At 39.3% G+C, this 121,896-nt stretch overlaps 2 protein-coding genes and 1 pseudogene across 2 annotated transcripts; all 3 read left to right on the top strand.

Annotated features, from left to right (window-relative positions):
• The first annotated feature begins 2,654 nt into the window (after positions 1 to 2,654).
• On the top strand, positions 2,655 to 27,258 carry LOC115420365 (mucin-2-like; annotated as a pseudogene).
• Positions 27,259 to 39,218: 11,960 nt separating this feature from the next.
• On the top strand, positions 39,219 to 71,103 carry LOC115420366 (mucin-2-like). Its single transcript, XM_030135603.1, has 46 exons — positions 39,219 to 39,297; positions 39,497 to 39,752; positions 39,827 to 39,941; positions 41,459 to 41,549; positions 41,695 to 41,780; positions 41,886 to 42,102; positions 42,971 to 43,096; positions 43,209 to 43,323; positions 43,412 to 43,562; positions 43,649 to 43,762; positions 45,481 to 45,550; positions 45,648 to 45,785; positions 45,943 to 46,107; positions 46,665 to 46,759; positions 46,849 to 46,975; positions 47,599 to 47,851; positions 47,941 to 47,993; positions 48,067 to 48,173; positions 49,357 to 49,508; positions 49,626 to 49,764; positions 50,074 to 50,184; positions 50,279 to 50,446; positions 50,907 to 51,146; positions 51,246 to 51,402; positions 52,452 to 52,580; positions 52,738 to 53,491; positions 59,173 to 59,239; positions 63,078 to 65,421; positions 65,669 to 65,778; positions 65,945 to 66,119; positions 66,223 to 66,470; positions 66,589 to 66,772; positions 66,858 to 67,068; positions 67,187 to 67,359; positions 68,405 to 68,474; positions 68,794 to 68,894; positions 68,998 to 69,029; positions 69,127 to 69,304; positions 69,411 to 69,515; positions 69,603 to 69,643; positions 69,760 to 69,882; positions 70,016 to 70,114; positions 70,228 to 70,356; positions 70,443 to 70,482; positions 70,560 to 70,683; positions 70,789 to 71,103. Exons 1-46 carry the CDS (start codon positions 39,234 to 39,236, stop codon positions 70,994 to 70,996), a joined length of 8,955 nt encoding a protein of 2,984 aa, XP_029991463.1. The 5' UTR covers positions 39,219 to 39,233; the 3' UTR covers positions 70,997 to 71,103.
• Positions 71,104 to 76,023: 4,920 nt separating this feature from the next.
• LOC115420367 (mucin-5AC-like) lies at positions 76,024 to 121,378 on the top strand. The gene is made up of 49 exons (XM_030135604.1): positions 76,024 to 76,044; positions 76,223 to 76,261; positions 76,347 to 76,605; positions 76,684 to 76,798; positions 77,270 to 77,360; positions 77,472 to 77,584; positions 77,678 to 77,897; positions 79,412 to 79,537; positions 81,114 to 81,231; positions 81,856 to 81,994; positions 82,089 to 82,193; positions 82,303 to 82,372; positions 82,489 to 82,626; positions 82,714 to 82,878; positions 84,021 to 84,115; positions 86,556 to 86,685; positions 86,769 to 87,024; positions 89,234 to 89,283; positions 89,417 to 89,517; positions 89,592 to 89,743; positions 90,802 to 90,940; positions 91,022 to 91,129; positions 91,221 to 91,400; positions 91,483 to 91,722; positions 94,656 to 94,812; positions 94,941 to 95,069; positions 95,549 to 95,696; positions 95,970 to 96,013; positions 99,264 to 100,558; positions 101,387 to 102,834; positions 103,468 to 109,685; positions 110,476 to 110,669; positions 111,869 to 112,040; positions 112,206 to 112,450; positions 112,569 to 112,752; positions 112,842 to 113,040; positions 113,136 to 113,311; positions 113,404 to 113,473; positions 113,648 to 113,784; positions 113,875 to 113,906; positions 113,995 to 114,154; positions 115,451 to 115,552; positions 115,667 to 115,707; positions 116,507 to 116,629; positions 117,055 to 117,156; positions 117,262 to 117,390; positions 119,362 to 119,401; positions 120,533 to 120,656; positions 120,767 to 121,378. The coding sequence occupies exons 2-49, from the start codon at positions 76,246 to 76,248 to the stop codon at positions 120,942 to 120,944; spliced, it is 14,973 nt and encodes a 4,990-aa protein (XP_029991464.1). The 5' UTR covers positions 76,024 to 76,044; positions 76,223 to 76,245; the 3' UTR covers positions 120,945 to 121,378.
• The last annotated feature ends 518 nt before the right edge of the window (positions 121,379 to 121,896 follow it).

The raw sequence follows: 121,896 nt of genomic DNA on the forward strand, positions 1-121,896 counted from the left end.
ATTTTTCACCTAAAAATTTTATCTCCCCAAATTTTGTTATACATAATGTTAAATTGCTTATAAATACCTACTCAAATATGTATAATTCATGCATATAAGTTACTCTGCTTACATGACAGAGACTTGAAGACAAAATGTGTCCACGTGTTACCGCTTGATCGGACCATATTATTATATTGTTGTCTTAAGGGTCAATATTAATTAAACATGCTTCAGACCCGATTGAATTGCACTAACTGGAGACTATTTTGATGGACATTTCAGCAGACTGTTATAGATGTGAAATATTATAGAAGCATGAGGGATGATTGGATTGTGGAGGCCTCTGTATGTGTGCATCTCTGCTCATTAACGACACAATCTGAGGGTTTTGCTGCCGTCATTAAGGATCCATCTGTGGCAGAAATACAGAGAAACACTACAAGCTACTTCAATGCAAAACAAAGACAAATTACAACCAGGTGCTAAACTTTATAGGTGTGTTTGTGCCAGCATATCTTTAGTGGGAAAAAAAAATTAGTGAAAAAAAAATGTGGGTGTAAACAGTGTGCAATTTTCTGCAAATAGTGGAAACACTCAATTCCTTATGGATGTGGCCTTAAGTGACTTTCTATGGGTTAAATGGGGCTAAACATGACAAGATAGATTTTGATGACCGCAGGGTGACAGTAATCAAAGATGTACACTATATTGCCCAAAGTATTGGCTCACCCATCCAAATAATCAGAATCAGGTGTTCCAATCCCTTCCATGGCTACAGGTGTATAAAATCAAGCACCTAGGCATGCAGACTGCTTTTACAAACATTTGTGAAAGAATGGGTCGCTCTCAGGAGCTCAGTGAATTCCAGCGTGGAACTGTGATAGGATGCCACCTGTGAAACAAATTCAGTTGTGAAATTTCCTCGCTCCTAAATATTCCACAGTCAACTGTCAGCTGTATTATAAGAAAGTGGAAGTGTTTGGGAGGTCACCAACTTTCTGCAGAGTCAATCGCTACAGACCTCCAAACTTCATGTGGCCTTCAGATTAGCTCCAGAACAGTGCGCAGAGAGCTTCATGGAATGGGTTTCCATGGCCGAGCAGCTGCATCCAAGCCATACATCACCAAGTGCAATGCAAAGCGCCGGATGCAGTGGTGTAAAGCACACCGCCACTGGACTCTAGAGCAGTGGAGGCGCCTTCTCTGGAGTGACCAATCATGCTTCTCCATCTGATAATCTGATGGACGGGTCTGGGTTTGGCGGTCGCCAGGAGAACGATACTTGTCGGACCGCATTGTGCCAAGTGTAAAGTTTGGTGGATGGGGGATTATGGTGTGGGGTTGTTTTTCAGGAGCTGGGCTTGGCCTCTTAGTTCCAGTGAAAGGAACTGTGAATGCTTCAGCATACCAAGACATTTTGGACAATTCCATGCTCCCAACTTTGTGGGAACAGTTTGGAGCTGGCCCCTTCCTCTTCCAACATGACTGTGCACCAGTGCACAGAGCAAGGTCCATAAAGACTTGGATGACAGAGTCTGGTGTGGATGAACTGGACTGGCCTGCACACAGTCCTGACCTCAACCCCATAGAACACCTTTGGGATGAATTAGAGCGGAGACTGAGAGCCAGGCCTTCTGTCCAGCATCAGTGTGTGACCTCACAAATGCGCTTCTGGAAGAATGGTCCAAAATTCCCATGAACACACTCCTAAACCTTGTGGACTGCCTTCCCAGAAGACTTGAAGCTGTTATAGCTGCAAAGGGTGGACCCACGTCATATTGAACCCCATAGACTAGGAATGGGATGGCACTGAAATTCATATGCGAGTCAAGGCAGGTGAGCAAATACTTTTGGCAATATAGTGTAGTTTTAGATGTGGTTTTCAGATTTTGAGTAACAGGGAACTATCTTCTGAAAACTGATTTCTGTTAAAAGAAAAGGACATATTTATTTCTTGTAATTTTCTGCATACAGTTTACATTTTAGCACGTTTTGGTTGATTATTGGTCTCTCAGATGTCAAACAAATGACAGACTGGGTGAAATAAAATGTGTGTTTGAATTTATTTATTTTTTATGCATATTTATTTATTTTTTGTTAAACAGAATACAATGGAAATATTTAAAAAAAAAAATACAATACAATATTAATATAACGACATGAACAGAACAGAACATAGCCAGGGGATAAAATATGCAGGTAGAAATAATACATCAGTTTACGCAAAGATCATCAGTGTTACTTAAAACAGTGGTTTTGATAGCTTTTTATTTTCTAAGATGTGTCTGTTTCCACTTTAGTATGAACATGTTTGAGGTCATTGTTGGTTACCGCCCACATCAATGATCATTTAGTGCAGTGTTTCTCAAGCTTTTTGAGCAAAGGCCCACTAATGGCATCATGAGCCTCCTGCCTGCCCTGTTACTACATAGCCCCCCACATGGGCCAAAGACAAACCCTCTAAGTATTGAAGCAGATTCATAAAAAGGGGAAAAGCCAGGAAATTTTCCCCTTTCTTTCCAATACTGTGAGATAATAGAACTAAATTTCAACATGTGCTTTCTGAGTGCTCTTCTGGTTCAGATTCTGTTATTACTTTGCATTATCGACTATAGTCATGTCCGTTTGTATCGCTAAATCCGGAGCTGGAGGTTTCTATCTGTTCATTCCCCATGGGTTTGCACCAGGTGAGATGGAGCTAGTCAAAACTTTAGTTATCTAAACAAAAGTCTCAGGTCGCTGAAATAAAGATAAAAGAAAGACTTCAGGTATTCCTCCTGTAAAGTATTCATGCAATATGAATTATATACTGTTTTTTTTTAATATGTTAAATATGTTTTTCTGTTTCTGCCCCAAAGCTGTGGAACCACTTGCCCTTAGATGTTAGACAGGCTCAGTCACTGCTTACCTTTAAATCACGTCTAAAAATGCACTTTTTCCTCATTGGCTTTTAATCAATGAGTGAGATGTTTCTTTTTTATATTTCTTATGCTGTTTTTATCAGATTTTAATTTGTCTTTGGTCATATTTTGTTGTTCTTAGCCCGCTTTGCACCCTGTGTTATCACTGTTTTACTCACTTATTTACTTATTTAATTCCTTGTTTTATGATGTGTGTACAGCACTTTGGCCAGCTGTAAAATTATTAAAGTGCTTTATAAATAAAGTTGGTATGCTATGTTATGTCCACGTCAAAGATGCTATAAAACGGGCATGTGTTTTTGTGGCCAAATGGGTGAATGCGACACATTATGAAGTTCTTTGTGTACCATTAAAGAGAAACGTATCATTCAAACACACAACCACTTCCTCATTTCATGTACAGTACGTGCTTCATCAGAAATCTCAATGTAATCACTATAAAAAGTACATTTAGGAGGGACCATAATGTCAACAAAGTCATTTAATGGCTGGTCATTTCACAAGACACAAAAAGTTCAAACACAATTGTTTAATCAGGAGATAAAGGGGACGTCCTTGGGGTAAAGTAGGATTTGTGAAAGGCGTCATGCATCATTCAGCAAATGTTTGTCCTGACAGTTTATCATCAGTTCAAGGATGTGAGCAAAATTTGTATGAAAAGGTATAAAAGGCAGTCAGTCCAACAGTCTGATTATAACCTGCTTCGGCGACAGTAGGCCCACAGTGGTAACAATGAGGTGGAGGTGTGTGTGGTTGTGTGTCCTGGCTTTACTGGTTAATGCCTATGCCAGACTAGGTAAGACCAAAGGTGTTTTGGTTTATTTAGATAGATTTATTGTTCATTTTGTTAATTTACTACACTTTTAAGTAATGCTAAAAGAATATACCGTATTTCATACTGCAGACTTACTGAGCATTCTACTGCTCAAATACTACTTTGCATTTAAAACGTGATATTTTTGGTGGTAACTTTGTATTTTGACTTCTCTTTTCAGCTCGTAACCATGTGAACAACATCTGTAGCACATGGGGCAGAGACCACTTCAAGACATTTGATGGTGACATGTACCAGTTCCCTGGACTGTGTGAATACAACCTTGTCTCCGATTGTCATGAGATGTACCAGGAGTTTTCAGTGCACATGAAGAGGACAGACGTGGATGGAAGCCCTACAGTCAGCTACGTGGTGGTCACCATCAATGACCTTTCATTCCACCTCACCAAGAGTCAGGTCACTGTGAATGATGTCCTGTAAGTTATACAGCCTGCAAAAGCACATGTTCTTACTGAGGTATTTAAGTAATTAAATCCACTTTCTCTTTCAGTGTCAATCTGCCGTACATCAAGGCAGGTGTACAAGTAGAAAAAAACGCTGTTTACATCAAGCTGCAGTCTAAAGTTGGCCTCATTGTTCTGTGGAATGGTGATGACGCAATCATGGTAAAAACTGGACTTTTTACAGCAAACACCACACTCCTTAAAGTTACTTTCAATATGTGTAAAGTATAAAGACAGACCATCCAGATACTACTGTACATGTGTGAATACATTTACATTTCTTTTACATTTATGTATTTGGCAGATGCTTTTTTCCAAAGTGACTTACAGGGGAAAAAACAAAATAAAAGAATAAGTGCAAGAATAGATTAAAGACATAAAGCAGCTGTACAATTACAAACAGTGTTATACAGAAGAATAAAAAACAAAATGATAGAATAAAATACAAGAAGAGATTAAAAAGACATAAAAACGGCTGTACAATTAAATACATACAGTAGTACAGCTTTAATGTATTCTAATCTATGCACCTATGTATGTATGTATGTATGTATCTCTCTATCTATCTATCTATCTATCTATTAGGGATGTAATGATATGAAAATTTCATATCACGGTTATTGTGACCAAAATTATCACGGTTATCATTATTATCACGGTATTGTTGAAATGTGCTCAAAATGTTCAAAAAGTACTGATACACACACTGAAATAATTTAACCAAGTTGTATTAAAAAAAAACCAAATAAAATAATTGGCACAATGCACTTTCTGTTAGCAGAAACATTCATATATTAACCCTTAGTGGTCTGAGCCTATTTTGTCCGTTTTTCCAGTCCTTTTGATTTTGCCTTTATATACTATATAAACAAATGTATACTATACCCATGTTTGGTATCTTTTTTTTTGGCACAACTTGATCTGTATCATCTGCCTATTATTCTTTCACTTTAACCTACTATATCAACACAAAAGGACAAAAAATACACACACACACACACAAAAAAAAAAATAAAATCAGATTTGAAAAATGTATATAATTTATTGCATAAATAACACAAAGATGCATAACAAACCTTTTCAAAGACTTTAAAAGTGAATATTGGTTCCAAATATTTGGTATATACAGTCAAAATTGTAATAAATTAAAACTGTACTCAAATATTTGACATAAAAGCAGAGCTTTACATAGGCGTTTTCTGCGGTAATCAAACACGGTTATCAAGATAATTAGAATTTAAACAGTAATACTAACCGTTGGCAATTTTACTGTGGTTTATCGTCATACTGGTAATTGTTACATCCCTACTATCTATCTATCTATCTATCTATCTATCTATCTATCTATCTATCTATCTATCTATCTGATGACTCAATACAAATATGCTCATTCATCTTCCTTTGACGAGAATGATCATTTCCACTTGTTCTGCAATTTAAAATTCATTAAGCTTTTGAAATGTTAAATATACAGTCAAAATGTTTAATCTGAACTCTTGTGAATGATCTAAATAAAGGGTTCAATTGTTAATGACTGTAACTAAAAGGCAGACAGATATCCAAATACTCTATCTAGGTATACACTGTTATTAGAATTGTTTAGTGAACTTGTTATAATTTTTAGATGTGTCTGTTTTAGGTGGAGCTGGAACATGAGTATAATAATCGTACCTGTGGACTTTGTGGAGACTTCAATGGTGTAGCCATCTACAATGAATTCATTCATAAGGGTTAGTTACTGACACTGTTATACATATACCTGATGCATAGAAGTCTACATTTGATTTTACTTTAGTTATCCACTGACATGTAACACTGACATTATTCTATTCAGGACGCAAAATTAGTCCCATTGAATTTGGCAACAAACACAAAGTGCATCGTCCAAATGATGACTGTGAAGATCCCTATGAAGAAGAAGATGAACCACTGGGGGCTGTGCAGGCCTCATGTGAAAAGTTTGTGAGTGTGATGTCTTATGTAGATTTATCCATACATATGAAGCAGTATTAATAAAAAGTGCAACAAAATAACTCCCATACTTATCTTTTCCTCTTTTCTTTTTAGCAAACCATCTGTAACCAGGCCCTGCACTCAGATTTGTGGAGCCCCTGCACAGAACTGTTGAACCCTGAACCCTACATCCAGGCCTGTGTGCAGGACATGTGTGGATGTTCCAACAACACCGATAATAACTGTCTCTGCAGCACTTTGTCTGAATTCTCTCGGCAATGTTCACATGCTGGAGGGCAGCCTCCCAAATGGAGGACATCTGATTTATGCGGTAATGTTCTGCTGTTTGTTTGTCTATCATTCTTTATCATAGAAAAGAGAAATACATAAAGCGCATCAAATGAGCTAAAATGTTCATGGAATAATATACTGTGTAGCCTATATGTTTTAATTAACCCATAAAGACCCAGTGCTATGATTTTGTCTTTACATTTAACCATTTTTAAGTGATTTATTGCTGCTTATGATAATATTATCTGTATTTTGCATTTTTCAATGTAAATCATGTATTTTCCTATATCTAATTTAAGATCATGCAAATGTTCATAAAAACTCAGAGTAAATTCAAAGGTTATTTTATCAGAAACAGAAAAAAATGGAATAAAAAGTGACTTTTCAGTAAATATATTGATAACTGAATGAAAAAACGCGTTTCTCCATCCACTGTCATTGATCAAACACTGGTGAATCAATATTGTAGAAGGTGACAATGTTTTTGCATCCACTACGGAGCCTCTGAACACCCAAATAGGTCATATCTGATTAAGTTTAAAGCTGAAAAACACTGCATTTTACAGCAATTATGTACATGTATTGATAGGATTAGTAGGTCAACAGGTATTAAACAGTTTCTATGCTTTTGGGTGTTGATGTCTTTATGGGTTAACCAGAGTGACCTGGCCATGAGAGGAATATAGACATAGTTGCAAGAAATAAAAGCTCAACAAACTAAAAACTTTCATATATAGATTAGAATATATATTATATTAGAATATATTCATATATTACAAATAAATTAAATACAATGTCTAGTTTCATACAATAAAAGAGGCTGACATAAATGAAGTGAGCATTTTGGTGGAACATTTATGAGCCATTACATTGCCTGGAATACTATTTTCCTGGTCCTTTGAGATAGATTTCCTTTTCTAATTTAATATGTATCACCTCTCTACAGCTAAAGAGTGCCCATTCAATATGGTTTATGAAGAAAGTAGTTCCCCTTGCATGGATACTTGCACTTACCAAGACACAACTTCCCTGTGTGAGGACCACAAAATGGACGGCTGTGTTTGTCCACCTGGTTAGTGCTCCTTTCACTTCAACACATTTTTTGTACCACTTTACACACTGTTTCACTTATAATTACCTCTATATACAATGTTACACCCTATTAATATTTATGTTCATTTTAGGAACTGTCTTTGATGATATTTCCATGAGAGGGTGCGTTGATCAATCTGAATGTCAATGTCAGCACGGCAAAGTCTATAACCCTGGGGAAGTTTACCGGCAGTATGCAGTGGAGTGGTGTGTAAAAGTTTAATAAGGTTTTTAAAAAATGATATGTTTGGCTTCTTCTTCATGAGATCTTCTGTGAACTGTTTGAATTTTTCAGTACATGTTTTGGTGGAAGATGGACGTGTAAGAGTCTTCAAGCACCAGCTACATGTGCAGTTGAAGAGGGCTCCCATATAACAACCTTTGATGGGAAAACATACACCTTCCACGGAGACTGTTTCTACACCTTAGTTCGAGTGGAGGCCAAGGTAGATTAATTATCCTTCTAGTTTTATGGTAAAATGCATAGTTAGCTTTCTTTAACACTTTAATTGTGCTTTCGTGTCAATTCAAGGATAACAACAATCCAGCATTTACAGTCCTGGCCCAGTTGGTGCCATGTGCAAACCAAGAGTTTGACACATGTCTGAAGACCCTCAAAATACTGGTGAACAACGACAGAAACAATGTAAGTATAGATTGTTACTATAACCCTCAATAATCTAAACAGCTGCCAATCATAGCATATATGGATCTAAAATGTTTAATAACTTTCGAAACACTAATCCTGTTAATGCATTCAGGTAGAATGCAGTTTCTCAGCTTTTCACTGGCATCACATATGACCCATTTGGATGTTCAGAGGCTCCATAGTGAACATGGAAACACTGTCATCTTCTGCAACAGTAGTCGCTTTTCTATTGACCCTCAAACTGCGCAAATATAACTTGTGCATAAAAATTTACCTAATGGAAAAACGACAATTTCACCAAAAGTCTCATTTTTCGATTAAAAGTTTTTGCGCTGGCAAGAGGTGGTTTTACGGGCGTAGTGCAAATGGTATATCACGCAATACTGCAATGGAAAAACCTTTTTTCGCAACTAGAGTCATGTGAATTAAAAAAATGAATGTTGACGTATGTTACAACAAGCGAAGAAGAAGAAGAAGCATGTCGCAGTATGTGTGGACACACTAGGAAACCCAATAATTTTTTAATTTAGTACGAGATAGAGGGGTAATTAATAATAATGAATATATCTGTAAATCAACACCATATTTACGTTTGTCACCATGTTTATGGAATGACTTCTCATGTCATTTCGCGATAATAAATAAACAAATCATTGCATTTGTAATTTAATGGAAAAACCGACATTACGCACTTCTGTTTTTTTGACATTTAGTAAATATCGGTAAAGTTTTGCGCAGATGTCCAATGGAAAAGTGACTACTGATTCACCAATGAAATCCATGTAGTTTAAGAAATAGTGGTTGTAGATGCTTGTTTTCACAGAAGAGGATGAGGGCCACTGGAAATAAAAATGTCCAATATATTTTTTTAAATTATTATTGTGAGAAAAAGTCAGAATTCTGAGATTAATGTCAGAATTCTGAGAAAAAAGTCAGAATTCTTACTTTTTTCTCAGAGTAATAATAATAAAAGAAAATATGTTGGACCTTTTTTTCCCCTCAGTGGCCCCACTCCTCTTCCATATCTTTTAATGTTCAGTTAATGATATATTTTTCTGAAAAAGTCGCTCTTTCTTCAGTTTTCTCTGTTTTCATGAAATAAACTTTGACTTTACTCTGACCTTTAATGAACATCCACATCAGCAAATGAAATATCGAAAAAATATGTGACTGTCACTGGAAAATGCAAAATTGTGGGGATAATATTAAAAAAAATGTTGATAAATCACTTTGGAAATTTATTTGGAAGTCACTACCATTAGGTCTTTAACCATTAGAAATACTGTAGCTATCATTGCCTCACCTCAATATACACCTTAAATCCATTCTACACAGTCTGGCATGTACCTGTCTTCTGCTGTTTTGTTTATTATTATTTATCATCCATTGCAACTCCTGTTTACATTTCACTGTATACACTAGATTTATTGTGTATATATTGTTTATTTTGCTACTTTTTTAATAAGAGCCCTGATTTTATGTTTACATTGCACTGTTCGCACTGGATATACTGTATTTGTTTATGTTTTCCATTTAGATCTTTTCTAATAAGTGCCCTGTCTTTTATACATACTGTCCTGTTTTCAAGTCATGCTGCTCATATGTGCCCTAAATTGCCCCCTGGGAATAAATAGTTTTCTGAATTTGAATCTGTGATACCAGCAATATTTCAGTTGATGATTTCTGCTATTATTCAGGTGTTGATGTTCACTTCTGATGGAACAGTAAAGCAGAATATGCAAGCCATCAGTTTGCCGTACAGCTCAGGTGAGTCGCTGACTTAAAATAACCTGAATTATATTTGAAACTTTCATATGTGTTGACATATCAGCAAACAATTTTAACCCTTTGTATTTATTCAAAGGTGACATCCACATATTCCATGCTTCGTCCTTCCACATTTTGCTCCAGACCAGATTTGGGTTGAAAATCCAAATCCAACATGTGCCTATCATGCAAGTCTACATCAGCCTTGAACAGGGCTACAAAACAAAGACACGTGGTAGGTGTTACATTGGGTTCAATACAGAAGATAATGTGTCAGCAATAAATACAATGATGACCACAGAAACAGCGGAGGATACAAATATGAAAAACTGCAATATCTACCAACATTATTTAAGTTTCATCTAACGTAAAATGTTTTCCAAAATTTTTAGGTTTATGTGGAAACTACAACATGATCCTTTCTGATGACATGATGACTCCTCAGAGAATCGTGGCAGGAACAGCAGCGACTTTTGCAAACTCATGGAAAGCTAGTCCCACGTGCAGAGACAGAGAGGAACGACTTGATGACCCCTGTTCCCTCAGTGTGGAAAATGGTAATCAGCCCTGACTGCTCATTCAGCAGGTTGTTGTTTTGTTACCCTGCCCCTGAAGGGGAGGCAAGGGGTATTGTTTTTGGTTCGGTTTGTTTGTTTGTTAACACTCTAGCCGCAAAACTATTGGTTGAACTCATATCAAATTGGGTTTACAGATTGCCAGTGACCCAGAATAGATGTGGTTACATTTTGGGAAAAGTAGGTCAAAGTTCAAATTTTTTATGAATTTTTTAAATCTTTTTTTCCCTCCCATTTACTTGTTAAGGGGCAAAATTTCAAATGTCTATAAAAACATTAATTCTATTTCAATTTATTTCAAACTTCGCACATATATAGAGGCAACTGATACACTGCCATCAGCACATGCATAGACATGATGACATCAGCTGGATCAATGCTAAAATAAGCTACAATACGTGTGAGGGGCCGGGTTTGCTGTACCTGGTACCACTTGTTGAGTTACTGTAGCACTATCAGTCTGCCTTCCAAAGTAGATGCTGAAAATATAACTAAAAGAGAGGTAATCTTCTGTCTGTTCTTAGAGAAGTATGCGAAACACTGGTGTGCCTTACTACAAAGTCCTGATCATCCATTTGCCCAGTGCCATGCAGAGGTGGATCCTGAGGTGTACTACAAGGTACAGCATTAGTTATCAGTTGTTTTATCACTGACTTCTATTGACTGGGCTGTTATTTATTTGCTAAGCATGTTTTCTGTTTTCTGCAGAGATGCGTTTATGCTAGCTGTAACTGTGAAAAGAGTGAGGCCTGCCTATGCGCCGTCCTCTCCTCCTATGCACGGGCCTGTGCAGCAAAGGGGGTGTTCATGACAGACTGGAGGGATGATGTGTGTGGTAAGGATACATGTCATGATGGTGTGGTGGAATAACACCAGGGGCCAGGTGTTCCAAAAGTTTAACCTGTTAAAACCTGGGTCATTTGTTCCCATGCGGAATAATTCAATGTAACACAAAACTATGGGTTAGCCGATAGCAGAAACTTCATTCATATAAAACCAGGTTATGGTTAGAAAACTGCAAAGGTAAGACAAAATGTACATATAATCACTGCTTCAAAATGCAACCATTTATTTTATTCTTCTTTGGCTCGTTTAATAACTTTTAGTGGTAGAGAAATAATACTGTTGGATCAGCTTAGTGTTAACTTAGCAGTGCAAAGTTTGTCTCATTAGTCTGTTGCTTTATAAATTTTAAGATAATCCTAATTTTCAGGATCAGAGCCACACAAATAATACGTTTTTTTGACCAACATATCCTGAAGGTCTGATCCAGAATAGAGCCAATTCAATATGCATTCAAAATCCGTTTTTTTTTTCTTTTAGACAGTTGTATTTAAGAACAACTAATTCCCTAAGTGTGAAGAGAATTAAAATGACTAAGGACACTTTCATAAGTCAGTCTTTGTTACCCCTCATCTGTTACATAACCATTTTTATTTACATTTTGCACAAAACAGATAAATACAGCAACAACTGCCCAAAATCTCAGACGTTCTCCTACAAACATCAGAGATGCCAGCTGACATGCAGCTCACTGGCATCAAAGCAGAGCTGCTCCAACGACTTCTTACCTGTGGATGGATGCTCCTGCTCTGACGGCTTTTACCTGGATAACGAAGGCATCTGTGTCCCCAAGGAAAAATGCCACTGCCACCACAATGGTGTTGACATTAAACCTGGGAAGTCCATCAGCATCAACGACGAGCACTGGTAAACAGTTATTTCCATTTGTGAAACATTCAAACACACAGTTGTTTAAGCCTGTCTGTGGTTCATCTGTCTTTGGTGTCTGTTCATAGCGTATGCACCAATGGAGTGCTTCACTGCCGCTCATGGAGGGCCCGCTCATTTTGTAAGTTACTTTAACAGATTTCATATGCTTTTGGTTGACACAGCTTGTATTAAATTATTATTTTTTTCTTTAGCTGCATGTCCACCTCACAAGGTGTACGTCAACTGCTCCACCGTGGCCTCAGGAGAGCTTGGAGTGCAGTGTGCTCCTACTTGTGCTACTCTGGACAGTGGGGAATGTGTAAGTTACTTTTGCCTTACATTTTTACAAAATATAATTATTTCCGACAGTCATGGATCCACATGGATGAGTTCTTTAATTTCAGGAGCCATATTGATGAGTTAACAAAAAAAAATATCAATATATGTTGGATTATTTTTTTAAATTGAGGCATTTCCTACCCAGTGAAGCACTCCTTACATTACACCAGTCTCTATTTGAGCCTCATCTGAATTATTATAATGTTATTTGGAGCAATACATTTCCCAGTCACCTGGGGAAATTGCTAAATTTGCAGAAGAAAATCATGCGTGCCATATCTTGGTCCGCATTTGATGCCCCCTCTGATCCACTCTTTCGTCGCTATGGCTTTCTGAAAATTACTGAAGTCAATATCTTTCATAATGCTTGCACAATGTATTCTGTTGTAAATATGCTCAGTGGCAGACTTTGTGATCTAATCGCAATTTCTCTTCCTTGACACACTTATCAGACTAGGAAAAAGCATCATATTAAGGAAATAAAATGGAAACTCAAATATACTAGTATCAGTATAGTTTGCAAAGGCCCACAGGTATGGAATAATATAGATAAAGATGTACAAATGTCTCCAACTATACATGTTTTTAAAAAGAGATTTAGGAGGCAACTGCTCCTGGAATATGCTCCAATATGAATTAATGCTGTAATCCGTTTTTTGCCTATATGTAATTTGTTTTAAGAATGTTGGTGACTAGACCACTTGGACCTTGTTAGGAGTAGGGCCTAGATTAGTTTTAAGTTAGGGGAATTAACATTATTTTTAATATTAACTTTATTTTATTTTGTGTATGTGAGTGAGACTGTGGATGCTTGAAAAAGGGGGGGATTTTTGGGTTTGTCTTACTGTAAAATGTGTTGCGTTATTGTTACATGTGTTATTTATTCTTTGTGTCTGGGCCCCTCTCAGAAGCTCATCAGCTTCGCAGGGTGTCCCTTTTCACATAATGTAAATGCAAAATGTAATGATCTTATACTTGGATCTTTTAACATATATGTGAATAAATGAATGAATGAATGAATGAATGAATATACTGCACTTAACTGATCCAACTCACAAGTTGGAACCATGAGTCATTTTTCTTTTTCCCCTCATTGGAATATGTCTGTCCTCCCAGAGCTCCACAGATTGTGAATCTGGCTGTAAGTGTCCAGACGGTCTTCTCGATGATGGAAAAGGTTTTTGTGTGAAACAACATGAATGTCCGTGTCAGCATGATGGTAATCTCTACGTGTCTGGAACAAAAATCCCTAACAAGTGCAACACCTGGTATGTCTTGATTTTAATCAGTTATATTGTATAATGGTGCACAGTGTACAATGTTGTGTGAAGGTTTTAATCGTAGTTTTTAATGCTGTGTATTATAAATGCATCTAATTCATGCAGTACATGCAAAAGTGGAAGATGGGAGTGCACAGAGAAAATATGCCCAGGAACCTGTGTTATTTATGGAAGTGGCCATTATTCTACATTTGATCAGAAAACATATGGGTTTCATGGAGATTGTGGCTATGTGGCTGTGAAGGTAAATTACATGTAAACATAAATCACAACAGCAACAAGAGTCTGATTTCGACCAGTTCTATATGTAAAGTATCATGAGATAACTTTTGTCATGATTTGGTGCTATATAAATAATATTTGATTGATTGATTGAGTGATTGATTGATTGAGTGATTGATTGGAGCACCAAAAAATTTGGTGATAGACAACAAAGAAACACTCATATTCAAGTTTAAGCTATAATTTTTAGGCATTTTATGTCATTTTACCATTTCAATAAAGACTGCAGGTAACTGTATGATCTGTGTCTAGCCCACAATTTCATGATATCATCTCTCTTTCAAGAACACCTGTGGCAATAAAACAGCACAAGAAAACTTTACAGTTATTACAGAAAATGTACATTGTGGATCTACAGGCACCACATGCTCCAAAAATGTCAGAATCCAGTTGGGGGTAAGAACAAATACACTAAGCAAAATACTAACATATATTTTCATCAATAATACTGCATAATGAACAAAGGTAACTAATATCAAACTACTTACAGGCGACAGAAATCTATTTAACAAAGGGTGAAGAGCCCGAGCCGGGCATTTATGTTGGCTATAGAGTACGAAAAGTTGGCCTGTATCTGATCATAGACTCAGACATTGGTCTGGCAGTGATGTGGGATCGCAAAACAACTGTTCGCATCCTCCTGGAACCAGAACACCATGTGAGTCACAGTTTACAGTCACAGTGCCAATGATTGAGGACTTGCTTTAGAAAGGATAGTGATAATCTGTGTTATTTGTATTGTTTTAGATGCATAGTCTAAGCCTTTGAAATATCTGAAATACGCACACATACACTGTTGCCCATAACGTTAGAATAATGTTGTTTTCAGACACCTTCCTCTTTTTATTCCTGTTTATACACATCAATAATCACCTTTGACCAAGTATAAGATTACATACAGAGTCCTAGTTACACTTTCTACCAAACATACATCACATTGTCGCAATCATTTTATGGAAGAGGTAAAAATATTTAATTCCAGTCGTATGGGCAACAGTGTATATAAAGTGTTTTGGTAGTAGAGGTGAAAAGTATGTAACACCTATCCTTAATCCTTGTACTAAAGAGAGTATTTATACAGAATATTGTCCCCCATTACTCTTTTCTTTTCCTGTGCAGGGAGAGGTTTGTGGCCTCTGTGGAAATTATGATGGTGATGGGAAGAATGACTTCACCACCCAGGGTCTGCTGGTGGTGAGTGTTGTGACAGAATTTGCAAACAGCTGGAAGGTGTCCAGCTCTTGTCCAAATGCAGAAGCCACTGCCAATCCCTGTGATGTAGCAACCCATCGACACCCCTGGGCAAAAATGATGTGCAGCATTATAAATAGTGACACTTTTAAAAAATGCCACCATAAGGTACTGGTATATTTGTGTCTTTTTTTGGAATTATTTAAAGTTGGATGATTGAAAATGTTGGAATAACTTAAAAGCAATCCTATTTTGCACACTGAACAGGTACCCCCTGGTGTGTATCATGAAAACTGTGTGAGAGACTCATGTGCCTGTGACTCTGGAGGAGACTGTGAGTGTTTCTGTTCAGCAGTCGCAGCATATGCTCAGGCTTGTAATGAAGCCGGTGTCTGTGTTGCATGGAGAAGTCCAGACATCTGTCGTAAGTAAACCACAGGTTACACTTAGATCAGTGGTTCCCAACCTTTTTTTGGCTCATGATCCCATTTTAACATCACAAATATCTGGTGAACCCAAACATTCAAAATGGAGACTTTCTATTTTTTTTTGTTTTTTTTTTTTGGTAAAATTAATTTGTTTTTGATCATGTAATAGTTTGCTATACTGTGTTGCAAATAAAAATTAATTTTAGACGACATTTAGTCTATATAATGTATATTATTATGGACGGAGGCAGAAAAGCCAGGTGTAGATTACTGCACAAAGTGAGAATTTTATTTTCCTTGGTCAGGATATGTACAGTCAGTCCAGCTTGGATTTACAAGGCTGAAAATTAATACTGAACAAACAAGAACTCAAACTATGAATTATGAAGAGCTGCAGCATCTGAAACTGACCACAATGAGCATTTGAAAGATAAACAGTACCACAGTGCTTCTGTTTATGTTTCACAGTTTGTCATGTCTTTTTATATTGGGATTGTCTCTCTCAACTCACCATATATTTTTTATTAGTAAGTTTTTATTTTTATCAATTACTAGAAATTTCAGGTGACCCCATTTGAATTCCAGGCGACCCCACGTGGGGTCCTGACCCCAAGATTGAAAAACACTGCCTTAAGATTGAGATTTTTCAGTAATTTCAAAGCCAAGTCCTAGTTTTAAGTCTATTTTTAAAGTCACTGTGGAACTGTCAAGATACAGATGAATTATGAATCAGAAAAATGTCCTCTATTTTTTTTTTTGTTTTTTTTTTTGCATGTATGCCTTTATTAGATAAGAGTAGAGGTGGAGGAGGGCAATGTAGAAACATTTACTGTAGTTAAAAATGTTATTCATATGTGAGTGATACTGAATGAAACTAACTGAAGCTGATGTACAGTATATTACAGAAAATGTATTACTGAAAATGCTTTCAGTGATTTATATGTCTTGTGTGATTATTGTGGGTTAGGGCAGACAAATTTCATCTTTTCAGCAAATGAATGATTTTTGTGTCACTCACTTTAAAGACAAACCTTGTATCTTTGCTCCACAGCTGTCTTTTGTGATTACTACAACAGCCCAGGAAACTGCACGTGGCACTACAGCCCTTGCCATACACCGTGCTACAAGACGTGCTTGAATCCGGAGGGAATTTGCAGCAACCCCATACCCAACCTGGAAGGTAAGAAACCATCATGTGTAATCTTGTCCCTAATAAGTGTGAGTTTTAAATGTGAAAATAAGCTCTTCCTTCCCATGGCTTTCTTTGCAAGGCAACAATGTAAATAACACAGCTCATGTTTGCAATGTATAATTTATTATGCTGTATGGACTTTTCAGGCTGTTACCCACAGTGTCCTGAAGATAAGCCCATATTTGATGAGGACAAACAGGAGTGTGTGGAGGAATGCCCCATCACTACTACACCTACTACACCTACCAGTACTACAGAGCCAACAACAACCACCCAGTCAACACCCACACCTACTCAACCCACTACCACAACTCCAGAGCCAACAACTCCAACTCCAGAGCCAACAACTCCAACTCCAGAGCCAACAACAACCACCCAGTCAACACCTACACCTACTGAGCCTACTACCACAACCCCAGAGGTAACTTCAACCACATCATTTACAACTCTTGCCAGTACAACCTGTGAACCAACTTGTGAATGGACTGGCTGGTATGATGTACATAACCCTTTAACTGATGGAAATGACTGGGAAACATATGAGAACATCACAAACAGTGGAGGACAAATATGTGAAGATCCCATGGACATTGATTGCAGAGGAACACGTTCACCTACTACTGATTTTGATCAGTATATCAATGAGATGAAACAAGTTGCTACCTGTAATGTGAGTTATGGATTAATTTGTAAAAAAAGTGATCAGCCTTATCAAAGGAAGTGTCACAACTACAAGATAAAAGTATGTTGTCCGGTGCCGTGCGGAACTACTGAAAGTCCAACCACAACCACACAATCAACAACCATACCTACTGAACCTACTACAATTCTAGAGCCAACAACAACCCCAACAACTGAACTTACTACCACAACTTCAGAGCCAACAACTACAACTCCAGAGCCAACAACTACAACTCCACAGCCAACAACTACAACTCCAGAGCCAACAACAACCCCAACAACTGAACTTACTACCACAACTCCAGAGCCAACAACTACAACTCCACAGCCAACAACTACAACTCCAGAGCCAACAACAACCCCAACAACTGAACTTACTACCACGACTCCAGAGCCAACAACTACAACTCCACAGCCAACAACAACCCCAACAACTGAACTTACTACCACAACTCCAGAGCCAACAACAACCCCAACAACTGAACGTACTACCACGACTCCAGAGCCAACAACTACAACTCCAGAGCCAACAACAACCCCAACAACTGAACGTACTACCACGACTCCAGAGCCAACAACTACAACTCCAGAGCCAACAACAACCCCAACAACTGAACTTACTACCACAACTCCAGAGCCAACAACAACCCCAACAACTGAACTTACTACCACAACTCCAGAGCCATCAACTACAACTCCAGAGCCAACAACTCCAACTCCAGAGCCAACAACAACCACCCAGTCAACACAGACACCTACTCAACCCACTACCACAACTCCAGAGCCAACAACAACAACCACACAATCAACACCTACACCTACTGAGCCTACTACCACAACCCCAGAGGCAACTTCAACCACACCATTTACAACTCTTGCCAGTACAACCTGTGAACCAACTTGTGAATGGACTGGCTGGTATGATGTACATGACCCTTTAACTGATGGAAATGACTGGGAAACATATGAGAACATCACAAACAGTGGAGGACAAATTTGTGAAGATCCCATGGACATTGATTGCAGAGGAACACGTTCACCTACTACTGATTTTGATCAGTATATCAATGAGATGAAACAAGTTGCTACCTGTAATGTGAGTTATGGTTTAATTTGTAAAAAAAGTGATCAGCCTTATCAAAGGAAGTGTCACAACTACAAGATAAAAGTGTGCTGTCCGGTGCCGTGCGGAACTACTGAAAGTCCAACCACAACCACACAATCAACAACCATACCTACTGAACCTACTACTACAACTCCAGAGCCAACAACAACCCCAACAACTGAACCTACTACTACAACTCCAGAGCCAACAACAACCCCAACAACTGAACTTACTACCACGACTCCAGAGCCAACAACCCCAACAACTGAACTTACTACCACAACTCCAGAACCAACAACTACAACTCCAGAGCCATCAACTACAACTCCAGAGCCAACCACAACCACTCAATCAACTCCCACACCAACTGCACCTACTACAACTCCAGAGCCAACAACTACAACTCCAGAGCCAACCACGACCACTCAATCAACTCCCACACCAACTGCACCTACTACAACTCCAGAGCCAACAACAACCCCAACAACTGAACGTACTTCCACGACTCCAGAGCCACCAACTACAACTCCAGAGCCATCAACTACAACTCCAGAGCCATCAACTACAACTCCAGAGCCAACCACAACCACTCAATCAACTCCCACACCAACTGCACCTACTACAACTCCAGAGCCAACAACTACAACTCCAGAGCCAACCACAACCACTCAATCAACTCCCACACCAACTGCACCTACTACAACTCCAGAGCCAACAACTACAACTCCAGAGCCAACAACAACCCCAACAACTGAACTTACTACTACGACTCCAGAGCCAACAACTACAACTCCAGAGCCAACAACAACCCCAACTACTGAACATACTACCACGACTCCAGAGCCAACAACTACAACTCCAGAGCCAACCACGACCACTCAATCAACTCCCACACCAACTGCACCTACTACAACTCCAGAGCCAACAACTACAACTCCAGAGCCAACAACAACCCCAACAACTGAACGTACTACCACGACTCCAGAGCCACCAACTACAACTCCAGAGCCATCAACTACAACTCCAGAGCCAACCACAACCACTCAATCAACTCCCACACCAACTGAACCTACTACAACTCCAGAGCCAACAACTACAAACTCCAGAGCCAACCACGACCACTCAATCAACTCCCACACCAACTGCACCTACTACAACTCCAGAGCCAACAACTACAACTCCAGAGCCAACAACAACCCCAACAACTGAACTTACTACTACGACTCCAGAGCCAACAACTACAACTCCAGAGCCAACAACAACCCCAACTACTGAACATACTACCACGACTCCAGAGCCAACAACTACAACTCCAGAGCCAACCACGACCACTCAATCAACTCCCACACCAACTGCACCTACTACAACTCCAGAGCCAACAACTACAACTCCAGAGCCAACAACAACCCCAACAACTGAACGTACTACCACGACTCCAGAGCCATCAACTACAACTCCAGAGCCAACCACGACCACTCAATCAACTCCCACACCAACTGCACCTACTACAACTCCAGAGCCACCAACTACAACTCCAGAGCCAACCACGACCACTCAATCAACTCCCACACCAACTGCACCTACTACAACTCCAGAGCCAACAACAACCCCAACAACTGAACGTACTTCCACGACTCCAGAGCCACCAACTACAACTCCAGAGCCATCAACTACAACTCCAGAGCCAACCACAACCACTCAATCAACTCCCACACCAACTGAACCTACTACAACTCCAGAGCCAACAACTACAACTCCAGAGCCAACCACGACCACTCAATCAACTCCCACACCAACTGCACCTACTACAACTCCAGAGCCAACATCTACAACTCCAGAGCCAACCACAACCACTCAATCAACTCCCACACCAACTGCACCAACTACAACTCCAGAGCCACCAACTACAACTCCAGAGCCAACAACAACTCCAACAACTGAGCGCACTACCACAACTCCAGAGCCACCAACTACAACTCCAGAGCCATCAACTACAACTCCAGAGCCAACCACGACCACTCAATCAACTCCCACACCAACTACACCTACTACAACTCCAGAGCCAACCACAACCACTCAATCAACTCCCACACCAACTGCACCTACAACAACTCCAGAGCCAACAACTACAACTCCAGAGCCAACAACAACCCCAACAACTGAACGTACTACCACGACTCCAGAGCCACCAACTACAACTCTAGAGCCATCAACTACAACTCCAGAGCCACCAACTACAACTCCAGAGACATCAACTACAACTCCAGAGCCAACCACGACCACTCAATCAACACCCACACCAACTGCACCCACTACTACAACAAGGCCAACTTCCACATTCTCCACAACACTTCAGACTCCTGAAACTGGGCCAACTCGGCCAACTCAGCCAATAACAACTCCATCAACTAGTCCTCAATGTGTCTGTAAAATTGATGGCAAAGAATATGAAGAAGGTAAGAAGAAATGAAGACTTTTTTTTTTCAGACAACAATATATAATTTGAATGCTTAATGCTGATCTATACTGTAAGTAAAGTAAATTGATCATTTGCAACAAGTACAAAAGCAATTTTGCTGTAATATGTGTATCTTTAATTCATTTTCATTGATAGCCCTTTTCTACTTGTTTGTAGTTGCATCCATTATGATGAAAAAGACTGCCACTGCCTAATCTGTTTCTCATTTTTTTTTTTTTACGTATAGGGGAAGTAATACATAAGGAGCATGTTGGATCAGCTTTATGCTTCATAATGAGATGTGAGGATAACTGTGTGATAAGCAACAAGACTGAATTATGCTGCCCTGTCGATGCAGTAAGATTTTTTTTTGCCTTTCCTATAACAAAACATGTACTGTTTTATGTCACTATTTATATTATATTATATTTTTTAACAGCACGTGTCACCACTGTTATCATGACGTTTAACTTGACATCAAAATACCACAGATTTTTAATGACTTTTTTCCTTTCACAATAGCAAAATGAGACTTTCTATTTGTGCAACTGCACCATGGCCAGATGCACCGATAACAACACAATTGAAATCTTTCCTTATGAATGTCCACCCATTGAGCCTATCACTTGTGCAAATGGAAGGCCATCAGTTCTTGCATATGATGAATATGGATGCTGCCAACATCATGTTTGTGACTGTGAGTTAATGTTTGATAAAAAGAACATATAACAAAAAGTATTTATTGACTTTAATTCTCAATTTTTTATTACATATTTGAAAGGTTCTTGCTTCCCTTTCAGGTGTATGTGAAGGCTGGGGAGATCCCCATTACGTTACATTTGATGGATTATATTACAGTTATCAAGGAAATTGCACTTATGTTTTGATGGAAGAGACTATTCGAAAACATGGCTTGAAGATTTATATTGACAATGTCTATTGTGACCCAACTGAAGATGTGTCCTGTCCACGATCTATCATTGTTTCATATCAGTCACAAGCTATAACACTCAAGAATCACAATCTTCTTGATGGAGCAGAGTTGGAGGTAAAACTTTCTCTTTGCTGTTATTGCAAAAGGAATATCAGTGTTGGTTCTTGAATATTTTTCATTGCATACTGTATTTTTCTTTTGTTATGTTGTCAAATTTATTTCTTCACTATAGGCTTTCATAGGTGAACAAAGTCTGGACCTTCCTTTTTGGAAACATGGTATGAAGGTTGCGACTACTGGGCTTACCTTAATTTTGGAGATTCCTCGCCTAGAGGTGGTCGTTAAATTTGGTATATCTGGCTTTATCGTAACCCTTCCATATAAAAACTTTGGCAGCAACACACAGGGTCATTGTGGTAAGGATAAATCTTTTTCCTCTTAGTAATATTTTAAATCATTAGGTTGAGGTCAAATTGAAATACTGTCACTTGGTTGTCAGGAACCTGCAATAACAATCAGGCTGATGACTGCAAGTTGCCTGGAGGCCAAGTGGTGGGAAGTTGTGCTGAGATGGCTGACTTTTGGCTGGCAGAAGACATTCATCAACCCATGTGCAAGATACCATCTGTGGTTCCCACCTCTAAACCTGAACCTCCACCAACTCAATCCCCATGCAGGAATGATTCCCTATGTGACATGCTTCACCACAGGTAAACAATACTGAAGAGCATTCTTCAGTATAACTTACATATGAACCAGTTACAGCACAGAAGCTGTGTATTTTGAGGGATTATGAACTTTGATTTGATTACTGTTGTGTCTCCTCAGCCCCTTTACAGCTTGCCATCCCTTTGTCTCGCCAAACAATTTCTACCAAGGCTGTGTGTTTGATAGCTGCCATGTTACTAATCAAGCTGTGGAGTGTACAAGTTTGCAAACTTACGCTGCTGCATGTGCTCAGGCAGGGATTTGTCTGCACTGGAGGAACTACACCAGTCTGTGTGGTAGGAGGCCCCTCGTTATTTTACTGTAAATGTTTGGGATTAGCAGAATAAGGATGGGTCACTCATTCTTTTTTATTGCTTTTATGCATTTAGTTTATGCATCCATTTCAGTTTGAAGCCATGGAAATAATGCACAATCAATACACAAAGAAGTACAATCAAATTCAAGTCCTCAAATTCCATTAACCCATAGAGACCCGGTGCTACTTTTGTGTCAGTTCCCAAATGACTTTTTCTTTATATTTAACCTTTCTTAAGTGATTTATGTTTATGTTTATGTTTATGTTTACGCATTTGGCAGACGCTTTTTTCCAAAGCGACTTACAGGGGAAAACCAATTAAATCACTCAATCAATCAAATTTTATTTATATAGCGCCAGATCACAAGAAAGTTATCTCTTGACATTTTATATATAGAGTTGGTCAAAACCAGACTCTAAGTCAATTCTACAGAAACCCAACAGAATCACAGATTTATCACCATTTATTGTAATATTATCATCAGTATTTTGCAGTTATTCAGTGTAAATCATGTATTTTCCTATATTTAATTCACTGATCATGTAGATGTTCTTTAAAGCTCAGAGTAAAATTCATAGGTAATTATGTCAGAAACAGAGAAAACTGAAGAAAAAGTGACTTTTTCAGCAAAGATTTCATTAACTGAACATAAAAACAAGTGTCTCTACCCACTGTCATTGAATAAACTCCATGTATTTTACTTGTGAATGTTGTAGAAGATGACGGTGTTTCCACGTTCACAGGGCCTCTGAATATCCAAATGGGTCATATCTGATGACCATGAAAAGATGACAAACTGCATTTTACACCTATTATTTACATGGCTAGGGTTAGTGGATCAACAGGTATTAAACAGTTTAGATCAGTAAATGCTTTGGTTGCCACTGGCTGTTTGGGTCTTTATGCGTTAAAATTATACATCAGTTTGATAATTTCTTAATTGTTCTAATATGAATGATCATCAACAACAGTGATGTAGAAGTTCCACCTTATTTAAAAAAAAAAGTCTACAAAAGTGTAGCAAATATGAAAAAATGAACAAGGAAGATTTTGCTGTTGTTGAGATTTCAACAATAGGGAGTGTATTCGATTTGTTCCATAGTGTTACTGGGTTAACTATTTTTACACTAAAAAATTAAGGTGTTCATTTTTGCACCATTATAAATTACATATTGAATTAGTATTTTTTTTTTTTTATTTTAAGTTGCTTACACTGTATTTTTTTCTTCAACAACAGCCAGCGGTTGTCCATCAGACAAAGTTTACAAGCCATGTGGTCCTGCAGAACAGCCAACGTGTGAAGACAAGTAAATATCAAGAATATATTTTCTCATTTATCTAGTGCTTTCATGTGCACTGGAGACTAGAATAACAATAGATAATGGTGACAATATTTAATTGTGAACAAGTGACTTGAATAGACTAATGGTAGATAAACTGCTTTAGATTTCTGAAAGAATTAGTTGTTGCTCCATTTAACTCAATTCAATTGTGAAATTGTAGTTTAAATCTGAAATTATTAATGAAACAATTTGAAGATTCTTGTGGAAAAACTTAAGAGTGTTTCTGAGTATCATCACACTGAACAGGGGTTTTAATGTTCATTTTTGATGATTAATATTTCAGTGCAAATGAACCAACAATGAACGTCACAACTGAGGGCTGCTTTTGTCCTGATGGCATGAAACTTTTCAACAAAGAGTCTGGTATTTGTGTTAGTAAATGTGGTAAGTATTGTCATTCCCATCCCACTTTATCATAGTGCTTCATATTTTAGCCATTACACCCCATAAAATTGCTCATTTTCTGCATTATTCTTTTTCCAACAGGATGTTTGGATCCTGAGGGCATTCCTCGTGAGGTGAGAGAAGTAATTTATCCACTAGTGAATTCGTATTCCATGTCATTTGTTACTGAAAACACGTTAAATAAGTTAAATGTGGGAATGATTCTTTCAGTTTAACGAAAGGTTTGAGTACAAATGCCAAGACTGCATCTGTGATGAGTCCACCAAGACAGTGATTTGCAAACCCAAGGCGTGTCCAGCACCACCTGTAGCAAACTGCACTGGTCCAGGGTTTGTCCTTGTCAACCAGACTAATCCTTTGGACCCCTGTTGTTCAGCCTTTGTTTGCCGTAAGACATCTGATACGAATTAGAATTTGTGTTTACATTTTTCATAATACTAATACAACTGATCAGCGATGAATCTTATTTTAACAGTTTTTAATTTTCTGTATAGATTGTTACAGCACTACCTGCCCACTTGTCGACATGAACTGTCCAATTGGATATAAACCAGTTGTCTACATTCCTGAGGGAGAATGTTGTCCACAACATATATGTGGTAAGCTTTGAATTTACTGTAAAGTTTTTTGACCGTAGTGAGTTTCAAATACATTCCTTTGATGTGTCTCTTGTCTGCTTGTTGTAGAGGCTAAAAGAGTCTGCCTCCACAAGAACATTGAATATGAGGTGAATAAGACATGGAAACATCAGGAACAATTATTGACGTTACTGATTACTTTTTGCCACACATTGAATTCTACAGTAAAATACTAATATGATCAAATTCCCTTTCTATTTACTAGCCTGGTTCCAAATTTCCATCTGGAGACTGCCATTATTGTACCTGTACCCATGAGCCTGACCCCCATTCTGATCATCTGAAAATACGGTGTGATCTTCTGCCATGTGAAGAGAACTGCGACACAGTGAGAAACTTACAGCCATTAAAACGAAATAAATAAATAAATGTAGCACATGCTTATGAATGCATCTTATCTTGAATGTGGAGTATTAAAGCAGTTCCTCTCTCTCTCTCCTCTCTCTCTCCTCTCTCTCTCTCTCTCTCTCCTCTCTCTCTCCTCTCTCTCTCTCTCTCTCTCTCTCTCCTCTCTCTCTCTCTCTCTCTCTCTCTCTCTCCTCTCTCTCCTCTCTCCTCTCTCTCTCTCTCCTCTCTCTTCTCTCTCTATCCTCTCTCTCTCTCTCTCTCCTCTCTCTCTATCTCTCTCTCTCTCTCTCTCTCTCTCTCCTCTCTCTCTCTCTCCCTCTCTCTCTCTCTCTCACGGGATATGAATATGTTACCCAAGTAACAGTGAATGCTGTGGAAAGTGTGAGCAGACACACTGTATCTTCAATCTGAATGGGACCAAGCATGTCATGAAGGTAGGGATGCTTTGTCTGTGTTTGTTGTCCTCCACTAACAGCCACAACCACTCTTCTGTTCTAATACTACATCTGTTCCCTCATATATCTGTGGCAATCTTCCTGAAATTAGGAAGGAGAAACCTGGTCACCTGCAGACAACAGGTGTGAACACTTCGTCTGTATCAAAACTGGAGGCATTTTCACTGCTGTCAATTCACACATTGTCTGCCCACCGTTCCACAGAGCAACTGTGCGCCTGTGAGTAACTTTTTAAAGAAATACATCGGATTAAAATACATTCAAAGAAACTGTAATTCAACATAATGTATATTTTCTTCTTAGGGGACAATTCAAACTACATCAAATGGCTGTTGTAAAACTTGTGAGTAAAATTTACTCTTCTTTTTCATATAATATACTTAAGCAGAAAGAAGCTAACTGTGTGTGTTTTCCAAAAAGGTGTGGAGAAGGACAAAGCCTGCAAGTTACTATCTGTGAGAACCCATATTTCACACAGAGGCTGTCTATCTGAGGAAGAGGTAGAAGTACCATATTGTGAGGGATCCTGCAACACTTTCACCAAGTACGGATCACACAAACCCTTTATATGTGAGATGTTTGAACATGCTAAGGAAGTGAATGTGTGGATTAGGATTTCAGGTATTAATCCCATATCTACTTTTTTCAGGTATTCTGCAGCAGCCGCTAATATAGAGCATTCTTGTTCCTGCTGTAAGGAGACAAGATTCAGCAGACGCACTGTGAACTTAAAATGCCTGAATGGAGATGTTGTTCCGCACACATATGTTCACGTGGAGGAGTGCGGCTGTGGCAACACAGAGTGCACCGCAGCTGGACAACCTGCTCGCAAGAAACGAAGCTTCAGACTAGTGTAACCGAAAATCTGTCACACATGTTAAGTACTTAATGTTTCCTCCTCATACTGTCCTGAGTTACCACATCTCCTTTAAATCATCCTTATACTAATAAAAACCTGCAGCTCATGGTGTTGAATCTGCCTCTTTTATTTTGTTTGTGTCAATCCTCTTTTTTCTAATCATGTTAATATACATGTAGTGAAAAAAACATTTTAATCATTTTAATAAGCATTTTACCTTCCTTCTTAGTGTGTATATTTAGGTAGTAGGATTAAATTTAAGGCGTTATACATAAGTAACCTCTAATCCACAGGTGTCAAACATGCAGCCCAGGGGCCAAATCCGGCCCGCCAAAGGATCCAATCCGGCCCGCAGGATGAATCTGCGAAAGGCAAATGGGTCAGACCAGTAAAATGTTATCATAATAACCTATAAATAATGACAACAACAAATTTTCTCTTTGTTTTTTTGGTGAAAAATAGGAAAATTACATGAAAATGTTCACATGACCAAACTATACTTTATAAAAATATGAATAACTTGAACAAATATGAACAAATGAAAATGTCTTAAGAAAAGTAAATGCAATTTTACCAATATTCTGCCTCTTACTAAATGTTTTGTGCGATTGTAATGCATGTGTAAATGAGAAACTGATCAACCGAGGCAAAATCTTGTTAAAATTGCACTTGTTTTTCTTAAGACAATTCAAGCTGTTCATGTTATTCAGATTTTTAAGGAAACTTTGTAGACGTAAACCTGATCATAATATAACTTTACTTTTTTCACTGTTATTATTTTACTGGTCCGGCCCACTGGAGATCATATTGGGCTGAATTTGGCCCCTGCACTAAAATGAGTTTGACACCCCTGCTCTAATCCATGCCTATCATCTTTAGAAAATGCTAATTGAACCAACAACTGTACACATTAACCACCATGAGTTTAATACTAGAATAATTGGACATGGTCTCAGGGTTCCCACGGGGTTTAAAAAGTCTTATAAGTCTTGAATTTACAAATCATTTAATCCCTTAAAAAAGTCTTTAAAAGGTATTAAATTTGATATGGCAGGTCTTAAGTTATGTTGCCATAAACTTCTTGTCTTAAATGTGTCTGTTAAATGTACAAGCAGCAAAGAAAGTAACATTAGTCTACTCAGCTCCACCCATTCCAATCTGGCAATTTCTATCAAAATTAAGAACCAATTATTACCTCTGCCAAGGAGGTTATGTTTTTGCCAGGGTTTGTTTGTCTGTCTATCTGTCTGTTTGTTTGTTTGTCTGTCCGTTAGTGTGCAACATAACTCAAAAAGTTATGGACAGATTTGGATGAAATTTTCAGGGTTTGTTGGAAATGGGATAAGGAAGAAATGATTAAATTTTGGTGGTGATCAGGGGTGGGGGGGCCCACGGGGGGGGGGGGGGGCCACTGATCAGCCTTGGTGTAGGTCTGCGCTCTCCGAGTGCTTCTAGTTGCTAACTTTTTAGCCCCTGCTGAGAAATGATCACAGAATATTCAGCCCAACACACATTCAGCCATTAGTCACGCACGTCGCTCAAGAAAGCTGACTTTGGGAACTTTAAGGGATGGCTCACAAGCAAAAAGTAAGCATTTGGAAGTACAAATTTAATAATGCTTGTTGAGAGAAAAGTTCATTCTCGACCTGGTTGATACAAGTTTTCCTAAATTCTAGGAGTCACAAATTTTTTCCAGTATGGCCGTGAAATAGGCTCTGAAATGGGCATTATATTCTGTTCTAAGTAGTCTTAAAAAGGTCTTAAAAAGACTTAAATTTAACTTGTCAAAACCTGTAACAACCCTGGATCTGCTACCTACCCTTCTGATCAGATTAGTGTACCATGTAGTATTAAACACTGCATCCTTATGAAGACTGTTATGAGCAGTGAAGTTACTGACACCAGAAGCATCATAAGAATCTGGAGACTGCGACAACAGAGGGAAAAAAGAGAAAACCTTCTATGAGGGGCATCTCAGCGACCTTCCACACTTTGCTCAGATACATCACTCAGCCTCTTAGCCAATTTTTAGTCAATTTTTATTCAGCTGTGACACAAATTACTTACAGTTAGTGTCATATTTTTTCCCCACTATGGCGCCTTGTAGATTTGTATGAGGACTGCACCCTAATCAGCATATTAAAAATACAGAATTGTCCCTGACTACATTTGATTGAACAGCCATTCACACCTAGGAGCAATCTAGAATTAACCAATTAACCTATTAGTCTGTATGTCTTTGGACTGCAGGAGCAAGTACCCAGAAACCCAGGGAGGACATGCAAACTGCAAACAAAATGACCCTGATCAGGGATGTTCTTGGTTTGAGTACTGCACCACCATACTGACTGGAAAAAATAGAATCAAACAAGCTCATAATGGTTATGTCAACTTTACAACTTCTGAGATTTCAAGTGTGTGATCTGATTTGCACATATTTGAGTCAGTGGTCAACTACAACAACCTGGCTCTAAATCAAAGCTATAAGATCAAGGGGAGACGTCTGCTTAATTCAATAATCATTTACTTTGTTTTAGGAACATTTATGCATCTCAATAAAGTCACCACCATGGGACCAAGAGGAGTTTGATCATTCTGTGATCTCGACATACAGCTGCCATTATAATGACACTGAGACAGAACAAATAATAGATGAGAGGACACACCTCTAGGGGAACATGTGATTGAAAAAAAGCATTAGATCAACCTTGACCTTTTAAAACATATTAGTTAACAGTCAGCCGACCCACATTTATTAATGATACATAAAATATTGCCACAAACACATGAAAATGATCTTGAAACATGCCATCAAATACAAACTTTTCCAAAATGAGGATTGATAACTCAGTTGTACTGTATCTTTCAGCATGACAATAAAAGAGCACACTGGAGGCTGCAAAATGTGCTTAATTATCATTTCATCAAGAATTTTTCAAAACAAACAAAAAAGAACATTCAGGTGTGAGTTTCTCTGTGCTTCACCTGACTCCAGCAGGTGTCTGTGAAGAAGTCTGTTCCAGTTCATGACTTTGCACACTGTGTTGATTCAGGAAGAACGTATATTTACTAAGTTATCCTGAGCATGTTTAATAGAAGGCACAACAGTGTCTTCACCTGCTCAGGAAGCTCAGATCCTTTAACATCAGCAAAGACATTTTAACCCTCGTGTACAAATCACTCATCGAATCCATCCTCACCTGTAACATCTCAACCTGGTTCAACTTTCTCACCATCAAACACAAGACTATCCCGAATAATAAATCAGGCCAGTAAAATCACTCAAACAGCCCAACTCCCTTTGTGTGAAATGTACTCAGTGACGAGGATATGTAAAATATACAGAAACAAAACACTGTACTCATGTCCTGATTGTCAGCGGCTTTTGGTAAATACTATAAAATACTGATAACAATACTAAAATACTGATAAAAAAAAAAAATACCCCCCCCTTTAAAAAGTTACCCATAAATAACTAAGGTTATGTTCAGACTGCAGCCAAATGTGGCCCAAATCAGCTTTTTTGCCACTATTTGATCTGTATCTGACCTGTTAAAGACAGTTTGAACGGCACAAATCCGATTTTTTCAAATCCGACCCAGGGCCGAAACTAATAAACGTTTGTGTGTATTAAAACGTGTGCAAACTCATTGCACATGCAAAAAATGTACAAACCAATTTACTAACAGTGCCCACTAAGGGTTGCGTCTTTCAAAGGTGCAAAATAGCGTGTCTGCATCCAGTTAGTACATTTGCCACAATGAATATGCAATATGGGGCGTTTACATGCAATTGTGCATGTGCTGGGAGGAGAAAATGTAAATATATTAATTTAGCACACGCAAAGTGATTTATCAAACCTGGAAGTAATTTTGCTGATAGAAATTGCGTCTATATTTCCCACATCTCAAAAGGAAGCAAAATCGGGTTGGATGTGTAATTGCGCACACATGGCTGCAGTTAGGAGACATCAAAATGAAGAAAGGAGATGTAGACAACGCATTTTTCACCCTTGTGTGAACATTTTTGGAAAGACGGAAGAAAAAATAACTGAGACGTATACGCCCCTTCCCCCGTAATTCATAATTCTGGACATCTAAGCTATGTGTAGCCACAAACTGTCTCCTTTACAACCTGGATGGAGCATGCAGCAGAGGCCAAGAGAAGCCTTAGAGGGAGGCAGAATAAGGTCCAACACTAACAGCGGGTGGGCTCGACTCCTTCAAAAACCCACACTGCTGTTTTCCTGACAGGTGAGGGGAGATCTGACCTCTTTAAATGGCATGTAGTGTATCTATGCAAACAGTGATGAGTGTGGGGGTTTGGGGGCTGTTGTTCTTATTAGAAAAGCAAATGTATGCCTTTAATGGAGAGTTTTCAAGAGCAAACTTTAAATCTCTGTAGTACTGACATTCCAAACTCTCAACAGTAGGTATAGTACCAGTACACAGTACTACCAAAACCATGGACGAGTAAACGCCATGCATCCACAGACTGTATCACGTATAAAGCTCATTATTTACACACATCTGTATTATGGTATCATTAAGTTTCCTCCTTCAATCCAAAGCAGTGAGAGTCAGTTAGAATAGCTATGTGTCTTATAATCTTCATGTGCTGCATCAGCTGATAGTTTACATTATAGCTCTGTTAGCCTAGCTCTATATTTAGAAGGAAAACAGCCACGGTAAAAACAGAAATCACCTCAGTGTTTGTACAGTTTGTGTTGTCAATAGCTGCACGAAAGATCTGTTTGAAATCAGAACAAGGTCAGAACTGTCACAGTTTAGTCTAACTGTGACCCATGCAGAAGAAACACTGGGATTTTAGCATCAAACTCCATTCTTTAAAGGAGTGATATTTTGCTTTTTTAAATGGAATTATGCATTTTAAAACATTTCCTTGTGGTCTACATAAACTGTAAATGCTATGCTCGGGTCTGAATTCTTTATTAATTCAACTCTACAGGTCTTCAACAATATTTCTGAGTAACGACACCAGAAAGTTGGTTTTGAGCGCTGGCCCTTTAAATGCAAATGAGCCACTTCACACTCCACCCCTTTCAGGTTGTTGACCGTGCTGCTCTGTCCAGTTCAGCCACTAGTGTTTGTTAATATAACCAACAACTGAACATTTTAGGTAATCGGCCTGAAGTTTGGACATATTTTCAGTATGGACAAGAACTGCTGCTGCTGATAAACAATTACGTCGTGCTCAGAGAAATGTTCATCGGAAGTCTTGACCGTATATGTGCAAATTTTGAGATGTAACCAGTTATAAAACGTAACAAATTAAGAAGGAATGGAAATGGGTTGTAGAAATCCAAATGAATGCCAAAATGAATATAAAGATAGCTTTGCAGCACCCGGAGAGTTCAAATTCAAACTTTTTGAACTATTAGGGACCAAATACACAAATAAATGAACCAAACACTAATAAAAGTGGGTTTAGCAAAATATGACCCATTAAAAGTAAGGGTTGTGTCCAGTGGTGAAAACAACAGTGCTTCTAACTATCATTACATAAGTCATTTTCTTTGACTCTTTAAGTTGTTTCCTAGTGGTTCTCATCCCATCTTGACACTTCATGACACTTTAATCAAAGTTAGTTTTCCCCACCATGATGGGAGACCAACAGAGGGAATCTATACTCCCTCTAGTGGTCACAGAAATCCCCCAGGCCATTGGAATATATCTCACTACATACCTCTATAATCAAATACATTGTTGTCTTTAGCATAACTTCAAAATTCTATATGTTTGAAGTGAAGTCATCTATATGCGTAATATGGGTTTATTTTTGATATGTATAATTTTTTTTGCGTTTTGTGCAGGATTGCTTAGAATTTATTTTGACATGTGTAAGACTTGTTAAGGTACTAGAGCAGCAGTTTATGTAAAATTTAAAACATGGAGTTGTTGGGCTGTTACATAAAATTTCAAGCTAATCCAGTTCTAGTCTTAAACATTTGCCATTTGTATGAAACCATCCCTGTTAAAACATGGATATATTAGAACATAAACTAGAAAAGCACTCTGAGAGCGCAGACCTCCGCCAAGGCAGATCAGTGCCCCGGATTTGGATGAAAATTTCAGGAAATGTTGATACTGGCGCAAGGAACAAATGATAAAATTTTGGTGGTGATCGGGGGTGGGGGGGGGGCACTGATCTGTCTTGGCAGAGATCTGTTTTTTCTAGAAAAGCACTCGTACACACATTAAAGTCAAACAGTGGCATAAAACGTTTCTCATTTAATCCAATGTTACACTCTGAACATTTTATTGCTGTTAGTTATGACCCAGTGTTAATAAAATGAGCAAATAGTACAAATTATTGCTTTCAATCCATTTACTTTAATATAAATAAATGAAAGGAGATTTTCAAAATATTCATGCTCATGTTTAGATATTTGTCAGTTTTCTTTTTGTCTGAATTTTGTCGTTTTTGGTGTGAACTTTGCAGGTATGTGCACAAACATGAAGTAAGAAGAGAGGGGCATGACATGGACTGAAGGTGACAGAAGACTGGACTGCACCTAGTGTCAAGTCCAAGTACGTATGTCATAAAACAGTGCCCTGATGAAAAGAAACATTTATTTCATGTCATGTTCTGCTTGTACTTAATATTGCAACATGGTCAGGTTTGTTGTCTGCAGCTCAAATGTGAAGCAGATGATAGACTGGGTAAAACAGGATCTGCTGAATATTTACACTGAAGAATAAACAGTCATGGTTTGCGGTCATAAGTTGGTGACGCCCATATTTGGGTCATATAATGAGATGTTAGGATGAGATTTGATTTTATCATTATTATTTACCTGTAGCTATTCTAGAGCATACCTGTAAAAAGGGTCAAGGGCTGGATTTTTTTTCTGTTTTTCTTTTTGATATCAAATATATGATATGTATGATATATAAATATATGATATTAAGTGGAGATGGTTGATGTGTTTTGTTTGTTATTGATTCTTTTGTTATAATGATGTACACATTTAAATGAATGTAAGTGGTGTCAGGTGAAAAGGATAGGCAAAAATTAAGTTTCTGCTTCTGGCCTATTCCTTTTTTACCTCTGCAAGGAGGTATTGTGATCGCTGTGCTTTGTGTGTGTGTGTGTGTGTGTGCATGTATGTTTGTTTGTCTGTTAGCAAGGTAACTCAAAAAGTTATGGACGGATTTTCAGGAAATTTTCAGGAAATGTTGATACTGGCACAAGGAAGAAATGTTTTTTTTTTTAAATTGGTGATTGGAGGTGTGTGTGGGGGGGGCAGATCTGTCTTGGCGGAGGTCTGCGCTCTCCCAGTGGTTTTCTTGTTTGGTTTTTGTGTTTGTTGTGGTTGTTGTACTGTGTGTGGTGATTACTGTGCAAACCAAAAATAAACCATTCATTCATACAACCATCAGGAGGGATAAATAATAACCTCCTACTTGCAACAGTTGAAGCTCTGATAATTACCTCCGCCAAGGAGGTTATGTTTTTGCCAGGGTTTGTTTGCATGTTTGTTTATTTGTTTGTTGGTTAGTTAGCAAGATAACTCAAAAAGTTACAGATGGATTTTCAGGAAATTTTCAGGAAATGTTGATACTGGCACAAGGAACAAATGATTAAATTTAAGTGGTGATGGGGGGAGGGGGGTAGATCTGCCTTGGCAGAGGTCTGCACTCTCCGAGTGCTTTTCTACTTAAACATGTTTTTTTTCTCTCAGTATATTGCCTTTTTTTTTAATCAGTATTTTATCGTTTTTATCAGTATTTTATACTATTTACTAAATGCTGCTGACAATCGGGGACCTGAGTACAATGTTTCGCTTCTATGTATTGTATATGCTGAAATGACAAATAAATTTGAAACTGAATCTGAATCTAATCTGCTTGTGTTGATTCTCTCTAGGTTCCACCACAGGATTCCACAGCTTTTTATTTTTATTTTACCTTTATTTAACCAGGAAGTCCCATTGAGATTAGAAATCTCTTTTGCAAGGAAGACCTGGCCAAGATAGCAGCCATACAAAGTCCAAACAACACAAAACACATACATGATAGACAACGAACAATAAAACACATTAACAACTATTCAACCATAATGGCATCATGAAAAAACAGTGACATTCCTCCTTCACTGCATTCCCCATGACACTTTTAAAATCATTAACAGAAATCAGTGTATGTAGTTTTACAGTCTTTTGCATGGTAGGAAAATCCTGTTTTTCCAAAGTCTGTCAGAACTCAGGGAACAGTCAAAAGCAACCACTTGGAGGAACACAGATGGAAACTACTAGAGCTAACAGAAAGAAGATTACTGAGGTATTTGGGGAGTTTACCCAGCAGAGCTTTATAGATGAACCTAAACCAGTGTTTTTGTCTACGCATGGTTTATGATGTCCAGCCCACTAAATCATAGAGAATGCAGTGGTTTTGGAGGTTGTAAAATGACTGCCAACAACCCAAGCATACTGTGCATATCACAAAGCATCCATAAAGGGTGGAATTCACAGCAAACTGTGATGCCAAGCAGATAAAGCTGGTGTTGCACCTGTTTCATTAGCATGGATGTAAATTTTGGAATATTCATACATTCAACACAAAATTGCCCCCCTTCTATGCATATAAGCCTTGTTACAAAAACTAATTCACCAAAAAACAATATTAATTATTATTATTAGTTATTATTGTTCAGTCTAGCTGGTGCAGTTACTGTTTGCTCAAGGGTGGTGTTAACTGTGCACACGCTCACCGCCTCAGTTTTGTCTCTTTTCATTTTTGTATCTTCAAATTTTCACATATTATGTAAAGCTTGAATCATATGTTTAATTATTAATCATATAAAGTGTGAAATTTTCAGTCAGATATCAAAGGGATGAAGTCTGTATGTGTCAGAGTTTCAGTATTTATATCTAAAAAGTGCAGATGACTTCTTTATTACATATCCATATATCATTATATTATTATTATCACATATTATTGGGTTCGATCAAGTGAAAGAGAACATCACCATGAAAAAGTGAATTTGCACATATTATTTAACAAGCGGGCTAATTTTTTAGCTAAAGATCTCTATTTTATGGAACTGTTACCCTTTTTAAAATATCACTTGTAGAAAAAAAGTCTCCTGAAGCTGATCACTGCAGACTTCAAAACAGTACAGGAGAAGTTCTGAACCTTCGACTAGGCTGCATCAAATTAACAAAAAGACAAAAGACTGTCTATTACTTTGAGAAATTAAAATTCTGAATGATGAAGTTTGTGAATTCATACCCTGGTCACATTCAAAAAGACCATCTGTGAACTGTTACTGAGAAATGGCTCTTTATTTGTAATTTACTTATATCAGCATGGACCACCATAAGTTGTAAATAACACTGTGTTAGTGTTAAGTACATTAAATAAAGCATTGTGATTATATCTGGCATGTTGTTTAATCGTTGTATGATGTTTAGGTCTGTGGGACCTGTTCTCATTTTTTATTAAAAGAAAAATGATGAGTGATTATTTTTTTTATGAATTTTTTCCTCTCATATATTGATTATATTACATTTTACTAAAAAAAAAACAAACTAAAACCATGTAGCACTTAAATTCATAAATGTGATCTAGCAAATATTAAACATTTATGCTTTTTATGTAGTAAACATCTGTTGAGTATTTTGTTATGCAGATGATTTGCAATTGTGCATGCCTATAACATGTGAAAAAAGGTTTAACCTGTCAAAAATCGAGGGTTGTCTTTCAGCTGTCAGGAATTGGCTTTCTGAAAATTTCCTTTTCCTTAACTCTGCAAAGACTGAAATGATGATCACTGGACCCCAGAAGTTGCAAAATTTATTCAATAATGTTTCTTTGTCTCTTGATGACTGTGTTGTTCTTGGCAGAGACAAGATGAAAAACCTTGGTGTCATATTTGACCAGACACTTGGTTTTGATAAGCATATCAAGGAGGTGACTCGAATATCATTTTTTCATCTTCGAAGGATCGCTAAGATCAGGCCAATCCTGAGTGACAAAGATGCTGAAGTCCTCATTCACGCTTTCATAACATCTCGTTTGGACTATTGTAATACTATTCTATGAGGATTACCCAAAAAAAGTCTCCGAGTCCTGCAGATGGTGCAAAATGCTGCAGCTCGGGTTCTGACTGGAGGTGGGAAATATGATCACATTACCCCAGTGTTGGCCTCTCTTCACTGGCTTCCACGTCAGGTTCATGCTGATTTTAAGGTGCTTTTATTGACTAATAAAATTTTAAATGGAGCGGCACCTTCTTATTAACGGAGCTGGTTAGACTGTATGCATCTTCTCGTGCTCTTCGCTCACAAGGATCTGGCCTCCTGACTGTGCCTAAAGTCAGGAACAAGACTGTTGGTGAGCGAGCCTTTTCTTTCTGTGCGCCAACACTTTGGAACAGTCTTCCTCTGGACATAAGGCAGGCATGCTCTGTGGATGTTTTTAAAGCAAAGCTCAAGACCCACTTGTTTACTCTGTGTTATATGTCTTGATTTGTTTTTACTGTTAATGTTTTTAGTTTTTATGTTTTATTGTGATTGATTTTATATCTGTACAGCACTTTGATTGAAAGCACTTTACAAATAAATTATTATTATTATTATTTTTAATAAATTATTATTATTATTTTAACATAAAATTGTTTGATTATGTTGAATTAAAAACCCGTAAATGCAGCGGGTCCTCCAGACCCAGGAACACTGGCTGAATAACAAAACTCTAAACACGACACAAGGGTTAAAAACTAAGTCAACATTTTGGGTGATGCATACAATGCTAAAGCGTCATCCACGTGTTACTGTTATGTCGTGTCAGATTTGTTAATCATGTTAATGTTTAGTGTTTCATGTCTCGTCTTTGATTTTCAGTGTTTTGTCTTTGTTTGATTAGTCACTTTATGTTAAGTTAGTGTTTCACATTTGGTCCTGTCTTGCACTTCCTATTTACTTTGTACACATCTCTTCCCTCTTGTTTCAGACCCTGACTTCCTCCCTTTGTGTGTCTTCCCACCAGTGTGATTGTCAGCCCCACCCCGATTGTCACCTGTGTTCCCCTACCTCATGTATAAATAGTCCTGTCCCCTTTGTCTTGCACCAGTTTGTCTGATTCTGTCATTGTGTTCACGTCAAGAGGCCAACCAGGTGTTTTCCAAGTTTGTCAGGTTTTTGTTTCAAGTTTTTCTGAATTTTTTGTTCATCATAGATTGTTTTTTAGTTTGATATATCCTCCTTGAGAGTGTTATTTGTTAATCACTCTGTCAATATTAAAATACTTTTGTTAAAACCTTCAGTTTTTGACTCGTGCATTTGAGTTCACCTTTTCGTATGTCAAGGAGTTCTAACAGTTACCACATTCTCATGTCAGACTTTTCAGTATTTTTATCCAAACGTTATTTTCAGCATAGTTGAACATGATATCTTAAAGGTTTTTGTCCTACTTGATGTCAATTTCTGTCGAGAACCGCATGTTTTGAAAGTTTAATTCCTTGTTTTATGATGTGTGTACAGCACTTTGGCCAGCTGTAAAATTATTAAAGTGCTTTATAAATAAAGTTGGTATGCTATGTTATGTCCACGTCAAAGATGCTATAAAACGGGCATGTGTTTTTGTGGCCAAATGGGTGAATGCGACACATTATGAAGTTCTTCGTGTACCATTAAAGAGAAACGCATCATTCAAACACACAACCACTTCCTCACTTTATGTACAGTACGTGCTTCATCAGAAATCTCAATGCCATCACAATACAAAGTACATTTAGGAGGGACCATAATGTCAACAAAGTCATTTAATGGCTGGTCATTTCACAAAACACAAAAAGTTCAAACACAATTGTTTAATCAGGAGATAAGGAGATAAGGAGATAAGTCCTTGGGGTAAAGTAGGATTTGTGAAAGGCGTCAGGTGCATCATTCAGCAAATGTTTGTCCTGACAGATTATCATCAGTTCAAGGATGAGAGCAAAATTTGTATGAAAAGGTATAAAAGGCAGTCAGTCCAACAGTCTGATTATAACCTGCTTCGGCGACAGTAGGCCCACAGTGGTAACAATGAGGTGGAGGTGTGTGTGGTTGTGTGTCCTGGCTTTTCTGGTTAATGCCTATGCCAGACTAGGTAAGACTAAAGGTGTTTTGGTTTATTTAGATAGATTTATTGTTCATTTTGTTAATTTACTACACTTTTAAGTAATGCTAAAAGAATATACCGTATTTCATACTGCAGACTTACTGAGCTTTCTACTGCTCAAATACTACTTTGCATTTAAAACGTGATATTTTTGGTGGTAACTTTGTATTTTGACTTCTCTCTTCAGCTCGTAACCATGTCAACAACATCTGTAGCACATGGGGCAGAGACCACTTCAAGACATTTGATGGTGACATGTACCAGTTCCCTGGATTGTGTGAATACAACCTTGTCTCCGATTGTCATGAGATGTACCAGGAGTTTTCAGTGCACATGAAGAGGACAGACGTGGATGGAAGCCCTACAGTCAGCTACGTGGTGGTCACCATCAACGACCTTTCATTCCACCTCAACAAGAGTCAGGTCACTGTGAATGATGTCCTGTAAGTTATACAGCCTGCAAAAGCACATGTTCTTACTGAGGTATTTAAGTAATTAAATCCACTTTCTCTTTCAGTGTCAATCTGCCGTACATCAAGGCAGGTGTACAAGTAGAAAAAAACGCTGTTTACATCAAGCTGCAGTCTAAAGTTGGCCTCATTGTTCTGTGGAATGGTGATGACGCAATCATGGTAAAAACTGGACTTTTTACAGCAAACACCACACTCCTTAAAGTTACTTTCAATATGTGTAAAGTATAAAGACAGACCATCCAGATACTACTGTACATGTGTGAATACATTTACATTTCTTTTACATTTATGTATTTGGCAGATGCTTTTTTCCAAAGTGACTAACAGGGGAAAAAAAAAAAAAAAGAATAAGTACAAGAATAGATTAAAGACATAAAGCAGCTGTACAATTAAAAACAGTGTTATACAGAAGAATAAAAAACAAAATGATAGAATAAAATACAAGAAGAGATTAAAAAGACATAAAAACAGCTGTACAATTAAATACAGTGAAATAAAAAACAGCTGTACAATTAAATACATACAGTAGTACAGCTTTAATGTATTCTAATCTATGCACCTACGTATCTATCTATCTATCTATCTATCTATCTATTAGGGATGTAATGATATGAAAATTTCATATCACGGTTATTGTGACTAAAATTATCACGGTTATCATTATTATCATGGTATTGATGAAATTATGTTTAAAATGTTCAAAAAATACTTATACACACACTGAAATAATTTAACCAAGTTGTATTTAAAAAAATAACTAAATAAATAAATTAAATTAAATAATTGGCACAATGCACATTCTGTTGCAGAAACATTCATATATTAACCCTTAGTGGTCTGAGCCTATTTTGTCCGTTTTTCAGTCCTTTTGATTTTGCCTTAATATATTATATAAACAAATGTTTACTAAACCCATGTTTGGTATCTTTTTTTTCAGCACAACTTGATCTGTATCATCTGCCTATTATTCTTTCACTTCAACCAACTATAGCAACACAAAAGGACAAAAAATACACACAAAAAAAAAATATATATATATATATAAAATCCGATTTGAAAAATGCATATAATTTATTGCATAAATAACACAAAGATGCTTAACTAAACCTTTTCAAAGACTTGAAAAGTGAATATTGGTTCCAAATATTAGGTATATACAATCAAAATTGTAATTAATTAAAACTGTACTCAAATATTTGACATAAAAGCAGAGCTTTACATAGGCGTTTTCTATCAAACATGGTTATCATGATAATTAGAATTTAAACGGTAATACTAACCGTTGGCAATTTTACCGCGGTTTATTGTTATACTGGTAATCGTTACATCCCTACTATCTATCTATCTATCTATCTATCTATCTATCTATCTATCTATCTATCTATCTATCTATCTATCTATCTGATGACTCAATACAAATATGCTCATTCATCTTCCTTTGACGAGAATGATCAATTCCACTTGTTCTGCAATTGAAAATTCATTAAGCTTTTGAAACGTTAAATATACAGTCAAAATGTTTAATCTGAACTCTTGTGAATGATCTAAATAAAGGGTTCAATTGTTAATGACTGTAACTAAAAGGCAGACAGATATCCAAATACTCTATCTAGGTATACACTGTTATTAGAATTGTTTAGTGAACTTGTTATAATTTTTAGATGTGTCTGTTTTAGGTGGAGCTGGAACATGAGTATAATAATCGTACCTGTGGACTTTGTGGAGACTTCAATGGTGTAGCCATCTACAATGAATTCATTCATAAGGGTTAGTTACTGACACTGTTATACATATACCTGATGCATAGAAGTCTACATTTGATTTTACTTTAGTTATCCACTGACATGTAACACTGACATTATTCTATTCAGGACGCAAAATTAATCCCATTGAATTGGCAACAAACACAAAGTGCATCGTCCAAATGATGACTGTGAAGATCCCTATGAAGAAGAAGATGAACCACTGGGGGCTGTGCAGGCCTCATGTGAAAAGTTTGTGAGTGTGATGTCTTATGTAGATTTATCCATACATATGAAGCAGTATTAATAAAAAGTGCAACAAAATAACTCCCATACTTATCTTTTCCTCTTTTCTTTTTAGCAAACCATCTGTAACCAGACCCTGCACTCAGATTTGTGGAGCCCCTGCACAGAACTGTTGAACCCTGAACCCTACATCCAGGCCTGTGTGCAGGACATGTGTGGATGTTCCAACAACACCGATAATAACTGTCTCTGCAGCACTTTGTCTGAATTCTCTCGGCAATGTTCACATGCTGGAGGGCAGCCTCCCAAATGGAGGACATCTGATTTATGCGGTAATGTTCTGCTGTTTGTTTGTCTATCATTCTTTATCATAGAAAAGAGAAATACATAAAGCGCATCAAATGAGCTAAAATGTTCATGGAATAATATACTGTGTAACCTATATGTTTTAATTAACCCATAAAGACCCAGTGCTATGATTTTGTCTTTATATTTAACCATTTTTAAGTGATTTATTGCTGTTTATGATAATATTATTATCCTTATTTTGCATTTTTCAGTGTAAATCATGTATTTTCCTATATCTAATTTAAGATCATGCAAATGTTCATCAAAACTCAGAGTAAATTCAAAGGTTATTTTATCAGAAACAGAAAAAAATGGAATAAAAAGCGACTTTTCAGCAAATATATCGATAACTGAATGAAAAAATGCGTTTCTCCATCCACTGTCATTGATCAAACACTGGTGAATCAATATTGTAGAAGGTGACAATGTTTTTGCATGCACTACGGAGCCTCTGAACACCCAAATAGGTCATATCTGATTAAGTTTAAAGCTGACAAACTGCATTTTACAGCAATTATGTACATGTATTGATAGGATTAGTAGGTCAACAGGTATTAAACAGTTTCTATGCTTTTGGGTGCTGATGTCTTAATGGGTTAACCAGAGTGAACTGGCCATGAGAGGAATATAGACATAGTTGCAAGAAATAAAAGCTCAACAAACTAAAACCTTTCATATATTACAAATAAATTAAATACAATGTCTAGTTTCATACAATAAAAGAGGCTGACATAAATGAAGTGAGCATTTTGGTGGAACATTTATGAGCCATTACATTGCCTGGAATACTATTTTCCTGGTCCTTTGAGATAGATTTCCTTTTCTAATTTAATATGTATCACCTCTCTACAGCTAAAGAGTGCCCATTCAACATGGTTTATGAAGAAAGTAGTTCCCCTTGCATGGATACTTGCACTTACCAAGACACAACTTCCCTGTGTGAGGACCACAAAATGGACGGCTGTGTTTGTCCACCTGGTTAGTGCTCCATTCACTTCAACACATTTTTTGTACCACTTTACACACTGTTTCACTTATAATTACCTCTATATACAATGTTACACCCTATTAATATTTATGTTCATTTTAGGAACTGTCTTTGATGATATTTCCATGAGAGGGTGCGTTAATCAATCTGAATGTCAATGTCAGCACGGCAAAGTCTATAATCCTGGGGAAGTTTACCGGCAGTATGCAGTGGAGTGGTGTGTAAAAGTTTAATAAGGTTTTTAAAAAATGATATGTTTGGCTTCTTCTTCATGAGATCTTCTGTGAACTGTTTGAATTTTTCAGTACATGTAATGGTGGAAGATGGACGTGTAAGAGTCTTCAAGTACCAGCTACATGTGCAGTTGAAGAGGGCTCCCATATAACAACCTTTGATGGGAAAACATACACCTTCCACGGAGACTGTTTCTACACCTTAGTTCGAGTGGAGGCCAAGGTAGATTAATTATCCTTCTAGTTTTATGGTAAAATGCATAGTTAGCTTTCTTTAACACTTTAATTGTTCTCTTGTATTAATTCAAGGATAACAACAATCCAGCATTTAAGGTCCTGGCCAAGTTGGTGCCATGTGCAAACCAAGAGTTTGACACATGTCTGAAGACCCTCAAAATACTGGTGAACAACGACAGAAACAATGTAAGTATAGATTGTTACTATAACCCTCAATAATCTAAACAGCTGCCAATCATAGCATATATGGATCTAAAATGTTTAATAACTTTTGAAACACTAATCCTGTTAATGCATTCAGGTAGAATGCAGTTTCTCAGCTTTTCACTGGCATCACATATGACCCATTTGGATGTTCAGAGGCTCCATAGTGAACATGGAAACACTGTCATCTTCTGCAACAGTAGTCGCTTTTCTATTGACCCTCAAACTGTGCCAGTATAACTTGCACATAAAAATTTACCTAATGGAAAAACGACAATTTCGCCAAAAGTCTAATTATTCGATTAAAATTTTTTGTGCTGGCAAGAGGTGGTTTCACAGGCATAGCGCAAATGGTATATCGCGCAAAACTGGAATGGAAAGACCTTTTTTTGCAACTAGAGTCAGGTGAATTAACAAAACAGATGTTGATGCACGTTACAACAACCGAAGAAGAAGAAGAAGCATGTTGCAGTATGTGTGGACACACTAGGAAACCCAATAATTTTTAAATTTAGTACGAGATAGAGGGGTAATTAATAATAATGAATATATCTGTAAATCAACACCATATTTACATTCGTCGCCATGTTTATGGAATGACTTCTCCTGTCATTTCGCGATAATAAATAAACAAATCATTGCATTTGTAATTTAATGGAAAAACCGACATTACGCACTTTTGTTTTTTCAACACTTAGTAAATATCGGTAAAGTTTTGCACAGATGTCCAATGGAAAAGTGACTACTGATTCACCAATGAAATCCATGTAGTTTAAGAAATAGTAGTGGTTGTAGATGCTTGTTTTCACAGAAGAGGATTAGGGCCACTGGAAAAAAAAATGTCCTATATATTTTTTAAAATTATTATTGTGAGAAAAAGTCAGAATTCTGAGATTAATGTCAGAATTCTGAGAAAAAAGTCAGAATTCTTACTTTTTTCTCAGAGTAATAATAATAAAAGAAAATATGTTGGACCTTTTTTTCCCCCCAGTGGCCCCACTCCTCTTCCATATCTTTTAATGTTCAGTTAATGATATATTTTTCTGAAAAAGTCACTCTTCAGTTTTCTCTGTTTTGATGAAATAAACTTTGACTTTACTCTGACCTTTAATGAACATCCACATCAGCAAATGAAATATTGAAAAATACGTGATTGTCTCTGGAAAATGTAAAATTGTGGGGATAATATTCTAAAAAAAAAAAAAAAAAATGTTGATAAATCACTTTGGAAATTCATTTGAAAGTCACTACCATCATTTTAGGTCTTTAACAATTAGAAATACTGTAGCTATCATTGTCTCACCTCAATATACACCTTAAGTCTGTTCTATACAGTCTGGCATGTACCTGTCTTCTGCTGTTTTATTATTATCATCCATTACTACCTCTACAATAACATGTCAATATATAACCCCTGCAACTCCTGTTTACATTTCACTGGATACACTGGATACACTTTTTTTAATAAGAACCCTGATTTTATGTTTACATTACACTGTTTGCACTGGATATACTGTGTTTGTTTATGTTTTCCATTTAGATCTTTTCTAATAAGTGCCCTGTCTTTTATACATACTGTCCTGTTTTCAAGTCATGCTGCTCATATGTGCCCTAAATTGCCCCCTGGGAATAAATAGTTTTCTGAATTTGAATCTGTGATACCAGCAATATTTCAGTTGATGATTTCTGCTATTATTCAGGTGTTGATGTTCACTTCTGATGGAACAGTAAAGCAGAATATGCAAGCCATCAGTTTGCCGTACAGCTCAGGTGAGTCGCTGACTTAAAATAACCTGAATTACATTTGAAACTTTCATATGTGTTGACATATCAGCAAACAATTTTAACTCTTTGTATTTATTCAAAGGTGACATCCACATATTCCATGCTTCATCCTTCCACATTTTGCTCCAGACCAGATTTGGGTTGAATATCCAAATCCAACATGTGCCTATCATGCAAGTCTACATCAGCGTTGAACAGGGCTACAAAACAAAGACACGTGGTAGGTGTTACATTGGGTTCAATACAGAAGATAATGTGTCAGCAATAAATACAATGATGACCACAGAAACAGTAGAGGATGCAAATATGAAAAACTGCAATATCTACCAACATTATTTAAGTTTCATCTAACGTAAAATGTTTTCCAAAATTTTTAGGTTTATGTGGAAACTACAACATGATCCTTTCTGATGACACGACGACTAATCAGAGAATCGTGGCAGGAACAGCAGCAACTTCTGCAAACTCATGGAAAGCTGAACCCACGTGCAGAGACAAAGAGGAACGACGTGATGACCCCTGTTCCTTCAGTGTGGAAAATGGTAATCAGCCCTGACTGCTCATTCAGCAGGTTGTTGTTTTGTTACCCTGCCCCTGAAGGGGAGGCAAGGGGTATTGTTTTTGGTTCAGTTTGTTTGTTTGTTCATTTATTTGTTTGTTTAACACTAGCAGCAAAACTATTGGTTGAATTCATACCAAATTGGGTTTACAGATTGCCAGTGACCCAGAATAGATGTGGTTACATTTTGGTAAATGTAGGTCAAAGTTCAAATTTTTTATGAATTTTTTAAATCTTTTTTTCCCTCCCATTTACTTGTTAAGGGGCAAAATTTCAAATGTCTATAAAAACATTAATTTTGTTTCAATTTATTTCAAACTTGGTAAATATATAGAGGCAACTGATATACTGCCATCAGCACACGCATAGACATGATGACATCAGCTGGATCAATGCTAAAATAAGCTACAATACGTGTGAGGGGCCGGGTTTGCTGTACCTGGTACCACTTGTTGAGTTACTGTAGCACTATCAGTCTGCCTTCCAAAGTAGATGCTGAAAATATAACTAAAAGAGAGGTAATCTTCTGTCTGTTCTTAGAGAAGTATGCGAAACACTGGTGTGCCTTACTACAAAGTCCTGATCGTCCATTTGCCCAGTGCCATGCAGAGGTGGATCCTGAGGTGTACTACAAGGTACAGCATTAGTTATCAGTTGTTTTATCACTGACTTCTATTGACTGGGCTGTTATTTATTTGCTAAGCATGTTTTCTGTTTTCTGCAGAGATGCGTTTATGCTAGCTGTAACTGTGAAAAGAGTGAGGCCTGCCTATGCGCCGTCCTCTCCTCCTATGCACGGGCCTGTGCAGCAAAGGGGGTGTTCATGACAGACTGGAGGGATGATGTGTGTGGTAAGGATACATGTCATGATGGTGTGGTGGAATAACACCAGGGGCCAGGTGTTCCAAAAGTTTAACCTGTTAAAACCTGGGTCATTTGTTCCAATGCGGAATAATTCAATGTAACACAAAACTATGGGTTAGCCGATAGCAGAAACTTCATTCATATAAAACCAGGTTATGGTTAGAAAACTGCAAAGGTAAGACAAAATGTACATATAATCACTGCTTCAAAATGCAACCATTTATTTTATTCTTCTTTGGCTCGTTTAATAACTTTTAGTGGTAGAGAAATAATACTGTTGGATCAGCTTAGTGTTAACTTAGCAGTGCAAAGTTTGTCTCATTAGTCTGTTGCTTTATACATTTTAAGATAATCCTAATTTTCAGGATCAGAGCCACACAAATAATACGTTTTTTTGACCAACATATCCTGAAGGTCTGATCCAGAATAGAACCAATTCAATATGCATTCAAAATCCGTTTTTTTTTTTCTTTTAGACAGTTGTATTTAAGAACAACTAATTCCCTAAGTATGAAGAGAATTAAAATGACTAAGGACACTTTCATAAGTCAGTCTTTGTTACCCCTCATCTGTTACATAACCATTTTTATTTACATTTTGCACAAAACAGATAAATACAGCAACAACTGCCCAAAATCTCAGACGTTCTCCTACAAACATCAGAGATGCCAGCTGACATGCAGCTCACTGGCATCAAAGCAGAGCTGCTCCAACGACTTCTTACCTGTGGATGGATGCTCCTGCTCTGACGGCTTTTACCTGGATAACGAAGGCATCTGTGTCCCCAAGGAAAAATGCCACTGCCACCACAATGGTGTTGACATTAAACCTGGGAAGTCCATCAGCATCAACGACGAGCACTGGTAAACAGTTATTTCCATTTGTGAAACATTCAAACACACAGTTGTTTAAGCCTGTCTGTGGTTCATCTGTCTTTGGTGTCTGTTCATAGCGTATGCACCAATGGAGTGCTTCACTGCAGCTCATGGAGGGCCCGCTCATTTTGTAAGTTACTTTAACAGATTTCATATGCTTTTGGTTGACACAGCTTGTATTAAATTTTTTTTTTTTTCTTTAGCTGCATGTCCACCTCACAAGGTGTACGTCAACTGCTCCACCGTGGCCTCAGGAGAGCTTGGAGTGCAGTGTGCTCCTACTTGTGCTACTCTGGACAGTGGGGAATGTGTAAGTTACTTTTGCCTTACATTTTTACAAAATATAATTATTTCCGACAGTCATGGATCCACATGGATGAGTTCTTTAATTTCAGGAGCCATATTGATGAGTTAACAAAAAAAAATATCAATAAATGTTGGATTATTTTTTTAAACTGAGGCATTTCCTACCCAGTGAAGCACTCCTTACATTACACCAGTCTCTATTTGAGCCTCATCTGAATTATTGTAATATTATTTGGAGCAATACATTTCCCAGTCACCTGGGGAAATTGCTAAATTTGCAGAAGAAAATCATGCGTGCCATATCTTGGTCCGCATTTGATGCCCCCTCTGATCCACTCTTTTGTCGCTATGGCTTTCTGAAAATTACTGAAGTCAATATCTTTCATAATGCTTGCACAATGTATTCTGTTGTAAATATGCTCAGTGGCAGACTTTGTGATCTAATCGCAATTTCTCTTCCTTGACACACTTATCAGACTAGGAAAAAGCATCATATTAAGGAAATAAAATGGAAACTCAAATATACTAGTATCAGTATAGTTTGCAAAGGCCCACAGGTATGGAATAATATAGATAAAGATGTACAAATGTCTCCAACTATACATGTTTTTAAAAAGAGATTTAGGAGGCAACTGCTCCTGGAATATGCTCCAATATGAATTAATGCTGTAAACCTTTTTTTTTGCCTATATGTAATTTGTTTTAAGAATGTTGGTGACTAGACCACTTGGACCTTGTTAGGAGTAGGGCCTAGATTAGTTTTAAGTTAGGGGAATTAACATTATTTTTAATATTAACTTTATTTTATTTTGTGTATGTGAGTGAGACTGTGGATGCTTGAAAAAGGGGGGGATTTTTGGGTTTGTCTTACTGTAAAATGTGTTGCGTTATTGTTACATGTGTTATTTATTCTTTGTGTCTGGGCCCCTCTCAGAAGCTCATCAGCTTCGCAGGGTGTCCCTTTTCACATAATCCATCCATCCATCCATTTCCTTCCGCTTATCCGGGCCTTTTCACATAATGTAAATGCAAAATGTAATGATCTTATACTTGGATCTTTTAACATATATGTGAATAAATGAATGAATGAATGAATGAATATACTGCACTTAACTGATCCAACTCACAAGTTGGAACCATGAGTCATTTTTCTTTTTCCCCTCATTGGAATATGTCTGTCCTCCCAGAGCTCCACAGATTGTGAATCTGGCTGTAAGTGTCCAGACGGTCTTCTCGATGATGGAAAAGGTTTTTGTGTGAAACAACATGAATGTCCATGTCAGCATGATGGTAATCTCTACGTGTCTGGAACAAAAATCCCTAACAAGTGCAACACCTGGTATGTCTTGATTTTAATCAGTTATATTGTATAATGGTGCACAGTGTACAATGTTGTGTGAAGGTTTTAATCGTAGTTTTTAATGCTGTGTATTATAAATGCATCTAATTCATGCAGTACATGCAAAAGTGGAAGATGGGAGTGCACAGAGAAAATATGCCCAGGAACCTGTGTTATTTATGGAAGTGGCCATTATTCTACATTTGATCAGAAAACATATGGGTTTCATGGAGATTGTGGCTATGTGGCTGTGAAGGTAAATTACATGTAAACATAAATCACAACAGCAACAAGAGTCTGATTTCGACCAGTTCTATATGTAAAGTATCATGAGATAACTTTTGTCATGATTTGGTGCTATATAAATAATATTTGATTGATTGATTGATTGATTGATTGATTGGAGCACCAAAAATTTAGTGATAGACAAAAAGAAACACTCATATTCAAGTTTAAACTATAATTGTTATGCATTTTATGTCATTTTACCATTTCAATAAAGACTGCAGGTAACTGTATGATCTGTGTCTAGCCCACAATTTCATGATATCATCTCTCTTTCAAGAACACCTGTGGCAATAAAACAGCACAAGAAAACTTTACAGTTATTACAGAAAATGTACATTGTGGATCTACAGGCACCACATGCTCCAAAAATGTCAGAATCCAGTTGGGGGTAAGAACAAATACACTAAGCAAAATACTAACATATATTTTCATCAATAATACTGCATAATGAACAAAGGTAACTAATATCAAACTACTTACAGGCGACAGAAATCTATTTAACAAAGGGTGAAGAGCCCAAGCCGGGCATTTATGTTGGCTATAGAGTACGAAAAGTTGGCCTGTATCTGATCATAGACTCAGACATTGGTCTGGCAGTGATGTGGGATCGCAAAACAACTGTTCGCATCCTCCTGGAACCAGAACACCATGTGAGTCACAGTTTACAGTCACAGTGCCAATGATTGAGGACTTGCTTTAGAAAGGATAGTGATAATCTGTGTTATTTGTATTGTTTTAGATGCATAGTCTAAGCCTTTGAAATATCTGAAATACGCACACATACACTGTTGCCCATAACGTTAGAATAATGTTGTTTTCAGACACCTTCCTCTTTTTATTCCTGTTTATACACATCAATAATCACCTTTGACCAAGTACAAGATTACATACAGAGTCCTAGTTACACTTTCTACCAAACATACATCACATTGTCGCAATCATTTTATGGAAGAGGTAAAAATATTTAATTCCAGTCATATGGGCAACAGTGTATATAAAGTGTTTTGGTAGTAGAGATGAAAAGTATGTAACACCTATCCTTAATCCTTGTACTAAAGAGAGTATTTATACAGAATATTGTCCCCCATTACTCTTTTTTTTCCTGTGCAGGGAGAGGTTTGTGGCCTCTGTGGAAATTATGATGGTGATGGGAAGAATGACTTCACCACCCAGGGTCTGCTGGTGGTGAGTGTTGTGACAGAATTTGGAAACAGCTGGAAGGTGTCCAGCTCTTGTCCAAATGCAGAAGCCACTGCCAATCCCTGTGATGTAGCAACCCATCGACACCCCTGGGCAAAAATGATGTGCAGAATTATAAATAGTAACACTTTTAAAAAATGCCACCATAAGGTACTGGTATATTTGTGTCTTTTTTTGGAATTATTTAAAGTTGGATGATTGAAAATGTTGGAATAACTTAAAAGCAATCCTATTTTGCACACTGAACAGGTACCCCCTGGTGTGTATCATGAAAACTGTGTGAGAGACTCATGTGCCTGTGACTCTGGAGGAGACTGTGAGTGTTTCTGTTCAGCAGTCGCAGCATATGCTCAGGCTTGTAATGAAGCCGGTGTCTGTGTTGCATGGAGAAGTCCAGACATCTGTCGTAAGTAAACCACAGGTTACACTTAGATCAGTGGTTCCCAACCTTTTTTTGGCTCATGATCCCATTTTAACATCACAAATATCTGGTGAACCCAAACATTCAAAATGGAGACTTTCTTTTTTTTTTTTTTTTTTTTTTTGGTAAAATTAATTTGTTTTTGATCATGTAATAGTTTGCTATACTGTGTTGCAAATAAAAATTAATTTTAGACGACATTTAGTCTATATAATGTATATTATTATGGACGGAGGCAGAAAAGCCAGGTGTAGATTACTGCACAAAGTGAGAATTTTATTTTCCTTGGTCAGGATATGTACAGTCAGTCCAGCTTGGATTTACAAGGCTGAAAATTAATACTGAACAAACAAGAACTCAAACTATGAATTATGAAAGAGCTGCAGCATCTGAAACTGACCACAATGAGCATTTGAAAGATAAACAGTACCACAGTGCTTCAGTTTATGTTTCACAGTTTGTCATGTCTTTTTTATATTGGGATTGTCTCTCTCAACTCACCATATATTTTTTTATTAGTAAGTTTTTATTTTTATCAATTACTAGAAATTTCAGGTGACCCCATTTGAATTCCAGGCGACCCCACGTGGGGTCCTGACCCCAAGATTGAAAAACACTGCCTTAAGATTGAGATTTTTCAGTAATTTCAAAGCCAAGTCCTAGTTTTAAGTCTATTTTTAAAGTCACTGTGGAACTGTCAAGATACAGATGAATTATGAATCAGAAAAATGTCCTCTATTTTTTTTTTTTTTTGCATGTATGCCTTTATTAGATAAGAGTAGAGGTGGAGGAGGGCAATGTAGAAACATTTACTGTAGTTAAAAATGTTATTCATATGTGAGTGATACTGAATGAAACTAACTGAAGCTTATGTACAGTATATTACAGAAAATGTATTACTGAAAATGCTTTCAGTGATTTATATGTCTTGTGTGATTATTGTGGGTTAGGGCAGACAAATTTCATCTTTTCAGCAAATGAATGATTTTTGTGTCACTCACTTTAAAGACAAACCTTGTATCTTTGCTCCACAGCTGTCTTTTGTGATTACTACAACAGCCCAGGAAACTGCACGTGGCACTACAGCCCTTGCCATACACCGTGCTACAAGACGTGCTTGAATCCGGAGGGAATTTGCAGCAACCCCATACCCAACCTGGAAGGTAAGAAACCATCATGTGTAATCTTGTCCCTAATAAGTGTGAGTTTTAAATGTGAAAATAAGCTCTTCCTTCCCATGGCTTTCTTTGCAAGGCAACAATGTAAATAACACAGCTCATGTTTGCAATGTATAATTTATTATGCTGTATGGACTTTCAGGCTGTTACCCACAGTGTCCTGAAGATAAGCCCATATTTGATGAGGACAAACAGGAGTGTGTGGAGGAATGCCCCATCACTACTACACCTACTACACCTACCAGTACTACAGAGCCAACAACAACCACCCAGTCAACACCCACACCTACTCAACCCACTACCACAACTCCAGAGCCAACAACTCCAACTCCAGAGCCAACAACTCCAACTCCAGAGCCAACAACAACCACCCAGTCAACACCTACACCTACTGAGCCTACTACCACAACCCCAGAGGTAACTTCAACCACATCATTTACAACTCTTGCCAGTACAACCTGTGAACCAACTTGTGAATGGACTGGCTGGTATGATGTACATAACCCTTTAACTGATGGAAATGACTGGGAAACATATGAGAACATCACAAACAGTGGAGGACAAATATGTGAAGATCCCATGGAAATTGATTGCAGAGGAACACGTTTCCCTACTAAGAAATTTGATCAGTATATCAGTGAGACAAACCAAGTTGCTACCTGTAATGTGAGTTATGGTTTAATTTGTAAAAAAAGTAAACAGCCTTATCAAAGGAAGTGTCACAACTACAAGATAAAAGTATGTTGTCCGGTGCCGTGCGGAACTACTGCAAGTCCAACCACAACCACACAATCAACAACCATACCTACTGAACCTACTACTACAACACCAGAGCCAACAACAACCACAACTGAACTTACTACCACAACTCCAGAACCAACAACTACAACTCCAGAGCCAACCACAACCACTCAATCAACTCCCACACCAACTGCACCTACTACAACTCCAGAGCCAACAACTACAACTCCAGAGCCAACAACAACTCCAACAACTGAACTTACTACTACGACTCCAGAGCCAACAACTACAACTCCAGAGCCAACAACAACCCCAACTACTCAACGTACTACCACGACTCCAGAGGCAACAACTACAACTCCAGAGCCAACCACGACCACTCAATCAACTCCCACACCAACTGCACCTACTACAACTCCAGAGCAAACAACTACAACTCCAGAGCCAACAACAACCACAACAACTGAACATACTACCACAACTCCAGAGCCAACAACTACAATTCCACAGCCATCAACTACAACTCCAGAGCCAACCACGACCACTCAATCAACTCCCACACCAACTGCACCTACTACAACTCCAGAGCCAACAACTACAACTCCAGAGCAAACAACAACCCCAATAACTGAACGTACTACCACGACTCCAGAGCCACCAACTACAACTCCAGAGCCATCAACTACAACTCCAGAGCCAACCACGACCACTCAATCAACTCCCACACCAACTGCACCTACTACAACTCCAGAGCCAACAACTACAACTCAAGAGCCAACAACAACTCCAACAACTGAACTTACTACTACAACTCCAGAGCCAACAACTACAACTCCAGAGCCAACAACAACCACCCAGTCAACACCTACACCTACTGAGCCTACTACCACAACCCCAGAGGTAACTTCAACCACATCATTTACAACTCTTGCCAGTACAACCTGTGAACCAACTTGTGAATGGACTGGCTGGTATGATGTACATAACCCTTTAACTGATGGAAATGACTGGGAAACATATGAGAAAATCACAAACAGTGGAGGACAAATATGTGAAGATCCCATGGAAATTGATTGCAGAGGAACACGTTTCCCTACTAAGAAATTTGATCAGTATATCAGTGAGACAAACCAAGTTGCTACCTGTAATGTGAGTTATGGTTTAATTTGTAAAAAAAGTAAACAGCCTTATCAAAGGAAGTGTCACAACTACAAGATAAAAGTATGTTGTCCGGTGCCGTGCGGAACTACTGCAAGTCCAACCACAACCACACAATCAACAACCATACCTACTGAACCTACTACTACAACACCAGAGCCAACAACAACCACAACTGAACTTACTACCACAACTCCAGAACCAACAACTACAACTCCAGAGCCAACCACAACCACTCAATCAACTCCCACACCAACTGCACCTACTACAACTCCAGAGCCAACAACTACAACTCCAGAGCCAACAACAACTCCAACAACTGAACTTACTACTACGACTCCAGAGCCACCAACTACAACTCCAGAGCCAACAACAACCCCAACTACTCAACGTACTACCACGACTCCAGAGGCAACAACTACAACTCCAGAGCCAACCACGACCACTCAATCAACTCCCACACCAACTGCACCTACTACAACTCCAGAGCAAACAACTACAACTCCAGAGCAAACAACAACCACAACAACTGAACATACTACCACAACTCCAGAGCCAACAACTACAATTCCACAGCCATCAACTACAACTCCAGAGCCAACCACGACCACTCAATCAACTCCCACACCAACTGCACCTACTACAACTCCAGAGCCAACAACTACAACTCCAGAGCAAACAACAACCCCAATAACTGAACGTACTACCACGACTCCAGAGCCACCAACTACAACTCCAGAGCCATCAACTACAACTCCAGAGCCAACCACGACCACTCAATCAACTCCCACACCAACTGCACCTACTACAACTCCAGAGCCAACAACTACAACTCAAGAGCCAACAACAACTCCAACAACTGAACTTACTACTACGACTCCAGAGCCAACAACTACAACTCCAGAGCCAACAACAACCACCCAGTCAACACCTACACCTACTGAGCCTACTACCACAACCCCAGAGGTAACTTCAACCACATCATTTACAACTCTTGCCAGTACAACCTGTGAACCAACTTGTGAATGGACTGGCTGGTATGACGTACATAACCCTTTATCTGATGGAAATGACTGGGAAACATATGAGAACATCACAAACACTGGAGGACAAATATGTGAAGATCCCATGGAAATTGATTGCAGAGGAACACGTTTCCCTACTAAGAAATTTGATCAGTATATCAGTGAGACAAACCAAGTTGCTACCTGTAATGTGAGTTATGGTTTAATTTGTAAAAAAAGTAAACAGCCTTATCAAAGGAAGTGTCACAACTACAAGATAAAAGTATGTTGTCCGGTGCCGTGTGGAACTACTGCAAGTCCAACCACAACCACACAATCAACAACCATACCTACTGAACCTACTACTACAACACCAGAGCAAACAACAACCACAACTGAACTTACTACCACAACTCCAGAACCAACAACTACAACTCCAGAGCCATCAACTACAACTCCAGAGCCGACCACAACCACTCAATCAACTCCCACACCAACTGCACCTACTACAACTCCAGAGCCAACAACTATAACTCCAGAGCCAACAACAACTCCAACAACTGAACTTACTACTACGACTCCAGAGCCAACAAGTACAACTCCAGAGCCAACAACAACCCCAACTACTCAACGTACTACCACGACTCCAGAGCAAACAACTACAACTCCAGAGCCAACCACGACCACTCAATCAACTCCCACACCAACTGCACCTACTACAACTCCAGAGCCAACAACTACAACTCCAGAGCCAACAACAACCCCAACAACTGAACGTACTACCACGACTCCAGAGCCACCAACTACAACTCCAGAGCCATCAACTACAACTCCAGAGCCAACCACGACCACTCAATCAACTCCCACACCAACTGCACCTACTACAACTCCAGAGCCAACAACTACAACTCCAGAGCCAACCACGACCACTCAATCAACTCCCACACCAACTGCACCTACTACAACTCCAGAGCCAACAACTACAACTCAAGAGCCAACAACAACTCCAACAACTGAACTTACTACTACGACTCCAGAGCCAACAACTACAACTCCAGAGCCAACAACAACCACCCAGTCAACACCTACACCTACTGAGCCTACTACCACAACCCCAGAGGTAACTTCAACCACATCATTTACAACTCTTGCCAGTACAACCTGTGAACCAACTTGTGAATGGACTGGCTGGTATGATGTACATAACCCTTTAACTGATGGAAATGACTGGGAAACATATGAGAAAATCACAAACAGTGGAGGACAAATATGTGAAGATCCCATGGAAATTGATTGCAGAGGAACACGTTTCCCTACTAAGAAATTTGATCAGTATATCAGTGAGACAAACCAAGTTGCTACCTGTAATGTGAGTTATGGTTTAATTTGTAAAAAAAGTAAACAGCCTTATCAAAGGAAGTGTCACAACTACAAGATAAAAGTATGTTGTCCGGTGCCGTGCGGAACTACTGCAAGTCCAACCACAACCACACAATCAACAACCATACCTACTGAACCTACTACTACAACACCAGAGCCAACAACAACCACAACTGAACTTACTACCACAACTCCAGAACCAACAACTACAACTCCAGAGCCAACCACAACCACTCAATCAACTCCCACACCAACTGCACCTACTACAACTCCAGAGCCAACAACTACAACTCCAGAGCCAACAACAACTCCAACAACTGAACTTACTACTACGACTCCAGAGCCACCAACTACAACTCCAGAGCCAACAACAACCCCAACTACTCAACGTACTACCACGACTCCAGAGGCAACAACTACAACTCCAGAGCCAACCACGACCACTCAATCAACTCCCACACCAACTGCACCTACTACAACTCCAGAGCAAACAACTACAACTCCAGAGCAAACAACAACCACAACAACTGAACATACTACCACAACTCCAGAGCCAACAACTACAATTCCACAGCCATCAACTACAACTCCAGAGCCAACCACGACCACTCAATCAACTCCCACACCAACTGCACCTACTACAACTCCAGAGCCAACAACTACAACTCCAGAGCAAACAACAACCCCAATAACTGAACGTACTACCACGACTCCAGAGCCACCAACTACAACTCCAGAGCCATCAACTACAACTCCAGAGCCAACCACGACCACTCAATCAACTCCCACACCAACTGCACCTACTACAACTCCAGAGCCAACAACTACAACTCAAGAGCCAACAACAACTCCAACAACTGAACTTACTACTACGACTCCAGAGCCAACAACTACAACTCCAGAGCCAACAACAACCACCCAGTCAACACCTACACCTACTGAGCCTACTACCACAACCCCAGAGGTAACTTCAACCACATCATTTACAACTCTTGCCAGTACAACCTGTGAACCAACTTGTGAATGGACTGGCTGGTATGACGTACATAACCCTTTATCTGATGGAAATGACTGGGAAACATATGAGAACATCACAAACACTGGAGGACAAATATGTGAAGATCCCATGGAAATTGATTGCAGAGGAACACGTTTCCCTACTAAGAAATTTGATCAGTATATCAGTGAGACAAACCAAGTTGCTACCTGTAATGTGAGTTATGGTTTAATTTGTAAAAAAAGTAAACAGCCTTATCAAAGGAAGTGTCACAACTACAAGATAAAAGTATGTTGTCCGGTGCCGTGTGGAACTACTGCAAGTCCAACCACAACCACACAATCAACAACCATACCTACTGAACCTACTACTACAACACCAGAGCAAACAACAACCACAACTGAACTTACTACCACAACTCCAGAACCAACAACTACAACTCCAGAGCCATCAACTACAACTCCAGAGCCGACCACAACCACTCAATCAACTCCCACACCAACTGCACCTACTACAACTCCAGAGCCAACAACTATAACTCCAGAGCCAACAACAACTCCAACAACTGAACTTACTACTACGACTCCAGAGCCAACAAGTACAACTCCAGAGCCAACAACAACCCCAACTACTCAACGTACTACCACGACTCCAGAGCAAACAACTACAACTCCAGAGCCAACCACGACCACTCAATCAACTCCCACACCAACTGCACCTACTACAACTCCAGAGCCAACAACTACAACTCCAGAGCCAACAACAACCCCAACAACTGAACGTACTACCACGACTCCAGAGCCACCAACTACAACTCCAGAGCCATCAACTACAACTCCAGAGCCAACCACGACCACTCAATCAACTCCCACACCAACTGCACCTACTACAACTCCAGAGCCAACAACTACAACTCCAGAGCCAACCACGACCACTCAATCAACTCCCACACCAACTGGACCTACTACAACTCCAGAGCAAACAACTACAACTCCAGAGCCAACCACGACCACTCAATCAACTCCCACACCAACTACACCTACTACAACTCCAGAGCCATCAACTACAACTCCAGAGCCAACCACGACCACTCAATCAACTCCCACACCAACTGCACCTACTACAACTCCAGAGCCAACAACTACAACTCCAGAGCCAACAACAACCCCAACAACTGAACGTACTACCACGACTCCAGAGCCACCAACTACAACTCCAGAGCCATCAACTACAACTCCAGAGCCAACCATGACCACTCAATCAACTCCCACACCAATTGCACCTACTACGACTCCAGAGCCAACAACTACAACTCCAGAGCCAACAACAACCCCAACTACTCAACGTACTACCACGACTCCACAGCAAACAACTACAACTCCAGAGCCAACCACGACCACTCAACCAACTCCCACACCAACTGCACCTACTACAACTCCAGAGCAAACAACTACAACTCCAGAGCCAACAACAACCCCAACTACTCAACGTACTACCACGACTCCAGAGCCAAAAACTACAATTCCAGAGCCATCAACTACAACTCCAGAGCCAACCACGACCACTCAATCAACTCCCACACCAACTGCACCTACTACAACTCCAGAGCCAACAACTACAACTCCAGAGCAAACAACAACCCCAACAACTGAACGTACTACCACGACTCCAGAGCCACCAACTACAACTCCAGAGCCATCAACTACAACTCCAGAGCCAACCACGACCACTCAATCAACTCATACACCAACTGCACCTACTACAACTCCAGAGCCAACAACTACAACTCAAGAGCCAACAACAACTCCAACAACTGAACTTACTACTACGACTCCAGAGCCAACAACTACAACTCCAGAGCCAACAACTCCAACTCCAGAGCCAACAACAACCACCCAGTCAACACCTACACCTACTGAGCCTACTACCACAACCCCAGAGGTAACTTCAACCACATCATTTACAACTCTTGCCAGTACAACCTGTGAACCAACTTGTGAATGGACTGGCTGGTATGATGTACATAACCCTTTAACTGATGGAAATGACTGGGAAACATATGAGAACATCACAAACAGTGGAGGACAAATATGTGAAGATCCCATGGAAATTGATTGCAGAGGAACACGTTTCCCTACTAAGAAATTTGATCAGTATATCAGTGAGACAAACCAAGTTGCTACCTGTAATGTGAGTTATGGTTTAATTTGTAAAAAAAGTAAACAGCCTTATCAAAGGAAGTGTCACAACTACAAGATAAAAGTATGTTGTCCGGTGCCGTGCGGAACTACTGCAAGTCCAACCACAACCACACAATCAACAACCATACCTACTGAACCTACTACTACAACACCAGAGCCAACAACAACCACAACTGAACTTACTACCACAACTCCAGAACCAACAACTACAACTCCAGAGCCATCAACTACAACTCCAGAGCCAACCACAACCACTCAATCAACTCCCACACCAACTGCACCTACTACAACTCCAGAGCCAACAACTACAACTCCAGAGCCAACAACAACTCCAACAACTGAACTTACTACTACGACTCCAGAGCCAACAACTACAACTCCAGAGCCAACAACAACCCCAACTACTCAACGTACTACCACGACTCCAGAGGCAACAACTACAACTCCAGAGCCAACCACGACCACTCAATCAACTCCCACACCAACTGCACCTACTACAACTCCAGAGCCAACAACTACAACTCCAGAGCCAACAACTACAACAACTGAACGTACTACCACGACTCCAGAGCTAACAACTACAACTCCAGAGCCAACAATAACCCCAACTACTCAACGTACTACCACGACTCCAGAGGCAACAACTACAACTCCAGAGCCAACCACGACCACTCAATCAACTCCCACACCAACTGCACCTACTACAACTCAAGAGCCACCAACTACAACTCCAGAGCCAACAACTACAACTCCAGAGCCAACAACAACTCCAACAACTGAACGTACTACCACGACTCCAGAGCCACCAACTACAACTCAAGAGGCATCAACTACAACTCCAGAGCCAACCACGACTACTCAATCAACTCCCACACCAACTACACCTACGACAACTCCAGAGCCAACAACTACAACTCCAGAGCAAACAACAACCCCAACAACTGAACGTACTACCACGACTCCAGAGCCACCAACTACAACTCCAGAGCCATCAACTACAACTCCAGAGCCAACCACGACCACTCAATCAACTCCCACACCAACTGCACCTACTACAACTCCAGAGCCAACAACTACAACTCCAGAGCCAACCACGACCACTCAATCAACTCCCACACCAACTGGACCTACTACAACTCCAGAGCAAACAACTACAACTCCAGAGCCAACAACAACCCCAACAACTGAACGTACTACCACGACTCCAGAGCCAACAACTACAATTCCACAGCCATCAACTACAACTCCAGAGCAAACCACGACCACTCAATCAACTCCCACACCAACTGCACCTACTACAACTCCAGAGCCAACAACTACAACTCCAAAGCAAACAACAACCCCAACAACTGAACGTACTACCACGACTCCAGAGCCACCAACTTCAACTCCAGAGCCATCAACTACAACTCCAGAGCAAACCACGACCACTCAATCAACTCCCACACCAACTGCACCTACTACAACTCCAGAGCCAACAACTACAACTCCAGAGCCAACAACAACCCCAACAACTGAACGTACTACCACGACTCCAGAGCCACCAACTACAACTCCAGAGCCATCAACTACAACTCCAGAGCCAACCACGACCACTCAATCAACTCCCACACCAACTGCACCTACTACAACTCCAGAGCCAACAACTACAACTCCAGAGCCAACCACGACCACTCAATCAACTCCCACACCAACTGGACCTACTACAACTCCAGAGCAAACAACTACAACTCCAGAGCCAACCACGACCACTCAATCAACTCCCACACCAACTGCACCTACTACAACTCCAGAGCCATCAACTACAACTCCAGAGCCAACCACGACCACTCAATCAACTCCCACACCAACTGCACCTACTACGACTCCAGAGCCAACAACTACAACTCCAGAGCCAACCACGACCACTCAATCAACTCCCACACCAACTGCACCTACTACAACTCCAGAGCAAACAACTAAAACTCCAGAGCCAGCAACAACCCCAACAACTGAACGTACTACCACGACTCCAGAGCCAACAACTACAATTCCACAGCCATCAACTACAACTCCAGAGCCAACCACGACCACTCAATCAACTCCCACACCAACTGCACCTACTACAACTCCAGAGCCAACAACTACAACTCCAAAGCAAACAACAACCCCAACAACTGAACATACTACCACGACTCCAGAGCCACCAACTACAACTCCAGAGCCATCAACTACAACTCCAGAGCCAACCACGACCACTCAATCAACTCCCACACCAACTGCACCTACTACAACTCCAGAGCCAACAACTACAACTCCAGAGCCAACCACGACCACTCAATCAACTCCCACACCAACTGGACCTACTACAACTCCAGAGCAAACAACTACAACTCCAGAGCCAACCACGACCACTCAATCAACTCCCACACCAACTGCACCTACTACAACTCCAGAGCCATCAACTACAACTCCAGAGCCAACCACGACCACTCAATCAACTCCCACACCAACTGCACCTACTACGACTCCAGAGCCAACAACTACAACTCCAGAGCCAACCATGACCACTCAATCAACTCCCACACCAACTGCACCTACTACAACTCCAGAGCAAACAACTAAAACTCCAGAGCCAGCAACAACCCCAACAACTGAACGTACTACCACGACTCCAGAGCCAACAACTACAATTCCACAGCCATCAACTACAACTCCAGAGCCAACCACGACCACTCAATCAACTCCCACACCAACTGCACCTACTACAACTCCAGAGCCAACAACTACAACTCCAAAGCAAACAACAACCCCAACAACTGAACATACTACCACGACTCCAGAGCCACCAACTACAACTCCAGAGCCATCAACTACAACTCCAGAGCCAACCACGACCACTCAATCAACTCCCACACCAACTGCACCTACTACAACTCCAGAGCCAACAACTACAACTCCAGAGCCAACAACAACCCCAACAACTGAACGTACTACCACGACTCCAGAGCCACCAACTACAACTCCAGAGCCATCAACTACAACTCCAGAGCCAACCACGACCACTCAATCAACTCCCACACCAACTGCACCTACTACAACTCCAGAGCCAACAACTACAACTCCAGAGCCAACAACAACCCCAACTACTCAACGTACTACCACGACTCCACAGCAAACAACTACAACTCCAGAGCCAACCACGACCACTCAACCAACTCCCACACCAACTGCACCTACTACAACTCCAGAGCAAACAACTACAACTCCAGAGCCAACAACAACCCCAACTACTCAACGTACTACCACGACTCCAGAGCCAACAACTACAATTCCAGAGCCATCAACTACAACTCCAGAGCCAACCACGACCACTCAATCAACTCCCACACCAACTGCACCTACTACAACTCCAGAGCCAACAACTACAACTCAAGAGCAAACAACAACCCCAACAACTGAACGTACTACCACGACTCCAGAGCCACCAACTACAACTCCAGAGCCATCAACTACAACTCCAGAGCCAACCACGACCACTCAATCAACTCCCACACCAACTGCACCTACTACAACTCCAGAGCCAACAACTACAACTCAAGAGCCAACAACAACTCCAACAACTGAACTTACTACTACGACTCCAGAGCCAACAACTACAACTCCAGAGCCAACAACAACCCCAACTACTCAACGTACTACCACGACTCCAGAGGAAACAACTACAACTCCAGAGCCAACCACGACCACTCAATCAACTCCCACACCAACTGCACCTACTACAACTCCAGAGCCAACAACTCCAACAACTGAACGTACTACCACGACTCCAGAGCCAACAACTACAACTCCAGAGCCAACAATAACCCCAACTACTCAACGTACTACCACGACTCCAGAGGCAACAACTACAACTCCAGAGCCAACCACGACCACTCAATCAACTCCCACACCAACTGCACCTACTACAACTCAAGAGCCACCAACTACAACTCCAGAGCCAACAACTACAACTCCAGAGCCAACAACAACTCCAACAACTGAACGTACTACCATGACTCCAGAGCCACCAACTACAACTCAAGAGCCATCAACTACAACTCCAGAGCCAACCACGACCACTCAATCAACTCCCACACCAACTGCACCTACGACAACTCCAGAGCCAACAACTACAACTCCAGAGCCAACAACAACCCCAACAACTGAACGTACTACCACGACTCCAGAGCCACCAACTACAACTCAAGAGCCATCAACTACAACTCCAGAGCCAACCACGACCACTCAATCAACTCCCACACCAACTGCACCTACTACAACTCCAGAGCCAACAACTACAACTCCAGAGCCATCAACTACAACTCCAGAGCCAACCACGACCACTCAATCAACTCCCACACCAACTGCACCTACTACAACTCCAGAGCCAACAACTACAACTCCAGAGCCAACAACAACCCCAACAACTGAGCGTACTACCACGACTCCAGAGCCACCAACTACAACTCCAGAGCCAACCACGACCACTCAATCAACTCCCACACCAACTGCGCCTACTACAACTCCAGAGCCAACAACTACAAGTCCAGAGCCAACCACGACCACTCAAGCAACTGCCACACCAACTGCCCCTACTACAACTCCAGAGCCAACAACTACAACTCCAGAGCCAACAACAACCCCAACAACTGAACGTACTACCACGACTCCAGAGCCACCAACTACAACTCCAGAGCCATCAACTAAAACTCCAGAGCCAACCACGACCACTCAATCAACTCCCACACCAACTGCACCTACTACAACTCCAGAGCCTACAACTACAACTCCAGAGCCAACAAAAACTCCAACAACTGAGCGCACTACCACGACTCCAGGGCCACCAACTACAACTCCAGAGCCAACAACTACAACTCCAGAGCCAACCACAACCACTCAATCAACTCCCACACCAACTGCACCTACTACAACTCCAGAGCCAACAACTACAACTCCAGAGCCAACAACACCCCCAACAACTGAACGTACTACCACGACTCCAGAGCCACCAACTACAACCCCAGAGCCATCAACTACAACTCCAGAGCCACCAACTACAACTCCAGAGCCGACCACGACCACTCAATCAACTCCCACACCAACTACACCTACTACAACTCCAGAGCCTACAACTACAACTCCAGAGCCAACCACAACCACTCAATCAACACCCACACCAACTGAACCCACTACTACAACAAGGCCAACTTCCACATTCTCCACAACACTTCTGACTCCTGAAACTGGGCCTCCTTGGACAACAACAGCTCCATCAACTAGTCATCAATGTGTCTGTGAAATTGATGGCAAAGCATATAAAAAAGGTAAGAAGAAATGAAGACTTTTTTTTTCAGACAATATATAGTTTGAATGCTTAATGCTGATCTATTCTGTAAGTAAAGTAAATTGATCATTTTCAACAAGTACAAAAGCAATTTTGCTGTAATATGTGTATCTTTAATTCATTTTCATTGATAGCACTTTTCTACTTGTTTGTAGTTGCATCCATTATGATAAAAAAGACTGCCACTGCCTAATCTGTTTCTCATTTTTATTTTTTTTTACGTATAGGGGAAGTAATACATAAGGAGCATGTTGGATCAGCTTTATGCTTCATAATGACATGTGAGGATAACTGTGTGATAAGCAACAAGACTGAATTATGCTGCCCTGTCGATGCAGTAAGATTTTTTTTTTGCTTTTCCTATAACAAAACATGTGCTGTTTTATGTCACTATTTATATTATATTATATTTTTTAACAGCACGTGTCACCACTGTTATCATGACGTTTAACTTGACATCAAAATACCACAGATTTTTAATGACTTTTTTCCTTTCACAATAGCAATATGAGACTTTCCATTTGTGCAACTGCACCATGGCCAGATGCACCGATAACAACACAATTGAAATCTTTCCTTATGAATGTCCACCCATTGAGCCTATCACTTGTGCAAATGGAAGGCCATCAGTTCTTGCATATGATGGATACGGATGCTGCCAACATCGTGTTTGTGACTGTGAGTTAATGTTTGATAAAAAGAACATATAACAAAAAGTATTTATTGACTTTAATTCTCAATTTTTTATTACATATTTGAAAGGTTCTTGCTTCCCTTTCAGGTGTATGTGAAGGCTGGGGAGATCCCCATTACGTTACATTTGACGGATTATATTACAGTTATCAAGGAAGGTGCACTTATGTTTTGATGGAAGAGACTATTCGAAAACATGACTTGAAGATTTATATTGACAATGTCTATTGTGACCCAACTGAAGCTGTGTCCTGTCCACGATCTATCATTGTTTCATATCAGTCACAAGCTATAACACTCAAAAATCACAATCTTCTTGATGGAGCAGAGTTGGAGGTAAAACTTTCTCTTTGCTGTTATTGCAAAAGGAATATCAGTGTTGGTTCTTGAATATTTTTCATTGCATACTGTATTTTTCTTTTGTTATGTTGTCAAATTTATTTCTTCACTATAGGCTTTCATAGATGAACAAAGTCTGGACCTTCCTTATTGGAAACATGGTATGAAGGTTGTGACTACTGGGCTTAACTTAATTTTGGAGATTCCTCGCCTAGAGGTGGTCGTTAAATTTGGTATATCTGGCTTTATTGTAACCCTTCCATATAAAAACTTTGGCAGCAACACACAGGGTCATTGTGGTGAGGATAAATCTTTTTCCTCTTTTAGTAATATTTTAAATCATTAGGTTGAGGTCAAATTGAAATACTGTCACTTGGTTGTCAGGAACCTGCAATAACAATCAGGCTGATGACTGCAAGTTACCTGGAGGCCAAGTGGTGGGAAGTTGTGCTGAGATGGCTGACTTCTGGGTGGTAGAAGACATTCATCAACCCATGTGCAAGACACCATCTGTGGTTCCCACCTCTAAACCTGAACCTCCACCAACTCAATCCCCATGCAGGAATGATTCCCTATGTGACATGCTTCACCACAGGTAAACAATACTGAAGAGCATTCTTCAGTATAACTTACATATGAACCAGTTACAGCACAGAAGCTGTGTATTTTGAGAGATTATGAACTTTGATTTGATTACTGTTGTGTCTCCTCAGCCCCTTTACAGCTTGCCATCCCTTTGTCTCACCAAACAATTTCTACCAAGGCTGTGTGTTTGATAGCTGCCATCTTACTAATCAAGCTGTGGAGTGTACAAGTTTGCAAACTTACGCTGCTGCATGTGCTCAGGCAGGGATTTGTCTGCACTGGAGGAACACCAGTCTGTGTGGTAGGAGGCCCCTCGTTATTTTACTGTAAATGTTTGGGATTAGCAGAATAAGGATGGGTCATTCATTCTTTTTTATTGCTTTTATGCATTTAGTTTATGCATCCATTTCAGTTTGAAGCCATGGAAATAATGCACAATCAATACACAAAGAAGTACAATCAAATTCAAGTCCTCAAATTCCATTAACCCATAGAGACCCGGTGCTACTTTTGTGTCAGTTCCCAAATGACTTTTTCTTTATATTTAACCTTTCTTAAGTGATTTATCACCATTTATTGTAATATTATCATCAGTATTTTGCAGTTATTCAGTGTAAATCATGTATTTTCCTATATTTAATTCACTGATCATGTAGATGTTCTTTAAAGCTCAGAGTAAAATTCATAGGTAATTATGTCAGAAACAGAGAAAACTGAAGAAAAAGTGACTTTTTCAGCAAAGATTTCATTAACTGAACATAAAAACAAGTGTCTCTACCCACTGTCATTGAATAAACTCCATGTATTTTACTTGTGAATGTTGTAGAAGATGGCGGTGTTTCCACGTTCACAGGGCCTCTGAACATCCAAATGGGTCATATCTGATGACCATGAAAAGATGACAAACTGCATTTTACACCTATTATTTACATGGCTAGGGTTAGTGGATCAACAGGTATTAAACAGTTTAGATCAGTAAATGCTTTGGTTGCCACTGGCTGTTTGGGTCTTTATGCGTTAAAATTATACATCAGTTTGATAATTTCTTAATTGTTCTAATATGAATGATCATCAACAACAGTGATGTAGAAGTTCCACCTTATTTAAAAAAAAAGTCTACAAAAGTGTAGCAAATATGAAAAAATGAACAAGGAAGATTTTGCTGTTGTTGAGATTTCAACAATAGGGAGTGTGTTCGATTTGTTCCATAGTGTTACTGGGTTAACTATTTTTACATTCAAAAATTAAGGTGTTCATTTTTGCACCATTATAAATTACATATTGAATTAGTATATTTTTTTTATTATTTTATGTTGCTTACACTGTATTTTTTTCTTCACCAACAGCCAGCAGTTGTCCATCAGACAAAGTTTACAAGCCATGTGGTCCTGCAGAACAGCCAACATGTGAAGACAAGTAAATATCAAGAATATATTTTCTCATTTATCTAGTGCTTTCATGTGCACTGGAGACTAGAATAATAATAGATAATGGTGACAATATTTAATTGTGAACAAGTGACTTGAATAGACTAATGGTAGATAAACTGCTTTAGATTTCTGAAAGAATTAGTTGTTGCTCCATTTAACTCAATTCAATTGTGAAATTGTAGTTTAAATCTGAAATTATTAATGAAACAATTTGAAGATTCTTGTGGAAAAACTTAAGAGTGTTTCTGAGCATCATCACACTGAACAGGGGTTTTAATGTTCATTTTTGATGATTAATATTTCAGTGCAAATGAACCAACAATGAACGTCACAACTGAGGGCTGCTTTTGTCCTGATGGCATGAAACTTTTCAACAAAGAGTCTGGTATTTGTGTTAGTAAATGTGGTAAGTATTGTCATTCCCATCCCACTTTATCATAGTGCTTCATATTTTAGCCATTACACCCCATAAAATTGCTCATTTTCTGCATTATTCTTTTCTCCAACAGGATGTTTGGATCCTGAGGGCATTCCTCGTGAGGTGAGAGAAGTAATTTATGCACTAGTGAATTCGTATTCCATGTCATTTGTTACTGAAAACACGTTAAATAAGTTAAATGTGGGAATGATTCTTTCAGTTTAAAGAAAGGTTTGAGTATAAATGCCAAGACTGCATCTGTGATGAGTCCACCAAGACAGTGATTTGCAAACCCAAGGCGTGTCCAGCACCACCTGCAGTAAACTGTACTGGTCCAGGGTTTGTCCTTGTCAACCAGACTAATGATTCGGACCGCTGTTGTTCAGCCTTTGTTTGCCGTAAGACATCTGATACGAATTAGAATTTGTGTTTACATTTTTCATAATACTAATACAACTGATCAGCGATGAATCTTATTTCAACAGTTTTTAATTTTCTGTATAGGTTGTGACAGAACTACCTGCCCATTTGACGACACAAACTGTGCAATTGGATATAAACCAGTTGTCTACATTCCTGAGGGAGGATGTTGTCCACAACGTAAATGTGGTAAGCTTTGAATTTACTGTAAAGTTTTTTGACCGTAGTGAGTTTCGAATACATTCCTTTGATGTGTCTCTTGTCTGCTTGTTGTAGAGGCTAAAAGTGTCTGCCTCCACAAGAACATTGAATATGAGGTGAATAAGACATGGAAACATCAGGAACAATTATTGAAGTTACTGATTATTTTTTGCCACACATTGAATTCTACAGTAAAATACTAATATGATCAAATTCCCTTTCTATTTACTAGCCTGGTTCCAAATTTCCATCTGGAGACTGCCAGAATTGTACCTGTACCCATGAGCCTGACCCCAAATCTAAACATCTGAAAATACGGTGTGATGTTCTGCCATGTGAAGAGAACTGCGACACAGTGAGAAACTTACAGCCATTAAAACGAAATAAATAAATAAATGTAGCACATGCTTATGAATGCATCTTATCTTGAATGTGGAGTATTAAAGCAGTTCTTTCTTTCTTTCTCTTTCTGTCTCTCTCTCTCTCAGGGATATGAATATATTTACCGAAATAACGGTGAATGCTGTGGAAAGTGTGAGCAGACACACTGTATCTTCAATCTGAATGGGACCAAGCATGTCATGAAGGTTAGGGATGCTTTGTCTGTGTTTGTTGTCCTCCACTAACAGCCACAACCACTCTTCTGTTCTAATACTACATCTGTTCCCTCATATATCTGTGGCAATCTTCCTGAAATTAGGGAGGAGAAACCTGGTCACCTGCAGACAACAGGTGTGAACACTTCGTCTGTCTCAAAACTGGAGGCATTTTCACTGCTGTCAATTCACACATTGTCTGCCCACCGTTCCAACAGAGCAACTGTGCGCCTGTGAGTAACTTTTTAAAGAAATACATCTGGATTAAAATACATTCAAAGAAACTGTAATTCAACATAATGTATATTTTTCTTCTTAGGGGACAATTCAAACTACATCAAATGGCTGTTGTAAAACTTGTGAGTAAAATTTACTCTTCTTTTTCATATAATATACTTAAGCAGAAAGAAGCTAACTGTATGTGTTTTCCAAAAAGGTGTGGAGAAGGACAAAGCCTGCAAGTTAAAATCTGTGAAAACCCGTATTTCACATGGAGGCTGTCAATCTGAGGAAGAGGTAGAAGTACCATATTGTGAGGGATCCTGCAACACTTTCACCAAGTAAGGATCACACAAACCCTTTATATGTGAGATGTTTGAACATGCTAAGGAAGTGAATGTGTGGATTAGGATTTCATGTATTAATCCCATGTCTACTTTCTTCAGGTATTCTGCAGAAGCCGCTAATATAGAGCATTCTTGTTCCTGCTGTAAGGAGACAAGATTCAGCAGACGCATTGTGAACTTAAAATGCCTGAATGGAGAGGATGTTGAGCGCGAATATGTTCACGTGGAGGAGTGCGGCTGTGGCAACACAGAGTGCACCGCAGCTGGACAAACTCCTCGCAAGAAACGAAGCTTCAGACTAGTGTAACCGAAAATCTGTCACACATGTTAAGTACTTAATGTTTCCTCCTCGTACTGTCCTGTTACCACATCTCCTATAAATCATCCTTACACTAATAAAAACCTGCAGCTCATGGTGTTGAACCTGCCTCTTTTATTTTGTTTGTGTCAATCCTCTTTTTTCTAATCATGTTAATATACATGTAGTGAAAAAAACATTTTAATCATTTTAATAAGCATTTTACCCTCCTTGGTGTGTATATTTAGGTAGCAAGATTAAATTTAAGGTTTTTGTACATGGTAATTGAACATGGTCTCAGGGTTCCCACAGGGTTTAAAAAGTCTTAAAAGTCTTGAATTTACAAATCACTTAATCCCTTAAAAAAGTCTTCAAAAGGTATTAAATTTGATATGGTAGGTCTTAAGTTATGTTGCCATAAACTTCTTGTCTTAAATGTGTCTGTTAAATGTACAAACTGCAAAGAAAGTAACATTAGTCTACTCAGCTCCATCCATTCAAATCTGGTAATTTCTATCAAAATTAAGAACCAATTACTGCTAACTTTTTAGCCCCTGGTGAGAAATGATCACAGAATATTCAGCCCAACACACATTCAGCCATTAGTCACACGCATGTCGCTCAAGAAAGCTGACTTTGTGAACTTTAAGGGATGGCTCACAAGCAAAAAGTAAGCATTTGGAAGTACAAATTTAAAAATGCTTGTTGAGAGAAAAGTTCATTCTCGACCTGGTTGATACAAGTTTTCCTAAATTCTAGGAGTCACAAATTTTTGCCAGTATAGCCATGAAATAGGCTCTGAAATGGGCATTATGTTCTGCTCTAAGTAGTCTTAAAAAGGTCTTAAAAAGACTTAAATTTAACTTGTCAAAACCTGTAAGAACTCTGGATCTGCTACCTACCCTTCTGATCAGATTAGTGTACCATGTAGTATTAAACACTGCATCCTTATGAAGACTGTTATGAGCAGTGAAGTTACTGACGCCAGAAGCATCATAAGAATCTGGAGACTGCGACAACAGAGGGAAAAAAGAGAAAACCTTCTATGAGGGGGATCTCAGCGACCTTCCACACTTTGCTCAGATACATCACTCAGCCTCTTAGCCAATTTTTAGTCAATTTTTATTCAGCTGTGACACAAATTACTTACAGTTAGTGTCATATTTTTTCCCCACTATGGCGCCTTGTAGATTTGTATGAGGACTGCACCCTAATCAGCATATTAAAAATACAGAATTGTCCCTGACTACATTTGATTGAACAGCCATTCACACCTAGGAGCAATCTAGAATTAACCAATTAACCTATTAGCCTATATGTCTTTGGACTGCAGGAGCAAGTACCCAGAAACCCAGGGAGGACATGCAAACTGCAAACAAAATGACCCTGATCAGGGATGTTCTTGGTTTGAGTACTGCACCACCATACTGACTGGAAAAAATAGAATCAAACAAGCTCATAATGGTTATGTCAACTTTACAACTTCTGACATGTCAAGTGTGTGATCTGATTTGCACATATTTGAGTCAGTGGTCAACTACAACAACCTGGCTCTAAATCAAAGCTATAAGATCAAGGGGAGACGTCTGCTTAATTCAATAATCATTTACTTTGTTTTAGGAACATTTATGCATCTCAATAAAGTCACCACCATACCATTTGGTGGTCACCACCGGACCATACCATAATGATTGAGAGACTGAGGGACCTGGTAGGGATGTCAGGTCATGTGCTAGACTGGTTCTCCTCTTACCTGACCGGCAGAAGCTTCACTGTGTCAATAAACAACTTCCAATCTGACTCAGCGGATCTACTGTGTGGTGTGCCCCAAGGCTCTGTCCTGGGACCAGTCCTATTCTTACTCTATGTCCTCCCACTTGGCCACATTATCCGACAGTACAGTGATGTCTCCTATCATCTATTCGCGGATGACATCCAGATATACTGCTCCTTTAACTCCTCTGAGCCCCACAAACTGAGTTCCTTAATCAACTGCTTGTCAGAGCTGAAGCAGTGGCTAAATGATAACAGCCTCCAGCTGAACTCCAGCAAAACTGAGACCCTCATCATTGCCCCGGATAGTGCAATCCCAGGGATCAAACATCACCTTGGAGACCTGAGTTCCTCGGTAAAGACAAAACTGAGGAATCTGGGTGTCATCTTTGACCAGGACATGTCTTTAGAATTCTACTCCAAACACCTAGTCAAAAACTGTTTCTTCCACCTACGCAACATCTCCAAACTCAGATCTATGGTGTCCACAAATGAGCTCGAGATGATCGTTCACGCTTTCGTATCTTCTCGCTTAGACTACTGCAACAGCCTGTTTACATGCTTAAACAAGAAGGAGCTGGCCCGTCTACAGTTTGTCCAGAACTCTGCTGCCAGGCTCCTGACCCGCACAAACAGGAGAACCCACATCACTCCCATCCTTAAATCTCTCCACTGGCTCCCTGTTCTATATCGTCTTCATTTCAAAATTCTTGTGCTAACTTTCCGGGCCCTACATGGCCAGGCCCCTGCATACATTGCTTCCCTGATCCAGCCCTACAGCTCGACTCGTAGCTTGAGGTCTTCAGGACAGTACCTGCTGATGGTTCCACGGACCTGTTTTAGCACACGCGGTGACAGGTCTTTTAAAGCTGTGGCACCACGTCTATGGAATGACCTGCCTCTACACCTACGGTCCATGGACTCTGTAGAGAGCTTTAAGAAACACCTCAAAACCCTCCTGTTCAAAAAGGCTTTTTAGTCTCCCACCTGACCCAGGACCACCACAGACTGATTACACTCTATGTATTCATCATAACGTACTCCATGTGTCATCCCCCCCCCCAGTCTCTCTATATCTCTATCACTCTCTCTTTTCTCCTCCTTTACTCTCTCTCTCTCTCTCTTTAACCCCAACTGGTCAAGGCAGACAGCCATCCTTCAGGAGTCTGGGTCTGCTCGAGGTTTCTGCCCGTTAAAGGGAAGTTTTTCCTCGCCACTGTCACCAATCACAAGTGTTTGCCCCTGAAGGATTCTGTTGGGTCTCTGTAAACTTAATTTGATTCTGATTTGAATTGATAAAGCACTTTGTGACTCTGTCTGTGAAAAGTGCTCTATAAATAAAATTTACTTTACTTTACTTTACCATGGGACCAAGAGGAGTTTGATCATTCTGTGATCTCGACATACAGCTGCCATTATAATGACACTGAGACAGAACAAATAATAGATGAGAGGACACACCTCTAGGGGAACATGTGATTGAAAAAAAGCATTAGATCAACCTTGACCTTTTAAAACATATTAGTTAACAGTCTGCCGACCCACATTTATTAATGATACATAAAATATTGCCACAAACACATGAAAATGATCTTGAAACATGCCATCAAATACAAACTTTTCCAAAATGAGGATTGATAACTCAGTTGTACTGTATCTTTCAGCATGACAATAAAAGAGCACACTGGAGGCTGCAAAATGTGCTTAATTATCATTTCATCAAGAATTTTTCAAAACAAACAAAAAAGAACATTCAGGTGTGAGTTTCTCTGTGCTTCACCTGACCAGCAGGTGTCTGTGAAGAAGTCTGTTCCAGTTCATGACTTTGCACACTGTGTTGATTCAGGAAGAACGTATATTTACTAAGTTATCCTGAGCATGTTTAATAGAAGGCACAACAGTGTCTTCACCTGCTCAGGAAGCTCAGATCCTTTAACATCAGCAAAGACATTTTAACCCTCGTGTACAAATCACTCATCGAATCCATCCTCACCTATAACATCTCAACCTGGTTCAACTTTCTCACCATCAAACATAAAACTATCCCAAATAATAAATCAGGCCAGTAAAATCACTCAAACAGCCCAACTCCCTTTGTGTGAAATGTACTCAGTGACGAGGATATGTAAAATATACAGAAACAAAACACTGTACTCATGTCCTGATTGTCAGCGGCTTTTGGTAAATACTATAAAATACTGATAACAATACTAAAATACTGATAAAAAAAAAATACCCCCCCCTTTAAAAAGTTACCCATAAATAACTAAGGTTATGTTCAGACTGCAGCCAAATGTGGCCCAAATCAGCTTTTTTGCCACTATTTGATCTGTATCTGACCTGTTAAAGACAGTTTGAACGGCACAAATCCGATTTTTTCAAATCCGACCCAGGGCCGAATCTAATAAACATATGCGTGTATTAAAACGTGTGCAAACTCATTGCACATGCAAAAAATGTACAAACTGATTTACTAACAGTGCGCACTATGGGTTGCGTCTTTCAAAGGTGCAAAATAGCGTGTCTGCATCCAGTTAGTACATTTGCCACAATGAATATGCAATATGGGGCGTTTACGTACATGCAATTGTGCATGTGCTGGGAGGAGAAAATGTAAATATATTAATTTAGCACACGCAAAGTGATTTATCAAACCTGGAAGTAATTTTGCTCATAGAAATTGCGTCTATATTTCCCACATCTCAAAAGGAGGCAAAATCAGGTTGGATGTGTAATTGCGCACACATGGCTGCGGTTAGGAGACATCAAAATGAAGAAAGGAGATGCAGAGAACGTATTTTTCACCCTTGTGTGAACATTTTTGGGAAGATGGAAGAAAAAATAACTGAGACGTATGCACCTCGTATGCACCTGAAATTTCCATCCAAGTCCATCCATAACTTTTTGAGTTATATTGCACACAGGCAGACAAATACACAGACAAACAGACAAACCAACGCCAACAAAAACATAACCTCCTTGGCGGAAGTAATGAATGTGTCATAACTGTCAGTCAATGTTTGGTCCGATGAAAATGATATTTAAAATGTACTTGTTGATTTTACAAAGTACACAATTACCGTTTACTTATATAACTGAAGGCGTCATTAAAAACAAACATCTGATGAATTATATTGGGTGACATTAGTCGTTGGGTGCCAGTCAGATCAGCTTTATCTGATACAAGAGGTACTAGTGAAGGACCAGGAGGAAAGGCAGGATGCTGTCTGACTGGATGATACCATGGTTCATTGTCTGCTTTGGACTGACTGAAGCATCCACTGGTATGTCAACTCAAAAACGTATTGATGTTCTGCATTATGAGGTGTAAATGTCCATAAAATGAAAGAGGAAGATAAAATATAAAATAATCAGGTCACTACAATGAACTGATTACTCTGGTAAAATGTGTATTTATATGATCATGTGTAGTGACTGAAAATGTCTTTCTCCTGTTTTAAGCCACAGTTCAGTCGACAAAAAAAATGGCAGTGATTCAAGGCATGTTTTTGTAAAGATTAAAAGTAGAACTAAACTATAATTACTACATTTTGTACAATTACTGCTTTTTGTTTTTACTGATTAGAGACACCATCTTCCAACAACGGCTACTGCAGTACATGGGGGAACCACCATTTTATGACGTTTGATGGGTATTTCTTCCAGCTTCCCTTCACTTGCAACTACGTTCTAACGTCTCATTGTAAAAGCAGCTATGAGACTTTCAATATTCAGCTGCAGCGCAAGAAGGAAAAAGAAGGCACCAGTATAAAAAAGGTCACACTGAAGCTTGATGGGTCTGTGGTGGTATTAAAAAAAAAAAACATCACAGTCGACAACAACCCGTAAGTTTTGACAATTTCACTTTTTCTCAGTAATAATTTGTGTCCTGTGACCTTATTGTGATTTTTTTTTTTCTTTAGTGTCACCATTCCATACAGCGAGAATGGCTTGATAATTGCAAAAGCAGTCTCATATGTAAAAATTGAGGCAAAGTTGGGCTTGGTTGTCATGTGGAATGAAGAAAATTCCCTCTGGGTATGTGTACATTTTACGACTTAATATTATTTTCAGATCATTTTAATAATAATTTAACAATAAATAAACATAAACTGAAATATGAGCAGATGGTTATATATTCAGATAAATTCAAATGTATTAATCATAGTGAGTTTTTAGTGTCTTCGGGAAATACTCTGATGGTGAAAAGACGACGCGCTTATTGTGTTTCTGTCTTGTAAGAATATATACTACCAAAGTTAATAATACCAGAGACAGTTCTAAATTTGCCCTATTATGATCTTCACAACAGGAAGAGGTTTATTTTATAGGATTCTTCAGCTCAAGATCAGATCACTGGGGACATAATGAACACATTTTTCTTTTTAGTCTGATGTTTGTACAAACTACACTGATGGTCCATTTATTTACTTGTTCTGGAGTTTTTCATACATGATACACAGTCTTCACCATCAGAAAAGACATTTCATCCTTTCAATTGGTTTTTAGGTTGAGCTTGATGCAAAATTCAAGAATAAAACTTGCGGTCTGTGTGGTGACTTCAATGGAGATCAACGTTTTAATGAGTTCATCCCAGCAGGTATTCAATACAATGAAAGCTACATAGCTATATATTCTCGATGAAAGCAGCTATAATTCTGTTACACAGGTGCTAACATTCAGAGTTTTTGTTTTCTGTATTTTCTTTTAGACAGTACAACACCTGTAACTCTTACAGAATATGGGGAGCAGTGGAACATCAATAATCCAAATGAAAACTGTGAGCAAATCCTCTCTACAAACCGAACAGTCTGTGTAAAACAGGTAAAGGAGACAAAGAATTTTATTCAAAACAAGGTTTATATAAAAATATTCTGACAACCTATAATAATATGAAATTGAATATTGTAACTGAAGCCACAGAAACACTCCTGCGAGAAGCTGTTGAAAGGGTCTGCATTCAAGAGCTGTAACAAACTAATTGACCCCAAACTCTTCATCAAAGCCTGTGAGAAGGACCTGTGCTCTGGTGAAAACAACGTGAAGCCCTTCATGTGTTCAACCATGTCAGAGTATTCCCGTCAGTGTGCACATGCAGGTGGTTCACCACAACGATGGAGAGCTAAAGATGTATGCGGTAAGAACAGGGGCCCAAAAAACCATATACTGTGATATTTTACCAGTATTTATGTTCCTCAGTCTGGAGTTTCTATTGTTAGCGTGTTCTTTTGTTGGCAGCTCCAAGAATAAGTCCGGATTCTTTTAGGTCTCATTTTTATAAATTTATTGTTGACTTGATGGGATTGCAAACAAAATATAACTCAGCTGAGGATCCACACCCCAAGCGGGGAAAATGGATCCCGAACATTGCAATGCACATCACTTTTATAATCCTTGTAAACTGATCTTCAAACTCTGGGCTGAACCCGTTGTGGGTTGGATCACAGAAAATGGACTGGTGTCATCTTACTCTAAAGCAAGGGTGTCAAACTCATTTTAGTTCAGGGGACACAAACAGCCTAATATTTTGTAAAGTGGGCCAGACCAGTAAAATAATATAAATAATAGGATAACAAGTTATGAATAATGTCAACTCCAAAGTTTGCGCTATGTTTTTGAGTGAAAAAAAGTCCAATTCCATTATGAAAATGTTTACATCAGGGGTGTCAAACTCCTTTTAGTTCAGGGGCCAGATTCATCTAAATTTGATCTGAAGTGGGCCGAACCAGTAAAATAATAACAGGATAATACATAAATAATGTCAACTCCAAACTTTTCTCTGTGTATTAGAGTGAAACAAGTACATTTACATTATGAAAAGGTTTACATCTACAAACTATCCTTTCAGACAATGTGAATAACATGAAAAAGCTGAAAAAATAAGTATAATTTTAACAATATTCTGCCTCAGTTTATCATTTACACATGTACATTATAACTTACAGATCACAGTGGATCTAAAAATACACAAAACATTGAGTAACAGGCAGAATATTGTTAAAATTGCACTTGGTTCTCTTAAGACATTTCAGGTTGTTCATATTTTTTGCAAAATTATACTTGGTTTTAGTGTAAATACATTAAATTTTTACATTTCCGAAGAGAAGCATTTGGAGTTGTCATTATTTCTATGTTATTATGATTGTATTTTACTGGTCCTGCCCACTGGAGATTGAATTGGTCTGAATGTGGAACCTGAACTAAAAGGATTGTTAATATCTTAGTGTAAATTTTGCATTTCACAAATTCATCCCAGGGGCCGGATTGGACCCTTTGGCGGGCCAGATTTGGCCTCCGGGCCGCATGTATGATACCTGTGTTCTAAAGTCAAGCAGATGAAATTCCTCAACACAATGCAAAACCCCATAATGACCGTGTTTACCTCTTAACTCTTGTTGTTTACGATTGTCTGTGGGAATGTGCATTTAAAAGTGTGCCTAAGGTAAATTCCTGTGATCATATATGTGTCAGTTTAGTATGCGACCAAGATGTGACCTATCCTAAGAAATTTAAGACTGACCAGTGAAACAAAGAAAATCTAGTGACACAAAAGAATCCTAACTAATACTGACTAATATATGATTAAACTTAAGAATTCAACAATGTAAATTAAAATAATATTTCACTATAATCTGTTGGTATGTTTCATAGGCAAATCATGTCCTTTCAATATGGAGTACAAGGAGTGTGGCAGTGCTTGTCCTAAGATGTGCAGTAACCTAATGAAAACCACAATGTGTACGAGGAACTGTGTAGACGGATGCTTCTGCCCAAGTGGTGAGTTCTCTCAGCTCACTTTTCTTAACACTGTGATATTTGTACTTTATCTTATTTTCTTACACTGTCCCTTTTGCACTAAATGTTTTGCTGCTAAATTGAACTGATTTTCATTGTTCCTGTGACAGTGACAATAAAATTCTATTCTATTCTATTCTATTCTTAAATCACATACAGATCATATTCCTAAACAGCCCCACAGGTGTCAGAATCCGTTTTACTTGTGATTAGATTAGAAATTAGAAATATATGCTATTGTAGCCTTATTTAACTGTCATCATTATTTTCATTAGATATTTAGTTGATACTTTGCCATTATGATGTATATCGTTAGTCAAGTTGTGCATTGTTATTTTAGAGCTTTCAGAATTGATCCTTTTTATAGTTAAAACTGTCATTTTCTGTTACGTTGCTTTATTATCTTATATATAAGTTCATGTATGTATAGATATATAATTATGGTGTTTTTACATTTATGGAGCTTATTTTTCTTAATGGAAGAGCTGTGAGAGAGAGAGAGAAACACTTCTAGAGTAGAGAGTAAAACTGATGTATACTGTCCCACCATGTTGGTTTTTATTTATTTAAAGAAGTAATGAAATGAAGACATTTTTGCCACTTAACACCCTTCAGCCCACAAAGGCTTGAAAATGCTACCCTGCATGAAATCAGGGCTACACTGTTAAACAACACAGTATTTAATGTGATACGTTTTTATCTGTTTGTTGTTCATAATGTGATTGGGTTTTCATAAAAGTCACAGGTATAGATATGTGTTTTAGACATATTTTAACTGTATAATACACAGCCTGGCCAAAAAAAAAATGTCCCCACTCAAATTTAACTAAACAAATATGCAAGATCCTTCCATTTGATAATTAATGTGTCTTCAACTTTAACTGATGCAGTGAGTAGCTTCTTGTTTCTTAAACAACCATCAGTTTGATAGTGAGCATAAAGACTGGACTGTGTTTCAATGGAAAAAGGTCAAGTGGTCTGATGAATCCACACTGACCCTGTTCCATAGTAATACAAGCCTATTTATTTATTTATTTTCGGACATGCAAAGAAACAAAATCAAACAAAATGAAGCAAAATGGGGGCAGTGTGATGATCTGGAAAAAAATGACTCATGGAAATAAATCTTGTCACACTGCATAATCTTACTGAAATGATGCTAAGAGAGTGGGACTTTTTTTGACCAGGCTTTATATATTCTTACAAATACATAATGCCCCATCATATTAATACAATATGTTTTTATATCATACTAGTCGTGATGCTATCTTTGATTTTGTTTATACAGTACTGTTAAAAATTGGCCTCCAGCACGTAGGTGGCTTTAATATTGTGTAAATCCAAATATGTTAAAATGAGACTTGACATTAGTTTCAGACAGATTGTTTTATGTTACATTCTGTTTTTCCTTATTTATCAACTATACAGTACAGAGTATAAAAAGCCTTGAGAGTCAAAGGTGAATCAGGGCTATATGACTGAAGCCAATTTAGCTTAAACCGCAATGTAAAACAGTTTACTATGTGTCAGACAATCATTATGGGATGTTTCTCTTTAGGGACCGTCTACGATGACATTACACATAAGGGGTGTGTTCGTGTTAATCAGTGCTCCTGTCGACACAACGGCAAAAGTTACAAACCTATGGAGTCGTACTCAACAGCCTGTCGAGAATGGTAAACACATCCCCATCTTCAGTTTGTTTATTAACCCTTTCATGCATAGTGGTCACTACAGTGGACAGTTACTCTACAGCTTTAATCTTGTACAGTATATTCATGGGTTTTGTTGTTTTAGTTCCATATCAACCAACACAGTGACCACTTATGCATCATCTCATAAACTGCAATTCATACCATTATTGTAACTTTGCTGTTCTTGGTTGGTTCTTGAGTGGAAATCAATTGTTAATATTTATTTTTTGCATATTATCTCCATGAAGTGAGTAATAACTAGTATTACAATATGTTAAAATGTGAGAAAACATCAGATTAGCTGCATTAAACAGGGTTTCATTTCACAGTTTTCATATCACTTTATGATATTAGGTTTTAAATACATGTTTCTTTGCTTCAAGAATAAAATTCATGGTGTAGCTGAGTGGACATTTTTGTAACTCCATGAAAAACAGGTTGATTAAAAAAAAAAAAAAAATCAATCACATTGTTTTTTTTTTCATGCCTAAAGAGGAATAAAAACGCTTCGGAAGAAAAATCTTGATTAAGCTTCTCATAATTCATGCATGAAAAGGTTAAGGTGATCTTCCTGTCCTGGTTAAATTGATTGATTTCTGTTGACAGTAAATGCATCCATGGTCAGTGGAAGTGTAATGACAAAAAGTGTCCAGGTGTTTGCTCCATACTGGGTGGTTCTCACATCTCCACTTATGATGGTAAAACGTATACTTTCCATGGAGAGTGCTCTTATTTTCTGACAAAGGTGAGGCATTTAAACTACATTCATTTCTCAGCCATAACAATATAATACATCACAGCAACAGCCTATAATAAATTGCACCATGGTGGTTTTTTAGGAAACTGAAGGTGCTTTCACTGTCGTTGGTGACCTGGATAAATGTGGAAAATCAGATAAATCAACTTGTCTGTCTGTTGTAACTATCCAACTACCAAACAGCAAGGTAAATATTAGAATATTTCATGTATATCCTCAAATGAAAGCATGTTTATAGGATATTACCCATTTCCGTAATTATGTATTTAACTTTATGATGCATTTTCCATCTATAGATGATTGTAATTAAAGACAGTGGACAGGTCAGGTTTAATAAACTGGAGCCTAAACTTCCTTTTTTTATGGGTGAGTTTGTTTTCTGTATGTATTTATTCTCGTCTGAAATAACAATAATTTAATAAAGATAACAATAATCACCTTTTGAAATATTAATAACAAAAAAAATCTTTTTTTTTCCATAGATGACCTAATAATCTTTCAGCCCTCCACCTTCTATATTGTTGTCAACAGCAAGAGTGGGCTTCATCTCGAAATTCAGATCGAACCAGTTATGCAGATCTACATTAAATTACACACTTCTCATAAAGGAAAACTCACTGGTACGATATCAGTGTTAAACTCTATAAAATAATAAGCTTCTGAAGTGTGAGTGTGTGTTGTAGTTAAATGATATCATCCTGTTGCAGGCCTTTGTGGAAATTTTAATGATGTTGAAGCTGATGACTTCAAAGCCCCATGTGGAATGATTGAGGGAACAGCTGTGGGATTTGGCAATAAATGGAAGACAAAATCAACCTGCCCAAATGTGAAAAAAGTACCTGGGGACCCATGCAGCATGAGTGTAGACAAAGGTACAATATCTGCGATATCTAGCTTTTTACCCCTGTGCCATCGGCTTCAGGGGTTTTGTCATACACTGTGAAGCCCATCTATGTGTCTGTCTATCAGTGTCAATTTTCCTCCCCAAATCATCTGCTCTCCTTCTTCAGTGCTATTGAGCTAGTTTTTTTTGCCATTGACCTTCATTTTCACGGTCAAATTAGGGTTAATGCAATAAATTTGGAAGGGCTAGGGTTAGGGCTATATACATTTAGACAGACAGACAGACAGACAGACAGACAGACAGACAGACAGACAGACAGACAGACAGACAGACAGACAGACAGACAGACAGACAGACAGACAGACAGACAGATAGATAGATAGATAGATAGATAGATAGATAGATAGATAGATAGATAGATAGATAGATAGATAGATAGATAGATAGATAGATGACAAACAAAAAGTTAAGGATATTTCTTTTTTTTTTGTCATTTGTAAATAAAACTATGTCTGGTCATTAAAAAAATGTGTTTCAATTCAATTCACACACAAAAAAGTAAAAAGAGCTGTGCAAGAATCCCAACTGAAAAAAACAGCCCAAAAATTTAAAATATCCTTAACTTTTTGTTTGTAATGTAGATATATAGATTGATAGATTGATTGATTGCTGTGGACAGATTTAAACAGGACACTCCAATACAGCCTATGGAAATAAGTCATCCAAAACAGAAAAACAGGTAACATAATGTAAAACTACATCATTTTGGCTCTTTAACAATACTTTATGTCCGAAAAGGAGTAGGAAAAAGCCAAGCTCACACTGTCCTACCCCAGTTTTACATGACTTGGACAATCAGCTAATGTATAGCCCATAACAAAGAATAGGTCAGTCATTAAATTACAAAAAAAAGATAGAACTAATGATTACATACCACCAGTAACTATTACTGTTATACTCCTGTTCATTGTTATTATACCTCTGGAAAATAAGGTTTGTATTCATCTTCTTAAATTTTGTGATGTGATACTGGTAGGGGAGCTGGGGGCAACAGGGGTATAGTTGCCCTTATTGTCAAAATGGGCGCTTGAGGGGTAAATACAACATTAAACGTAGGTCTTGTTTCTTTTATCATTCTTCACAACTAACTATATTTTTGTGTTTTTGTAGAGGAATATGCCAAACAGTGGTGTTCCATACTGTCAAACCAAGAGGGTGCTTTTGCCAGATGTCATTTTGCCGTAAACCCAGCAGAATATGAAGCTGTAAGTAGTGGCTCATTTATTTATCAGATAATTTTATGTTATTTTTTGCACACACTCCCATTCGCTGTTACTAAGGTAATTTCTTAAATGTGCAATGTTACAAATTAATAGTCACCCTGTAAAACTGTAAAACATTTCTCACTAATTATTAAAGTGGGCAATAAAGTCCTTAAAACTTTAATAAGTCTATATAGATACAGAAGGTGTTCCTGCTTCATGAAAAGATGTAAACAAAAGGAATGCATGTTCAATTCCATATATGTTCCAAAAACACCACATATGGATTTAACCTCTTTGTAATCAACAAGTAATATTTAACTAGATTCTCCAAAACACCACATATGGATTTAACCTCTTTGTAATCAACAAGTAATATTTAACTAGATTCTCCAAAACACTACACGTGTAAAATTAATTGCTACTAGTACATTTCATGCTACTCATGTTTCTTTTTTTTTTCTTCGAATATGTAACAAGACACAGTAATCTTAGTCCTTAGAAATAAAACCGGTAGTAAGAAGTCATGGAAGAAAACAAAAAAACAAAACTTATACATGACTTCATTTGCACATTCGAAAAGGAGTGGGAGGAAGTATAACTTATTTAATCCCACCCCTTCTCCACACAACAGTCTATCCTTTAGCTTCCCATTAGCATAATATATGAAAAGTCAAGTCCCTTAGATCTTTTGTAAGTAATTAACCTCACTCATCATCCTCATATACACATACACACACCAGTGGTGGCTGCTCGTCTTTCAGAGAAGGGAAGCCCATTGTCGGCTTACATAAAAAAAAAAAAAAAAGTCAGGTTATTTAAACATAAATTCGGCCATTCGTTCCTTTTTAAGAAAATGATCAGTGACCTTATCGTACCAACTAAACAAGAAAACGTTGAAATTATGTTAAATTGAAACAAGGAAGTACAATGAGTGTGTTTTATTTACAATGCAAGAAATGAACAAGTAATTTCATAGTGATTTCTCTCTCAATTTCACAAGCAGAATGCGCGATGGTATTAAACTGAACTCTGTCTAGTGAAGGAGTAGATCTCAAAATAGCTGTCAATCAAACGGGATTCAGCCTTTCGACTGATCCTCCAATCAGCACGTGGAAGCCCGGCGTCCAGCCCCGCCGAGGTCCGCCCACAGCTCCATTCACCCCCAGAGACGCCGAGCGTCTGGGGGTGGGACAACACCGTGGCATTTATCCAATTACCGTCCAGTTTTGAGGCAATGAAAAAAACTGTTCCACTCAGTCCCACTGAAGTGCATGAACGCCGGGTGTCTACAGGCAAATGCATTGACCACAGATCGTATGAGAAAACAGCGCAACGGGAATGTATGAGAAGTGAACAACATCAAGTCTGCTGGTTTGTGATAAAGCTGATTCTGAACGAACTCGTCTTTGAGATGAGCGTGTTCTAACACATTTGTAGTTAATGAAATGTCAGTACAACCGTACATATTTAACCATTTAATTTTCATAATTTTAAGGGAAGCCGAGCTTCCCTTGCAGTCTATGACAAATCGCCACTGATACACACCCATATAGACATACCAGAAAAGTAAATAAATAAATAAGCACATACATATACAGGGTGTCCCAGAAAATGTATACACACTTTAAATAACTGTAAAGTAGGTGTTTATTAAAATTCATTTAATTTTCAAAATCTAATAGAATTTACAAACATCATTTTATTGTTTTGCCACCAGCTGTTCTCAAACTGACATCTGTTCTGGTTCAGACACTGCTGACAATGCCAAGCAATGGAATTGCACATATCACGAAACCATTCCATTGGAATTTGCATGCATTCACGCATCTGCTGAACTTGCCAAACAAGTGGATTGGACGGAGGGGTTTCGTTGAATACCCTCTGTGTTCACCAGACCTCACACCACTAGACTGTTTTTATGGGGATACCTAAAACACAAAGTCTACGCTATGAGACCTGCAACAGTCGCTGAATTGAGAGCATCCATTGAACATGAATGCACGCAAATTCCAAGGGAATTGTTTCGTGATGTGTGTGATTCCATTGCTTGGCATTGTCAGCAGTGTCTGGACCAGAACGGACGTCAGTTTGAGAAGAGGCGGTGATAAAACAATAAAATGATGTTTGTAAATTCTATTACATTTTGAAAATTAAATGAATTTTAATAAACACCTACTTTACAATTATTTAAAGTGTATACATTTTTTGGGACACCCTGTAAATGAATACACAATAAAGTAAACAATAAGACAAGGTAAACAACAACAGCAATCAAACAAAACAAAACAATCAACAAACACACAAAAAACAAGGAACAAAATCAGACAAGACAGAATATTAATGTAACAAAAGTATTAGGACCCTCTGTCTTTGTACTGGAGACCAGACCATCCGTTTATATACCACTTTAAATGTTGTTTCCTGTTTCTTTTCTCCACAGTCTTGTATTTATGACACCTGTGCATGTGAAAACAGTGACGACTGCATGTGCGCTGCCATTTCCTCCTACGTTCATGAATGTGCAGCTGAAGGTGTCTTTTTGGATAACTGGAGGAACAACACCCCATGCAGTAAGTGGTAACCAAACAATCAAGCCTCAAGTAAGTTAAAGTAACTTATGTCTGTTATAAAATGGCCTGTTTTTGTTCAACAGATAAATACACAACTAGCTGTCCTTCCACCTACGTGTACGATTACCAGATGACGAGTTGCGGTCGCTCTTGCCGCTCTCTTAGTCAGTCAGACTTAACATGTGAGGTTAAATTTACCCCGGTGGATGGATGTGGCTGTGCTAAAGGAACCTACCTGAATGAGAAGGGAGCATGTATCTCGGACTCAAAATGTCCTTGTTATGCTGGAGACACAGTGGTGCATCCTGGCCAAAAACTCAAGATCCAAGGAAAACAATGGTAATGTTATTATTAGTTAGATGACAACGGAGAGATCACAGGAAAAGACAAGACAGTGAGATGAGAGACGACATAGCATATGGGACAGTGGTCGCTTTTCCATTGGACATCTGCACAAAACTTTACTAATATTTACTAAATGTCGAAAAAACAGAAGTGAGTAATGTCGGTTTTTCCATTAAATCACAAATGCGATGATTTGTTTATTTATTATCGCAAGATGATATGAGAAATCATTCCATAAACAAACGAACGTAAATATGGTGTTGATATACAGATATATTCATTATTATTATTATTATTATTATTATTGTTATTATTATATTACCCCTCTATCGCGTACTAATTTAAAAAATGATTGGGTTTCCTGGTGTGTCCACACATACCGCGACATGTTTCTTCTTCTTTGCTTGTTGTAACATATGTCAACATTCGTTTTTTAAAATTCACCTGACTCTAGTTGTGAATGAAGGTCTTTCAATTGCAGTTTTACGTGATATACCATTTGCGCTATGCCCAAAAAACCACCTCTTGCCAGCGTAAAAACTTTTAATTGAAAAATGAGACTTTTGTCAAAATTGTTGTTTTACCATTAGGTAAATTTTTATGTGCAAGTTAAATTTGCCCAATTTTTAGAAATGATTATTTTTACTACATTTTGAAGTCTAATAATGAAACGTGTTTAAGTCAGTTAAAATGATAATTATTTCTAAAAGTGACCAACCAAAGACTGGGTGAACCACAACTATACATATTAATTTAGCCATATACACTGTTGCCCATAAAGGAATGAAATATTTTTACCTTTTCATGAAATGATTGTGACAATGTGATTTATTCTTGATAGATAAGGTGTAACTAGGACTTAGTATGTAATCACTGAACCTGGTTAAAGATGATTACTGATGTGTATAAATAGGAATAAAAAGAGGAATGTGTCTGAAAACAAAATTATTCCAACTTTATGGATATTTCATTTTTAAAAACAATTTCAACACCTTGCCAAATTTGTCTTACCATATTTCTTGTGTAGAGTTTCAAATACAGAAAAATTATGTTATCCAGCTGAGTAAAATAATGCCATACTTTGCTTTATTTGCAACACGAGCTTTGACACTGCTTACAGCATTAGTTCTGCATCTCTGGGAAGTAAATCTCCTCTCACCTCAAATAAGTCAGTTGAGCCTTAAAAAAGATAGTGACTGTGGTTTGACTAATCAATTATTTGTGCAAATCCCTAGTCTAACAGAGTATTTTACTGTTTTAGGGACAGTAAAGAGATGACAATATGAAGGAAAACAGACAGATTAATCCCCTGTCCACATTAGCATGGATATTTCTTTTTGTTCATTAAAAAAATCTGTAAACATAACTATCATTTTCCAAAACATCCTCTGTTCAGAAACAATTACAAACTGCATTTGTTTATCTGTACATAATACTGGATGTAGCAGATTTCATGAAGGTGACCAACAATGACAAATTAACTTTGTCACTGTTTTGGTTTATTGAGATGTATTTTTTTTTTTTTTTTTTTTTACAATATTTGGTTTTGTATTTTGTATCTTTTGTATTTATTTATTTAGTTACAGGACAGTGTGTATTGGCATTAGTTACAAAGAACAAGGTGCATGCACCAGATTTAGCAGAGAAGCTAATTTCCATCTGTTGTCCTGGACAAATGGCTAACATAACAAACATCACTTTGATTACAAAGTCATAATATACTGGAAGAAAACTGTTAAACATGACAGATACAGGAAAGTCTGCTCAGATTGAACGGCTTCAACCAAATACACCATAATACTAGTCTGGTCCATTTCCCAATGGCGTCCATGCAAACCTCCATCTATTGCAGGCCATACACTGACTTGTACACCTGGAATAGATGTTTCAGGTGCAAGTTTATTTCACAAAGCAGTAACCGACATGTGCAGAGTATTGTGTGACCCTGTCGTTTTCAAATGTCACTCCAATCACTTAGGTTCAACAAATAATTTTATTTTGGTCATTAGTGAGTTTTCAATGCTAGATTTTTATTCTGGATATTGTTACCTATTGAAGTAAACAGCAGCATTAAGTCATGCAGCTATGTATAAAAATGAAATGAAATGAAACAAAAGCAGGCATTTTTGTGTAATATCCCCCATGTGTAATAGGAAGCAATAATTGACTTACTTCTTTGTCCAATTTCTCTGTAAAATTTCAGCTCCTGCAGTGAAAGAAAGTTAACCTGTAAAGGTGGCGAAACACCTGAATGTATGTACAAATCACATTAACACTCACACCTTTTCATAGTATTATTAATTCAAATAGCAAAGCAAAGTACTGAATAAACTCGAAGAGGTATGTTTGTGGTGCTCACATACACAATATTTATCATTGTCAACAGCATGCACTCATCCAAAGGTTTTCTTCAACTGCTCAAATGCAAAGCCTGACGCAAAAGGGTCTGAATGCCAAAAAAGCTGTGAAACTTTGGACACAGAATGCGTAAGAAAGTGTTCCATATTTATGTTGAATATTTTGTATGTGTATCACTTATTAACATTATGACACTTTTATAGGTCAGTCAACAGTGTGTGTCAGGTTGCGTATGTCCTGAGGGCCTGCTGTCAGATGGAAAAGGAGGCTGTGTTAAAAAGAAGGACTGTCTGTGCACACATAATGGAGAGTCATATATGCCTGGACAGACCATCAGGGTGGACTGTAATACCTGGTGAGGCTTTATTCCATTAGTTCATCTGATCAGTCAAATGGGCCTACTAAACCACACGCATACAGGGTGTATCAAAAAAACAAACATACATTTTGAAAAATTACCCCCAGTTCAGCATTTGATAATTTTTGGAATTTTCTTTTATGGATGTAGGTAGGTAGGGGATTGGTGGATATTCTTCTAAATTTACAGACCCAGGTTGTCATGCACGAGTGAACATGGGCAAACTGCGCAATCCACGTTAAAAGTGGTTTGCGCGAAGTAGCGATTGGATTTAAATCCAGTCAAAGGTCATGGGATCGGACAATAGGCATCCATCTTGTTCTCCATGGCTGCAACCTGGGAAGTGGAGATCCATCCTGTCATACTCATCTTTCCTTATCTCCCTCCATCCCATTTCCACACCTAAGCAAGTTGAATTAACTTTGAAAGGCAGGCACAGCTGCCATGGGTAAAGAAATGAAACTGACATGGTGGCCAAAGTGTTAATGCTGTATCCTGGCAATTTTGTGGAAAACAAGATGGATGCCCATTGTCCCCTCCCATGACCTTTGATTGGATTTAAATCCCACTGCTACTTCATGCAAACCAGTTTTAACTTGGATTGCGCAATTTGCCCCTGCTCACTCATGCATGAAAACTTGGGTGTGCATTGTTTGGGTCTATTTTGTGTATGTCAGTTCACTGAAGCATGCAGTTGTTCTCGACTAGGTTGTTCTCTACTTGTTTAGGCCTGAAAATGTCAGTGAGGACAGACCAACTTAGGGTTAGGGTTAACCCCCTCCCATGACCTTTGATTGGATTTAAATCCCACCGCTACTTCACGCAAACCAGTTTTAACTTGGATTGCGCAATTTGCCCCTGCTCACTCATGCATGAAAACCTGGGTCTATAAATTTGGACAAATATCCACCAATCCCCTACCTACTGATGTCCATAAAAGAAAATTCCAAAAATTATCAAATGCGGAACTGGGGGTAATTTTTCAAAATGTTTTTTTTTTTTTTTGACACACCCTGTATAATCAATACATATCACTTTATCTCTTTAAATTGTAGCACTTGTAAAAACCAAAGTTGGGAATGTACAAATAAGGAATGTGATGGAACCTGCATCATATACGGAGAAGGACATTACATGACTTTTGATGACAAGAAATTCTTATTTAATGGTGACTGTGACTACATTTTCACAAAGGTAAATCATACACTTATGTCTAGTCTTTGTGATCTTTGTGACTGAAGTAAATCTTGTGTTAGTGACATGAATATCTTGCAGGATGACTGTGGAGATGAAAAGAACGGTACCTTCAGCATTATCACTGAGAGCATCCCATGTGGAACAACTCAAAGCATCTGCTCGACTGCTATCAAGCTGGATTTAGGGGTGAATAACACTAAACTGTAAATGCAATAGTGTACTGTATATTAAACATTATTTAGGAAGTTTGCAAATGAGCACTTTTTCTTTTTTTCAGAATAATGAAATGGTTCTCTCAGAGGAAAAGGTTAAAGTAACTAAACAAAAACAAGGGATTGAAATACCCTATAAGATCCACACTGTTGGTTTATATGTTGTTATTGAGGCAAAGAATGGACTTGTTCTCATTTGGAATAAGAAAACAACAGTGATGATCAAACTCAGCTCCACATTTAAGGTGGGTGAACAGAAGTACATGTACATACATAAAGGCATATGTTGTTGTATTTTAATATAAAACAGATCTGTTTTTATTGCAGGGTAAAGTCTGTGGCCTTTGTGGGAATTATGATGGAAACGTGAAAAATGATTTCACCACCAGCAGCAAAGAAGTTGTGGTTGAAGCTCATAAGTTTGGGGACAGCTGGAAAGCGAAAGACTCCTGCCCTGATACAAAACCTCCTAAAAATCCCTGCTCATTATACTCACATAGGCAGGCATGGGCAATGAAACACTGCAGCATCATAAACAGTGATGTATTTTCTAGCTGCCATTCAAAGGTAAATGAGTATTATTAAAACAAAATAAGAAAACATAAAATTTAATACCCAAAAATTGTCCATAGGTGTGACTGTGAGAGTGACTGGTTGCTCATCTCTGTATGTTGGCCCTCCAATGAACTGGCGAACTGTACCCTGCCTTCATCCATATCAGTGGCGGCTGCTCGTCTTTCAGACAGGGGAAGCTCATTGTCGGCTTACATAAAAAAAAAAAAAAAAGAATTAAGAAAATGCTCAGTGACCTTATTGTACCAAGTAGGCGTCTTTTCCAGGGACTGGACCAGTGTCCTCTGAATGTCCAGCAGAGCTAGGCTGCTTAGATTGCCTTGGCCCAGTGTGTTGTGGGTGTAAAGGCGGCCTTACACTGTGCGAGTTTAGAGACGATTTCTCACTCGTGCGACTCTTTCTGGGATCGGGCCCGATGTGCCTCTAATCGTGTGTCGTGCTTCGTGCAGTGTACATGGGGTAAAGAGAAGCGATTAGCACCTCACGACCACCTCACGACCAGCAATCGTGTGTTCGCAAGGAAAACAGAGCTGTTTGAAATCCTGCTCGCTCCTCTTGAGTGTATCGTACTGTCAAAGCAGTGCCACGAACCGATGTGCCTCAAATTCTCACACTGTGCATGCGCGAACACAGACGCGTACAGTAGCGTACAAGCTAACAGTAGCTGGCTATTGTCCTAGTGCAGTTTGGCTGTTGCAGCTTACCTCTAGTTCCTGGATGACAGCCCATACTGTCCACGTCTGGACAACCAATGCCTGCACGAAACACATTGTTGTCTTTTCTTCTTTTTTTATTCCTCACAGATAATGGCACATATTACCAAAGCAGCTCGTTGGTTTTTGTTTAGCACTACCATTTCGTGACTCACGCCAATGCACAATCATCTATATGCACTTTTACGGATTCCTTGGTATTTTAACGTTGTATTTCTGGATACAACACTCAAACGTGTCGTGCGTCCTGTGGTGTATGGTCCTACAGTGTGAGCAGTCAGGTCGCATACGAGCGCCGGTCCGTGCAGTGTGAGAACAGGAATCGTGAACCTGACTGTACGACTGATTCGCACAGTTTGAGATGGAGCTGCATGCAACGATCGAAATAATCGCACAGTGTATGGCCGCCTTAAGACTTCAGCCTTTTTAAACAAGAGAAGCTCCTTTCACTCCGACCTAGCCGACAGTATGACTGATTTAATTATCTACAAAACGATATTAAACTCGAACAAGAAATGATTAAATTATGTAACTGAAACAAGAAAACGTTGAAATTATGTTAAATTGAAACAAGGAAGTACAATGAGTGGGTTTTATTTACAGTGCAAGAAATGAACGAGTAATTTCGTAGTGGTTTCTCTGATTTCACAGCAGAATGTGCGACGGTTTTAAACTGAACTGTCAGTGAAGGAGGAGATCTGAAACTAGCTGTCAATCAAACGGGATTCAGCCTTTCGACCGATCCTCCAATCAGCACATGGGATTCTGGCATCCAGCCCGGCCGAGCTCCGCCCACAGCTCCATTCACCCCCAGAGACGCCCGGCGTCCGGGGGCGGGACAACATCGTGGCATTTATCCAATTACTGTCCAGTTTTGACGCAATGAAAAAAACTGTTCCATTCAGTCCCATTGAAGCCCATAGATGCCCGCAGTCTACGGACAAATGCACTGAGCAGAGATCCAATGAGAAAACAGCGCAACGGGAATGGAGGAGAAGTGAACATCGCGTCCGTTGGTTTGTGATAAAGCTGATTCTGAACGAACTCATCTTTGAGATGAACATGTTCTAACGCATTTGAAGTCAATAAAATGTCAACACAACCGAACATATTTAACCATTTAATTTTCGTAATTTTAGGGGAAGCCGGGCTTCCCTTGCAGTCTATGAGAAATCGCCACTGATCCATATGTAGCTGGGATAGGCTCCAGCACCCCTCCCCCAACTCTAGTGAGGATAAAGTGGGTTCAGGAGATGAATGAATGAATATTATTTAATGGTTCAGTGTGTGATAAGTAGTGGCATCTTGTGGTGAAGCTGCAGAGCTGCAAAGCCACATGCAACTGAACATCTCTTGCTTGAACCTTTCCCAAAACCTTCTCTAGAGGTAGTGTTTGTCTATTTCAAGTCTATTTTTACCTCTGCCAAGTGTAATGGCGGAGGTTATGTTTTCATCGGGGCTTGTCTGTCTGTCTGTCTGTCTGTTAGCTAGATAACTCAAAAAGTTATGGATGGATTTTCATTATATTTTCAGGAAATGTTGATACTGGCACACGGAACAATTAATAAATTTTGGTGGTGTGTGGGGGGGGATCTGCAATGGCAGAGGTCTGCGCTCTCCGAGTGCTTTTCTAATTATTTAAGGTTTTACTACAGAAACATGGTAGACTATGCTAAATGTGATGGTTTCTTCTATAGACACTGTTTTATTCCACAGTAATTAAAACAACAATTTCTATTTTCATGATCACACATCGATAGAAAAAAAAATAGGTTGATATAATAATATCATATTGCTACAATTAAAATACTGTGCAAATGGTATAAACCACTTGGTAATATAAACTTCTGACCATATATATCTCTGTATTAAGATAGAACCAGAATATACATGAAATAAGTGCAACATTAAAAACAAAATTTCCAGGACAAAACAGCTTCTGCAGACCAAAATGCAAGTATTTAGCTTAGATTATATATAAACCATAGACAGAACTTCCATGATGTCGTCCACTGAGTTGTAACCCACAGTTTTGAAGCCTCAAGATGTATGACATGGTGTCATATTGGTTCATGTTGGTGTCATGTTGGTTTTAGGCACTAAAGCAGGCCTAAGACTTTTGCACAGTTCCTCTGTACACTCCCCCTTTAACAATCTACAAATCTGTCTATTAGTTGAAGAGAATTCAGCCTCTATTCAAATGTATCATTTTAGGTGGAGTCCGACAAATATTATGACGCTTGTGTGAGAGACACATGTGCCTGCAACACAGGAGGAGACTGTGAGTGTTTCTGTTCGGCTGTAGCGGCCTACGCTGCAGCCTGTAATGAGGCTGGAGCCTGTGTCAAATGGAGAACACCATCAATATGCCGTGAGTGTTTTATGAACCTTTCATGAGTTAATCAGTATAATCTTGGAGTATCAATCATCTGTATACATAGAAATATAGTATATGGTTTTAAAATGACCAATGTTTCTGACTTCATTGTCTTTCATCAGCTGTGTTCTGTGACTATTACAACCCTGAGGGAGAGTGCGAATGGCACTATGAGCCATGTGGAAAACCATGCATGAAGACATGTAGGAATCCCACAGAAAGATGCTACAATCATTTTCCAGCACTGGAGGGTAAAAATATCCTGTGATCGTGTCTATAATTTTTACAGTTTGTTATTTTAATGTGTAATTTAATGTTATAGGCCTTCAGAAAGCTGACAGTTTTCAGTGTTTGTCACTGGTATGTCACATGGTTTATGGGTATGCTTATTACCTCCACCAAAGAACAGTGGAGGTTATGTTTTCATTGGGGTTTGTCTGTCTGTTTGTCTGTGAACATTCAGATTTTTACCTCTGCCAAGGGGGTTATGTTTTTGCTGCCGGGGGATTGTCTGTCTGTCTGTCTGTGTGCAAGATAACTCAAAAAGTTACGAATGCATTTTGATGAAATTATCAGGAAATGTTGATACTGGCACAAGGAACAAATTATTACATTTTGGTGGTGATTGGGGGGGGGGCACTGATCTGGTCTGCGCTCTCCGAGTGCTTTTCCAGTTGTTTCTAATTCTCAACTGGTTTTGTAATTAACACTGATATTTTCCTTTTTTAAGGCTGCTACCCACATTGCCCGCCTGAACAGCCCTACTTGGAAGAATTTACCATGAAGTGTGTGGCACTAAAGGAATGTGGCTGCTATGACGAAGAACAGAACCACTATAAAGTAGGGGAGAGCTTTCAAAAAGATAAATGTCAGAAGTGGTATGGAACATTTAACGTCTTACAAATAATAAAATGATAATAAAATTAAATTATGTATTTTAATAACGTCTTTTAATTCTACATTCATTTATTTATTGCAGTTATTACTTTTGACATGTAAAAATCTTTTCCAGAAATAGTAAAATTGTGACTTGAAAGATATATATATATATATATATATATATATATATATATATATATATATATATATATATATATATATATATACTGTATGTATGTATGTAAACTTCTCTTATTTTATGTATTTCTCAGTATATGTGCTTCATCAATGATCAACTGCACCTATGATGATGAATGTGAGTAGATAATCATGACTGACTACAATTATGACTGTGTGTTATCAATCACAGAGAAACTAGTTTAGATCCTTTAATTACATATATATTGATATACAATGTTCATCCTTTTTACAGATTGTACCTGTTTATATAATGGAACGTCGTATAATTATGGTGATTTAATCTATAACACACATGATGGAAATGGATACTGTTTTACTGCTGTTTGTGGAAAAGGAGGAAAAATCGAAAGAAAAACATATCCATGCAACACGACACCGATACCAACGACACCGATAACGACACCAACAACAACGCCCTTTACTTTTAGCACAACTGGTAACAGTACTTATACAAAACGAAAGTGCAAACTGCTCACTGTCATCTTATAGAAAAAACTTAAAGATGACTCTTTAACCATTTTTGTTTTTTACTGCAGAAAAATCATCCACTACAAGAACTCAAACAACCCCCACTACGAGCTCTGTGACAACAATTTATACATTTTCAACACCAGGAAGTTCAACAACTATATATACACCTGCATCCACAACTCCAACCACATCTCCATACACGACTACATCTCCATCCACAACTACAACCACGTCATCAACCACAACTCCAACCACATCTCCATCCACAACTACTACCACGTCATCATCCACAACTCCAACCACATCTCCATACACAACTACATCTCCATCCACAACTACAACGTCATCAACCACATCTCCATCCACAACTCCAACCACATCTCCATCCACAACTACATCTCCATCCACAACTACAACAACGTCATCAACTACATCTCCACCCACAACTACAACCACGTTATCATCCACAACTCCAACCACATCATCATCCACAACACCAACCACATCATCATCCACAACTTCAACCATATCACCATCCACAACTACTACCACAACATCATCCACAACTACTACCACAACTCCAACCACATCACCATCCACAACTCCAACCACATCTCCATCTTCAACTACAACCACATCATCCACAACTACATCAGGCACAGCAGAGTCAAGCACAACACCACCTGAAGTTATTACACAGAGTTTGGTTACAACAACAAGACGAACAGGAGCTTTTGTAAATGAAACTTCAACCACATCGCCATCCACAACTCCAACCACATCTACATCTCCATCCACAACTACAACCACGTCATCATCCACAACTCCAACCATATCTCCATCCACAACTACAACCACGTCATCATCCACAACTACTACCCCATCACCAACCACAACTACAACCACATCATCATCCACAACTCCAACCACATCTCCATCCACAACTTCAACCACGTCATCATCCACAACTATTACCACATCGCCAACCACAACTACAACCACATCATCATCCACAACTCCAACCACATCTCTATACACAACTCCAACCACCTCACCATCCACAGCTACTACCACATCACCAACCACAACTACAACCACGTCATCATCCACAAGTCCAACCACATCACCATCCACAACTTCAACCACATCATCATCCACAACTCCAACCACGTCTACATCCACAACTCCAACCACATCTACATCTCCATCCACAACTACAACCACGTCCTCATCCACAACTCCAACCACATCATCATTCACAACTTCAACCACATCATCAGCCACAACTACAACCACATCTCCATCCACAACTACAACGTCATCAACCACAACTCCAACCACATCTCCATCCACAACTCCAACCACATCTCCATCCACAACTTCTACCACATCATCATCCACAACTACTACCACATCGCCAACCACAACTCAAACCATGTCATCATCCACAACTCCAACCACATCTCCATCCATAACTACAACCACATCATCATCCACAACTGCTACCACATCGCCAACCACAACTCAAACCACGTCATCATCCACAACTCCAACCACATCTCCATCCATAACTACAACAACGTCATCAACCACAACTCCAACCACAACTCCAACCACAACTACAACCTCGTCATCATCCACAACTCCAACCACATCATCATCCACAACTTCAACCACGTCATCATCCACAACTCCAACCACATCTCCATCCACAACTACAACAACGTCATCAACCACAACTCCATCCATAACTACAACCTCGTCATCATCCACAACTCCAACCACATCTCCATCCACAACAACCACATCATCATCTACAACTACTACCACATCATCATCCACAACTACTACCACATCACCAACCACAACTACAACCACGTCATCATCCACAACTCCAACCACATCACCATCCACAACTTCAACCACATCATCATCCACAACTCCAACCACATCTCCATCCACAACTCCAACCACATCATCATCCACAACTCCAACCACATCATCATCCACAACTCCAACCACATCACCATCCACAACTACAACAACGTCATCAACCACAACTCCATCCATAACTACAACCTCGTCATCATCCACAACTCCAACCACATCTCCATCCACAACAACCACATCATCATCTACAACTACTACCACATCATCATCCACAACTACTACCACATCACCAACCACAACTACAACCACGTCATCATCCACAACTCCAACCACATCACCATCCACAACTTCAACCACATCATCATCCACAACTCCAACCACATCTCCATCCACAACTCCAACCACATCATCATCCACAACTCCAACCACATCATCATCCACAACTCCAACCACATCACCATCCACAACTCCAACCACATCTCCATTCACAACTCCAACCACATCTACATCCACAACTACAACGTCATCAACCACAATTCCAACCACATCTCCATCCACAACTACAACAACGTCATCAACCACAACTCCAACCACATCTCCATCCACAACTACAACCACATCATCATCCACAACTTCAACCACATCTCCATCCACAACTACTACCACATCATCATCCACAACTCCAACCACATCTCCATCCACAACTACAACCACGTCATCATCCACAACTACTACCACATCGCCAACCACAACTACAACCACGTCATCATCCACAACTCCAACCACGCCACCATCCACAATTTCAACCACATCATCATCCACAACTCCAACCACATCTCCATCCACAACTCCAACCACATCGTCATCCAAAACTCCAACCACATCACCATCCACAACTCCAGCCACATCTCCATTCACAACTCCAACCACATCTACATCCACAACTACTACCACATCGCCAACCACAACTCCAACACAGCGCCAGCCCACAACGACAACGTCAGTCAACCACACCGCCAACCACATCGCCAGCCACAAACGACAACCACAGCAGCATCCACAACGACGACCACAGGCGCCAACCACGACGGACTACCACAGCAGCATCCACCAACGCCAAACCACAGCACGCAGCCACAACGGCAACCACAGCAGCCACACCGCCAACCACAGCGCCAGGCCACAACGACTCCAACCACAGCAGCAGCCACAACACCAGCTCACAACTCCAACCAACATCGCCAGGCACACGCAAACCACAGCTAAAGCCACAACTCCAACCACATCGCCAACCACAACTCCAACCACAGCGCCATCCACAACGACAACGGGCAGCAACCACAACGCCAACCACAGCGCCAGCCACAACGACAACCACCGTCAGCACCCACAACGCTCAACCAGAGCGACCAGCACAACGACAATTCGGCAGCAGCCACAACTACCAACCACAAGCTGCCAGCCACAACGACAGCCACCGCCGTCAGCCACAACGCCAACCAGAGCGACAGCCACAATCGACAACGGCAGCCGCCACAACGCCAACCACGAGCAGCAGCCACAACACTCAACCACAGCGCCAGCACAACGACAACCACAGCAGCACCCGACAACGACGACCACAGCAGCAGCCACATACGACGACCACAGCACCAACCCAAACGCCAACACGGGCAGCAGCCACAACGCCAATCCACCAGCACCAGCCACAACGGCAACCACAGCAGCAGCCACAACGCCAACCACAGCTGCCAGCCACAACTCCAACCCACAGCAGCAGCCACAACGCAAGCACAGCAGCACAACGCCCAACCACAGCAGCAGCCACACCACCAACCAAGCGCAGCAACAACGCCAACCACGCAGAAGCCACAACGGCGACCACAGCAGCAGCCACAACGACTACCACAGCGCACAACCACAACGACAACGACGGCAGCAGCCACAACGCCAACCACATGCACGAGCCACAACTGACAACCCACAGCAGCAGCCACAACACCAGCCACACGCCAACCACAGCGCCAGGCACAACGCCAACCACAGCAACAGCCACAAAGGCAACCACAGCAGCAGCCACAAACGCCACCCCAGCGCCAGCCAAAAAGCCAACACACCAGCAGCCACAACGCCAACCACAGCATCCAGTCCACAACGCCAACACACGCAGCAGCCAACAACACCAAGCCACAACGCCAACACAGCGCCAGGCACAACGCCAACCACAGCGACAGCCACAACGACGACCACAGCACCAACCACAGCGCCAACCACAGCGACAGCCACAACGACAACAACGGCAGCAACCAACAACGCCAACACAGCGCCAGCCACTAACGGCAACCACAGCAGCAGCACAACTCCAACCATATCTCCATCCACAACTCCAACCACATCATCATCCACAACTCCAACCACATCTCCATTCACAACTCCAACCACATCTCCATCCACAACTACGTCATCAACCACAACTCCAACCACTTCTCCATCCACAACTTCAACCACATCATCATCCACAACTCCAACCACATCTCCATCCACAACTCCAACCACATCATCATCCACAACACCATCCACAACTCCAACCACATCTCCATTCACAACTCCAACCATATCTACATCCACAACTACTACCACATCGCCAACCACAACTCCAACCACATCTCCATCCACAACTACAACGTCATCAACCACAACTCCAACCACATCTCCATCCACAACTACAACCACATCATCATCCACAACTACCACGTCATCATCCACAACTCCAACCACATCACCATCCACAACTTCAACCACATCACCATCCACAACACCAACTACATCTCCATTCACGACTCCAACCACATCTCCATCCACAACTACAACAACGTCATCAACCACAACTCCAACCACATCTCCATCCACAACTTCAACCACATCATCATCCACAACTCCAACCACATCTCCATCCACAACTCCAACCACATCATCATCCACAACACCATCCACAACTCCAACCACATCTACATCCACAACTACTACCACATCGCCAACCACAACTCCAACCACATCTCCATCCACAACTACAACAACGTCATCAACCACAACTCCAACCACATCTCCATCCACAACTCCAACCACATCATCATCCACAACTCCAACCACATCATCATCCACAACTTCTACCACATCATCATCCACAACTACTACCACATCGCCAACCACAACTACAACTACGTCATCATCCACAACTCCAACCACATCACTATCCACAACTTCAACCACATCATCATCTACAACTCCAACCACATCTCCATCCACAACTCCAACTACATCATCATCCACAACTCCAACCACATCACCATCCACAACTACAACCACATCATCATCCACAACACCATCCACAACTCCAACCACATCTCCATTCACAACTCCAACCACATCTACATCCACAACTACAACAACGTCATCAACCACAACTCCAACCACATCTCCATCCACAACTTCAACCACATCATCATCCACAACTCCAACCACATCTCCATCCACAACTCCAACCACATCATCATCCACAACACCATCCACAACTCCAACCACATCTACATCCACAACTACTACCACATCGCCAACCACAACTCCAACCACATCTCCATCCACAACTACAACAACGTCATCAACCACAACTCCAACCACATCTCCATCCACAACTCCAACCACATCATCATCCACAACTCCAACCACATCATCATCCACAACTTCTACCACATCATCATCCACAACTACTACCACATCGCCAACCACAACTACAACTACGTCATCATCCACAACTCCAACCACATCACTATCCACAACTTCAACCACATCATCATCTACAACTCCAACCACATCTCCATCCACAACTCCAACTACATCATCATCCACAACTCCAACCACATCACCATCCACAACTACAACCACATCATCATCCACAACACCATCCACAACTCCAACCACATCTCCATTCACAACTCCAACCACATCTACATCCACAACTACTACCACATCACCAACCACAACTCCAACCACATCTACATCCACAACTCCAACTACATCATCATCAACAACTCCAACCACATCACCATCCACAACTACAACCACATCATCATCCACAACACCATCCACAACTCCAACCACATCTCCATTCACAACTCCAACCACATCACCATCCACAACTTCAACCACATCATCATCCACAACTCCAACCACATCACCATCCACAACTCCAACCACATCATCATCCACAACTCCATCCACAACTCCAACCACATCTCCATTCACAACTCCAACCACATCTACATCCACAACTACTACCACATCACCAACCACAACTCCAACCACATCTACATCCACAACTACAACAACGTCATCAACCACAACTCCAACCACATCTCCATCCACAACTTCAACCAAATCATCATCCACAACTCCAACCACATCTCCATCCACAACTCCAACCACATCATCATCCACAACTCCAACCACATCTCCATTCACAACTCCAACCACATCTCCATCCACAACTACAACGTCATCATCCACAACTCCAACCACATCTCCATCCACAACTCCAACCACATCATCATCCACAACACCATCCACAACTCCAACCACATCTCCATTCACAACTCCAACCACATCTACATCCACAACTACTACCACATCATCATCCACAACACCATCCACAACTCCAACCACATCTCCATTCACAACTCCAACCACATCTACATCCACAACTACTACCACATCACCAACCACAACTCCAACCACATCTACATCCACAACTCCAACTACATCATCATCCACAATTCCAACCACATCTCCATCCACAACTCCAACCACATCTCCATCCACAACTCCAACCACATCATCATCCACAACACCATCCACAACTCCAACCACATCTCCATTCACAACTCCAACCACATCTCCATCCACAACTCCAACCACATCATCATCCACAACACCATCCACAACTCCAACCACATCTCCATTCACAACTCCAACCACATCTACATCCACAACTACTACCACATCACCAACCACAACTCCAACCACATCTACATCCACAACTCCAACTACATCATCATCCACAACTCCAACCACATCACCATCCACAACTACAACCACATCATCATCCACAACACCATCCACAACTCCAACCACCTCTCCATTCACAACTCCAACCACATCACCATCCACAACTTCAACCACATCATCATCCACAACTCCAACCACATCTCCATCCACAACTCCAACCACATCATCATCCACAACTCCAACCACATCACCATCCACAACTCCAACCACATCATCATCCACAACACCATCCACAACTCCAACCACATCTCCATTCACAACTCCAACCACATCTACATCCACAACTACTACCACATCACCAACCACAACTCCAACCACATCACCATCCACAACTCCAACCACATCATCATCCACAACACCATCCACAACTGCAACCACATCTCCATTCACAACTCCAACCACAACTACTACCACATCACCAACCACAACTCCAACCACATCTACATCCACAACTACAACAACGTCATCAACCACAACTCCAACCACATCTCCATCCACAACTTCAACCACATCATCATCCACAACTCCAACCACATCTCCATCCACAACTCCAACCACATCACCATCCACAACTACAACCACATCATCATCCACAACACCATCCACAACTCCAACCACATCTCCATTCACAACTCCAACCACATCACCATCCACAACTTCAACCACATCATCATCCACAACTCCAACCACATCTCCATCCACAACTCCAACCACATCATCATCCACAACTCCAACCACATCACCATCCACAACTCCAACCACATCATCATCCACAACACCATCCACAACTCCAACCACATCTCCATTCACAACTCCAACCACATCTACATCCACAACTACTACCACATCACCAACCACAACTCCAACCACATCACCATCCACAACTCCAACCACATCATCATCCACAACACCATCCACAACTCCAACCACATCTCCATTCACAACTCCAACCACAACTACTACCACATCACCAACCACAACTCCAACCACATCTACATCCACAACTACAACAACGTCATCAACCACAACTCCAACCACATCTCCATCCACAACTTCAACCACATCATCATCCACAACTCCAACCATATCTCCATCCACAACTCCAACCACATCATCATCCACAACTCCAACCACATCTCCATTCACAACTCCAACCACATCTCCATCCACAACTACAACGTCATCATCCACAACTCCAACCACATCATCATCCACAACACCATCCACAACTCCAACCACATCTCCATTCACAACTCCAACCACATCTACATCCACAACTACTACCACATCGCCAACCACAACTCCAACCACATCTCCATCCACAACTACAACATCATCAACCACAACTCCAACCACATCTCCATCCACAACTACAACCACATCATCATCCACAACTACAACGTCATCATCCACAACTACTACCACATCACCAACCACAACTCCAACCACATCTACATCCACAACTCCAACTACATCATCATCCACAACTCCAACCACATCTCCATCCACAACTCCAACCACATCTCCATCCACAACTCCAACCACATCATCATCCACAACACCATCCACAACTCCAACCACATCTCCATTCACAACTCCAACCACATCACCATCCACAACTCCAACCACATCATCATCCACAACACCATCCACAACTCCAACCACATCTCCATTCACAACTCCAACCACATCTACATCCACAACTACTACCACATCACCAACCACAACTCCAACCACATCTACATCCACAACTCCAACTACATCATCATCCACAACTCCAACCACATCACCATCCACAACTACAACCACATCATCATCCACAACACCATCCACAACTCCAACCACCTCTCCATTCACAACTCCAACCACATCACCATCCACAACTTCAACCACATCATCATCCACAACTCCAACCACATCTCCATCCACAACTCCAACCACATCATCATCCACAACTCCAACCACATCACCATCCACAACTCCAACCACATCATCATCCACAACACCATCCACAACTCCAACCACATCTCCATTCACAACTCCAACCACAACTACTACCACATCACCAACCACAACTCCAACCACATCTACATCCACAACTACAACAACGTCATCAACCACAACTCCAACCACATCTCCATCCACAACTTCAACCACATCATCATCCACAACTCCAACCATATCTCCATCCACAACTCCAACCACATCACCATCCACAACTACAACCACATCATCATCCACAACACCATCCACAACTCCAACCACATCTCCATTCACAACTCCAACCACATCACCATCCACAACTTCAACCACATCATCATCCACAACTCCAACCACATCTCCATCCACAACTCCAACCACATCATCATCCACAACTCCAACCACATCACCATCCACAACTCCAACCACATCATCATCCACAACACCATCCACAACTCCAACCACATCTCCATTCACAACTCCAACCACATCTACATCCACAACTACTACCACATCACCAACCACAACTCCAACCACATCACCATCCACAACTCCAACCACATCATCATCCACAACACCATCCACAACTCCAACCACATCTCCATTCACAACTCCAACCACAACTACTACCACATCACCAACCACAACTCCAACCACATCTACATCCACAACTACAACAACGTCATCAACCACAACTCCAACCACATCTCCATCCACAACTTCAACCACATCATCATCCACAACTCCAACCACATCTCCATCCACAACTCCAACCACATCATCATCCACAACTCCAACCACATCTCCATTCACAACTCCAACCACATCTCCATCCACAACTACAACGTCATCATCCACAACTCCAACCACATCATCATCCACAACACCATCCACAACTCCAACCACATCTCCATTCACAACTCCAACCACATCTACATCCACAACTACTACCACATCGCCAACCACAACTCCAACCACATCTCCATCCACAACTACAACATCATCAACCACAACTCCAACCACATCTCCATCCACAACTACAACCACATCATCATCCACAACTACAACGTCATCATCCACAACTCCAACCACATCACCATCCACAACTTCAACCACATCATCATCCACAACACCAACCACATCTCCATTCACAACTCCAACCACATCTCCATCCACAACTACAACAACGTCATCAACCACAACTCCAACCACATCTCCATCCACAACTTCAACCACATCTCCATCCACAACTTCAACCACATCATCATCCACAACTCCAACCATATCTCCATCCACAACTCCAACCACATCACCATCCACAACTACAACCACAGCATCATCCACAACACCATCCACAACTCCAACCACATCTCCATTCACAACTCCAACCACATCACCATCCACAACTTCAACCACATCATCATCCACAACTCCAACCACATCTCCATCCACAACTCCAACCACATCATCATCCACAACTCCAACCACATCACCATCCACAACTCCAACCACATCATCATCCACAACACCATCCACAACTCCAACCACATCTCCATTCACAACTCCAACCACATCTACATCCACAACTACTACCACATCACCAACCACAACTCCAACCACATCACCATCCACAACTCCAACCACATCATCATCCACAACACCATCCACAACTCCAACCACATCTCCATTCACAACTCCAACCACAACTACTACCACATCACCAACCACAACTCCAACCACATCTACATCCACAACTACAACAACGTCATCAACCACAACTCCAACCACATCTCCATCCACAACTTCAACCACATCATCATCCACAACTCCAACCATATCTCCATCCACAACTCCAACCACATCATCATCCACAACTCCAACCACATCTCCATTCACAACTCCAACCACATCTCCATCCACAACTACAACGTCATCATCCACAACTCCAACCACATCATCATCCACAACACCATCCACAACTCCAACCACATCTCCATTCACAACTCCAACCACATCTACATCCACAACTACTACCACATCGCCAACCACAACTCCAACCACATCTCCATCCACAACTACAACATCATCAACCACAACTCCAACCACATCTCCATCCACAACTACAACCACATCATCATCCACAACTACAACGTCATCATCCACAACTCCAACCACATCACCATCCACAACTTCAACCACATCATCATCCACAACACCAACCACATCTCCATTCACAACTCCAACCACATCTCCATCCACAACTACAACAACGTCATCAACCACAACTCCAACCACATCTCCATCCACAACTTCAACCACATCATCATCCACAACTCCAACCACATCTCCATCCACAACTCCAACCACATCATCATCCACAACACCATCCACAACTCCAACCACATCTCCATTCACAACTCCAACCACATCTACATCCACAACTACTACCACATCGCCAACCACAACTCCAACCACATCTCCATCCACAACTACAACAACGTCATCAACCACAACTCCAACCACATCATCATCAACAACTCCAACCACATCACCATCCACAACTACAACCTCATCATCATCCACAACACCATCCACAACTCCAACCACATCTCCATTCACAACTCCAACCACATCACCATCCACAACTTCAACCACATCATCATCCACAACTCCAACCACATCTCCATCCACAACTCCAACCACATCATCATCCACAACTCCAACCACATCACCATCCACAACTCCAACCACATCATCATCCACAACTCCATCCACAACTCCAACCACATCTCCATTCACAACTCCAACCACATCTACATCCACAACTACTACCACATCACCAACCACAACTCCAACCACATCTACATCCACAACTACAACAACGTCATCAACCACAACTCTAACCACATCTCCATCCACAACTTCAACCACATCATCATCCACAACTCCAACCACATCTCCATCCACAACTCCAACCACATCATCATCCACAACTCCAACCACATCTCCATTCACAACTCCAACCACATCTACATCCACAACTACAACGTCATCATCCACAACTCCAACCACATCTCCATCCACAACTCTAACCACATCATCATCCACAACACCATCCACAACTCCAACCACATCTCCATTCACAACTCCAACCACATCTACATCCACAACTACTACCACATCATCATCCACAACACCATCCACAACTCCAACCACATCTCCATTCACAACTCCAACCACATCTACATCCACAACTACTACCACATCACCAACCACAACTCCAACCACATCTACATCCACAACTCCAACTACATCATCATCCACAACTCCAACCACATCTCCATCCACAACTCCAACCACATCTCCATCCACAACTTCAACCACATCATCATCCACAACACCATCCACAACTCCAACCACATCTCCATTCACAACTCCAACCACATCACCATCCACAACTACAACCACATCATCATCCACAACACCATCCACAACTCCAACCACATCTACATCCACAACTACTACCACATCACCAACCACAACTCCAACCACATCTACATCCACAACTCCAACTACATCATCATCCACAACTCCAACCACATCACCATCCACAACTACAACCACATCATCATCCACAACACCATCCACAACTCCAACCACATCTCCATTCACAACTCCAACCACATCACCATCCACAACTTCAACCACATCATCATCTACAACTCCAACTACATCTCCATCCACAACTCCAACTACATCATCATCCACAACTCCAACCACATCACCATCCACAATTCCAACCACATCTCCATTCACAACTCCAACCACGTCTTCATCCACAACTACGTCATCAACCACAACTCCAACCACATCTCCATCCACAACTACAACAATGTCATCAACCACAACTCCAACCACATCTCCATCCACAACTACAACCACATCATCATCCACAACTACAACCACATCTCCATCCACAACTCCAACCACATCTAGATCTCCATCCACAACTACTACCACATCGCCATCCACAACTACATCATCATCCACAACTCCAACCACGTCTCCATCCACAACTCCAACCACATCTGCATCTCCATCCACAACTCCATCATCATCCACAACTCCAACCACGTCTCCATCCACAACTCCAACCACGTCTCCATCCACAACTCCAACCACATCTACATCTCCATCCACAACCATATCATCATCCACAACTCCAACCACAACTCCAACCACATCTCCATCCACAACTACTACCACAACTCCAACCACATCTCCTCCCTGTTTCTGCATGTATAAGGATCATTATTTCTCTCCTGGTAAGCACTGTGTTTTTCTCATCAGTTGTTAAATGTGGAATACTATGTATTCATTTTGGCAAAATTCCTGCTAAAATGTACATATGAGGCACATTGTTACTGTTATTCATTGACCTGTTGAGTTATCAGTATTTTTACAGGACAGTGAAGATAGTCATATTTTTACAAGTGTACTGTGCAATCATTGTAGCTGTGGTTCTTTAGTTTAATGCATTAGGGGGGAAATTACCAGTTATTTCTTTTTTGTATCACTGCTTACCATCCCATCAAGATGGATTTAGACCTAAATAAATGGAATGATAACATATGCAAAGCCAGTAGAAAAGTCCTTCTGAGCGCTTTTTACTGTTTTTTTTTTTTTTACTCGATTAATGACAATGAATCACTAGTTCTATCTGCACTTTTACTTCAGTAAAGAATGTGTGTGCTTTTGCTCTCTCTGTCTTGCTCTGACTTAAAGGAAACTTCCTCAGATAGAAAATGACTCTTTAATAAATAGTCAGATAGCTGACATCCTTCTGAATGAACAAATATCTTAAAAAAAACAAACAAACAAACAAACTATTATTGTCTTTTGACCATACAACACCACTTCCTATTGGATGAGCATGAGATTGTTCAGTGGAGGGGTATGTCATCACAGTTTTCCTATTGTCACGGTAGCAAAATACAGCAACAAAAATTAAATTCAAATATGTTTTCAATAGTATTGTATCTGATCACAGATTTTCAATTTGTATATCCACAAACCTGGAGAAGAGATTTAAACCTTTGTGGCTTTTTTGTACAGGTAATTTGATATACAATAAGTCAGATGGAGCAGGCTGGTGTTACACTGCATTCTGCAATTCAACATGTGGTGTTGAGATGAAGGGTAGGCCATGTCATTCCACAACTCAACCGACTCCATCAACAACCACAATCAGCTCCAGCACGCCTACAAAGCCACCTTCAAACTGTTCATATTTGACTCCACCTAGAAAGGTATTATTATTATTATTATTATTATTGTTATTATTATTATTATTATTATTATTATTATTATTATTATTATTATTATTATTACATTGCCATGACCTTTCTGTGTGAAGTTTGCATGTTCTCCCTGCATTTGTGTGAGTTCTCTTCGGGTACTCTGTCTTCCTCCCACCATCCAAAGACATGCACTGACAGATTTATTGGTTAATCTAATGTAAGCCCTGCAATGAACTGGCAACACATCCAGGGTGTATCCTGCTCATAGGTAGCTGGGATTGGCTCCAGCACCCCTGCAACCCTTTTGAGGATAAAGTTGTTCATAAGATAACTGACTGACTATTACTATTATTATCATTATTATTATTAGTAGTAGTAGTAGTAGTAATGGTAGCTGCTGAATTTGACATCAGCCTAATCTAGTGGTTCTCAATCTTTCTGCTGCTAATGCCCGTCTCATACAAAATTCCAGGGCATCTCTTTATTTTGTCAGTGGAGTATTTTTTAGTTTTGTTTTTTTTTTAAACAAACATTCAATAGGCATTTCAACACCCCCTGGCAACCCTCTGAGGGCCCCTAGTGGACCATGGCCCTACTTTGAATGAACCATTGGTCTAATCAGTGATCAATGCATATAGCCTATGTCAGTATAAAAAGAGAACAACATGCAGCTACTGATGCATCAAAATGTTGTTTGTTTGCAGATTGTACACTCCTCTGTAGATTGTTTGTTTGTCTTCATCAGGATCATAATAGAGTACATAACCAGTTGCATTAAAATAAGATATGAAACAGAGGTTTCAGTGTCCTTTTCAATATGAGAAAGAGTAGTGGTGAGGTGGAACTGGAAAAAAATACACAAACAAATACAAGAGGACATGTACAACACACATTTTTTAATGTTATTTAAAAATGTATGTCAAAAAACTTATGCAGGTGAAGCCGTATCAAAACCTTCTGATTTGTTAAGAATCATGTGAAATGAAAGAGAAATTACTTTACAACAGACATCTTGTTTTAATTCTTTGACCTAGTTGCATAATATTGAAATAATCCCAGTAACACCACTTCCATGGTCACACTAATAGAATCAAAGTTTATAGGGATTAACAATACAAAATTAGCACTTTAAACCAAATCTTGTGTAGCAGTAGTTTTGTAGTAGACATTATGTGGTTAATTTTTTTTTTTATTATTTAAATTTACAGCATGGTGAGAAGTGGAAGTCAAGTAATTGCTCTACTGAAACGTGTGACAATGGTAAAGTGATTTCAGAACCTGTGACCTGTAAAGAAGTGACAGAACCTACATGTAATAATGACAACAAACCAGTGAAGGTTTACGATGCATCAGGTTGCTGTTTTCACTATGAGTGCAGATGTAAGTGTGAATGAAAGCCATATTTCCCAAACTTTCATTTCAGCAATATCTAAAAACTGCTTCCTATATGTTTATAATTGTTATATTTATTTACATAACCTTAATGTTTTATGTTACGTTATTTTTCCTTGTGCAACACTCACTGTCATTATCAAATGTCTGCAGGTGTATGTGCTGTTTGGGGAGATCCACATTATACGACATTTGATGGTCAATATTACAACTTTCAGAGAAACTGCACATATGTCCTGGTTAAAGAGATTACTCCTCAATATGACTTTAAGATCTTGATTGACAATGAAAACTGTGATGCTTCTGGAACTCTGACCTGTGCACGTGCAATCACTGTTTACTACAAAAACTATACCATTGTTTTCACCCAGCAGACAACCCCAAAAATTGTCAATAGGGTAAATGTCACTGCAACAAACCATCCTAACTCAATTCATTCTATTTACATTGATTGATGAGTAAATGTCAGAGCCTTTTTTTCTTACAAAGCTTCTCCCTAACATTTCATTTGTTCAGGTTTCCGTCAACGATAAGCAGGTACACCCAACCTACTCCAATGATGACTTCATCATCACAAGCACATCAATAGAGCTGCTTTTGAGAATCCCAGCTATTGAAGCAGTTGTGACATTCAAAGGGCTTTTATTTAGCATTGAACTACCATTTTCCCTTTTCCACAACAACACAGAAGGACAGTGTGGTAGGTTGATGCATTAGATAGGTTTGGATTTGCCACAGTGGTAAGAATTTTGTCATAACAACTTTTATGTTAATGTTTGTTTCCACAAGGTACCTGTGACAATAACACTGAGAATGACTGCACATCACCAAATGGACAGATTCGTTCTTCTTGCCCTGACATGGCACATGAGTGGAAGGTTACAGATAAGAAGAAGCCATATTGTGAGAAGCCACCACCAACACCACCACAACCAAGACCTATACCACAACCCTGCAAACCTGATATTTGTGAAATTTTAAACAGCAAGTAAGACTTTATATTGGAATGAAGACCGTCTACAGTTAACTCATTCTGCAGAGTCAGTCATGTAACAGTTTGCTTTGTTTGATTTGCACATTAAGGGTGTTTGAAGAATGTCACAGAGTCATCAACCCAAAACCGTACTATGAGGGTTGTAAATTTGATGTTTGTTACAAAAATACCACCATGGGTTGCTCCAGTTTAGAGATGTACGCCACACTGTGTGCTGAATCATCTGTGTGTGTGCCCTGGAGGAATGCTACACATGGACAGTGTGGTAAGAGGGGTTTGTTTTAATGAAAACAAACCATTTTATTTGATTTTTTTTTCCAAGGTTATTCATTTCATTATTGTTTTGTCTTTTTATAGACTACAAATGTCCCAAACATAAAGTCTACAAACCTTGTGAATCAGTACTTGTACCAACATGCAATGCAAGGTAATCACAAGAATTGTATTTCAAATATTAATGTCAGCATCGGTAAGTTTAAGCAGTCAGTCTCTGGATTTAGTCAGTTGTACCTGGTATCTCCACAGCAATATTCATATACAATATAACGTAATGTCTAATGTCTAAAAAAACCTTTTTAATATTTACTGACTACATGTTTAGATACAATGAGAAGTACACAAAATGCCAGGTAAAAAGACGTGACCAGAAAACAGCCTGCAACTCAGTCATGGAAGGATGTTTCTGCCCAGAGGGTTTGACACTGTTCAATTCACACTCAGACATCTGCGTCTCCTCATGTAAGAACATTTTTTGAAAGAACTTTGTGCAAATTGGAATTATTTGTAAATTAATTTTTAATATACACTGAATGCTTTTTGTCACTTAAGGTTGCACTGGACCTGATGGCTCACCTACAGGGGTACTTTCAACAATATACAGAGCATTTTGACTTGTCGCTGTCAATTAGTGGCTGTTCTCATGTTCATTGTGTTTCATCATTAAAACAGACTTGGCAGATTGACTGTAAGCAGTGTGTTTGTGACAAGGACACACTAGACGTTCAGTGTACACCTGTTACCTGTCCAACTCAAAAACCCATGAACTGTTCCAAGGACGGCGAGGAGTTGGTGAACCGAACAGTGGACTGTTGTCAGAAAATGACATGTGGTGAGTTTGCACACTGAAATCTGCTGACATTATGTTTTGTGAAAGGTTTAGTGGAATCACTGTTTGATCAGTACAAGGTTTATTTTAACCCTATAAATAAATAAACCTGCCTATAACGCCAAACATATCATATTTGATACATGAGTTTTGAAGCCCTCTACACGATCAGAGTGATATTTCTTTTTCTTGAAAAACCTGATGTATACAATTAGATACATCCAATACACGGATAATCCACCAGGGGGAGGAATTCATTCACCAGAGGCCTTTCCAGTGACACTATAAGATTGTCATTAATGTGAAGGAGGAAGAACTTTGCCAGTTTTGAAAAGAAATTACCAATTTAGATATCAAACTGGAAGAAAAACTCCAAGGCACTCTCTTTAAACATTAAAATGCCTTTATTACCATGGCGTGGTCATAACTAGATAGTCTAGATAGCCTTGGAGTTTTTCTTCCAGTTTTGTATCTACTTTATGAATCCCTTTTTCCAAAGAGCACCTCAAACAAAATCTTTTTTTGGTCCTAGAAGCATTCCTTCACAGGAATTTTTGGAATTACCAATTTGTTAGATATGTTTGTGTTATATTATGTTTTTGTTTGTTCAAAAATAATAATATTTGAGAATTGAGACCCGATGTATCAAATATGATACATAATAGAAACTCATACATGGAAATTGATATTTGAAAAACAATTTTTTGGTTGTTCAGAAGGACCAATAAAGGCTCCAGTTTCAAAGAAGGGGAATTTTCTGTCTGTGATTTAATGGCTCAGGCTTTACAGGGTTAAGTGCAGTTCAGCCGATGGTCATTAATCGTCACTGATATTAGGCTTGTTTGTTGAGTAGATTTATTCTGTGCTCTATTTGCAGTGTACTTATTTTAAAGTTTAAAAAAATTATGCTTACATCATTTCATAGCAGCAACACCAACAAAGCTGCCTGTACCATAGACATTGGTTTTCATTTTCTGATTACCTGCTTCATGGAATAATCATCAGATAATCTCAAAATGGCAATAAATCAGCTCGAATTAATGGCCAAATGATTCATCGGTCTGTTAGGGCCTGAGGAAAAAAAAAAAAAAAAAAAAAGTGGGCCTTTATTTTCCCAAAGAAATGTACAACAATTAAGAGCCAAAATTTTAAAAAATATCAACACAATATAACTGTATTCAAAATAAACAAACAAATCTAACACAATGAAACAATCTTATCTTATTTTATCACTGGTTAATATTTTCTGGGTTTTGTTTTGTTCTGTATCAAGTTTAATTATACCTAATATGTTTCCAGAATGTAATCCAAAATCTTGTCCAGAGAAACCAGACTGCAAACTGGGATTTCAGCTGGAAACATACAACTCAAATGACAATTGCTGCCCAGTTCACCGCTGTGGTAAAAACTCTGGATATTTTACCTGCATATATCTTTGTTATTACTGTGTGAAAGATCTATGTGTATGAGCCATTAAAGGAGTCATAAGAGTTGTTCACATTTCTGTCTCTCTAGTGCCAAAAGATGTTTGTGTGTTCAATGGCACTGAGTACAAGGTAAGCAGTTGTTTAGAGTATATATTATATTGTGTTTTTGAGGGGTTTATTCTCCATTAAGAGAAATATTTTTTTAGCCTCATAAAAAGATTTTAATTTCAGAATGCCTCATAAATAGTAATGTAATAGTTCTCAGTAGTTGCTTTTCTGCTGGACATCTGCGCAAAACTTTACCTATATTTACTAAATGTTGAAAAAACGGAAGTGCGTGATGTTGGTTTTTCCATTAAATCACAAATGCGATGATTTGTTTATTTATTATCGCAAGACAACACGAGAAGTCATTCCAAAAACATGGCGACGAACATAAATATGGTGTTGATTTCCTGGTGCATCCACACATACTGTGACATGTTTCTTCTTTTTCTTCACTTATTGTAATGTCTGTCATTATCCATTTTTTTTAATTCATCTGACTCTAGTTGCGAAAAAAGGTCTTTCCATTGCAGTTTTTTGTGTAATATACAAGTTACACTACGCCTGAAAAACCACCTTTTGCCAGCACAAAAACTTTTAATCAAATAATGAGATTTTTGGCGAAATTGTCATTTTTCTATTAGGTAAATTTTTATGTGCAAGTTATATTTGGACAATTTGATGGTCAATGGAAAAGCAACTAGTGTCTCAGTCCACCTAAATCTCTGCAGTCATTTACATATTTATTTTAAGGTAGATAAATGTACTCATAATAACTAAGTATAGTGGACTGATATTTAATCTGGTGACCTGTTTACACTATGGCTTTGAAAGAGCATTTGAAACTTTAACAGTACTGGAAAAGCACTTTTCTATTTTACAGCCAGGAATGAACTTCCACAAAAACCCATGTGAAGAATGCAACTGTACTGGAAGTCGAGATCCCCAAACTATGCTGAACAAGATCAAGTGTCACAAGATAGTGTGCACAGTACGGTGTGCAGAGGTAGCTCTTAAAGATTTATATCCTGTTTTTTTAATAACTGCAGTTACTGAATGCAACAGTAGTCAATGAACAGACTTTATTCCATTTACAGAATTGTACCAATAGATCAGTTTATCCATCTATTATCACAAACTACTCTGTTCTCTGTTGAATATATCTGTTTTAGTTGTGGTGTGTTATGTTTATTTTACATTGTTGTTATTGTTGTTGTTATTTGTTCTGTTTCTGTTGTTGTTCTGTTTCTTTCCACATTAATGAAAATGAAACCATGCTCTAATTGCCTCCTCAACACCTAAAGACTGAATGAATATAAATATACATTACCAGTCTTTCTCGAATAACATAAAAAGCATTCACCTCACATATGAATGTCTAAACCCTACAGTGGCAATAAGGGGAATTTTTTTTTTTTTCTCTTCAAATAGGGCTACGAACGTGAGAACAAACCCGGCCAGTGTTGTCCATCATGTAAAAAGACAAGCTGTGTTTTTACACATCCTGGGTTGAATTCTACTGTTGTTATTAAGGTAAATTCACTGGAATGTAAACACTGCCTGCTACCTATTTTCAACCAGATTCAATTAGATTTGTGTATGTTGACAGTCAGTTTACTTCTCCTTCCTGTTTGACAGCCTTCTGAGTCTTGGTCACCACCAAATGACAACTGTACCAGGTATGACTGTGAAAAGGAGGAAGACGACTTCACCATTTCTATCAACCGAACAAAGTGTCCTGAGTATGACCCAAACAACTGTGTCCCTGTGAGTATATTCAGGCATCCAAAGAAGTTACATGTACGTTATCGAATACCAAAAAAGTTTCTCATGTCTTTCATGCAGTTCCGACCAGTGGTAAATTTAGATAGTTTTCATGGGGTGGCAAAGGGGTAGCAAGAGTTTTTTGCAAGGTAGCATGAGAGGATGATATAAGGGAATATACACTGTTGCCCATTAAGTTGGAATCATTCCTGTTTTTATTCCTATTTATACACATCAGAAATCACCTTTGACCAGGTACAATGATTACATACGTGAGTCCCAGTGACACTTCATCTGACAAGAATGAATCACATTGTCACAATCATTTCATGAGAATGTAAAAATATATTATTACAACTTTATAACTGGACTCAACAAAAAAAAATTACAAAAATATTTCATTTATTTTCATATCATGTCCTGTATCAAACACTACCTAGGTGTTCAAAACAAACAAACAAAAAACAAAACAAAACTGTGCAACTCATAAAAATTCAAAGCATTAATAGTAAAATGTAAATATTCCAAATATTGCAAGTATGATTTCTGCTCGGTAAAAAATAGAAATTGTTGCCTTTTAGATACAATTTAGCAGAAGAATGGCACTTTTACATCACTTCTCATCAATTTATTGTTAGTTTCAATGCTTTGAGAAGCTTGTGGAGATGCTGGTAGTTAGGGGACAGAGGCAGAGGCACAGTTCTACAGTGGCTGGGCAGTGTTTCTTTTTATTTTAATGGTTGATTTAAAAACAAAACAAAACTATAAAATAAAAAAGAAATGTAAACTTAAAAAAAAAAAATTCACAGGATTTGAACCAAGGCCTATCCACTAGCCTATCCACCCAGCCACAGACCTGCTCTGACAAGGCTATGACATTACCAGTGCAGCTGAAGTTTAAGCTCATTTTCACACCTCATAGTCTGGTAGACTCAGTACGACTGGGGACTGGGGTTGCAATATTCAAGTTTGCCTTCACACTGTACTGTCAAACAAACCAAACCTTTTGAATAACATATTCCCCTCCTCGCCTGTGGTGGCACTGCATCAACAATTACATGAATACAAAACATGAAGGTTGTGTTTACCCACAAAGCCCTGCATTGTAGTCCCTTTCCTGTTTTTGGTTCACTTAAAGCAGACCAAGACCTATGTTAACCAGAGTTCATGTCTTTGATCCACATCAAGCTTCAAATGCACATTAACACCCCCCCCCCCAAACAAACTGGACTGAATAAGCAAATGAAGTAATGAAACAGGGCAGGTGTGAATGCACTCTAAAGTGGTGTTTGGCTTCATGCTCTTATAACTACAGTCCCTATGTAAAACATAAAGGTGGAGGTGACCAAATGGACATGTAACCGGCTGAACAGGACAAAAACATTGTTACCTGTGACATCTGGAGCAGGTTGATCACTACTTGATCTCACTCGAGGTTTCTGGACAACCCTGTGAAAAACATAAGAACAAGGAAATAAAAACAATTTAAACTGAGCTCTTGGTGGTTCTTCTCAGTTCAGCTGGACTGGTTTGCAAGTGACCTACACAGACCACTACCCCCACAGGTTTATAAGTCCAGTTTCCCCCACCAGTTAATAGAACTGAAGAAGTCTCTTGGATGAGAGACGACATGTTTTCAAAAGAACTAAACCAGTCCAGTTGAACCGAGAAGGACTGCCAAGAAGAACGAGGACCCCAAAAATGTGTAAATACACTTAAAAACAATCACTGTACATGATGGCAATAAATAAAACCAAAGAGGACTAATTGTTTATTTACATGCCCTTACAGTGACTGTCTATATGTTTGAATTGGACTTTAGATTCTGATTAATTAGTCTAGAAATACTTCATTGTCTTCAATCGAGAATTGTTTGGCTGTGTTTTTTGAAACTGCAGGTTGTACATGTAAGTCACATGACTTTTCATTTGTCAGCTGTGCATTGTTTACTGCAACATATTATCTGTATTACAGGGAACTGAACGAAGTGACATGAATGGTTGTTGCAAAACATGTGAGTAATACTAATTCTATTGAAATATTATTCAGTTATTTTTCATTTAAATATTTCTTCTTACATCGTATTTTAAAAATTTTCCGTAGTTGAATTAATATGTTGTAGTATTTTAAAGTTCTTTACTAAAAACATTTGTTAATAGTAGTAAAATATGCATATCTATTAGTGTACAATATTCAACATTCCAAAATGAACATTAAAAAATAATAGATTAAAGCAGCAAGATGCTGCAACGAGACAGCAAAAATTTAAGATGTTTTCTTGTTAATGAGAATAGTTGATATTTAGTGATCATGTTTATTAAACTGATTTATGGAAAGACATCAATAGTCAAACTCAATTTATAATGTTTTAAGTCAGGGGTGTCAAACCCATTTTAGTTCAGAGGCCACATTTAGCCCATTTTTATCTCAAGTGGACCAGACCAAATGATGACAACTTAAATTAAAATGCAATTTTCTAAAATTAGTAAAATGAGATGATGAAAATGTTTACATCCACAAACTATCCTTTGGAATAACATGAACAACTATGAACAACTGGAAATTTCTGAAGAAAAATTACTGCAATTTTAACAATATTATACCTCTTAATTTATACATATACATTACAACTTACAGATCATAGTGGATCTACAACGGCACAAAACATTTAGTAACAAGCATATTATTGTTAAAATTGCACTTATTTTTCATAAGACATTTCAGGTTGTACATGGTTGTTCAGATTATTCACATTTGTGTGAAAGGATAGTTTTTAAATGTAAACATTTTCAATTAATTTTACTTTTTTACCCAAAAAGATAAAAGTTTGGAGCTGTGATTATTTATAGGTTATGATGCTACTATTTTACTGATACAAACCACTTGAGATCAAATTGGGCTGCATGTTACAGCCGTTGATTGTTAAAAATTTCAGTGTCATTTTTACATGTTACAAATTCATCCCAAAGGCCGTTTCGGCTCACAGGCCACATGTTTGACACCCTTATTTTAAGTGATGAACAAAACAGCTCAAACAGAAATCATCTGAAAATGTTGAAAGGCTAAATGTTCTGTCACATTTTTGTTAAAATGTTAAGTTCAGTTTTTGCAGTCAGGTGTAAACATGTCCACATCTCATGGCCAGGTACGCCTCGACATGAATGTTTGGTGAAAAAGAAAACTGCCCACCTGAAGACAAAGAACTGCACGTCAGTTGAGAAAGTGGAACTCACTTCCTGTGAGGGATCATGTGGAGAGTCTTCATCCATGTGAGACTGATGCTTCAGACTGATTCGCATGTTTAGGTTTTCAGTACATTTTCCTGTAAAGACAAAACTTTATATTAACTCATCTTGTCTGAAACTGTCTTTACTTACAGGTACTCAGCAGAGAGCAACAGTATGATGCATTCATGCTCATGTTGTCAAGAAATGGCGACCAGTAAGAAGAAGGTGGAGATGAGGTGCACTGATGGCAGAACGATACAGAAAACCTACATTTCAATTGACAAGTGTGGTTGTGAGGTCACTAAATGTAAAGATAGCACAAAGGATTAATTCAAGGATTCACCTGACTGAAGGAAAACCTGACCGATACGGCTTTGAACTTTAACTTCTATTCTTCAAAGACCTAATCTGTTCTGTTAAAGAATTAGTGTGTGAAGATGCACTTTTGTTTGTCAGCCTTCCATCAAAACAAGTCACAAGACTTAACAGACAGACTAAAATCTGGTCAAATTACTAACTTTTTCATTCATTTACAAAATGCATGATTCAGCATGTCTTGGTTATGGTTGGTTCCTCTTTACAAACCATATAATGAAATGTTTTCTGTCTTAGCTGGTGTTTATCTCTCATCTCTCTTTGCTCCTGAGTTAGATATTTATTTGTGGTAAAGCCTAAAATATAATAGCAAGTGGGAAATGTCTGCGACTGTCTTGGTCTCATATCTGAATGTCTATGTAGTCTGATTAAAATGCAAGGTCATTAAATTTGTTTCTTTGTATTTTTTTGTTGGGCAGAACATATAAGTTGACGTTTTTGCATGATACATTTATGGCAGTGTGTGTGGGGGGGTGTTCATTTTCTTGCAATGATGGAACATTAATTACACATGCACAGGAGCCCACAATGGTAAATAACACAGAGAGAGAAAAAGAAAGAAAAGAAACTAGATTACTTGACCTAATCACTGGCTTTATCTTGAAGCTGTGGCACTTCATCCACGATCTGGTCTTTACAGTCGCAGGCAAAATTATTAGACCACCCCTTGTTTTCTTCAATTCCTTTTTCATTTTAATGCCTGGTACAACTAAAGGCACATGTATTTGGACAAATATAATGATAACAACAAAAATAGCTCATAAGAGTTTAATTTCAGAGCTGATATCTAGACGTTTTGTATGTTTTCTTGATAAAAACCAAAATCCCTTCAGTTCTTACATCAATAGCTATGGCATTGTACTGATAAAAACAGTGCTTTTAGGCATTCAATGTTTTCTTTTCTGTC

The sequence above is a fragment of the Sphaeramia orbicularis genome, chromosome 6 (genome assembly GCF_902148855.1).
Source record: "Sphaeramia orbicularis chromosome 6, fSphaOr1.1, whole genome shotgun sequence".
NCBI lineage: Eukaryota > Metazoa > Chordata > Actinopteri > Kurtiformes > Apogonidae > Sphaeramia > Sphaeramia orbicularis.

Excerpts from the sequence above, each read along its gene's own strand:
- LOC115420366 (XM_030135603.1), top strand. The coding sequence starts at position 39,234 with ATGAGGTGGAGGTGTGTGTGGTTGTGTGTCCTGGCTTTTCTGGTTAAT. Across the intron at positions 52,581-52,737 it reads CCCCATACCCAACCTGGAAG|GCTGTTACCCACAGTGTCCT; the intron begins GTAAGAAACCAT and ends ATGGACTTTCAG. Across the intron at positions 68,895-68,997 it reads TATTTGTGTTAGTAAATGTG|GATGTTTGGATCCTGAGGGC; the intron begins GTAAGTATTGTC and ends TTTCTCCAACAG.
- LOC115420367 (XM_030135604.1), top strand. Across the intron at positions 77,361-77,471 it reads TAATGAGTTCATCCCAGCAG|ACAGTACAACACCTGTAACT; the intron begins GTATTCAATACA and ends ATTTTCTTTTAG. Across the intron at positions 96,014-99,263 it reads CTGCACCTATGATGATGAAT|TCAACCACACCGCCAACCAC; the intron begins GTGAGTAGATAA and ends CGACAACGTCAG.